The sequence below is a fragment of the Prosopis cineraria genome, unplaced genomic scaffold, assembly GCF_029017545.1.
Source record: "Prosopis cineraria cultivar Desert tree isolate PC_DT_omini unplaced genomic scaffold, ASM2901754v1 PC12, whole genome shotgun sequence".
NCBI classification, from domain to species: domain Eukaryota; kingdom Viridiplantae; phylum Streptophyta; class Magnoliopsida; order Fabales; family Fabaceae; genus Prosopis; species Prosopis cineraria.
In genome coordinates this window covers 6,035,647-6,140,978 of record NW_026555343.1, presented here as the reverse complement: position 1 = coordinate 6,140,978, position 105,332 = coordinate 6,035,647, and the positions used below count along the sequence as shown (strand labels likewise).

At 29.4% G+C, this 105,332-nt stretch overlaps 3 protein-coding genes, 1 non-coding gene and 3 pseudogenes across 5 annotated transcripts; 5 read left to right on the top strand and 2 right to left on the bottom strand.

Annotated features, from left to right (window-relative positions):
• Positions 1 to 1,058: 1,058 nt before the first annotated feature.
• Positions 1,059 to 3,637, bottom strand: LOC129288818 (UDP-glycosyltransferase 74G1-like; annotated as a pseudogene).
• Positions 3,638 to 7,683: 4,046 nt separating this feature from the next.
• Positions 7,684 to 11,048, bottom strand: LOC129288967 (UDP-glycosyltransferase 74G1-like). Its single transcript, XM_054925792.1, has 2 exons — positions 10,332 to 11,048; positions 7,684 to 8,701 (listed from the first exon to the last, which is right to left on the bottom strand). The coding sequence occupies exons 1-2, from the start codon at positions 10,989 to 10,991 to the stop codon at positions 7,964 to 7,966; spliced, it is 1,398 nt and encodes a 465-aa protein (XP_054781767.1). The 5' UTR covers positions 10,992 to 11,048; the 3' UTR covers positions 7,684 to 7,963.
• A 5,500-nt stretch (positions 11,049 to 16,548) lies between these two features.
• On the top strand, positions 16,549 to 16,621 carry TRNAV-UAC (transfer RNA valine (anticodon UAC)). Its single transcript has one exon. It is a non-coding gene; the product is annotated as a tRNA-Val (tRNA).
• Positions 16,622 to 23,905: 7,284 nt separating this feature from the next.
• Positions 23,906 to 24,453, top strand: LOC129289016 (transcription factor AS1-like; annotated as a pseudogene).
• Positions 24,454 to 32,443: 7,990 nt separating this feature from the next.
• LOC129288943 (serine carboxypeptidase-like 7) lies at positions 32,444 to 45,938 on the top strand. 2 transcript variants are annotated; one of them, XM_054925757.1, is made up of 14 exons: positions 32,444 to 32,672; positions 35,832 to 35,977; positions 36,133 to 36,209; positions 37,459 to 37,581; positions 38,891 to 38,993; positions 40,677 to 40,714; positions 40,786 to 40,884; positions 41,025 to 41,111; positions 41,208 to 41,354; positions 43,427 to 43,498; positions 43,656 to 43,774; positions 45,365 to 45,478; positions 45,599 to 45,644; positions 45,747 to 45,938. In XM_054925757.1, exons 1-14 carry the CDS (start codon positions 32,494 to 32,496, stop codon positions 45,828 to 45,830), a joined length of 1,434 nt encoding a protein of 477 aa, XP_054781732.1. In that variant the 5' UTR covers positions 32,444 to 32,493; the 3' UTR covers positions 45,831 to 45,938. The 2 variants fall into 2 exon arrangements, with proteins under 2 accessions (XP_054781732.1, XP_054781733.1); XM_054925758.1 differs by lacking the exons at positions 45,365 to 45,478; positions 45,599 to 45,644; positions 45,747 to 45,938 and adding an exon at positions 44,469 to 44,679.
• Positions 45,939 to 49,196: 3,258 nt separating this feature from the next.
• On the top strand, positions 49,197 to 93,140 carry LOC129289015 (serine carboxypeptidase-like 18; annotated as a pseudogene).
• Positions 93,141 to 95,656: 2,516 nt separating this feature from the next.
• On the top strand, positions 95,657 to 104,097 carry LOC129289014 (serine carboxypeptidase-like 11). Its single transcript, XM_054925848.1, has 14 exons — positions 95,657 to 95,829; positions 97,375 to 97,520; positions 97,649 to 97,725; positions 98,331 to 98,453; positions 98,588 to 98,690; positions 98,791 to 98,828; positions 99,711 to 99,809; positions 99,911 to 99,997; positions 100,417 to 100,557; positions 102,074 to 102,144; positions 102,295 to 102,414; positions 102,626 to 102,739; positions 103,847 to 103,892; positions 104,014 to 104,097. The coding sequence occupies exons 1-14, from the start codon at positions 95,657 to 95,659 to the stop codon at positions 104,095 to 104,097; spliced, it is 1,422 nt and encodes a 473-aa protein (XP_054781823.1).
• The last annotated feature ends 1,235 nt before the right edge of the window (positions 104,098 to 105,332 follow it).

The window sequence follows — 105,332 nt, the reverse complement described above, 5'->3', positions numbered from 1 at the left end:
TTTATATAATATCAATTTTAAAATAATAAAATAAAAACAATTTTAAATAACTACTAAGCAAATGATCATGCGTCATATAAACTTCGATGACTTTTATTTATTCCCGTGGGGCCGGCCTCTTCGTTGTCTTAAGCTTGGGTTATAATTATACATATGTATATATATTCGTTCAACAAATTTATTAATTTCATTCTTTGCCTAACTCGCCATTTCTTTTAATCAGTCCCCGTCTTTTAAAAAAAAAAGACTTCGCTAAGAAAGCTTATCAAGAAAACTAGATCCTCTTTAATCGCTTAGTAATATGTATAAAGTTTAGGTTAAACCTTTATTTACAGAAAGCGAATGGATGTCAATATAGTTTTTCATTATAGTAAATTTTTAAAATAGTGTAAAATAAAGATAAAAAGGAAAAAGTAAAATTAAACAATCTAGGGCATGTTTGTTTTTCAGTTTTTAAATTTTTTTTTTTCGTTTTCTAAGACATAAAATTTAAAGATTGTTTATATAGTGGTTTTGATTTAATTGTTTCTAAAACTGTTTTATTTTTAAAAAAAATAAAAAAATAGAAACAACCTTAAGTTATTTTCGTTTTATTTTTCTTATTTTAAAAATATAATTATTAAAAATAACAGTTACCTGATCAATTTATATAAAAATCAACATTATTAACTGTTTATAACCATCATTATCAGCCTATTTTTAATTTTAGAACTATTTTAAAATTAACATAACCAAACAAATTTTATTTTTTTTTGTTTTAAAAAAAATTTAAAAACTGTATTAAAAAATGATTTTTAACAATAAAAAATGAGAATAAAAACCAATCGGGCTGTAAATAAATCTGAACAATTGAATAATTGAGCGACTCATATATTTATGGAAGTTATAGTCTTATAGACAAACCACAAAACGACCTCAACAAGATTGATTTAAGGGTATTCTTTTATATACCCAAACAACTTTCTGATTAATTTCCAAATTCCAATACGCAGTCTTCACAATTTAATAATACCAATTAGTCAATTACATAGTATTCAAACAAGACGCGAAAAAGAATTCATTATGTATTTATCTTCCCACACATGCATAATATAAAAGTTTTTCATTCCCTTTATTACATGTAATGATCAAGACCCTAAGGGCATCCTTAATTACACTTTAAACTTAGGAATTTTATACCAGTCAACTTTTGAACGGGACAAGCTATCCATAAATTCTTCAATGTTGCTCCAAGAACTTCCACCTTTGTTTACGGCTTTTGCAGCCCAATTCTTCCATTTCATGGCATTATTCTTCACTTCACTTCCTTCTTCTTTCATGATTTCCCATATACTGTTCTTCAATGCTTGTCTTCTCACAATCCCTTTCTCATCAACTTGAACTCTCACTCCTATCTTCCAAACCTCCTTAATAATCTTTGCATTGGTCCTTTGATCACTCCAAAGAGGCATAAGCACCATTGGGACTCCTAAACTCAAAGCCTCCAACGTTGAATTCCAACCACAATGTGTTACAAAGCATCCTATAGCCTCATGTGAGAGGACTTTGAGTTGGTGACACCAAGAAACCACCAGCCTTTCTGGTTTTCCTGGGAAAATTTTTAGGAAGCTTAGATTCTTCAGATTCTCTCACTACCCACAAAAATGTCATCCCACTTTCTGTTAAGCCCCAAGCTAGTTCTTCCATTTGCTCTTCAGTGAGAGGTACCATTGTTCCTAATGATACATAAACAACTAATTGTTTTTGTTGATTATCTAACCATTTGCTGCATTCTTCACTCTTGAACTTGGCAAATCCATGATCTTCATCTACTTCATCTTTAAGTGTATTAATGTTATTGTTCAGTAAGAACTCGTAGGGTATGGTTGGTCCAACGGTTATTAGGTTTGGCCAAATTTTTCTCATACAATCTGCAACCTTAAAAAAAAACAAATTTTATAGATTAGTAATAATTAATTTATTCTATCGTGAAGGATTGTGATTTAATTATATGGGCCCCTTATTAAAAAAAAAAGTTGGCATGCAATGTCATCTACCCTTACTAGCTAAAAAATAACAAGAAAGCTACAATTAATTAAAGTAATGTATTAGGAATTTGGTTAAGTCTTGGTCAAATAATGAAATAATCAACCACTACCTAAAACCAACTTTTAGAAGCTGGCATAAAAGTTGGCCTTTTCATATAGTGATTTGATTAGGTGATCCAACTATTAATTATAAAATTCATTAGTCCTGGCCTACCCTTAATTAAAACCAAACGATTACATTTAACTATCTCAACACAAAAAAAAAAAAATCGTAATTTTTCTAAATCATACAGACCAAATTTTTTAATCCATACACAAATACATCATAAATAAAAAAAATATAAAAATAAACAGTTCATCAATTCTTTGCTTAATTAGTGGAGGTTTTAAAAACAGAGAGTAACTTGATATGTCTGATCTTACCAAAAAAAAAAATCAGCATAATTAGTATTGTCTTTCACAAAAAGAGTCTATTTATACTATTCTAAAAACTTTAAAGGTTTGTGCAACTTGATCCAGTATTATCTTTGTATTTTCCTGGTCAAATAACTTGCTCCAGTATCAATCTGACGATATTTTGATTAAACTTAAGTCGTATCGCATCTTTCTGTTTGCCGAAGATTCATTTGACATTTTCAAATTAGAAAATCTATCATTTGATTTTTATAATTTTGATTTAATTAATCTAAATTTTAATTCAATATAACTCAATCCGTGTACTCTTGACTTGGTTGAAATTTAGTCTTTAAACTTTAACTAAATGTAACTTAGTACTTGAACTATGCACAGTTGAAACACAATCTTTAAAATTCAATTTATATATTGGCAAAATTAAAAGGACTGAGTTGTATTTTAAGTCAAAGTTAAAAAATTAAATTTCTTGAGTATACCTCAATTTCCAGCTCGTAGAAAGAATTGCAGAGAATCCAATCCGCTTCTTCAATGTTGGAGAACTGACCCACCACCAAATCTATCACCGGAGTTCCCGGTTCACATTCATACAAGAAAGTAGGCATATCCCAAGGCTCAAAACATGGCAATCCAGGAAGAGAAATATTTTTATCTTTTGCCAGTGGAAATTTCAGCTTTCCCTTGTTCACATGGTAATATATACTATCCACACCAATATTCTGAGTCAGAAAACTCACCCCAAGTAACCCTAATTTCCTGGAAACATCAAGAGCCCAAGTCAAGAATGAATCATAAACGATACAGTCAACAGGCTTGCCTGTTTCATTAAGCTTCTCAATGAGCTCAATCAGAGTCTCTGTCCCTACTTCCCGAAACCGATCGTAGTAGTTGACCTTCTGTCTCTCTGCTTCGTCGATCCCGCCATCGTCGAACCCGTCGGAGATGGTCTCAAAGGAGATGTTGGAACCGGGAAGCTTGTGTAACTTGTTGCAGAAGGAGCGAGTGCAGACTAGGGTTACAGTAATTCCTTCATGTTGCAGACGTTTAGAGAACTCAAGCAGAGGGTTTATGTGGCCTTGAGCTGGATATGCCAACACCACACAGTGACCTCTTCTTGCTTTTGTTTGAATCTCCATTTCTAAGTCTTCACGATAAATTCTCCAGTTCTCAGGATGTGTGTGTATGTGTGGAGGATTGATAGATTTATATCTATAGGACTAAAAGTTAGGTATGTAATGTTGGCGTTTATTCGATGTGTGGGGGTAGGTGGAGATTGACAAAGAGCTTCCGAGTTATATATATATATTATATATATATGATTGCTTGTTTGAGTATATTTTTGTTTTAATTTTGTAATTTAAAATAGTTTAGCAAAACCGCCAAGGTGGAACTCTCTCTCTCCCCCTGCCCTGTATATCATTGCTTCTCTCTTTAGAATTTCTTCTCCTCTGTCTCTTTCATTTTTTTAGTAAACTATCATATGTCTCAACTAATCTAGATCGCATTAGGTTAGAATTTTTTCGGATGAAAGCTTTGCCACCAAACACTACTACTAAATTTCCAAAACTTAAATTCAAGACCTCTGATTAAGCTAGTACAGCATCTTCCTTATCAGTTGAACTACACGTTTAGCTTGTTGGTCTTCTCTTCTATCTATTTAACTAATCACAATGGGAAAAGTGACAATAAAGAATTCCAGAGTAATTTGGCCTTTGGATGGCACCAAAAGCTATCTTATGAGTGTGGTGATTAAACAACTCAGAAATCAAGAAAAGTTAAATAGTTACATAATTGAAATTGTCTAAAAATTTCTATGATTTTTAACTTTATCCCACATGAATACTATAAATTTAAAAATAAACATTCTTTATCTCCTCATTGGAAATTGAGAAGAAGGACATATTTGGAACAAATCAATTAGCACTTACATAAACTCTTGCCAATTGACTTATATTTACAGTTACAAAATTCGTATAATGTAAATATAGGACTATAGGTAGTAGTTATTTAGTTTACCACCATGTTGGTGAGTGGCTATGAATGACAAGTATTTCCTCTTATTCTTATTATAATATATCTTTAATCATCTTATTGAAATCAAGAAGAGGTGATTAAATCATTAATTACATTTGAAAAAAAATAAACTTTCAATTTTATCCATATTTTAAATGAAAAAATTTTTTAAACTTATATTATAATATTCTCTCTCGCAATTAATAAATTTGGGTAATATTAAAAAAAATGTCACTAATGCCCCACATCAATCTATTTTATAAAGTGAATTCTAATAAAAACTGGTCGGATTGTGTGGACAAATATACAGAAAGCTTTTCAAACACTGTAGAGATAGGCCACTGACAAGGACATACAAAACGAAAGACGTGAGGGATCTTTTGAGCGTAACATTAAAAATAAAAGAAGGCCAGTGACAGCGACAGACCAAATTAAAATGAATGAACAGTAAAAGTTAATGTTTTTATAATTGAATCAGACATTGGACTTCTAAAAACACTAATTTAGGAGTGGGTGGGGGTAGTTTGAATCTCCTATGTCAATGGTTTTAAACCCTACTGATGAAAAAAAAAAAACACTAATTTAAATTTTTTTATTTGTTTGACCACTAAATTTTTTTAGCTGATTACAGTGAACTAGTGATGATTAAATTGAGACAAGTAATCTATGTGTGTGAAATTTAAAGTATAACAGTAACTTCCACTGATTATTAACGTTTTATGAATTTTGATTTCATTTTTATTCACAGTAAAAAAAAAACTCTAGTGTTGAAAGAGTCACTTCTAATTGAGCTAGATAATGCTTAAATCTAACCCTATTGATAGTCAAGTAAAAAAAATATTAGTGATCTTGATCAATATTTTTTTGACCAAAGATCAATTTATTTTTCTTGATGAACTAACTTTAATTAAATTAATTTTAAAAATATTATCTATATACACATGTACTCTCCGGTCTCTATTATAAGGTATATTTTAGAAAAAAATTTTAATCAACGAGATACTAATTCTTTTTTTTTAATATTACTCTATTTAAATTTACTAACTATCTATGAGAAAGAATATAATGTAAAGATTAAAATTTTTTATTTAAATAGGATAAAATTAAAATTTTATTTTATTTTTAAATAAAATTAATGACTTAACCTCTCTCTAATTCCAGTGAAATAGTTAGATATATATTATAATAAAAATTGGAGAAAATATATTAATATTTAATTGAATTTGTAACGAGTCAAAATACAGTTGGATTTGTCAACTTATTATAGTCAAATCAATACACGTAAAATTTTTTTGTTAATGCCTTGTTGATGCAGGGGTTAGTTTGCTGTTCCATCACCAAATTTATTAATGACTAATGTTTTTCTAATCCCATCATTTTTGCAAATTAACCAAGAAAGCATATTAAGAAAAATAAATCATCTTTGTTCTGTAGGCACTATGATTACTTTAAAATTTTTATTTTAAAAATACTACAGTAAATCATAAAATGACAGCAATCTTTTAATTTAATTTAATAAAAGAAATAAATTTAAATCATTTAAATCAAACCATTAAATGTTGAGCAATTCATTCAACCATACTTTAAATAAAATTGTCTTCAATAAAAAGATACATTACATATAAGTAATAAATAAAAATTATACAATTCATATTCAAGAGAGGTAATATTCTCAGCTTCAAGCGGGTAAGCACAATATTGAGGTGATAATTGTTACATTACATTATGGGTGTATTTGAATTAATGTGGATTCAGATTCAGATTTAGATCAAATTCCTTATTTAAATATACAAAAATTAATATATTTAGATTTGATTCAAGTACAAATCAATTTTTTATTTTGTTTTCTTTGTAATTTCAAATTTCATTTATATCCTAATCATTTAAAATTTTAATCACTTCAAATTTTTTATTCTTTTCATGTTTTTACTATTAATGCCTTTATGAACTTTTTTATATTTTTTATATCTCATCGATTAAAATTTAAAAAATATAGGTGAACTAATTACTTTCAATTTTTCATTTTCATTTCAGATCTCAACTCATCTCTTTTATTCATTTGAAATTTTTAAACTACCAAATAAATAATTTAAAAGTGAGATTTGAAATATGTAAAATTCAAAGTCAAATCCACCATACCTATATTCTTTTAATCAATCAATCTCCTTACCTGTAATCAAAGAAGCTCTTAATTTTTAATAAAGAAACTCACAACCTTGGCATTCCATTCATTCCAATTACATATATATCATTCAAACAAGTAGAAACAAATTCCTGTTTATCTTCCCACATTCATCATAGTTCATTCTCTTTATTTTGATTACCTTTCACTCAATGTGCAATAACGCAATGGAACTATGTAGTACCAAAGAAGAAGAATAAGTAAATTACAACAATCTAGTATATGGTACGACCAAATATTACGTATTAAAGCATCAATTGATACTACAAATTTAAAACCTGAAATCTTAAGGATAATCAAATTCATTTTACTTCAGTCAACTGCTAAATTGTGATCTTTTAGAATTCTCGATTATGAAATTTTTGTAGAGTTTAGAAAGAGAAAAAAAGAACATGTTGAGTGTGAGACGAAAAAAGAAGGTAGGATAAAATGACAATTAAGTACCAAAGGAATGAATTAATGACAATTATGTTCTTGATAAAAAAAATTTTAAAACAAGTTGCAAATATGGATTCAAATAATTGCAAATTCAAGAGTTCTAATTGTCAATAAAACATTTAAATTCTAAATGTTTTCTTCCCAATTTCTTAATAGAGAGGGGGAAATTAACCCTTTTTTTTGGATAAGAAGAAAAATAAGAAGGAATTAAAACTAAGAAGGAAAACTCCTAAATAGTAAAAAAATATTATTTTGAAAATTTCCCCTCCTAATTTCTTCCCACTTTTCCTCTCCATCCAAAAATGGAAAAATTTAGTTTTGGAGGAAAAAATTTATGTTTTTTTCTTGTACTTTCCTCCCTTAGTTTTCTACCATCTTTATTTTCCTCCCATTCCAAATGGACAGTACAACTTCCTAGTCAAGATTTGTATATGATCTTGATGCAGCATGAAGATGGGGAAAAGGAGAAGGGAAGAGAGGAAAAGAGAACGGAGAAAATTAGATAGAAAAGAGAAACTCATAGGAGAGATAAATTGCATTGATAGTAATTCTTGTTCAATAAAAGCCATGTATAAAATAAATGTGTTGAGGCACTATTTATTATGCCTTAATCTAACCTAGCTAGAAATTAAATATATGTGATAATATTCTAAAAAATTTAAAATTAAAATGTAAATATTCTGAATTATACCAATAAATGCAAATATCCTAAAATAATCTAAAAAAATAACCTAGTAATATAAAATATTGCATTTATTCAAGCCAAATTAAAATATAAATATATATATATATATATAACAGATTATTCTAACAAAATAAAAATAATCATAAATCTAATTAATCTGATATCTCATCAGATCCATATGTACCCTAGAAGCCTAGGGTTAATCAGTTAATTTTTAAAAGGGATCAAGCTATCCTTAAATTCCTCAATGTTGTTCCAAGAACTTCCACCATTGTTAACAGCTTTCGTAGCCAAATTCTTCCATTTGATGGCATTATTTTTCACTTCACTTCTTCCTTCTTCTTTCATGATTTCCCTTATACTTTTCTTCAATGCTTGTCTTCTCACAATCCCTTTCTCATCAAATTGAACTCTCACGCCTACCTTCCAAACATCCTTGATAATCTTTGCATTGGTCCTTTGATCACTCCAAAGAGGCATAAGCACCATTGGGACTCCTAAACTCAAAGCCTCCAACGTTGAATTCCAACCACAATGTGTTACAAAGCATCCTATAGCCTCATGTGATAGGACTTTGAGTTGGTGGCACCATGGGACCACCAAACTTTTCTGTGTTCTTCTCGGAAAGTTTGAGGGAATTTTAGATTCTTCAGATTCTCTCACTACCCACAAAAAGGCGACTTCACTATCTGTTAGACCCCAAGCCAGTTCTTCCATTTGTTCTTCGTTGATTGATACCATAGTCCCTAGTGACACAAAAACAACTGTTTGTTTTGGCTGATTATCTAACCATTTTGTGCATTCTTCACTCTTGAATATGGCAAATCCGTAATCTTCTTCATCTTCAACTTTTTTGTTATTAGTATTATTGGTCAAGAACTTGTAGGGTATGGTTGGTCCAACTGTCCTCAACTTTGGCCAAATCTTTCTCATACAATCTGCCACCTAAAACCATTTTTTAAATTAAATTAATAATAATTTCCTCTCAAGAAAAATAAAATCTATAGCAAGAAGCTTGTATAATTCAAATGTTCTTAAATAATATATATATATATATATATGTTTATGACCTACTCATATATAAAAATCGAGAGATAGCTTATTAATTGAATTTATTAGAATTATAGGCTTTAATCTACAAAACAGAATGAAATATAAAAGAGAATGGAATAGAATAAATAATTTTGTAAATAATAGATGTCTTTTTTTTATTTTAATTCGAAAATAATAGAAAGAATTAGGTTCTGTTGAATGATGATAAGTAAGTGTAATAGGTATATATTACCTATCTCAATGTTATATAATGGAAGAGAATTTCTTAAATTTCTATTGGTTATACCAAATATTTTTAAACAATATAGAATAAACATAGACATCAAGTAATGAATTGTACTGCCTTTCAGTTAATTTTTTTTTTAGGAAAATCATTTTACAACGTGCTCTTCTTAATACACAAAGATTAGGTGAGTTAGGTCCCGAAGTCTCACCAAGGTCAAGACATATCTTTAAACTCAAAGAGCACTTACAGATATACTTATGATTTGATCTCATAATCTTATGGGTTATGAACCAAATCCTTACCAATTTGATCAACATTTATTGATAGCTTGCTCTTCATTTTTAATAATTATTTTTCATCAAAAAATTTTAAATAGGCTATAATTAGAAAATTATTTTGAGAAAATTCAAAATACCGCATCTGATTATTAGGAGAGAGCCACGTGATTTTTGAGATTGTGTAACTAATAGGTTTACATTCAATGCTTGTTAAATACCGCATGCCCATCACTGTAAAAACATTTGAATAGTCCAATTTAGATCAGACCGTCCATATTTACACAGTTCAAACTGTAGTTTTTATACGATAAATTTATTTCTTAAAGAAAATGACACTTGTAAATTTTTTTATTTAAATTATATATGTATCTATTAACAAAAAAATTATTTAAAATATAAAAATAAAATTAGATTAAAAATATATCAGGTTGACGATGAATAAGCATAGACTGTACTCCCCTAACAAAACCAACGCAGAGATTGAGTAAACATTAATAGGAAAAATAAATAAGATTGAATAAAATATTGGCCTATAAACTATAAGTCAAGAAATGTCTAAAACCCTAAATTCATTTTTGATACAATGTTTCCCTTAAATTTTTGAAAATGCTACAATTTAACTCTTATCATTAACAAAAGTCAATTTAAATCATTAGTTGATAAGAAAATAATATAAAAGGATCACAAAAATTATAGGAATTGACCAAAAAAATTACACTAAAAGATTCAAAAATTACATAAAAGAACCACAAATTTTTATTGGTCATTTTTTGTAATTTTTTATGCTTTTTTATTATTGTTTAGTCAACTAACTGTTAAAATCAGCTTTTATTGATGATAAGGGTTAGTTTCACACGTTTTAAAAGTTGAAGGATAACATTATATAAAAAATAATATTAGAATCTTAGATGCTAACTTATAATTTAAGAGACAATTTTCTTTTTTTATCCGGATAAATAAAACTCCATAATAAAAAAGCAGATTTATTAATTAAGGACCAGTAGTTGCTTGCATGTACCTCAATTTCCAGCTCGTAGAATGAATTGCAGAGAATCCAATCAGCTTCTTCAATGTTTGAAAACTGACCCACCACCAAATCAAGCACAGCACTTCCTGGTTCATATTCATACAAGAAACTTGGCATATCCCAAGGCTCAAAACATGTCAACCCAGGAAGAGAAATATTTTCATCTTTTACCAGTGGAAGTTTTAGCTTTCCCATGTTTACATGGTAATATATACTATCCACACAAATGTTCTGAGTCAGAAAACTCACCCCAAGTAATCCTAATTTCCTCGAAACTTCAAGAGCCCAAGTCAAGAATGAATCATAAACGATACAGTCAACAGGCTTCCCTGTTTCATTAAGCTTCTCAATGAGCTCAATCAGAGTCTGTGTCCCTACTTCCCGAAGCCGATCGTAATAGTTGACCTTCCGCCTCACTGCTTCATTAATCCCACCGTCGTCGAACCCATCGGAGATAGTCTCGACAGCTATATTGGAACCGGGAAGCTTGTGTAACTTGTTGCAGAAGAAGCGAGTAGAGACGAGGGTTGCACTGATTCCTCCATCTTGAAGACGCTTGGAGAACTCGAGCATAGGGTTTATGTGACCTTGAGCTGGATATGCCAACACCACACAGTGAGCTGATCTTCTTGCTTCAGTTTCACCCTCCATTTTTGCCTCTGTGAGGTCTAGCTATTTCTCAGAAAAGTGAGAGGTTTGTGTGTGGCGGAGATTTATTGCTCTGGTTATATAGGATGTTTGGATAAGTCAATAAATAACAAAGACGTGCGGATGAGGAATAGTTACTGGTGCTTTAAAAAAAAATTATTATATTATTTCCCATCCCCATTTACTCCCACTTTAAAAGGTGGCTGGATATTTTAAAATATAAAATATTTTGATTAAAAATAAAATTTTATTAATGATATTAGGTTTAATATTATATTATTTTTATTTTAAATTATAAGATACTTTTGAATAAAGTCTCATACATTAATAAAATTTATTAAATATACTCAACAATTTTATTTTTTAAAAATAAAAATATAAAATTTTAAAAATATATTTTACTTAATATATTGAAAAGAGAGAGTGATAGAAATTAAATAGAGTGTATAATATTTGAATATGTGTATTTTATAAAACTTAAATATTCTTAAAGTATCTTTTATATTAGGAAGTCAAATTTCTTTAAAAGTATTTTATAATTTGGGATGGAGGGAATATTACTCTCCCTCTTTATTATATTTTGTCCCTCTATTTAATGTTTTACAAATATAGTAATATTAAATAGAGGGTTTTTTTTTTTTGAAAATTTAATGAAGCTTATTAGTATATGTATTTTTTTTTTTTAGATTTCCCATAACTATCCCCTACTATTGGAGGTAATCATGTTCGAGAGATTGTTGGATATTAAATGTGAACACCTCTTTCAATAGAAATTTAAACCTTAGTTAAGCACGCTATAAGATACTATTACCTTCTACTTGATCTAATTCCCCTTGGTTTAGCATTTTTAATTTTGCCAAAACTGACACTACAAAAAAAAAAAATTGGTAGCAAAGTCATCGTTAAAAGTAAAATTTTAGTGATGACAAATTAAAATCTATTTTAAAAGTTTACTTTTGACTGTGATAATTTGTCACCTTTAAAAATATACTTTTATTAGAGACAATTAAATGTCATTGTCAAAAGTATTTTTATAAAAATTAATTTAAAAATTAAAAATAATTTATATAATTCACTTTTGTTTCGAACTTTTGTTGCCACTTAAAGTATTTTTATAAAAAATAATTTATATAATCCACTTCAAAATTATTTTTTAAAAAAATAATTTATATAATTACTTTTAGTGATAACATTTGTCTCCACTAAAAATATTTTTAAAAAATTAAATATAATTTTAAGTTATATGAAATAATTTATAAAATTATATTTTAAATTATTAAAAAATTAGTATGAATTATTTTAAAAATTTAAAATTAAAAAATCATTCAAAAGATATTTATGAAATTAAATATCTGATTTTATATGCAAAATTATAAATAAAGGAAAAACATAATTTTAGTTCTCCACACTTTACTTGTATTTTTTTTATAGATATGATCCATGCACTTTTTTTATGTTTTAAGTCCCTACAAGTTTATTTTTTTTGTGTTATGAATCCCTCCAATGTCCCTACATTTTATTCATTTAGGAATTCAAAATGCTAAAAAAATAAGTGTAGGGACCTATAGTAAAACGCAAACAAAATACAGGAATTTAAAATTATATTTTTAAAAAAATAAATGATATATAAAATCATGAAATAAAAAAATAATAATCAAGATGTGCTAAGTTTGATTGTTAAATTATTTCTAATTTTGTATCATTCATAATTTTTTTTAAGACATATATAGTTCATATTTTTTTTAATAATTATGTTATTAAGCTAGTATTTTAATATGATAAATTATAATTTTAATAGATTATTATTTTTAATATTTATCACCATAAAAAACTATTATCAACAATTATTATAACGACTTTTAATAAAACTTTTAGCGTGTCTTTTTGGACTTTTGTCACTTTTAGCGTGTCTTTTGAACTTTTGTCACTGTCAAAAGTTTATTTTTTTGTAGGCATGCTTTATAAACTGGGAGAGCATTTAAAAAAAATTGTAACTTTCGAATCATATCCTTGTTGAAAGTGATAAATCACCTGGCCATCTGCACAATGCTTTCTCAAGTAAAAGCAAGATAGGAAGACTATTTCAACTTTTTGGTTCAACACCATATAATAAAGATGACCTTTTGTGTTTGTAAAATGATCCCTCCATCACATTTTATAAAATATTTTAAAACAAATTAATATCTTAAAATATAAATAACTTTAATAAAAATAAAATTTTATTAATAATATTTTTTTAATATTAACCTTTTCATATATTCTCTTTCTTTAATATTCTTTTATCAATGAAGTATTAAATGAAGGATATTTTTACAATTTTATAATGTTATCTTAAAAAATTAAGGTTATAAAGTATATTTAATAAATGTTGTTGATATATAAAATTTTATTTAAAAATATTTTATAATTTTAAATGAAGGAAGTACCTTGTAAGTAAGACTGGGACGAGTGAAATATATTATAATTAAGTTGTTGTACGTAAGATTTGACTTTCGGTATAACTGAAGGTTTGGTGTCAAACTCCAAGACGGATCTCCATCCTAATGTTGAGTGAGCATGAAGAAACATGATTCTCCTGGTTGAAATTGAATTACCTACGTAAATGTATTCATTTATTTATGTCGGAAAACCAGTTAATTAAACTTAGATCTTTCCTATTTAATAAACCAGTTAATTAAACTTAGATCTATCCTGTTTAATCATTCATGTATTTAAAATTAAAAGAGAGTGAGAAAAATTGAGAAAATTATAATTAATTAGGTTCTTGATAAAATTTTAAAAAAAATTGTTGTAAATATCTATTCAAGTAATTATAAATAAAAATCTTAAATACACTCTAATAGTTACACTTGAAATTTAAATATCTTATCTATAATTTAGATTTTTAAGTTCACATTTGTTTAAAATTGATATATAAAATTTATTTTTTAAAAAAAGATTATTGAGAACTTGAACGTTATTAATTTGAAGTTTTGAGATCTAGTTATCATTCTCTCAAAAAATAAGGCTTTTGAGATCCACGTTTCATTTTATCTTCAAGCTTAAATAAGAAACAGGAATATTCTTCTGAATTGTTTATATAAAAATATAAAGAAAGACCATAATCATTTACCTCTATAATTTTATTAGATTTTTTTTTTTTAGTCTTTGTAGCTTTGTTAGCTTTTGCTTATATAAAAATACTAACACAAATTATAAGGACCTGAGTAACAAATCTCGTCTAATTTTGCTGAAACTATATATAAGTATTAAAAATTATAAAAATTAAAAGCAAAACCTAATGAAATTATGAGAATCGATTATTGCATTTTTCCAAACATAAAAACGGGTCCAACCTCCAACCTTCTTCCATCGTTCGCCTATACGTTTTATTTATGATAATGAAATGTGGGGTTTCTATCTCCGTCTCATAAATTAATGAAATGATTTGTCTCCTTCTCACATTCTTTGAAAAAATTGTGGAATATGTAATTCCACGCCTCTTTCAAAGAAAAGAAATATAAATAATATTTAATGAATGTTTGGCAGTGGAGGAGGATTTGAATTATAACTTTTTTATTATTTCACTGGTTTGAAGCACATTAACACTATAAAAAAATCAACAAAAATTTGTAAGTTTGCTCGTATTAATTGCATGAGTGAGAAGCTGATAAGTTATATTCGAAAAACATGAAACTAAAAATTTATTTGAACTGGAACAAAATTGGAAGATAGTTATATATATACCTATTCTAGAAAGAATGCCATCATATAGCTTATTTCTTTCAAAGAATATAGAATTATAAGTGTATATATATAAATGTGACACACCAGCATTTCACATCGGATTTTTTAAAAATTAATTGATTGATTTATTATTATTATTATTATTATTATTATTATTATTATATATAATAAATATCTCTACACCCAGAATGGGGAATGACTATAACATGTGAGAGAGAGAGAGAGAACTAATTATTAATTATAAAATATAATGACAGCTGGGTTGCTGTGGTCTGGGACTATAAAGATCAGGCAGCCTGCCACATGACTCGTGAGTCTGGATGATCATATTTAATCAATATTTGTAAAACCAGAGTAAATATTGAACCAAAAGATCAACGAATTCACAATTCGTATGATTCAAGTTGGTTGGATCAATAATTAAATTAATATATAATAATTAAATTAAAAATTATATATATATATAATAATTTAAATATAAAAAATAAATATGAAATTGCTACTTAACTTAAAAAAATTAAATATTTCAAGTTTATTATGCTTAACAAATTATTTGATACAACATAATATCAAACATTAAAAAAAGTGATCATTTCCTAAAAAAATTGATAAAAAAATAATTTTTTTGGAACAGTTTGGTTCTTAAAAATCAGATCTAATTTTCTGCTTAATTTCAGTTTCCGGTCTAAAATGGCCCAACCTAACTCAATCTCTAAAATAATTTTTACATATTGACTAAACCAAAATTCAGAGCGGTTGATAGTCAAACCGTCTGAATTGGTCCGGTTTTCAAATTACTGTATTTAACAATGTTTAGAAAAGTTAATGGATATACGGATTGACTTGCATGTATAGCTTTTGGTAACAATTTTGATATTAAAAATTTTGATGACCTTATATATTTTGATATGATTTGATTTTTTTTTCTTGCACAGTTCTCTGTTACCTTACATTCAAAAGAAATGTGAGGTTCCATCACCGTCTTATAAATTAAGGATCTAAATTTAAATATATGTCGAATATTTTAGTCCACGTTTCTGAAAAGAAATATACATATTATATATATATATATATATATTTAATGAATGTTAAGCACTTGAGGATTTGAATTATAATTTTTTTTATCATTTTTATCATTTCTACTAGAACCAAATAAGGGTTGAAAATACAATATATTATGTTATCAAAAATTTAAAAATAAATGAATAAAGCTTTCCCATATTAATTGCACGAGTGAGAAGCTTATGAGTGGCTTTTTTTTTTTTTTGGTGAAAGAGGTGATTAGTTACATTCGAAAAGCATAAAAACCTTTTGCTCAAAAAAAAAAACATAAAAACGAATAAATTGAACCCGAACAAAATGAACAAATGGTCATATATACCTTTTCTTAAAAGAATGTCACCATATAGCTTATTTTTAATTTTTATAGAACTCTATAACGTAAGTATATATAAAAGTTTGCCACACATTTCATGTAGAAATTCTGAAAAATTAATTGATACTCTTTTCGTTTAAAAATATAAAATATTTTTAACTGAATCTCACCCTTTAATAAAGTAATTATTTATTTTTAAACTAACACTATTTTTTTATATTTACTCATATTAAATACTTTACAATAAATATAAAGTCATTTATCATTAAAAATATTTAAAAAATAATAATAATTACATTTTAAAAAAATATTTTTAAACAAGGAGAGTATATAAGCATCTTTAAAATACCTCTACCCGGCCATCATAACGGGGAAAAACATGCGCGCATGAGAGGAAAATGATGATAAAGACAGCGGAGAAATGAGTATAGTAGGATTGATAAAACACCAAGACCACTGGTTGCTGTGGTGTAGTGGTTATCACGTTAGTCTTACACACTAAAGGTCCCCAGTTCGATCCTGGGCAGCAACACGTGCCGGTCTTTTTCTTCGTGCTGGGAATAATTTCTAGATCTCCTAATTGGTTTTTTTGAAACAAACTTAAAGTATCAAAATATATAAAAACTTTATACAGTCAATTGTAACCCTAACATTTCAAGCTTATTTAAGCTAGCCAAATACCTGAAATTAGTGTTTTTAATTTTTATATTATTTTATTACTAATAAATAAAGAATTAAATATACAGGCTAAGTTTATTCGAATTTGAGATTGTTCTGAATTTTTTTTAGCTTATTTGGACAACTCAAATTAACTTAGAGAAGAAAAAAAATTCTAACCTCGCAAGTTTAACTCTAAATTTTTTTTTTGAATTTATTTATACTAATCCCATCTGAATTATGACTCTAATATTTTCTGTTGCTCGCCTAACTTTCTGGTTGGTTGGTCTATAGGCTTTCTCTATCTCACCCACGTGGAAAGTTAGTGGTCACATGGCTTTTTCAGAAGCATTGATGTTTGATTGAGAAATGCGTACAAGTTAGCCAAAAAAGAGAAATGCGTACAACAAACCATCAAATGTGTGTTAATTGTTATTCCTCAACAGGCCAGTTGTTCAATACGAAACGTTTAAAATAACCCAATGGAACAAACAATATATATATATATATATATATATCATGGTTAAAGCCAAGAAAATTTCTACTATTTCTATATAATATTTTAATATGTAATATAATAATATATTAATTCAATTGTACCATCTGAATATTAAATTGTACACCAATATTTTGACCAATTTAATGATAATATTGATTAAGTTTTTCTTAATAGTGTAACTTGGTAGGACAGTCCTATAAGTTATGAATTGGAGCATTTCTAAACAGAACCTAGCACCAAGTTCAATCCAAAACAACAAGAATCGCTCTAAAACTAGCAAATCAACTAAACATCAAGTGAATCAAATCAGGAATTAAATAAAAGATGAATTAAAAAAACTCAAATTAAATTAAATTAAATTAAACTACACAAGTGAAAGCGAATAATGACGCTCTAGGATATGCCACCACCCACATGGGATGCGTCATATGCAATGGATCTTTATAAATATGACATAGCCAAGACTCAAACAAGCTATAGGCTATTTCCTATAGTTGGAATACCAGAATATTCACAGGGCTTGCTTATGGTTGTGGATTCAGATTTAGAATTTTACTTACTTGATTTGGATGAGCCTCTTCAATTAAAGGAGTTATTACTTTCCTCCACGGATTTTTCTACTCATTTTCTTCTCAACTATGAGCATATTGCTTGAATTTTCAACTAATATAAAAAAAGATAAATAAGCAAATCACTTCCTAAATTTTAGGTTCCATAGCATCATAAATATTCTGAACTTATTTATTGTGCAAATTATATTATCCCATCAACTTTTAAAAATGATATAATTTAATTTTTGTCATTAATGAAAGTTAATTTTAGCTATTAGTTGATTAAAAAGTGATAGAAAAGGATCAAAAAAATTGTTGCCCCTTTTTAGTATTTTTTTGGATCATTGTCTATAATTTTTGGGCCTTTTTTGTACTTTTTGAAGTTTTTTTCTATTATTTTGAAGTCTACTAACAGTCAAAATTAACTTTTGTTAACAGCAAAGACTCGATTGTATTATTTTTAAAAGTTAAGAAAATAATTTACAGAGTAAATGAGTTCATGATTTATAGTGCTATTGAACTTAAAATTTAGGAGGTAATTTGTGTATTTATCCAAAAAATAATTAATAACATTTTAATTTATGTATAATTTTTTCCAAACAAATGCTTGGGGAGAAACTTCACCCACATGCATGCATACTCCTTTTTTTTAATTCCTTAAACTTATTTCTTTAATTTATATGTGGACATATCTCTTATGTATGTTCTGTCAACTAGTTGTCTTTATTATTGGTAAAAAAAACTATTTGTATTTATTAATTTTTTAAGCAATATCTTTTTAATTTAGTTGCAATTTGGCTACCAAAAGTGCTTGTCGCCAACTCATACACAATTTGATCAATAACTTGTTATCAGTTAAATGACCATTTCGGTAATTTAACATCATTTGAAATCATAAAGTGACAAATATTTTAAAATATATATAATAATAATATCTTATTATTATATTTTAAACTGATCATGAGAATTGTATACCTGTATGTAAAACACCACAAAAAAAAAACAACGAATGAGCAAATTTCCATCACTAATCTATTACTAATCCATTGCTAAATTAGTGATCGAATTTAGCCACCAAATGTTCTATCATTAAAATTCTATCATTATTCCATCACTAATCTGTCATAAATAATTCAGTCACGGGATTTACTAATGAGAAATTTTGTCGCCAATTTTCATGGTATCTTATTTCAATTTAGTGATGAAATTTAGGATATAAAATTCTATCACAAAGCTTTCCATCATAATTAAGTCACTAATTCCATTATAAATTATTTTTAATTTAATTTTATTATTTATAATATATATTTATATATAAATTATTATTATACTATAAATAAATAATTTAAAAATTATAATTTAAAATAAATTATTATTTTAAATTATTTGTATATTATTAATAATAATTTAAATTGTATACTTAATTATTCTTATTTGAAAATAAAAATAAAATGATAATATTCATAAATAAAAATTTAAAAATTCAAAATATTATATATTATATAGATACAAATTATAATATAATATATAATAATAATAAAATACTTTTCAATTTAATATTAAATTTATTATCAAAAATTATTTTAAAATAAGATATAATAGAAATAGTTATTATTTATAAGCTAATTTTTTTATATTAATAAACAAAAAATAATATATTTATTAATATATATGTGTGGTTAAATATTATACTCTCTTTGTTAAAAAATATAATGTATTTTTAATTGAATCTTACCTCCAATAAATTAGTTACATACTTTCCAACTAACCTTATTTTTTTATATTTACTCCTATTAAATACCCTATAATAAATATAAATTTATTATCAATGGGGACACTTTTGAAAAAAGGCAATGATTATATCTCAAAAGACTATAAATACCTTACATTTTCTAATATCCAACTCCTCAAAAAATATCTTACATTTTAAATGAAAGGAGTATGTATTTAATTCATTAGTTAAGATTAAAGATTTCTTTCAACTGAATTGGCAATAACATAGGCATAAAGGCACTAGGGGTGTAAGGTTGTAAGTTTGAGCTTGATCAAGGCACTTTGAAAGTAATAATATTTAGTATGACAGTAAAAAATGATGTGATGATGATGTGGCAATGAAGTGGCACTGGTTCATGGGGTGACGAGGCAATGGTAAGGTAGCATTGGTCCACTAGGATAATATGGTAATGATATTTTGATCAACCTAAAAATTAGTGATGAAATAAATCAGTTAGAATTTTGTTATAAAGTTAAAATAGTTTATTCTTATTTAGTAATAAAAATTTTTTATCATTATTTCTTCATTGATTAGTGAGTACTTTTATAGATGAAAGTATTTCCCTGCTAACTCATTTAATGATAAAATTTTCATTTATTAACTATAAAAGCTATTTTGTCACAGTAAAATAAACATATTTAAATGAAGTTGAGTCCAAGTTGAAAAAGTTGCTCGATAAGTATGCGTCATAAAAGTGGAGCCTCAAATATCATATCAATGTACTGGCTCAAAAAAATATATAATATCAATATAATCAATCTAAGAAGTAGTGTTAAAAATAAGAGTTGCACTTAAAAATTTTATTTAAATTAAAATTTAAGCTTAAAAAATAAAATATTTTAAAATAATTGAGCTTTTAAATTCGGCCTTTATAAATTTTAAAAAAAGAAGCTCGAGTCCAAACAACCTTAAAAAGCAATGGATATATTAAATAATAAAAATATTTTTTTTTTTTAAAACCCACAACATTGATTTGGAGTGCGCAAGTGAGCATAGCCTCTTAAGAGGTCTTTACTCTATTACCCTAAGTTTGACCATGCTTGAATCTAACTTAATTGAATAATTATATCAAAAATAAAAAATATCTTTGTCAAAAATAAAAAAAAAAGGGACTATTCATAAGTTACAATAAATAATAAGATTTTAATGAATGTTTGGCACTTGGAGATTTGAATTATAATTTTATATTATCGTACTCTCTCCGATACTATTTTTATATAAGACATTTTTTTCCATAATTTTTACTAAAACTAAAGAAGGGTTGTTGAAAACATATTATCACATAAAAAAATCAACAACATTTTTAGTTTGCTTATATTGATTGTATATTTGTATGAGTGAGAAGCTGATAAGTTACATTGGAAAAACATAAAACTAAAATCTTGAACTGAAACAAAATTGGAAAATAGTTATACATACCTTTTCTAGAAAGAATGTCATCATACATCTTACATCTCTAAAAATATTTGAAAATTAATTGATTTATAATAAGTATCTCTAACATATCTCTACACAGAGGAGGGGGAATCAGTATAACATATGAGAGACAGAAAGGGGGCAATAGAGAACTAATTAATTATAAAATATTGTGACACCTAAGTTGCTGTGGTTTGAAATTATAAAGAAGGTTAGGAATTTGTCATATAAGATTGGCAATCACCTTCAACTATATATTTAAATAAGCTAATAAATATTCAAATTGACTTATATATCAAGCTTCTAGTGACAATTTGATATTAAAATTTTTGTAGATCTAACTTAGACAACAAAAAACCATATATTTTGATATGACTTGATTTCTTTTTCTTGCACAATTCTCCATGATCTTGCGTAAAAAAAAAGTGAGGTTTCTATCACCGTTCTTAAATTAAGGATCTAAATTATTAAAAATTTGTGGAATGTGTAGTTCCACGTTACTGAAAAGATATATATATATATATATATATAAAATAAATGTTAGGCACTTGAGAATTTGAATTATAATTTTTTATTTTTATATTCTGTCTAATTTTATTTATAAGACATTTTTATCATTTTTACTAGAACCGAACAAGGGTTGAACAAATCTGAAAGAAAAAAAAAAAAAAAAGCTTGCCCATATTAATTGCATGAGTGAGACTGTGAGAAGCTGAGGATGAGTTCCATCCGACAAACATAAATCCAATATATTGAACCGGAAAAAAATGAAAAAAAAATGGTTATACATACCTTTTCTAGAAAGAATGTCACCATACAGCTTTTTTTTTTATTTTATTAAACTATAAAATTTAAGTATATATAACATTTCACAAACGTGGAACTACATATTCCAAAAATTTTAGATCCTTAATTTATAAGACGGTGATACAAACCTTACATTTTTTTAATTTGCAGAAATCAAGTCATGTTAAAATATGAGATTTTTAATTTGCAGCCCAAGGTGAATCATCAAAACATCTTAATATTAAGATTGTTACTAGAAACTTGATAGGCAAATCAATCCATACATTTATTAGTTTTTACAAACATATAATTGAAGGTGATCATCTAGTTTTACATGGTAAGATATCTTCTTTATCGTTTCAAACCACAGTAACCCAGCTGTCGCAATATTTTATAATTAATTAGTTCTCTATCTCTTTCTGCTCCCATTATGTTATACTCACTATTATATATCAATTAATTTTAAGATTTTTGAAGAAATAAGCCATATGGTGACACCATATATATCTCGAAACAGATGGTCGAATTATTGGGATGTCATGATTGCTCGTCAACCCATACTCTCATAGAAAATTGATGATGTTGAGCATTGTGCCCAATCTAAGCCATCTGTCTCGAAGGATGGGGATAAAACCAAGCACGTTTAATTAAATAATTATTCTAACCACTGTGTGAAACTTCTAGAAGGAGGCTACATTACATGAATTTTCAAAACGCTCTACAGTGAATTCCTACTTATCCATGATCATGTAAATCCAATCATGCTCGATGACATATCACAGTCATATACTTAATCAACACATCACGTGATCAATCTTACGCTTATTTGTTATATTCACATATTCATACTTAATTTATTTATGTGAACACTATATTTTATTCAGATATTTTTTAAATTAATAAAAAATAATAATAAATAACCAAAAAAATATATAAAAGTACAAAAATAAAATTTAATCATTTTAGGATTATATTTTTAAAAAAATAATTAATAAAGGTTTAATTTTATTTTATCCTGGATAATCTTTGTTGATTAAGATTTTATTTCTTTAGTTCATTAAAATAATCAAAAAAAAAATATAAAAATACAAAAATAAAATTTAATCCTTTTTAGGATATATTTTTTAAAAAATATTGTTTAATCTAAAATTAAATTTTGAAGTCCCTTAATCCAATTTTTGAAATTAATAAACATAATTTAAAAAAAGAGTTATTAAAAATTAAAATATATAAACAAAGTTTGGTCCTTCGTTCGTGCACACGTTACAGCATAAAGAAAAAAAAATAAAAACAGTACACACGAAACACAGAAGGAGAGCAGAAAAGCAGAGTAGACACACACACACGAACACTTTCGATTGGACCAGAATGGAAGGGAAGTAGAAGAATTTAACCATCAAATTTGGTCCTTCATTTGTGTGTCATGCACGTTACAGCACAGAGAAGAAAAGAAAAAAAAACAGCACACACGAAACACAGAAGGAAAGAGGGAGCAGACTCGGCCACATGTAAAGCAGAAAGTAGAAGAAAAATAGATGAAAAGCACATGGAGAAAAAGCATAGGAGATTAGATGCATGCATGCACAGCAAAGCAGAGCGAGAAAGGTGAAGCACGCAAACTCTCTCCTCACACACAAGCTCTTTCCTATTTTTGCTTTAAAAAGAGCACGAGAAAGAGCAGGAAATGGAGGAAAAAGAGAGCATGAGAAACAGAAGGAAAAAAAAAAAATAGAGCATAAAAGAGAGAAGAGAAACTGAGGATGTGGGAACAGAGCCAAAGACATAAATGGATGAAGAGAAGAGAGAAACTGAGTGAGAAGAGCACGAAAATAGAGCAAAAGAGAGAGACTAAGGAAGAGAAGAGAGAGATTGAGGAAGAGAAAAAAAAACAAAGAAGAATGAGAGAAAAATTGACGAGAAAACTGAAATAAAAACAGAGCATGGGAGGCAAGAATGAATGAGAAAGAGACGGAGGTAGAAAATAAAGAAAAAACAGATAGCATTTAGAACGGACGAGAGGACTTCTAAAGAGAGAGCACTGAGAAAAAAAACAAAGCATAGAAGAAGCCTGAACAAGAAAAGACGAAAAAGGGCAGGAGAACCGGACAAAAAAGAAGGAAGAAAAATGAGAGAACTGGAAGGAGTCAAGAAGGGGAAGAACAGATGAGAGAGGCTTTGAGGAGGAAGAGGAGAGTGAAAGTGTGAGACTATATGCAATGCGAGTGAAGCATATGCTAGCAAATTCCCCATCCTACCTCATGACTGCCTCCAATAGGGCATTTATTCTCATTAATGCACCAACTCCTCCATCAGCTATGCTTCTTTCATGGCTTTCTAACTCTAGCAGCACTTCAGCTATTAGGCCACCCTCGCTTTTTGTGACGCTAAGTCTCTCTCCCTTTACTGTGGTTGCTTCATCTCCATTTCCATGGTTACAACTTCAGAGAATGCCAAAGAATACTCCTCCTGTTATTCGAAATGCAACACCTCATGGAACTACTTCAGGTTTTGGTGATAACATGCTGGTATCTGAGCTTGATGAATACTGAAAAGTGCTGGAAGAGGGTCACCAGGCATGGTCATCACATAAGAAGGAAGCAGTATGGAGGTTAAGGCGAGTGGAGCTGCAGTTGGAGTCAGAGAAGATAGGGGCAATGATGGGGGCCACATTAGAATCATAGGCTGCTGCAACTCAAGGATGTAGTCAATGGCAGTTAAATCAGGTAAATTTTAAATCATGTCATCTCCCTTAATATGGATTCATTGATGAACATATATATTGATAGATGTTAAGAGTGTGGACTGATCCAGATGTATGTTTAGGCATTAAAAAAAATTCAGTAATTAAATATTTTATGTAGAATTTAGAACATATCTGAGAGGTGTTTGACAAAATAAAAAAAAGTCTGTGAGAATATTGTTGATAATTTATGGGTGATTGTGGTTTGAAGCCGTATCTATTATGGTTATGATCTTGCTAAAAGTTTATGCTAAAGTTGAATTTTTTTTAGAATACATCCCCAAGTCAAAAGAATAGTAATTGTCAAAATAGTTTATTTCTCTATTCTTTCCATTGCCTTTATTGCATGAATCGTTTAGCCAACCATAATATTATGCACCGACTACAAATGTAAATATTTTGATTATCTATTTATCGTGTGAGATTTTAAGAATCTCTACAGGCATTTAGAATAATTTCATACTATGTAAATAATAAAATTTTGTAGGTATGAGGATCAATCTTGTAGGTATTTATATGGGTTTCAAAGGCCCATTATTAAAATTAATTTTTTTTATAATAAATATTTAAATCTCATGTGAAATTTCAAAATCTTCGTAGAAAATTAAATTATTTTCTTATTGTGTAGGAGGATAAATCCTTGCAGATATTGTAATTCATAATTTATATGGTAAATAAATAAGCAAATTTATAAATAAAGTAAAAATATTTTTATAATTTTAATTAATTAAATTAATTTATTTAAATTGTAATCACATTATCAATTATATCTTTTAGTCACGTGAGATTTTTGAATCTCCGTAGACTTTTAAGATCATCATATTATCGTATGAGTCAATAAGACTCTGCAGATATAATGATCAAATTTTCAAAGAAATATATAAAATATATATTAATTTAAAAAATATATTTAAATAAATTTAATTCTTTTATCGTGTGAAATTTTGAAATCTTCGCAGATATTTAGGATAATCATATTACAGTATAAGCTAATAAGACTTTGCAGGTATGACGATTAAGATTTTTAAAAACATATATATACATGCTTAAACAAATTATTACTAACACTCAAAAATATAAATAAATTAAGTTATTAAATTCTTTTATAGTGTGAGATTTTGAAATATTTACAGATATTTAGAACGATTGCATTATTGTATGAGTCAATAAGGCTCTGTAGGTATAACAGTTAAATTCTCAATCATAAATATAAAATAATAATAATAATCTTAAACTCTTTTCTTTCCTTATTCCAAAAATTTAAAAATTGAGAAAATAATTAAATTAAATTACTTTTTGAAATTTAAAACACACACATCAAAAGTTCAGAAATTGTTTTATTTACAAAATGGTGACTTATTTCTAATTAATTTCTCTTCAAAAAAAATATTTTCACCAATAATTTTTTGAGCCTGAACTACATGAACTTTGATCCCCATCACAGGGTACGTAGGTTTAGAGTTGGATTTTAAGTCAAATCCTCCCTCATAAATAAATAAATATTTTCATTTTATTATTATTATTTTTTTTAAAACACGTGAATAAGAAAGGGATAATTAAAATAACTTCAAAACCATATTAATATAGCACAACAAATTTCAAGTAATCGTTTTGATGAATGGGTGTTTGGGGTGCCTAACACCTTCCCCACACTCAATCGATTCTCGAACCTATTTTCTATTTTCACAGACCATCTTTATCATCCTTTAACTGGTTTCCCAAGATTTACCTCAAAATCTTAGTAGAGACTCTTATTCCACCGGTTCCCACCCCAAAGGCTGGAATCCACTTGCGTGCCATCCGTGTCGCATTTTTCGAGTGCAACAATTTCATTTAGCCATTCACTCACTTCCATACGTACATATATTCACATGTTGATTTCATTGATCATAGGACAACATGCTTGCATAAACTACACACTTAATCACATAATAATCATACATAGCTCATAAGTACAAATATCAAACATATATTAAAATTTAACCCTGATTACCTTAACTCTTGATTTACCATACCAAGAGTAAAATTTGAATTCAAAGGGAGCTTCCTAAATGCACAAATGATGGCTCCAAAAGTAGTTAATCTACAATTAAAACTATTAAACATCATTAATGAGTAATTATTATTAATTAACCTTTAATCAAGGTTCCTAAGACCCCCTTAATGACGTTAACTATAAAACAACCTCATTTTTAACTTCTATTAGTTTAATATAGGTTACTTACCATGAAGATTAACTGTAAACTGCTCATTAACACCACTAATCAATATCATTAGCTTAACCCTTTATGTAGAAATGAAAATAAACATCCCAAGACTCCATTGAAGTCAAAGGGATGGGTAAAATTTGGTTTAAGGTTTGGAATTTGGCTTTCACAACTCAAAAAATCAAGAAATGCTTAGAGAGAGAGGAGAAGAGAAGATGAAGCTTATTTAGTGATTTGGTAGTTCAAAATAGATTCCAAACATCATCAAAACTAGCCCTAGTAGAGCACCCTTCACTTCCTCACTCACTATTCATTTTCCTCTTTCTTTCAAATTGAAAAACGTGACTTTAAAATTTAAAATATAATGCATTCGTCATGGCGTATTGTGCCATCCATCGTGATAGATAACACATAACAAAAACCGTAAGCCTATTAATTTGGGTCTAAAGTAGTCCAATATCTTACTAGACCACCATTCTAAGCTCCCTATAGGATCCACTAGACCCAAGTGACCATCCACTCATTATAATTAACTCTTAAAGACCTCAATTAATTAATTAAACTCCATTAATTAATCTAATTAATTTATTTAAATTTTGGGATGTTATATTAAACTCCATATGCACATGGGGTTCAAGCTGGACGCAGAGCTTAGGGATAATTAAATGAACTTTTCCTTAAGCACAAGCTTTAATTTGTTATTAAATTTTATAATAAAAAGATGTACTATAAGAAAACAAGAAGAGGGTTGGTGATGATTAATTTTGAAATGGTTAGTTATAAACAAGGATATTTTGCTCGTAAACATTATATTTGAATTCTCTCCATCCTCATTTATTAAAAATTAATCATTTTTTAAAATATGTAAATAGGCCAGCCCATAACTTGAGAGGGCCAGCTCATTCATTTTTGAGCCCTACTCATTTAAAGTCGATTAAGCATTGATGTACCCAAAATGCAAGTTTGGCTTTTCATTTAAACAGACTTAAACAAGATGGCCCCTTATAAGCTCAACCCATTTTTTGGCTCTAGTTTTCCTTAAAAAAATATAATAAAACTAATTTTGGCAACCTTACTTTCATAAAATCTTTCACATGTGAGTTAATCTTTGGATTAGAACCAACAAACGGGCAAGCTCAGCTCATATAAGCTCGGCCGTTATGGCCTTAGACACAAGCCCATTAACCATAAAATCAATCATTTTTTAAATTTGACCCTTATTAATTAGGCTCAGGCCGGCCTATTAGCCCTTTTTTATTTTAAACATTTAATTTTTAAAAATCAATTTTTATATATAATATTATATATTTTTTCTCTAAAATATAAATTATAATATTCAAAAATTAAAAATAAATAATATAAATTTAATTTTTAAAATTAAAAATATATTCTAAAGTGTACATTTAATTTAAAAATGAAAAAAACTTAAGTACTTAACATTATATATTTAATATATTTTTATTCAATTAATTAGAGTAAGAAGATTCTAATGCTCTTTAAAAATAAAAGCATTTTATTTGTTAAGAGTAAAACAAAAAAGGAGATAAATGGGCTGTTCAAGCCTGTTTTTACAGGTTAGGCCCAGAAACTTGATTATACTAACAATATTTGATTTTTTGACACCGAACCTTTTATAAAAATGAGTTTAAAGGTGCAGCCTATCAATTGTAATCCGTTTTCCCGACTTTGTTTTGGATTTGTCACTATTCATAACATAATTAGGACCTCATACAATTTGTTTGTCCAATTATCATAATGTCATCAGTCACAACTGTGCGTTATGCAAAAGAATTATATATATATATATAATGTTGCATTTAGATATATGAGAATTTAAATTTGAATATGAACCAAATCCCCATTTGGATACAAAAAAGTCTATAAATTTGAATTTGATATAAATTTAACTCAATATTTTATTATAATTTTTTTATAATTTTAAATTCTTTATAGATCTTAGTTATTTCTATACTCTGACTCTCTCATGCTCTTCACATAGTCAGTATCAGTGTCTCTGTTACTCTCATCTCTCATCTTTATCTCTTACTAATTAAGAAATAAAGGCAAGCTCGTCACTCCTAATTTTCTATTTCTATATTGAATGCTTGTCTCTCTACATATCTTTAAAAATTTCTGTACTATCCAAACAAAAAATTTTGAATACATAAACTTTAATGTAAAATTTTAAATTTTAAATTTAAATTTAAATCCATTAATCAAAGGCTTCCTCGATTTTTATTTCTAATTAAATGAAGACATGTAAATTTTTATATATTATTTATTTATGGAAAACTCTTATTATTAATATTTTTAACATTTTAAATTTATTTAATTTAATTTTAAAAATATATTAAATATATCAAATTAAGTATGTAAGTTTTCTCCACGTAGTGGCAATAATTTGGGTAGCCAAGGTTTCTTCAGGTCAAGCTTGATAAAAAATACCTTAAATATATAAAAAAAACTTATATAGTCAAACTCAACCTTAATATTTCAAGCTTTTCGGGTTATTTGAATTGTCCCAAATACCCAATTGTTAAATATTATTTTATTTTATTTTTTTTTTTAAGCCAAAATTTCAATTTTCAAGCAACATAATGCTACAACACCCTTTTTCTATCCTTATTAAAGTAAGACCAAACAATGAAAAGTAAAAATGAAAGCATATTAAGTAACCTCTTGTATTTATTTTTCCTTATTATTTTTAAGAATTATTCAAAACAAACAGTCATTAGGACATTGGAATTTTGTAGGAGTTTGAAATGTGCAAACAATGGGTCTCAGAGGCAGTTTGTGAATGCTAAGTAAAAGCTAGGTTAATTTTATTTTATTAATAATAAAAAAATTTGTATTAGGGCTAAGTCTATTCGGATTTAGACTTAATTGAATTTATTTGGGTTTGCTCGAGTTCAAATTTGATTCTAAAAATTTTTCGAATTTTTTTGGAGTAGCCTACCTGGCTCAATTGAATCACCAGTTCTAGATATATATTATTATGGGTAAATATTATATTGATTTTATGGCCATAATCAATGCCAACGTCTGCCCAATCCTGACAATTTGCGATCAAGAAGATATGGCGATAATGGGATATGGATCATGTGTAGAAAAAACCGTGTGGCGGATGCAAGGTAAAAAATCTTAACCATAAATTCTTATTTAATGATTAGTAATAAATAGCTGTATAAAAAAGTTTTTATTTATAAATACAAAATCACGTTTTATTTAAAATAAAAATTTATAAACAATATAATATTTTTAATGAGTCTGTTAATAATTACTTGGATAATACTCATTCCGTTTATAAATATAAAATATTTTTTTAAGAAGTTGAATGTCTATATTTTTAATCTTTCGAAGTGTAATCATTGCTTTTTTTTTTAAAAAGTGCTCCTATTAATAATAATTTATATTTATTGTAGAGTGTTTAATAGGAATAAATATAAAAAGATAGAATTAGTTGAAAAATAGATAATTACTTTATTGAAGGGTGAGATTCAATTAAAAATGTCTTACATTTTTAAACGGAGGGAGTATAGATTTTATCTAGATAATTTAGCTATTTATAATTTCTTATTTTTTATAAGTTGATTATCCAGATGTGCTCTGAACAGTTTAGATTTTATTTTGATTCATATTTAAAATTTTAACTTGTAATTTTTTTAAAATATTTTTTTGGAAAGTGCTAGAAATATTATCTTTATTTTTAATATTATATTTATCAAAATAAAAAAATTATAAGGATTATAAAAAAATTTAATATTAGCTATACACTATGCAGACTCCAGAATATATTTAGATAGTTAATTTATAAAAAATAAGAAATGATATTAAATTGGACTATCCAAATAAAATCTATATTATCCAAATTAATTATTACATACTTATTAAAAATATTACATTTTTTATAAATTTTTATTTTAGATAAAATGTGATTGTGCATTTGTAAATAAAAAATATTTTATACATTTATTTTTATTAACCATTGGATAAAAATTCATGATCAAGATTTTTCACTTCCCATCCACTGTAGGGTTTCCCACTGGGCATGATCCGTATTCGGCCATAATGTCAATGTTTCAAAGCCAGCCTCTTCTAAGTTCTGACAGTAATAGGAAATTTCTAATTTTATTTTTTGATAGAGGAAATTAAATTTCACATTTTCCTATGCTTAAGTATATTCCATAGTTAAAACTGTGTATAATGTTCAAATTAAACACCCCAAAATTTATTATATTTTACATGATTGTTGATTTATTATATTTATTAATAATATATCATTATATATTAATAATAATTTTTTTTATAAATTTTTAAATTTTTAATAATAAATTCATTGTATATAAATAATAAATCTCTTATATATCAATATGAATTAGCTATATTCTCAAATTTTTAAAAAATTTGATCCATATTTTTTATATACAAGATCTTTTTTCTACTAATGGATCAATTTATCTAATTATTTATTTGTATTTTTTTAATTAAGGTGTATTTTTATCTTTAAATTATTCTTTCAGAAATACTTAATATTCTAAACTCTTTGCCGTTATATTTTCACCCTTAAAATAATAAAAATATAGCAAATTTCTCCTAACATTACATATCACACAATCATCAGTTTTTGATAGTCTCATGGGGCTCATTTGTTGTTGGACATGTGGCTGTTAGTTTTGTGGAGGTGGAGGAGGTTGGCACAACAAATGCAACATTAATTATTTAATTTGTTTAAATTCCCACCAATAGAACTTAATTTATAATATGTATTTGTTTATTTAACATAATCTTGATAAATTGTGACTTATCAATATATTTGAGGAACAACTTGTTAAAAATTGAACGAGTTGGTATTTAGAAATTGACAACTTATTTCTTAAATATTAACAAGTTATTGTTCCAATGTTAATAACAACTCATATAAGTGCTTAAAAATGAAATTTATAATATATATTACTTTACAATAGTACTCTCTCTGCTCCTATTTTTGTTTTATTTATAAATTATTTCATTAAATTTTTATTGTTAATTTTTTTATTTAACTTTCATTGAATGTTGAAGAAAAAAAATACATTATTAAAGTATATATATTTAACAGGGATAAAATTAAAAAATTATTAAATTTTTAGATAGAATTAATGAGTTTTAAAGTTTGTTTTAGTTATCATAAAACATGTTAAAAATATTTTGTAAATAGGACGAGAGGAGTAATACATATCTTAAATGATTTGGTGGTTGAATAATAGGACTGGACAACCAATATATGACTCCATTTGACCTCCATTAAATTTTAAAAAGAGAAAATGTATTGTTAAAATATATATATATATATTTAATAGAGATAAAATTAAAAAATTATTAAATTTTTAAATAGAGTTAATAAATTTTAAATTTTTTTTAATTATAATAAAATATGTTAGAAGTACCTTATAAATAAAAGCAGAAGAATAATATTTATCTTAAACGATTTGGTGGTTGAATAGTGGGATTGGACAACCAACGAATGATGGGTTCAAACCCTTTAATTCCTTGGCATGTATAGTTGATCACCATTTGAATTCCTCGACGGTGGCGGTGGGGGTAAGTTTTTTTTAATAAATCAATGGCATTTAGTAATTGAGCCAAGAAATTTAATTCCATATAAAGACCTTAGACCTGCAAAAAACTTTGGACCTTGAACATATTTATTCCCCTTGAGGGACCCCACCTCGAACTACTCTCATTCAATTCTGCAGATATTTAAAGGCAGTGAATCAGAACTGCAAACACACATATCGATGGCGAGGGTGAGCTCCAAACACAGTGATTCTGTCTTCTATGGGTATTCCAACATCAATATTACGGTGCTTCTCTGGGCTCTCCTTTCACAGATTTGGCCTCAACCTGTTACTTGCCGTTCAACTCTCGAGTTTCTTCCAGGCTTCCATGGACGCCTTCCCTTTCAACTCCAAACTGGGTATCTCATCGTCTCCTATTCTTGCACCTCAATTAGCTTGTTCACACACACACACACACACACACACACACACACACACACACACACTCTATAACTGCTTAAATTTTAAGTCGTTTATGGCGAAACGATTCCATGTCTGTAGAAAGAGAAGAGTTCCAAGAAAAGAAAGAATGTGAGAGAAGTTAACCTTCTTGTGTGTTTGGAAGGTCATAAATAGTAGTCTTCCATTGGGAGGCTATCAACCAAACATGCATGGCAAACCGCCTTCATCAAGCTCATCAGCCAAAAGCTTATCTAAGCTTTCAATTTATTTCAATTTTTACTGTTAATTATAAATTAATTTTTAGATATTTTTAATATTATATTTATTAAAATAAAAATTTATAAAAAATTAATATTAAATTCTAAGCTGTTTTCGGTACTCATTTGGAAATGAACACTAAATTACTCATCACCATTGATGAGATCTTGATTGTTTAGGCTTAAAGATTTTTATTTTTATTATGTTTATCATTAATCTAACAAGTACAAATGAGTAATTTTACAAATTAATTATTCAAATATGATTTGGGCAGTACAAATTTAATTTGAATGATTTAATTTAATATTAAAATTTTTATAATTTTGATTATTAAAAAATTTATATTTTTTATAATTTAATTATTTAGATATGTTCTGAATAGTATAGATTTAATATTAATTTTTTAATAATTTTATTATTTTTATTTTAATGAAATTCAATATTAAAAATAGCTAAATTTAATTTAAAATGAACCAGATCATTTTTAAAATAAATTGAAGAGCCCAAATCAGCTTTAATTTGGGCTGATGAGCTGATGAACAGCGAATGCGAACGTTCCATCAAGAAAACTAAGCAAATACTACTTTTACTTTTAAAAGCCATAATGCCATGGATCATTTACTTTTTTTTTTTTGGTAACAATTTTCATTGTCAACATTTTTATTTAATTTTTCATATGACCCTATATTTTCCATCATCACCCCCTGAGTTGTTTTTTTGGCTTTTGCATATCAATTATATTTGTTAGGGCATTAATTGTGGTCAGAAATTTGAAGCTGTCGCTCGTGAATATGCATATGGATCTGTGCATAAGTTTTCAAAGATACATACTCCCTCCAGTCCCATTTATAAGTCCAATTTTAGAAGATGTATTTGGTCTCATTTATAAATCACGATCGTCTTTTTAGGTAATATTTGAAAAGTTTTTAAAATTACCCTTCATGAGAGAGAAAAAGTAACGGGACATTACTTTTTAGATTTGTTATATAGGGGCATGTTTGAAATTTTACTTACTTTTATTCCTTATACTTTTATTATATTGGTATTGATGAGGTTGGTAGAAATGACTTATAAATAGGACCGGAGGGAGTGCATACATACATACATACATACATATATATATATATATATATATATTATATTTTAAATGCTTACCCCCTCTTTTATGTTTCGCGGGTATTGATCAATTTCTTTTTTAATATTGCTATAGTATCTGTTGATTTGTTTAATATACTTTATTAATAATAAAATTTATATTGTTGATGATTATATAGCGTGTTAAATAGTTGCACAAAATAATTAATATATATCTGTTAAATAAATAAAAAATTAATATATTTACAATATAAAACTCATTTCATTTTTGATAATTTAAATACATGAAATTAATTTGATTAAAATCATCTAGACATCTTTAATTTTATCAAAATTAATTTTAGAAAATAAATTCAAACATGATCACATTATAATATAATCAATTACAATTAAGATCAATCATGCTAATTAAATTTTTAATTATTTTTATCCAACTGAAATCCAAACACACCAGTTTCTCAAAAAATATACCAATACTTATTATATATACCAAAATCAATTATGAAACTATCTTTTTTAAAAAAATTCAAACATCTCTATATCATGTCAAAATTATTTATGAACCAAAAAACATTATCTGTGAGTTAATATAATTTTTGGATATTTTATTAAAAAAGTATAATTGAAAAGTTAAATTAAAAAAGTTGAATAGTGGTCTAAAAAAGTTGAATAACCATAATTTTACGTATATAATTGATTTTAACTTGTACAAGAGTGTAATTTGGATATTTTGCGTGTGTGTGTGTATAACGTTTGTGTGTTAAGATAATTTTAAGAAAACTATAATTTTTAGTTTATAATAAAACAAAAATCATTTAATTGTGCCTTTGATACTACAACTCTCTCCCCCCCCCCCCAACCTCTAACTCTACTACACTTTGAAATCATTCAATTGTGCCAATAGCGACGTAAAAGATTTAGAGTGTGTTATGAGTCCGTTAATAAACTTAAACATTATTAAGGCATTCATGTATAACATTTAATAAGGGTATACTCCCTCCATTCTTATATATAAAATATTTTTAATCGAATCTTGCATACCAATAAAAGCTTGTTATTTAGTTGAAGTCACATAAAAAATAATAATTTTTTAATTTTACCCCTAATAATATCATAATTAATATTATGATGGTGGTAGGAAAAACATACATTTAATGATCTATTTCATTTTTTAAGAGAAAGGCAAAATTATTTAATTATTCAAAAAATCATTGCTACCTTTTATATTTAGGGATAAAATAAGCTTTTAAAAAATACGTTATATATAGGAACAGAGGGAGTAATTATGATGTAATTAATAGTTTACTAATTGAGAAAATTTATTAGATAATGATAAATAAAAAATGTGTTATTGTAAAAGCAATTAATTGCTTAATTAATTAATTTACGAGAGTATAAAAATAGTTAAGAATGATTTGTAATACTAAATAGAGGAAGTAAATAATTTCAGTTTGTGTGGAACGATGGTGCCAAAACTTGCAGGCAAAGTAGGTTTTTAACGTTCAAACGTATATGTAAAGAAGTAAATCAATATGTCAATTAGCTTGTTCATAAGGTGACGCGTGATAGTTTAGATAATAAAATATTTTATATTTTTTTTGCTTGAGTGTAAAAACCTTGTGTATTATGACATGACTCGCTAGATCTATTGTCTTTTTGCATGAATTTTTTACCGGTAGCCTTGTATTAACCAAAAATTAAAAAAAGGACCATTTCTAGCTCAAGTTTGACAATTAAATTAATCACTAATTATATTTTGTCAGGTACGTGGGAGTGGGAGAATCATCAGAAGTAGAGGTTTTCTATTATTTTATAGAGTCAGAGAACAATCCTCAAGAAGACCCACTCTTGATTTGGTTTTCTGGTGGTCCTGGATGCACTTCATTTGTGGGACTTGCCAGTGAAATAGGTAAACTACTAAACGTAACTAAACTAATTAATTAAATACTTATCCATGTAATTTGATTAATTTTCCTGTTTATAAATATTTAACTATTATTAGTTCTAGTTTCTGGAAATCAAGATCGAATCAGCAGTGACAAGTGTCATTTATCAATAATGTAGGTCCAATTGCATTTGTAGACCAGGAGTACAATGGGAGCTTGCCTAGCCTAGTCTTGAGGCCTCAATCATGGACCAAGGTCATATTATATTTATATTTATTTATTTTCAAATAAAATTGCTAATTACTTTTATTTATCGCTCGTCAGAAATCATGTCCTTATCTCACCAAGGCAACACCCCGTGTATATCGTCCAAATATTTAAAAACATACTCTTCTGTTTAAAATTATAAAATATTTTTAATTAAATATTACTTTTAATAAAATAATCATTTATTTTTAAATTAATTTTTTTATATTTATCTCCATTACATATTTATAATAAATATAAAGTTATTCATTAATAGAGATATTATTTTTTTAAAAATAATGATTATATTTAAAAAAATTAAAAATATCATACATTTTTAAACATCTAACTCTTTAAAAGATATTTTTTAATGGAAGAAGTATTTATTTTATCTGTACCAAAAAGTGAAATATTTTTTAATTCACGTCCAGAATATATAAATGTTGAAAATGTGATATGTTTCCAATAGACAAATTAAGTTTAGTTATAACTACTTTTAAATCTGACAAAAAAAGAAAACTAATAAATACACAAATTTGACATGTAAATAAAATTGAGAAAGTGATTAATTTATTAGTTAGGACCTATTTATAATCTTTTCATATTTTTTTATTTTGGGTTAAAAAACATTTTTTTCCTCAACTATTCGTTTAAGAGCATTTGATGTCTTAAATTATATGTGGTACAATTTCTCCTTTCAATATTTAAAAATGGTGCAAAGATTGTTATTAAAAAGTTAACTTTGACTATTAATTAATTTATAAAATTACAAAAAGTAATCTCAAAATTATATAAAAAGACCAAAAAAATTACTCATAAGTACTTTCTAAAAAAATTAATACAAATTAAATCTCCTAAATTATATTTAAATATCAGGATATTGGGTAATTAATGGATCACAATCATTGGCAACAATATCAATAAATAATTAAATATTATTATATTTGTTTTCTTTATTTTAGGGCTTAATTGATATTAATTTTTTATATGGTTTTTATCTGTAATTTTTTGGGTATTTTTCGATAATTATTGCAATCATTTTTGTAATTTTCTAGGTTAACTAACCATTAAAGTTAATTTTTAACGGCAGAGTGTCCCATGTATCAAATATAAGTTTAGCATATTAAATTGTTAAAAAAAAAGAAGGATTTAGGATATCAGACATTCATGAGGAAATAATTGAGGGGCCAAAATGTCTTTCAATCTTTTTTATTTTTCAATGGGGTGCTTTTTAAATTAAAATTTTTTGGTTGATTAGGCAGCGAGTATAATTTTTCCAGATTTGCCCGTTGGAGCAGGGTTCTCATACGCCAAAACAGAAGCTGCTAATCAATCAGGTGACTGGGTTGTAGCTCACCATGCTTATCAGTTTCTAAGAAAGGTACATTCTTCCTAACTCATTTTTTTTTAATTGTCAACAATGATGACCTGCTTTTAGTTATTTTATTTAACGTGTTATCATCAAAGCTTACCAATCAAATAATTCATTTGGTGATGATCTATTAGAATAGTTCAAAGGATTCCACTCGAGACTCAGCTTGCTCAGGTAATAATAAGGATGAGATGAGGTGGTAGTTAAGCTGGGTACACATTAAAATACTAAAGCGGAAAACTTATTATGTACTTAATTTTAATTTATGTAGTGCTAGTTTCCAATTAAATTAAGATACATGCATATTTTATAGATTATTTATTCTATAATAAATTCTTGTTATTAATTTAATTAACACATTAAAATTCACTTGTCATGATTTGATTAGATATAATTAAATATATTAAGTATATAATTAAGGCTAATGACTTGGTACATTATGTCATCCATGCTCCGCCATCCAATGAAATTGTACTGGTTCAATAAAATAAATCTTATGTGTCATTAGTTTTGATGAATTTATTCTTACAATAAAATACTTATTTAATTTTTTTGGCATTTCCTTTCTCTTTTATTCCTAATGGCATAATCAATTTATATTTAATATCATCTAAATATTATATTTTTATTAGATGGAGTATGAATTATGAGGTCCACTAGATCCATACAAGAATTTCTCCTAATTTCTCTAAGGCTAAGCACATAAATCTTACCATATTATAATTACAAAAAAAATTTATATATAATCAAAAAATTACAGACTTTGCCATTAATGTCCTCTGTGTAATTTGGGTTTAACAAATAAAAAAATATTGGGATACTCTTTTTAGTCCTATTTATTAAAAAAAAGACAGAAACTAATTTTTTTCGTTTTATTTATAAGTCATGTACTCATGTTAATAAATTTTTATTATTTCAATCAAAGATTACATAATATTAGCATGTACCACAAAATTTAGGAAAGTCAATTCTCCGATCCTATTTACTTGTCCTATGAAATAATACATATACATATACATATACATATATATATATATATATATCATGGAAAATGCAATCTATGTATCATGTAAGAATTTTCTTTCTAGTTTTGTTATGCATTGATTGTCGTACTATTTTAAATCTTAATTACTACTTAACGCTCTCCATAATACAGATACAGTATTGAAAATAAGAAATAATTATATCTTAAAATATGAAACATGACATATATATCTAGGGACAAAATGAAAATCCAAATTAGGACAGAGGGAAGAAGCATAATTTATCCTTTAATAATTATTTTATAACATATGCTGATAAGCACTAATTTTTGTAGTGGCTAATGGATCATCCAGAATACTTATCGCATAAGGTGTATGTGTGTGGGGACTCCTATGCTGGCATTCATATCCCAGCCTTCGTTCAAGAAATTTCATATGGTATGATAACACTTCATAATTTGTTCTGTACTATTTACTGTGTGTTTGATCTCTACCAAATTGAGTTTCCATATGTTCCTCCATCCGTTCCAAAATAATCTTGTCACTTCAAAAGTTGTGTACATAAATTAAGAAAGCTAATAAATAGTCTAAACATAAATAATTATACAAAATACAATTATATTTTACTCTCAGTCTATGTTGCATAGATACTGATACACAATAAGTTGATACTTTTATTTTAAAAAAATATAGGATACAATACATTTCTGATGTGTGCAAGTATATTTATAAAAAAATCATATAAAGATTAAAAATATAATTTTAATTTAAAAAATATACAACCTAGCATACATATATAATTCTTTATAGTAATACCAATCAAAACATAACCATTAATTATACTTTTTATTCTATTGCTATCTAATTGCCTACCATCTAGTCTCTGCTAATAGTTCCATACTTAAGGTTTATATGTCAAGAGATTACATTCCTACATTTTTATAATTTAAAAATATAATTTTATCCTTTTATTATATCTAAAAATTATTTTGTTAAGGAAAATCTAATCTTTGACTTTAAAACCAAATTATAGTAATATATTAGAAATGAAAAAATTAATATTGCAATATTTAAGAAAATTTAATTTTTTAAAATAGTCTCAAAGTATTAACTTTAAAATATTAACTTACAATTTAGAAGTATTACATATGTATCAAAAATTAAAAAAAATAATATTTTGATACTATATGGAGATATATCGTAGAATTATTGACAAATATTGATATCGGATATGATATTGATACCGATAAGATAATTTGAAATATTGGTGCTTCATAGCTCTCTGTTAAAAAATATAAGGTATTTTTTAAATTAGATGTTCAAACATATAAGATATTTTATTTTTCCAATGTGTAATTGATGTTTAGCCAAAAAAAAGGTGCAATTATTGATTTTTTTTCAAAAATACCCCTAATAAACAAACAACTCAATTATTCACCTTTAAATGAGACATCCTATTAAATAAGGGCAAACAGGAAAAACAATATTGGATAAAGACAAATAACTAATTTATTGGGGTTGTCATTTAATTAAAAATATCTTTCATTTTTTTAATGGAGGAGTGCTAAAGTACGTTTCTATTGTGATGACTTAAATTAAATGTTTCTCATTTATAAAGGGTAAAAATACTAAAATATACTTAATGTGTTCTTGAAAATTACCCAAGGAATCATAATTATTTTGAAATGGAGAGTGTTAATTAACTTGGATTCCTCAACGTGGGACTCATGACCTCACAAGTGAAGTGAGATTTATAGGTGTAAGAGATTCTTCCATCCAATAAGGGATGAGCTCTTCTTTTAAGTTTATATTCATAATATTAGTGTTTTCATTGAGAAGCTGCCATCACAAAAAGGACTATTCATTGAGGATTCTAATTGGTAAGAGCTGGATGTTGACTCGTGAATGGGGTAGCATTGTTATGAATCTCACACAGGGAATCTTACTTGTAAAGTGGTATTTATAAGTATGAGGGACTTTCTTACTTAATAGGCTAATCTTTTAGGATAAGCTTTCTCTTTAGATTTGCACTCATGACAGATCATATATATGGACACATACACAGTATGTGTTGGCATGGATGCTAGATCTAATGGTTGAATTATTCTATGATTATTGCAGGAAATGAAAATGGGGTCCAGCCTTTGATAAATATCCAGGTTAAATTTCCATTTTTTTTTTTCACAAAAATGGATCGAGATTATGAGACATAAGTTTTGTCTTATTATAGGGATACATACTTGGGAATCCGATAACAACAAGACTTGAAGTAAACTATCAAATTACATTTGCTCATGGAATGGGATTGATCTCTGATGAACTTCACGAGGTAATTCATATCATAATGCCCTGGTTAGTGTGTGTGTGTGTGTTTTCTCCTTTTTTTTTCGGGGGGGGTAAAACATGTATGTATGTTCATGTGATGATTTATCGAATCAATAAATTTGATTGTTGGCTTTGCAAGAACAGTCATTACAGAAAAATTGTAAAGCACAATACGCAAACATGGACCCCAAGAACTTGTTATGTCTCAGAGATTTCCAGTTATTCCAAGAGGTAATTAACCAATATGGATTGTTCTCACAATTTTTTAAAAAAAAATAAAATTCATTCGATAATTTTTCATGCTTTAATGTGTCTTTGGCTTTCCAGTTAACAGCAGAAATCGACCATGCTATGATTTTGGAACCTGCCTTTTGTGGTTATGATAATCTGCGTGTGCTGTCACCAAGAAATTCCTTGATGAAGAGATCTCTAACCCAGAAAGTGAAGGCCAATAATTTTCCATCAAAATGTCGGGTAACTCTTTTGCATATTAATATAGTTCCTCTCCACCAATACAATCTATATGAGAAAATATATCTATATATATATATATATATATATGTTACTCATCCGGTCTTGAATATAAGTAACTATCAACATACTTTACTGGAAAAAAAAAATCTTAAAACTCATTTATCTTGTCTAAAAATTTAATAAATTTTTAATTTTGTCCCTATTAAATATATATACTTTAATAGCATATAACCGCTTCTTTCTAAATTATAAGACATTTTTAGATAGAATTATATGTACTAATAAATCTCATTAAAAACACTTTATAACCTTATTTTTTTAAGACAAAAACTATGAACTTTCAAAAATACTCTTTATTTAATACTCTATTAGTGAAATAATATTAAAAAGGATATATGAGAAGGGTAATATTGAAAAATATAATTAATAAAATCTTATTTTTATTAAAATGTCTTATATTTTGGGATGCCAATTTTTTTTTTCAAAAGTTTCTTATAATTTAGGATGGAGGAAATACTTTCTTTCACCAACATTTAATCGAAGGTAAAAGAAAAAATTTATGATAAAAATTAAAAACGTAACTTATAAACAAGACCGAAAAATCTCTCTCTCTATCTATGAATATAAGTTATTTTCTAGAAGATTTGCTTGGTCCAAATATATTGGACATTGGGTATGTGTTATATCTATTTTTTTTCAATTATACACTTATTTCATTGAGTAATTAATGAGGTTGTTTTAAATAAGTCAAATTTTTAGGAAAACAAGATTTTAATCAACCTTTTTCTATAAATGTATATTAATTAACTATGATTTATATTATATTTCGGAAGGAGTAGTATAAAGCAAAGGTAACAACTTTGTGATTCTTAATGATTAGTAGTTATTAGTTTCCTTAAACTTGTAGAAAAACATTTGACTTCTAATTTTGCGCTTCATCAAAATTAATGCCACCAATGAAGTAAAGTGTCTAGCAGAATAAGCCATCGAAAACAAAATGCCCAATTCCCAAAAACGTAATAAGACTAACAATAAATAAAGGAGTGGCAGGACTGGGAGAAAATATAAACACTACATTTTTGCCTTATATTTTGAATCAAGCATAGAGAGTGTTTGAGCCTAAAATGAAGTGACATTTGATAATAGTTCAAAAATGAAAGAGGAGACATCATGCCCAGTAAGCCATCATCTAAGACAAGGTCCAATTCATTTAAAAGGAGAACTCCCAGGCTAAGTAATTAAGTATTTAGTCATCAAAGAAACGTGACCCTTAAGACTTGGTGCGACTAAGTTTAGGGGGATCGTTATTTGAATGTGTGACCATTACTTGGATGTACCTTGAATCTTGGGAGACTATGCCTAGCAGGAGCAGATATTTTAGCTCAAAGTATCAGGGCTCTTGGTTTTGCAGACATAACAACCTCAAATGTACAATATAAATAGGGAACAAATTAAAGACGAACGGGACACAATTTGGACACTTTGTTACTCAACTTTTTTTATATTACCTTATACTTAGGATTTAGTTTCTCTTTTCAATCTTCTTTTAGTTCTATAATTCTATAGCTTTATATGACAAATCAAACTACTTTCTTGTTATTATTTGTTACACCTTTCCATATGGGCAAACAGAGGTAGAGAAGCTTGTAACCTTGTTTATATTGAGACTTTGTGTCTCTGGCACACCTAAAAATTTTATTATCACAAATGAGGAGAAAGTATTTTTCCCCATAATTTGGACTAGAAGGAATTATTTTAATTTTTATTGGACATGTTAGGTTTAAGGAAAATGACTTATCCTTTTACGCCTTCAATTATACTCGTAGTGAATTTTATAGGTTTCATAGAAAAACTGAAGTGTCTTTTGATTTTTCACTGAGGACTGCTTCTTTTTTAAAAAAAAAATCAAGGGGAGTAGGAAATTTTTCAATCCATAGACAATGTACGTTTGTGAGAGCTCGCTTATTAATTCTATGATAATGTTTTTGCTACTCATTAATTAATATTAATGTTTAACATAGGTCCTCTCCATATTTAATATTGTTTAACATCATTCATTTTCCCTGTAATAGCGACTAGGATATACTCAAGAAACATATTGGGCTAATAATGATCACGTTCGAAAAGCACTCCATGTTCGAAAGGTGCAATCACATAGCCATATCTTGAGTTTTTCCATAATCTCTTATAAAAGGTTATTTATTCATAATTATATATTCATTCTTGTAAATGCAGGAAATCCATGTAGGTTCTATTGAAATCATTTATTGTCTTCATTTGGCTGACTTTATGTGTTTGCAGGGAACCGTAGGATGTTGGAAGCGTTGTAATAGCGATATAAATTATAAATATGGAATTAATAGCAGCTTTTATATTCATGCAAATCTCAGCGCAAAGGGTTATCGTTCTTTGATATACAGGTTAGGGTTTTCTATTGCTCTCTATTCTCAATTATAAGCCACTTTATGAAATCTATTCATAGTCCCATCTGTAAATTATTGTCAATTCCATGAAACAAGTGATAAATTTTTTTGCCGTTGGTATGGATAATAATGAGTAATTATAGTAGAGAGGGATTGAGACACATTAGTAAGATTGTGTCACAATTCATTGTATTTAAGGTAGTAGTATTCTTTAAAAGGATGTAATAAAATTGAGAACAACAATTAATTTCCATTAATTTGCTTGATTTGTACAAATTATCACCTAAACTCAATGAATAATATGTTTATTTTAGTTACGCCTGTGTCCTGTTCGAGCTAGTTTTGTCCTAATTATGTTGAGACAAGTTCATCCCAAAACAAGTTCATCCCACCTTCGAAAACACACAAGATGGGACTTTGTGGGACAAAACAAAAATATGTTTGAAATGGGACATAGGATCACTATCAGAACATTTTGTCCCAATCCAAATATATTATTATATTTTTATTTTATTTTATTAATATTTAATACTTTATCTATTCAGTTAGAGCTAGAGCATGTATTTTTTTTCACTTTAAATTGTAGTTGCAGTATGTACTTATTTTATTTTGGTTTTGGACTTAGCAAGTTACATAATTTAGTAAATGTTGTTATTTGGTCTCTTTTCCACATTTTGTCTCTTTTATCCAGAAGTTCCAGTCTCATCTCAATCCTGAACGGGGAGATGATTTTTGAGACAAAAAATCAATTCCTTTCATTTTTCGACATGAGACACGAGACAGATTAGATCAAATAGGCTTTGCTATATAATGCATGAGTTCAGGTGGTATATGTGTTTTGGTGGTGTGTTTTTTACCATGGTTGTGTTGATCCAATGAGGCTTAGTGGACGAAGACCAAAGGACGTACGACATGAGATGGGTACCTCCAGAAAATAAACTTTGGACTTGCTGGCTGCTTTGTTGCTATGGAGTTTTATCATCTTTTTGGGGAATTTAGTTAGCGAAAAGTTTATAGCAGATTATGACGATCTACCTTCTTCTTGTGTTTTAGTTGTTGGCTTCAATGGTGGTGGTGGATCTGAGTTGCGAACCTTGTTTTTGTTACTTAGCTAATGATTGAATAGCTAAGCATTTTGTTAAAGGGACTGTCCGTTCGAGGTTGGCTTGTCAAACCCCCAATCCCTATCATTTCGTGTTCTTTTCAGGATTTAGTTCCTCCGTCTGCCACCTATCTGTTTGATTTTTTCCCCCCTCATGAAGAACCTCTTTTTTAAAGTTGGGGATATGAGTAAGATTAAGATTATATTATATGGGTCGAACTGAATAACGTTGGGCTGAAAAAATTCACTCAAATTAAATTTGATTTTTTCTGGCCCTATTAGCTAACTTATGGATCAAATGGGCTATAACCTTCCAACTTGTATAGGTTACTCATATAGTTTGAGCTGGCCTATATTCCGACTCTATCCTTTTTCTCCCTTTTTCTCTTCTACAGTTGCATTGGGACACTTCGTATTAATGATATCTCTGTCTTTTCAACCCAAAAAAAAAAAAAACTTAATGCATGAAATTGTGCTGTTTGCAGTGGCGATCATGATATGGTATGTCCTTTCTCAGCAACACAAGCATGGATTAGATCTTTGAATTACTCCGTTGTTGATGATTGGAGGCCTTGGCATGTCAATGGCCAAGTTGCTGGGTAGATTTCTAAATTAAATCTCTCATATTATTGCATTCATTTTTATTCCACACACACACACACACAATTCTAAGAATAATACTTGCTCTTACGTTTTCAATTTATTTATCTGTGAAACAGATACACAAGGACTTACTCCAACCACATGACATTTGCAACCATGAAGGTATTAAAATAAAAAAGTAACTTTGTCGTTTTCAATAAAACATACAATATAACTACAGTTAAAATAAATTTTATGCATCTAATTTAATTACGATAATTGCAGGGTGCAGGACATACAGCTCCAGAATTCAAACCGGACGAATGCCTTGCCATGCTCAAAAGGTGGATATCTAATGAGCCTCTCTAATCAACACGGGATTACCTCTCACGAGGATGTAAAATTTGTTTGAAGAAAAATCAAATCTTGGGTGTGTATTCATAAAATTGAAGAGATATATATTTGAAAATATATATTATTTGCATGTATAATCTTAAATAAGAAATTTTTTGGTTGGTGAAACAAAATAAGAGTTTTTGAGAATTCATTGTATTTAGGGACAATGACATTCAAGTCCCAAAACAATAATTTTATGACTGTTAGATCTCTGATAAGATTTTCTGCACTATCAATTGTGACTATATTGATTCAGATAGTTGCAAATTTAGAAGTTTTAATTACAAAAAATACATTTAAAATCTAAATATAACTCTCAATTTGTAATTAAGATCTTTGTTTGCAGTTATTTAAATTGATATTTATAACTTATTTTTCAGAAAATTTTGTTGGTGACCTAATTATTGTAAATTTTCTATTTTGGGACTCTATTGTCCTTCTTCCTTTTATTTAAGGTAGTAATATTTTTTTTCCAAAGACTAATAATTTTAAGGGCAATAATCAATATTTTAAAAACATGATAGGATGTAAAACCAAAAAGATTAGCGAGTCTTGGCTTTTAAAAACTAGACAAGATGTAAAACTGATAACATAATAATTAAAGTAAAAATAATATCAAATGCATATGAGAGATATATAACATAATAATTAAAGTAAAAATAATATCAAATGCATATGAGAGATCTATGTATGTATAAGAAATAAATTCACATTATGTCTTGTTAATAAAATAACACAATATAACCATAAATCAATGATATTATAAATTATAATTTTATAACTTATCAAATATAGATTAATCTTGGTTAACTTAGACATGAGTTAGGTTCAAAAGTATCAATATTTGAAGTTATAATGGTCAACAAATTCTTAGAAAAATGGTTTTGAATCATATTATATAAATATAAAAGGTTCAAAAATGAAGTTGACTTTCAATATGGTCTAATTTTAAAGTTGGATAAATTGGCTCACTAGTCGAGAAAAATTTTGTGCCCAAAAAATATGGATAAAATTTTTAAAAATTTGGGAATATGACTGATTTATATTGATATATAAGAAATGTATCTTTGATATATAAGAAATTTATAATTAATACAAGAGGTTTATCATTGAATTGAAAACTTTCAAGGGGTTTATCATTGATATACAACAGTATATCATTGACAAATATAATAAATCGAACATAATGTAAAATATAATAAATGTTGAGTTGTTTGTTTGGTTTGATTTTATAACATTGGCTATATGTGCAAAAATCCTTTTAATTTTCTCTTTTTTTTAAATTACCCTTTTTATATTTAGACTCATCTGGTTTCTAAAAATCTTTTCAATTTTCAACTCAATGGCGACTCAACCATAAAAACAATTTTTGAGTTCAAACTGAGCCATCAATGGCTCTGGTTGACCATGTAATCTGATTTGGTTTGGTTCTTAAATTTACATTGGCAATATTAACTAATTTTAATTAATTTTTAATTTGGATGAATTATCACCGAAACTTTTTATAAATAAAAGGAAACTAACTTAAATCTTATTTTAAAAGGAAACTTAATAAATGAAATTCTGTTATTTGCCGTGGCGATCATGACAAGGTATGTCCTTTCATATCAACACCACATGTCAATGACCAAATTGCTGGGAAGGTTCTAACTTAAATCTCTCATTTTATTGAATTTATTTTTATTATTTTATATATGCGTGTGTGTCTCATTGAATTATAGGATCGAATGTCCGTATATAATATATGTGTTGATTATAAGGCTGCATATATAATTCCATGAATGATATTTACCCTTACAAGAAATTTATTTACATTTGATGTAGATAAAGGAGAACTTACTCCAATCATATATATGACGTTTGCTGTTGTGAAGGTATAAAAAAGGGGTTAGTGTGTGAATTTGTACTCGAAGTATCGCATAAAGAGCGTATGGTATCCTTAAGTAAAAAAAATGGCAATGTTACCCTCAATGTATTCATGGAGGGGATGATGGTGACAAGAGTGATGTTGGGCGTGTGAAGGTAGATACGATGGTGATGGTGAGGACTAAAATGTCTAGGAGATGATTCGATGGGAAGTGAACCAACTCCATCGTGATTGTGATGGAATGCAATTCCATCGTGTTTGGTTGTGATTAAATATACTTGCTCCATTTAATAATATAAGACATTTTTAAATAAAATATAATTGCTTTTTCAATGAGTTAGTTAGTTATCTTTAAAATTGCCCACTCTTTTTATGTTTATCCTCATTTAATAGGGTATTTTAATTAGAAAATTTTATTAATTACATCCCCTAATTGTGGATATTTTGGAGAAAACACTATCATGTAATTACATGTTGAAAGACTCAAAATATATTATATTTTTAAATATGATACTTAATTTGCCTCCACCTATTCCAGTTTTCAAGTGCAAATTGGGTTGATGGCAAAGTTTCTTCAGGATAGAATGAAGACTCTTTAATATAGTTTGCACTTAAGACAACAATAATTTTTACAAAGTGATAATTTTATTTTATCCCTAGTGCACTCAAAAAATAAAGGCAATGAGTTTCAATCAATGATCCTTTTTTTTTTAGATGTCCCAAATGAATGATGGTGAGGGATATTTATAGATACTAAAATAATGTCTTGAAGTGGTACCTTTTAAGTAATAAAAACCAATCAACTTTATGTTGATTCATGAACATCCATATGTTGATTCATGGTTTAATAATTAATATTAACCAAGAGTTATTATAATGACTTTTGATGAAAATAAACATCTTTTTAATATGTATAGTTTTCTTGAGATACATTTCCTTTCACCAAGTGACATCTTTTATTTTTTATAACCTTTTAAATGTGCCTTTAGTAGAGAGACATGACTTTAGTGACTATAACTCTCTATATAACCTTTCATAAAAATATTATTTAATTTAAGGACATAACTTCTTAATTTATAAGGACATAGTTTTCCAAAAGACATCTCTCCATTTTGAAAATATCCCAACATTGATATGATTTTGATACTCTCACATGCAATTAACCCAATTAATTATAACTTATTTTGAAAGGGCACAATAAGGAAGTAATAACACCACTGATTCTCTACTAAAACAATTTCCCTAACAAGAATTAGTAAACTAATTAATAATTAATTTGTTGGCATGCCAAATGAAAGAGAAAAAGGACAGAGGAATTAATTCGATGAATTATAGAATAAGGAGACAGCATGTGTATTTAAAATATGCAATGAATTTAGAACTACTGGCTTGTTCATGTCTCCGATATACATATATGTAGTATAGAAGCTCAAGAGGCAACTGGATAAACAGAGGCCTTTTTGTCACAAAAAATGGCGAGGCTGAGTTCAAATCACAATGCATCTATCTTCTATGCTTATTGCCAGATCGTACTGCTTCTATTTGTTCTCCTTTTGCAGATTTTCTCTCCACTTGTGGCGTCTGGTTCAACAGTAGAGTTTCTTCCCGGCTTCAATGGACCTCTTCCTTTTCACCTTGAAACAGGGTATCTCATTTATTTATCATTTTGATCTTTGCACTGTCAATTTGTTTCGGTTATCAATTTAGCTCCATTAATATAATTTTCATTAATTTGGTCCTTTCAGTTTGCCCTAGTTATCTCATTTATTTATCATTCTAGATCATTATACTGACAAGTTATATTTTATATTTATATTTAAATTTGGGTTAGGTGACAACTTGAACTCTCAATTATATACTGAAAAGCAATTTGAATCCCAAATTCTTTTTTTGGTACATTTTATTTTAATATCCAAATAATGGCACTCATGATAATTTGGCCCTACGGTTAATTTCAAGTAAACGTCCCTTATAGGTCAGCCCCGGAATTCTCTCTCTCCCTCTCCCTCTCCTCTCCCCCCTCTTTTGCTCTGAAAAGGCGAACCCAAAGCAGAAGACATGCACGAAGAAGGAAACCCATCGCATCTGCTCTTTGTTTCAGTAATCTAATATGCGCGTGAAGCAAAGCCAACACTCCTGACACCAATAATGTCATCGTCCTCGGCTACGGACTCGTAACCGCTGTCGCCAAATCTCGTCCCCTCCCTTCCAGACGATGTCACTTTGAATTGCATGCATAGCTCGCGTTCCTCGTTCCCAACACTTATCCCTATCGCTTATCTTTCATGCTCATTCTCTGCTTCACTGTACGCAACACGTTCTGTACCTGGCTCTCCATTCTCGTTGTCCCGATGGTAATCTTTAATGGTTCACTCTCCATCTAAACACTCTCAGTTCTTCACACCCGAACCTCCCGTGAACACCTCTTATGTCGAATATGCCTATGTAGGGGTGGTTATATGACAGTCTTGGCCTACTTTAAACCCAATATAACCTATTTGTTAAATAGATGTAAGTCAAATTCAGGCCTTTAATCAGGCTTATTTAATTAAATAGGCTAAACTTATCTTTTCAAAGCCCACCCTATAAATCTAACAAACTGACCTATTTACACACATTGTGTGTGTGTGTAATGTAATATATCATAAACATATCAATTTCATCATTTGATTTTTAATCAATCTATTTTTTTATTTTTAATTATATTTTCAATCATATTGAATTTATATATTAATCTTAATGTTGTTACTTTATTGTTATATTGTATTATAATTGGTAACTCTTTTCAATTATTATATATTGTAATTGATAAATTAGGTTATATATTATACACTATAATAATTTTAAAGTATATTTGAAATGCTTAAAACTAAAATACAAGCTTATTTAAAATGATTGTTTTAAGTAGGCTTTTAAATAGGTTTTTAGGTCAGGCAAGGCTTTAATTAGGCTTAGGCTTGAGCTGTGAAAAAAGTCTTATACAAGTTTCATAGTAGTCTCAAACTTTTGATTTACTATATAGGTTCAAGCCTATTTAATTAAAGCCTAATTTAACCTAACTTATTTCTACCTTTATGCCTTTACCATGATGAGGCGGACCTAGGAGTAGTTCAAGGGGAGCCTTGGCCCCCCCAACTTGTCGAAATTTGATATATACCAAGGGAGTAGGTTGTTATGGCCAAGGGTTCATCTATTATACTTGTGCAAATTAATATATATATATATATATATATAGACATACACAGACACATGTGAATACAATATCTTATTTTGTTAGTACATTTAGTATATATGAGGGTACAGTCGAAAAGATTTACATAATTTTTAAAATATTATAAGTCTTCTTTCATAGCTTAATTATATTGTAGGTAGGAGGGAGTATAAAATAACTTTATTTAAAAAGTATTGAATAAGTTTATTTTTTTATTATTTCAATTTCTTATAGTATTGGTTAATGTTTGTTTAACTATACAAAAACTTAAAGAAATATAAAAGTACATTATAAACATAATTTTTATATATTCTATATGTTGCTAAAACTAACTAATATGTAAAATATATTATTTTACTTGAAATAATTTTTTTAATTTTTTTATAACTATAGATATTATCTTATGAATTTTTTCCAGATAACAAGATTGTTTTTAAAAAACTTAAAAACTATAACCAACGTACAGATTTTTTTTTTTTTAAATTTGTCCCCACTCCAAGTCCACACTGGTTCCGCCCCTGATGCCATGGGTCGTAATATTTATGTCATTGGTGGTTTTGTCGACAACATCCCTTCCTCGCATGCATAGATCCTTGATTGTCAATTTAATACGTGCCAGCCCGACCCTAGCATGAGCATCATTGTCTATGGAAAGATGAAGAAGATGAACAATGGGGCAAAATTGCTTGGACTTATAACGTTCTGTTGATCAAGAAAGGGTCGGCAATTGTGCATTGGTCGAGAGTTCCGTTGTGAATGGATTGGCAATAGCAGCAAGGGAGGAGAGATAGATAGAGAGAGGAGAGAGACAGAGATGCAAAGAGAGAGAAACGGACATTTACTTGAAATTAACCGCAGGGCCAAATTGGCACCACAAGTGAAATTGTTTAAGAGTTAAAATACACTAAAAACAAGTTTAGAGTTTAAATTACTCTTGATCATATAATTTAAGGTCCATGTTGTTTAAATTTTAAGGATAATGAAAATTTTATTTCACTAATTTTTCTCAGTTATCAATTTGATCTCTCAAGTTTGTCACAAGTTTGCCCTAATTATGAAATTTCATTATTCCAAATTCATAATTTGTTTTTCCCTAATCCCAGTTAATGGAATATTGATGAAATCCATGTAAGTTAATAAAAAAAGGTGAAAGTATTATTTATGTAAGGAAAAAACCTCAAAAACTTTAAAGAACGAAATAACAAAATGCACAGTAATGGACTAGATTAATAAAAATCAGACTGATTTGAGAACTAATTTATTTTTATTAACTTACACATATATGTGAAGTCATCAATATACTTTACATATTAGATTGATTTGACAGCTAATTTTTGTTTTAAGTTTTAAAGAATAAATATGATAATTTAAGAATGTGTAAGGAACTAAATTAATAAAAATTAAATTTAAATGACCAAATTAATCAATAAGTAAAACAAATTTAAGAGACCAAAAGTTTCATTATCCTTAAATTTTAATTAGAACTTATATTTTTTTTATAAAAAAGCCCAAAGTAATATAATAATTAAACATGTCTTGGTCGGGTACGTGCGAATTGGGGAATCCGAAGAAGTGCAAGTTTTCCATTCTATTATTTTATCAAGTCTGAGAACAATCATGAAGATGATCCTATCCTTCTTTGGCTATCTGGGGGCCCTGGTTGCTTTGGATTGATGGGCCTTGCCTTTGAAATAGTCAACATCTTCATTCTCTTAAAGTTCAATCCGCTTATTCATCAAAATGATGATCATAAATGGGGTTGAAGTCCTTTAATTTGTTTTCTCACAAGTGATCAGTAATTAATAATTTTTTTTATTTGTATGTAGGTCCTCTTGCATTTGTAAACCAAGAATACAATGGGAGCTTGCCTAGCCTAGTGTTGAGGCCACAATCGTGGACTAAGGTTACTTGCATATGCATTGGATTAATTCCTAACTTGCTTTTAGGTTAATTTGTGTAGGCATTAGCAAGCTTGATAGCATTTATGTTCTAGATCCCATAGTTTATTTTGATTCGGTGTTGTGTATATTCATGACGTGTCAATCCCAATGGCAAGTGAAATAATGTCATTTTAAGTTGAGTGAATGATATTTAATACTCAAAATATTGATTTAATGATAATTAATTACTTAACAAAAAAAATTTAAAAATGAGCTGTGAATATCGATCCAGGCAATTGCAAATTAAGAGTTATTTTTTGAACTTAAATATTTTTTTGTCAATTAAGATTCATGAATTTACAATTTCACTTTCTCAATTAATATTTATAACTCAATTTTTTTTAAATTTTGTTAGGATGTAATTGTCGTTGAATTGTCTTCTAAGGTTCAAATGGCATTCTCCTTTTAAAGTTGAAATTGAATAATAATATGACATGACGATCGGAATTTTTTTAAAAAAAATCTTCTTGACAATAATGGGTTAAAAATTTACATATTACAACCAACTTGATTATGAAAAAAATAGCAATACTCATATTGATTATATAAATGCTTTTACTTGATCAGGTAAATAGTATTATCTTTGTAGATTTACCCATTGGAGCAGGTTTCAGTTACACCAAAGCAAAAGAAATTGTTGAGCAGAGTGATTGGACCCTAATTCATCACGCCCACCAATTTGTGAGGAAGGAACATTATATTCACCCAAGCTGCTTCACATTTTATTTATCTTATATATATCAAAACATTTTATTATATGACAAATATTAATATAATGTTCAAATAATAAGCTATAACATATCTATTAATTTTTGTAGTGGTTGATCAATCATCCGGAATACCTATCACATGAAGTGTATCTGTCTGGTGATTCCTATTCTGGCATTCCTATCCCAGCCTTGTTTCAAGAAATTTCATATGGTACAAATTAAAACTCAAAATTTATGTATTCTATTCATCTAATTAATTTGTCATTAATATAGTAAGGACTATTTATTCACATGCACATGCTGTTTCAGCGAATGAAAATGGGGTCCAACCACGAATAAATATCCAGGTTTCAAACTATATATAAATCTCCACTTTGTTTTTAATTCTTTAACATTAACGACCAAGCTTAGTGCCATAATATGTAATCGAGAAAATTAATTTATATGTCCCTATATTTTTAATTTAGTTAAAATTTAATTCTTAAATTTTGACTCTGTACAACTCAATCTCAATAATTTTGACTCAGTTAAAACTCAATAGTTATGTGGGTTGATATTAATTGATTAATGGGAATATTTAATTTACATTTAAACAAGCAGTCATGTTTTGATACGAAGCACATAACAGATATTGCCCTATTTCTATGTGTATTCTATGATAGGTTGGGCCACATATAATCCCATTTGAGTAGAGAGTGCAACCTACATCCTTTTAATCGTCAGTGGTATTAAAAAATTGAGTCTCCTTGACGACCCTTACAATCATTCTCCATTATCGGTAAGGCTAAAGGGAAAAATAGGCTGAAGAATCTATACACCTCTCTCTTTACTGAGAGATCAACTAAGTATCTGAGTTCAGGTACACATACTATTCATGAGTCTATAAATTTAAGATCCTACATGGAGTTATTATTAAAGCTTAGGAACTAATGCAAAATAGTTAAAACTATAGATATTATTGAGTTGTATTTACTTGAAGTTTATAAACCGAGTTTTGAACGAGTTAAAGTTTAGATATACAGTTACAATCAAATTAAAAGTATGGGGACTAAATAGTTAATTTTTTCAGTATAATTCAAGAATTAAAGGACATGGTTTCAAATTCAACTTCTATATATTACGGATAGGGATACATTCTAGGGAATCCAGTGACAACAAAGCACGAAATAAATTACGCAATCCCTTTTGCTCATGGAATGGTCTGATCTCTGATGAACTTTACGAGGTAATGCATTGATGAGTATGTAGGTTCTTAAAATGATGATTTTGTTTTAAAAAAAGTTGTGATGCTAACATATTGGAATTATTATTGATTCTACAAGAACAGTCATTACAGCAAAACTGTGGAGGAGAGTACAGAAACATAGACACAAATAACTTGTTATGACTTAGAGATTTTCAATCATTCCAAGAGGTAACATAACTATCCAACTATTCTCTTTGTACTAATTAAGACATTTTTTTACAAAAGTACTCATATATACCAATATAATCAAGTTCATTAAATACTCTTTATTAATAAGAGAGAGAGGAAAAAATTTATCTAAAAAATTTATTTTCACATACCAAACCACCTTTTAAAGAAAGAATTCATTCTAAAATACTAGCATGTTAAGAGGGAAAACCTCTCACATTTATAAACTTAACTTTACTTGTTAGGCTTACCACCTTTTCGAGAGCCAACATCATGGCTTTAGTCCACAACACTTTATTTAGTTTTGTGCCGATAAAGACCCTCCGTGGGAAACCCATTCAATGACACTGGATTCTTACTGAAAGAGTTAACATTATGAGGACAACTTTAAAAGGAATGCTCATCCAAAAGACTAGCACATTAAGAAGGAGAGTTATTCACACTTATAAACGTTATTGCACTAGTGAGACTCCTCGATATGGGATCCATGACAATGTACACACATATATTGATTTTGTCTAATCTCTGTCATTGCTCAACATTGTCCCTGATCTTTGTGACCGAGACACGGATATTTGCAAGCTCAACGTTGGGCCAACAATGGTTGCGTTCGCAAAGCACTCCATGTTCATGAGGTTCAGCCAAATATGTTGTAAACTTCTTTTGGTTTTTTTCCCCAATAGTGTAAGAAGTAGACTCCACAATAATTTTTTTTTGGTATTGTTTTTATGTGCTGATTGCATGCGTTGCAGGGAACTGGAAGAAACTGGACGCGTTGTAATCATAATATGCCTTTTAAGTTTGAAATCAATGACAGCTTTCATTTTCATTTAAATCTCAGTGCCAAAAGTTCTCGTTCCTTGATATTCAGGTTCGATCAGATTTAATTCCATATGTCTTTTCATGCCATTTCATTACCATTATCGATCTTTTTAGTCTTTTTTGTCTTGATAACAGAAATTTACTTATGTGTATGTACCGTTGTTTTAATCAACTGATCAGTATCAAATAGAGAATCTGGTCGGTTTTTTAATTATATGGTTATGATAGAGTCATAAATATAATTTGTTGTTTACGTACAGTGGGGATCATGACATGGCGTGTTCTTTCTTATCAACACAAGTATGGATCAGATCTTTGAATTATTCATGACTGGAGGCCATGGCATGTCAACGGCCAAGTTGCTGGGCGCGTGTGGCTCACACTATATATATATATTTTATATGTACAGTTGGACATGTATGTTTAAGATTAAAAAAAAAAGTGATTTTGAAATAGTTTAAAGATTTTATAAAAGATAAAATTAATTAATGTTTGATTACAATAATAAAAGTGATTGTTATAAGTGATTTTTAGATTAAGATTATTAAAATTTTAGTCTTTTGAGACTCTTAGTTATTGATTCGGTCTCTTAACTTCAATTTTTATCGATTTGATCCTTATTATTTTTTTAAAAAAAGATAATACTTTTAAAATCTACTCACACCATGAATAGTGGAATATGATGGAAACCATATAAATTAATAAAAAAATAAGTGTAATTATTTAGGTAAGAGAAAATAGACTTAAATTTTTTTAAAAAGAACAAAAGAATAACATGCAATGCAAACGACTAGATTGATAAAGATTAAATTCATTTGAGAGCTAATTTGTTCTCATTTAACTATATATATATATATATATATATCTATATATTTATATATATATATATATATATTTATGACAATTCAATAGCAAATTTTATACATTAGATTAATTTAACAATTTATTTGTTTAAAATGACTATATGATAATAATTTAAGAAAACATAAGGGACTAAATTTATGAAAATTAAAATTGAGAGACCAAATTGATAACTGAGATAAACTTGAGAGATTGAAAGTTTTATTAACCCTATTATATTTTATGATGCCTTGGTGGATTTTTGTTGATTATTTCTTGAAACTACTCAAACTCAAAGGAGCTTCTCAAAATAATTAGAATTTTTTTTTGTAAAATTCTGATTATTTTTAAAATTTTTAAAAAAATATAATAAAATATTGCAAAATATGTTTTTCAAAAAATAAATGTTTTTATCATGAAAAAAGCTTAAACAAATGGGGCAATGGAACTTCTTTACTGTTAATTTCTCTCTAACTTTCCCCGTTTAACTCAAAAAATTTCTCTATAACTTGCGGCACTAACAACTGCTTAATTATTTTCTTAATCTTTCAATAATATATTTTTATCTGCTGTCTAATTATATTGCAATCAATTTATCTTTGTAATAGATACGCAAGGACTTACTCCAATCGAATGACATTTGCAACTGTCCAGGCATGAAAAAGAAAAAGAAAAGTATTGAAGAATATTAATTTGGATGGATAGTTGGATGAGGTGGTGGTGGTGGTGGTGATTATTATTATTATTATTGCAGATGCAGGACATACAGCTCCAGAGTTCAAACCTGTTGTGTTCAAACCTAATGAGAATCTCTGGCAATATCATTATCGATCTTGCAATGCTCATGAATCGAATTGATTGGTAATAAAAATGAATCTTTATTTCACCTCAATTGGAGATAGTTATCTTAAAATTGTTTTTGGCATTTACACGAACTCAGACCCAAGATCATGTGCTTCGATGGTCATTGTTCCTTCTAGTAAGATCAATGTTTGTTAGTCGAGGTTTGTGGATTTAACAAAGATAGGGTCTAACATTTTCTCCTTGTATGGGCTTGACCATAGCCATCTATTCCCAAATTAATTATAAATTAATCATCGCCCAAAAAAATCTCCGTTTAAAATAAAACAAAGAAACAGAATAATAAGCCGAAAAATCACTAATTAATTAATCCATTTTGAATCCAAAGCCCATGCAAACTTTGTGTAAAACCACATATTCACTCTACACAGTACGCATTCTGCAGTCTAGCGCATTTTCTATGATACTCTTGTAACGTACATCAGGTCTAAATGTTATATTTATAAGTATAAATACGAAGTTTTATGAAACTAAAATATACATGTATTTATGTATATGAGCTGTTGGAGTATTCAAATAATCTTATGTCTTGTTTAGATCAAGAAATATTTGGATTTGTAACAAATCTATTATTAGAGTACATTAAAACTAATGATTTTGAATTTGGTCCAAATCAAAATGAATTTTATTATTTTTAAAATTTCAAATACTCACTGTAACATAATTACTTTAAATGTGAAACCTAACCTCTTTTTTTCAATGAAAAAGGCAAAATTACTAGACAGTCCCATACAAGCATTATTTAATTACCCAAAAATCCCACTAAATATACACATAGTTGTGAGATCCCTGGGGACTTGGTTGTAAATAATTTTTTTATGAATTGATCACTAAACCCTACTAGGTGAACTTCCCTGCGCTGAGGGAGTAAATGACAACGATGGTGTGTCTGAAATTGGGAGTGGTGCTAAACATGGAGGCCGGAGTGAGGATATCGTGGCGACGAGAACGAGGCAGAGGGACTATCCTTGAGATCTGTCACAGTGGTAGACGTGGTGGTGGCGGAGAACGCGACTGAGGTTGGGATGGGTGGCGGGGGACTGGTGGAAGGGCGAGTAATACGTGGCAAGGAAGAATGTATGAAATTAAAGAACAATGTTCAAATTTCCCAAAAAAAAAAAAAAAAATCATAGGTGTTGTCTTCAACCTCACTGCCACTATATTGTTCGATTCCAAACACTTTGTCTTTGACATATAGCCATCGTGGATTCTCATAGTGGCTTGGGTTTCAGATATGTAACGGAGGTAAGTTGTCTAGGAGTTCCTGAGGAAGAAGAAGAAGGACGATGCGGACTGCGAGGAGGGGGGGGGGGGGTAAGAAAGAAGAGGCCTGGTGGGAGCATTTCTAAGTGCTTTAAATTAGGGTTACTTTGGTCCATTCATAAAAAACTTATTCATAGCCAAGTCTTTAGGGACCACATAGCCTACGAAGTATAGATACTTCAAGTTACCTTGCATGTCCATTTTATTATTGTATTCAATGTCAATACTTTTTTAATATATACTCATAAAGTATTGCAATATTATTTTTAAATTTTGAAAAAAATTAAATCTTCAATACGTGTGTAATATTTTTAAATTATGAGTCAATATTTTAGAGCCAATGCTTCAAGAAAATTTTTAAGAAATTAAATTTTAATAAAGATGTGATATTAAAATTTTTACTACTAATATCTATTTTATTTGTTTTTAAAGTTGTATATTTTTCTTAAAAAATAAATTTTAGATGTAATAAAAGAATAAAGATTACATATTTCTAAATTATAAAAATGTGGAAATGTAATCTTATAATAGTTTAGAAGGAAAAGATATTGATATTATATCTATTAATAGGGATTAAGTAGTATGCAATTGGTAGAGATAGAATAAAAATACAATTAATAATTATGTTTTGTTGGGTATTACTATAAATGACTATATATGTATGCTAGTTTGGATATTTTTTGAACTGAAATTATATTTTTAATATTTATATGATTTTTTTACACATATATAAACACACACCTATCTATCAAAAACGTATCATATTATATATTTTTAAAATAAAAGTATCAACATATATTGAATAAGATCACGTATCAGTATGTTATATAGGACTCTATAGTGATTTTCCCTATTAAAAAAAATCTGAATTTTGAATGCCCTAATCTATGTGAGCTCCTTCCATTCTCTCTAGTTCTCTTTGTTCATTAGCTTCTTCGATCTTATGGATTACTAAATTCGTCCCAGAACCACACTAGTGAGTCTCTCTCTTGGGTCTGTGCACGAACTGCTTCTTTTTTCATGGAAGATATTGGTCCACGCAAATCCCTATCGGACTATCCCTCCGATACTGGTAACGATGGTAGGAAAATAAAGAAAGAAAGCAGAGGAACCACTTCAACTTATCATTGACGATCAGATGGGAGATTTAGAAGGTGAAACATCTGACGCGAATATGGTGAACACTCAGGCTGATAAACCAAATCTGAAAAAGGTTAACGATAAGGAGGTGCTGAAAACCCCTTCCTACAAGGAATCCCCATTAAACTTCAATGGTGTTGCTAATAGTGGTTCTTTCTCTGAAACTGAAGATATTTCTATAGATGAGCACTAGCACACCTCGATATTAAGGGTATGATTGGTATGAAATATAAGGTGAACTTATATTTCATAAGTCTTGATTAACTAGAAATCAAGCTAAAGTATATGTATATATAAGTTATATATAATAATAAGGTTCATAAAGTTTAAATGTTTTTGTGAAAATTTCGATAACGTCTCCCCTATAATTTGGACCTTCCAAAATATCCACAACAATAGAACCTGTTAATCAAATCAGCAAGGAAGACTAACTCTATTTAACAATTTACATGATACAAAATAAGATTAGAAGTGAACTATGGTGCACGTGGAGCATTAAGCCATAGTTACAAAATAAAATACATAGTTTTACCAAAACAATAATTACAATAGGCTCCTCTTTTTCCAAAAAAAAAAAACAAAAGGGTCCCTTAATGATCTATGAAGGTATAGGATCAGCTACAATATCTAAGACTAAAGAAATTATTGATGAGTAGCATTCTAATTAAAATTATAATAAAAAATATGAAGATAATAAATAATAAATTTAACTTCAAATGACTTAATGAATTATATCTTTAAGTTAGAAATAAATAATGATTTTTCTCAATAATATGATCTTGAAATTAAACAATGCTAATAGAATTACATATATGTATTAAAATTTTTTACTAACTATAAATATAAAAATTTCCAATAATAGTATAGTGCGATAGAGTACTATCAGAGAATTATTAGAGAATTTATAAATTTTTAGGTTAAATTTAAAAGGGCTTTATTAGAACGAATAACATGCATGGACACATAATCCAAGAGGGTAAATAACCAATCAAGCGTGGACACACAATCCACGAAGATAAGTAACCAGTCAAGCATGGGTGAAAGCCACGAAACAAGTATGACAGAGCCATGAGTCAAGCGCAAGCATGAAGCCCACGAAAGCAAGTGTGAGTATGATACTCACGAATAATCATTCTTCCATTCTACGTGTGTTGGCCATTATATAGGACTAGCACCTCCTATAAGCACTCTGCTAGCTAGGTATACCATGGTACACCAAAGACTAACAGGACTATTATTAGCATCCAGCATTCCGAACTCAGTCCTCCTTAATAAAATCAAGCATGTATAAAGAAAGAAAACAATTTCAAAATTTTCTCTTTCCAACACCATTCAATCATCATTTTCTATTATCCCAATTTATCATTATTTCCTCTACACATGAATCATTGCATATAAATCATATATGTATGTTTCACCAATTAATTATGTATCAATAATATAAATCATTAGTAAAATCAAGACATTTCAGTTAGTATGACAATTATATAAAAAAAAATAGGATTAACAATGATAGTTGTACAACCCATAAGGGAATAATCACTTCACTATAAATTTATTTGTAATGCTACTCACTTACCTGATAGTTTTCCTAAAATTTTAAAGCATGCTTTTTTTAGCCTTTCACTTTAATTATAATGGTGTTCTTGATTTCTTGACAAATAAATCGTAATTCTAATATTATTTATCAAGAAATTTTTCAATCACTAACTGGGCATATGAATTCAATCCAAACAATATTAAAGATAATACTTGTTAAAATTATGTTTTAAATACACATGAGTTAGTTAAATTATTTGACAACTTTCAATTTATCCTCATACTCCCTCATGACTCATATTCATTTATAAATCATAATAAACTATATTAATTATTCTTAAGCTTCCTTTGGACTAAAAATGTGAAACAAGCATTCTATGTAATTCTTTATTTCACTTTGGTATTTTAAAATTTTCAATTAATAACTTGAACTAAAATTATAGATACTTCTCCAAGCTATGGCATGGAAGCTTTAACAGTCCACAATTCACCAATTCTCCCCTCACACATTTTTACAAATACCTTGAGGGCATGTATTTATCATTGACAAATTTATGAGATAAACACCTATACAATTCAACTACTTTCTTTCCATCAATATATTCTTTCAAACATATCCACAAACACCTTTAAGGCATTTTCCATTAATTAAGTTATGAAATGAACACATCCAAGTAAGTTCCACAACTCCCAACATTAAATTCTACAATTATATATCAGCTCAACATCACCATAAGACCATTTCCAGCATCAACCGAAATTTCTCCTTAAACCTAAATATTACAACAACAGTGAAGAATAGAGGTTGCACCCGACGGCTGGAGAAAAGAAGGAATGATTTAGTGTTGCTGCTGTCATCAAAGAGGGAGAAGGGAGGATAAATGATTTACCTCAAACTAGAGTACAGTGATGACAGTCCAAGATTAGCACGTAGTCGAGGTTGATGAAGGAAGCAAGCTCTATTCTACAACTCAAATAAGGAAGAGGAAAATTAGAAATCGCGACTAGGAAAGGAGATGAATTTAGTTTATAATCATACACCGATACAAAACATTCAACAGATGGAAAGCAAGAAGGATTGAAGCTAAACACACACATACACACACGGACGCTCTACCTGGACGGATAAACAAGAGATGACAGCAAAGAAGGAACAGATTCTGATGACTCCCACTTCCTGCTGCCGAGATGCACAAGCACAACCAAACACAGGCCAACAGTGAGAGGAAGAGCAAGCTGAAGGTAAAGAGAAGGAGTTCGACGGTGATGAGACCTTAAAGTCAGTGAAGAACAAAAGCGAATGCTCTATTTTTTTTCTTTCTTTCAAGCGAAGAAATACTATCAGACCAAGGAAATTTGGGAAAATTGCAAGACAAGAACAAAAAAAAATTACAAGAAAGACCCAACAAAAATTATAAAAAGGACCCAAAATTCTCCTATAATTTAAAATAAAATAAAATCAAATCAAATCAAATTTGCTAAAAAAACTTATTTTAAAAAAATATCCCTTAGGAGAAAATTTTTGTTCAAATTAAAATTTAAGGTTATTACAAGCACAACTATAGGAAAATGTCAGAACCAAACGACTCCATAAAAAAATCTAATGGATATATACCCAGTGATCCCTATTTCTTAAGAGGAATATAACAAGTGGCGCAAGCCTTGGAATTATATATGGGCTGGTAATTACTATCTTGGGAAGGCAATTCAATCTATCCACGATCAGGGAAGGGCTGCGTACCATGCGGGGTACTTTAAAGTTTGACGTTGTAGACTTGCCAAAGAATTACTTTATAGTTCAGTTCACTAACCAAGATACCCGGTAAATGCACTACAAAAGAGCTTTATTTGAAGTTCCGTGGGTTTTTAAACAGCATGGTCCCTTGGTTCAGAAATGGACACCTTATTTCAACCCTTTCCATAGTCCCCTGAGAACGATTGTTATGGGGGTTTCCATTCCTCATATGCCTATGCATTGCTACAACAATCACTTTATCTTTCGACTAGGGGATAGAATTGGTAGAAACTTAAAGGTTGACTTAAACACTTCAGTTGATTTCACAGCCTCAGAAGCAAAAGTGGTACGGGGAGATTTGCTTGAATATGTGTGGAGTTTGATTTGCAAAAACAACTAGTGCCCAAAATCATAGTAGTGGACTCTTTGTTTAATGTTGAATATGAAAGATTAAAACTCATTTGTTTTGCTTACGACCACTATAGCCACTGATGGGAGGTTTGCCCATGGAAGAGTAGTTTAGTTTGCGAACATCATTACACTACATAATCATCATCATCTAACCAGATGCTGGTAAAGTTGTCAGAGAAGAAGGTCACGGTGGATGGAAATAATTTTTGGCACTTAGATGTTTCCTCCTCAATCGCAATTTTTAAAGGTTCGCTTCTCAAGGTCGAGTGGGCAACGAGAAGGATAGTGTAGGTCCTAGAGGTATCGAGTTGGTAGTCGAAAGGAGGTTAACATCCAGCAGCAATTCAAATTTGTTGTCATAACAAACCTTGGGGAAGATGAGAATATGGATGAAGGTAATTGCCGTTACAATAATATAGACTTATGTCTATCTGACTTACAGGAGCCTAAGGTTGCTACTCACAAAGAAGCAAAGGCATTGATTCCACGTGGACCTCACAGGGTAAATCTGAAACAACCTTCATGGACTAAAACTTAATATAGGCTTAAGAACAACCAAAAGGGAAGGGGCAAGGAAAATATTAAGCCCAATAGCCAAGATTGAATGTCAAACAATGTAAGCCCATCTAATACTATTCACTCACCTGCCCAAGCAACCACCCAATTGGACTTAAAAAAAAAAATGGAAGTCTAAAACTAGTAGACCTCGTGAGCATTTTACGGCGAGTGGGAAAGTAGACCAAATGATCTACAATGAAGTTAAAAACTCTGATCAACCGATGAACCCACAGTACCTTAATGTAGAACAATGCTCTAGAAAAAACTCGCTCTCATGAATAGGAATCAATCAATACACCAAGATGTGTCCCCACCAATGCCCTCAACCTTGCTTGAGCTTGACCACTACCCACAACCACCTGATCCAATGTTCACAGAATCGGCTGTTAAGAGTAACCCAGTAAAAGCAGATGCTATGAATAGGATGAATAAAAACTCCAGAAACTCTGGCGGTGCCAAGCAAAATCAGTGAGTTCATATCATCCCTTTTCTTATCTTAAGTTTATGATTATTGCCTCGTGGAATTGTTGGGTGTTGGTAGCCAGTCATTCCCTTTAATTGTCAAAGATATTGTGAGGAAAAATTCTATCGATGTGCTCTGCTTAATCGAGACTCAAATTAGCAATAACTGTGCTGATCAGGTTGTTAGAAAATTGAGTTTTAGCAACTAGCTCCGTGTTGAAGCTATGGGTTTTACAAGGGAAATTTGGGTCCTTTAGAATGGGCATTTTACTACAGTCGAACACCTGGCCTCCAACGTCCAGCTCTTGTACTATAAAGCATTAGACCTCACCTCAAATTCTAGTCACCTTGCTGCTTTTGTTTACAGAGAAACCAACTATACCAAGTGTTTACCCTCCCTCTTCTCAGAGTTTACCCCTTAGGTGTCCTTGGTAAGGCAGAGAGTGGGACCCATTTGAGCACAATTTACTTAGAATAGGGTACAATGGTAGTATAGCTATCCCAAAGCCTTTCTAATGATTGAATTCCCAGGGATTTGGCATAACGCGCACCCTTGGGTTTCAATCTCACAACATCTCTTACAAAATGAAGAAGTGGGCATAATTGGTACCACCGAGTATAAGGACCCATGGGCTTCTATTAAATCCATTGCTGATGTGATTGAGGAACCATAGGTCATTATGGGTGGTTTAATGCCTTTAGACATCCTTGTGATAAGTTTGAAGGTGCTGTCCCCAACACTGCATCCGTGAATCACTCTAATGATTGCATTCTTGATACAGGTTGATTGAGCTTGATGACTTGAATAATTGTTTCACTTGGGAAAAAATGGGGTTAAGGAAAAATTATACTAGGTGTTTTGTAATCATAATTGCTCCCCACCTTCCCTTCCTCCAATGTTCTCTATGGTTTAAAGTTTAAACTGGGAGAGATAGTAAGCATCCTCCAGTTACAAGAAGATTTTCTAACCAGTAAGCCGCTTAGAATCTAGAGGACTCATTTAAAGATGTAGTTGTTGATGCTTGGATTGATAAAGATTGGAATGCTGGATTGACTAAATTCAAATCCACTGCACAAAAATGGAATGATGATCATATTAGCATCATTCCAAAGCATAAAAATTCAATTCTCCATAAACTTGATGGCATTGATTGAGCTAGAGCAACCAATACAAGTAATGAGTTATTACAAATTGAATTGAAACTTTGGGAAGAATATCATAAATTTGGTGGCACAAGAGGAGCTCATTTGGTTTTAAAAATCTCCTTACAATTGGCTCAAGTGGGGTGATCGTAATACGTCCTTTTCCCATGCTTCTACTATCATTAAAAAGAAAAGGAAAAAAAACTATTCTCTTTAGGATAGCAATGGTAATCGGATTAGTGATGAAAATTCTCTTAAGACAATGGCGAGCAACTTTTATTTTGAACTTTACTCTACTAACCCAATCAAATGTTACACTGCCTGTAATGTTCCCAGCATTGCTAGATTCAACCATTCGTTGGTTGCAACGAGTAGTTGATGATGTGGAAATAAAAAATGTTGCCTTTACCATAGGAGCTTTGAAAGCACCTGACCCAGATGGTTTCCAGGCCCATTTCTTTCATTCCTAATGGGATATCATGGGAGCCAAAATATGCAGTCTGATTAAGGGTGTCTTCCTCAATGCACAAGCTATGACAAGTATTTACCATGTAAATATTATCCTTATTCCCAAAATTGAGCATCCTACTTCACTTAAAGACATGCAGCCTATCTCCCTTTGTAACGTTAGTGTCAAGATAATCCTTGCTAATAGGTTTTAGTCAATCATGAATGATCTCATCGCCCCCCATGTAGCTTTATAGCAGGACGATCTAGTTGTGATAGTATCATTATTGCTCAAGAGGTGCTTCATCAGATGTGAACCAAGCAAGGTAGAAAAAGATATGTTGCTATTAAAGTGGACATGGAGAAGGCTTTTAGTAGGTTAGATTGGAATTTTATCAAGAAGTCACTTTTGTGTATTAAGCTGGATAGTAGTTTTGTGGATATAATTATGTCGACAATATCTACTGTTTCCTTAAAAGTTCTCTGGAATGGTGAGATGAGACCCACTTTTACACCATCTAGAGGGATTAGCTAAGGTGACCCTTTAATCCCATATCTCTTTGTGATATGCATGGGGAGGCTTGGGCATCTTATTTGTTCTGAATGTGCAATTGGTAAATGGAAGCCCTGGAGATTTAAAAACAGTAGCCTTACTATCTTACATTTCTTCTTCGCAGATGACCTACTTCTCTTTGTAAAAGAAATGAATAACCAAATTGAGATGATTAAATAGGTTATGACCAAGTTTTGTGTTTCTTCTTGTCACTGGATTAGCCTCGAAAAGTCTATGGCTTTTTTCTCAAGAAATGTCCATTTTAATTGAGCTGTGGGGTTGACTCAAATTCTTGGCGTTGGTATTATTGGAGATTTAGGGAAATATCTTGGGATACCACTCATTCAGTCGAGAATCACAAGCACAACATTCTCCCACACCATTCAAAAAGTCCATCATCATTTATCCTCTTAGAAAAGCAATTTTTTGATTATGGCTAGGAAATCGATTTTGATTAAATCTGTTCTTAGTGCACTCCTTAGCTATCAAATGCAATCATCTCCCCTCCTTAAAGGTATCTTGAAGGAAATTGATCAAATTAGTTGGAGCTTTCTTTGGATTCAAAATGAGGAGTTAAGGAAAATACACCTTATGTCTTGGAAGGAGATTATAAAAAGCAAGAAATGATGTGGACTAGGCTTTAAAGATCTTGAATGCCAAAATAAGGCCTTCATTATGAAGCTATGTTTAGGGTGTTCAGTAAACCATATAACCTATGGGTTCAGTGTCTTTGAGCCAAATGTGATTGCGAATCTAACAAACTACCTACTATTGCTCACAAAATCTCCTCATCTTTGGTCTGGAAAGCCATAACAACTATTTGGGACTTTTTTTTTTTTTTTGGTTAAAGGGTTGGTTTCAAAATCAACAATTGGCGTACTATGAAATTCTGGGACGATATCTGGGCTCCTTTTGCTAGGCTTCTAAGTACACTTGCTAACTAGAATCTTGACTTGATTAATCACCAAGATATTGTTAGTGATTTTGTCTTGCCTTTTGGAGAATGGAATCTCCATGGATTGACTAAATTCTTTGCCCCACAAATCATCAATGTCTTCAAAACTGTTAAAACTCCCTCTAATACCTTTGATGACAATTTTTGGTAGAAGACAGCTCCTGATGGAAAATTCTCTATCAAAGCTGCCTATGACTATATCATCAATAATGGGAATGATGATGTTGACCCAATCTAGAGCAAAATATGGAAATACTAGTTGCTTGGAAAAATCAAGCTATTTATGTGGCAAGTTACCCATGAAAGACTACTCAATAACTCACTTAGAGCAAAGAGAGGCTTCTCAAACGCTTCTAAGTGTTCATTTGAGTGTCATAGAGGAGTGTAGCATTTGTATTATGAGAGACTGTAATAGATCATAATATGTGCAGAAAGATTTGATTATTTCTAACCATATACCTACTTTTTTATCTTGTGACTTAGGAATGGTTGCGATGGAATCTTAAACATAACCCAGGGAGGAAAAAGGTCAACAAGTGGCACTAGTTTAAAAATTTCTATCACACTTGTTGGCTTCTATAGACGTAGGGGTGCAAACATATATTTGAAGGGAAGAGTGCAAATCTTGGTGAAATCATCCACTGCTATTTGTATAGGCTTTTGGAAGATGTAGCAACTAATAAGTTTAAGCACAGGATTTTTCTCTCTACTCTTCACCAAGCGACCACTTAGACACTACCCCTTTCAAGTGTGATGAGGATTGATGTAGATGGTTCGGTGCATGAGAATCAAACTACTGCATGTAGAGGTACCAGACGTGATGAGCAAGGGGAATGGGTCCTGGGTTTCAAAAAGAATTTAGGATTCTTCCCACCAACAGAGGCCAAAATCCTAGCTATTAAGACTGGGTTAGAAATTGACAGGCTCTACAACTTCAAAAAAGTTCAATTACACTCCAATTCGATTGAAGCCATTAATTGTCTATCTAGGGACAATAGAGTTGATCATCCCCTCCGACCAGAGATTGATGATACTAAAAGACTGATATTTGGTGAGTGGGATATAAAAATCCTACATAGCAATAGAGAAGCACTAAGATGTGCGGACATTCTTGCAAAGGAGGCACATGATGGACCTTTTGAAACAGTCATCATCTCCACTATACCCGCTAAAGCTTTGTCAATCTAATTCGAGAAGACATGTGGTAGGCTCTTGGTGATCTGGGCACTAGCACGTAATCCCCTGTGTTTATTCTTTTTTGTATTTCAAGCTTTCGTTTGTCACTTTTATCAACAAAAAAGCATCATGGATCTCTTTTGTTGCCATCGTTCGTCTTTACAATCACCATCAATCACCTATAAAGCCACCTAGCATCTCCCATTTTCATTCATTGTCCATGTGGTGTTAATCATCCTCAATCATTGCGACCTCACAATTCTTCATGTGCATCATTGCGTCCTTAATCATTAGCTTCAAACTTTGGTCGGTGTGATTCATGGTTTAAAGTATTATAATTTAATATTTTGTATATTACATCCAAACAAATGATTTTAAACATATATTGGAAATTTGTATTTTTTTGATTAATACTATTACGAGTTAATTTTTGGTTATGTTGGAATATTGTAAAGAAATGTTATAAGTGATTAGAGTTAACCGTTTGTTGGTGACCCTAAAAGTTAATATAAGGGGCACTATATTGTTAAGTTATGTAAGGGGTATATCCCACCTCTAAAGAGGTTAACAAAGGTACTCCTTATCTCAAAGTGTTTTTGGGATTCATGGTTTCTTCTCCAAGTCGGAGTTGTATTGTTCATCATGTTGCTTAATCATCAATTCAACATTCTTCTTTTATTCAAGTTTTACTTTAGTTAGCATGGTATCAAGAGTTATGATCTGTGTGGGTCTTTACTATTTTTTTTTTTTCTTGCTATTCAAGAATTAGGCCTTATGTCGTCCAGGGTTAATCCAGGAAGCTGATTGAGTATCCAAGACTCGGTTCCTTGATTTTTTGCTTCAGTTGCCAAATGAAAATATGTCTCCCGGTCCTTGCTGCATTCAAAATTCCTCACCTTACCATTTGGCTTCTCTCTTATCGGTGACGTCCTTCACAGCCAACAATTCCAAGCTTCCGTCGCTCCTTCGATCTTATCATCGCGTTTTCAATTGCCGCTATAGATTCAGATGGAGAATGAAGAAAAGAACTCCATGCCAATACCCCACTTCACTCATTGTTATTTCTTGCTGCTTTCCGTCAAAGATACTCCATCAAATCGATGGCAACCATTGAGTGAACGTTCATTTGATCTCTTCATCGACCTAAGTCGTTGCTGCCTCCCCTTCTGCAGTGAAAATTTTTTTTGAAAAGAGGGAAAATCATTGATGAGTTCACTGGCAGGGGTGCGATCGAAGTGTGCTAATTCATTAGTGAAGTTGTTGATCTTGACTGCAACACAAAGCAAGAACAGGTCAAGGAATCAATTTTGGTGTAGTTTGCGACAGGAGAAATCTTGAAGGTGAGCTTTTGGTGTCTGGGTTCTTACATACTTCTTCTTTGTGCATTGGGTGCCAAGATTGAAGTCTTCATCTCCATTTGCATTCAGCTTCTGTTTCTATAAGTCCTTCTCTAAATATTGAAGTACTGCAAAACTATGTTGGTCCTGAAACTGAAAATGTGTTTGATGATATGTTTTGCGAAAACTTAACTCGACAATTTGAGTGCTTGTTTTGAGGTTTGGGAATCGTGTCCGAGCTTGGTTTCTTTGGTTTCCTTGTCGACCAAAATTGAGCGTTCACCTGTTATATAGACAGAAATATGTCGTCTTCTGTCAATCAAAATTTATCATTCAGATGAAAGTGTCTGTTTGCGTTCCAGAGATTTAGACGATCATGGTTGATTACGTCGCCGATGTAGTAGAGATCAAGAAAGTAGAGGAGTTGAACTGATTGAATCTTCTTCAAGCTACAAAATGCTAATTCAAATGGATGTGATGAAGTCCTTGAAACAAGACATTGCTAAGTTGGACAACATTATGGTTTTTGGGCCCCTCTATTGAAGATCTGTGCATTCTCCTTCTTTGTAAAAGCTTTTCTTTTCTGGGTCTTCCTTTTCTCGCCCATAGTGAATTTTGTGAGGATTAGTAGAGTTCTTGCTTGATCTGGTTTGTCATGGCTTCAGAGAGATCTCTACTGATTTTAAGTTGGCCAAACATAAGATGCAGATATCCATTTGGACTCTCACTTGAATCAAAATTGTTTGGGAGATGCTAAGCTAGTCAAAACTTGGTTACTCTTCGTGACTAACTATGTGATATAATAAAGTCTGCTCTTCGTGTCAACATTTTTTTGGGAAAACTCTGATTATTGTAGTTATCATATTGCAGCATAACATAAATGCTATGTTAGGTAATTGATGAAGGCCACTGGGCAATGAGAAATTACCTCTATTGTGAAGTAGTTCGTGAGTTTAATGGCTATGGGAGAGGGGTTCGAAAAGACTATGTCTACTCATGAAGATGGTGCAAACTTTTAAAACAAGGGGAGCATGTTAGAGTCACATGAGCGGCTTGGATAATGCAATAAATTGGTGTTATTCATCAAAGTGCAAAAGGGAAAAAAAAACTTGGAGGGACTTTAGTTCATTGTGTTGTTGGAAGATCGTGGAGTGTGACTATAGTGTGCGCATATTTTATTAAAACTCATCAAACGAGTTTGACTCAAGCTGATTGGAGCATGAAAGAGCACGTCAACAAGTGGTGCTTTCAAAAGTTGGGCATGTTTTCTACAATAGAACAGTCAAAGGAACACTCATATGAATCCAAAAATGAAAGAGAGCTTTGGTTGAAGCCTGCATCAGTCATTGGGGAAGAGAATGAAAGGCTTTGGTTTAACATGGATAAGAGTATTTCGAAGATATCTTCACGATGATTTGTCAGTTGAAAATGTTGGTCTAGTTGACCAAATTTGTAAGTGATCTAGTTGATCAAAGTTGTTAATATTCCAATAGTTGTTGTTCTCTACTTCTTGGTGTGGTTGCAAGTTGACACTTCGAAAAGTTCAAGTACTTGAGGGGGGATGTTGAAATATTATATAGGAATGTTATAAGGTATTAGAGTTAATTACTAGGTTTGTTGATGACTCTACAAGTTTATATAAAGGGCACTATATTAACAAGTTGTGTAGGGGTTGTATCCCACCTCTAAGGAGGTTAACAAGGTCCTCCTAATCTCAAAGTGTTTTTGGAATTCATGGTTTCTTCTCCAAGTTGGAGCTGTATTGTTCATCATGTTATTTAATTATCAATTCATCATTCTTCTTTCATTCAGGTTTTACTTTAGTTAACAGGTTACAGGTTACGATATAAGTTGATGAAACAAATGCCCGGTCCAAACATTAGATATTTAGCATAGAAAATGCAGGTCCCGAGTTGAGCATGTTGCTGTAAGTACAAGCCTCTTTTCTTTTCCATCTTGAAAAATAATATTTAGGTTTCAAACGTTGAATTTAATAACGATTAAGTTAAAAAAAAATATTTTGCCGAGATGTTTATTGCAATATTGGTTTTGTTTAAACAGTATTAAGATTATGGAACTGAAAATACATTTTATTTATTAAAAGTTAAGAAATTAAATCAAAATTTATGTAAAATTAAATGACTAAACGTAAATTATTGTCATGAAAAATAAGAATTAGAGTTCAAACCATCTTCTCCGACCAAAATGATAAGATAAATCAACCGCCGACACCTTTAAGTTCCTTTAATCGGACAATTTGGAATTATTATCAGCCTTCTTTTCTTTCTTTCTTTTTTTTTTTTTTTTTTTGATACAAAGGAAAGAAGAAAAAAGGAAAGAAAAGCGAAATTAAGGGGGACTCAGCGTGGATATGGGAATGAAATCATTCTGAGCAATAATAGGGTGAAACCCAACCCAACGGGGAAGGACAATCCACGTTTAGCTTGCAAGTCAGCATGCTCGTGATATTCACGTTCCACATATTGAATTCTAGCTTGCCATTCTCGCTGAAGCAACTCTCTGACCTGCAGGATCTCATCGCCATATTCGTGAAGGTATTGTTGGCCCTCTTTTATTGCTTTACCCGTGAGGAGTTAAGGTATTATTATGAGCTATTATATTTTGTTAGTCAGGCATGGTATTAAAACCAACTCAAGTTGGCTAGTTCGACAGGTTAATCGATGAACCAGTCATCTTGCTGATACTGTCTAGAATTTTGGACATTAGTCAACAGAATGGATTTTATATATTAAAATATATTTTATATATTTTGCTCATTATTGAGCACTGAAAGTTGAAACAACACTAGTGTTTTGAGTTAATCATGATTGGGTTGATTTGATTCAATCACATTACTATCTCGAACAGTTCAACGCAGGTGGTAATTGAAAACATGATCATAAAACACCTCTCAATCTTACACAATTGTTTTCCTAATTTCTTTTGCAACTCCAAGTGTAGGGGTGTGACCTATCTTAAATTTTTTGGATGTTCCTTAATAAATTCCATTGAATCAAAAAAACAATTTAATCTTTCTTAAATAAAGATTTCAACATAGCTTTAAACTTTCCTAGATGCTCCTCATTTCGATTGTAGTGCAAAGGACAGTAACCTATTTTCATCATAAATCCACCTCCCTAGCTACCATGTTCATCTCAAATAAGTCCACCACATCAAGGGTTGTTTATATTGCAATAAAATCTCTTCCGGTTGATTAAAAGATAATAATAAGGTCTCTTCCATGGAGCTATGATGTCATTCTCCCTTTATTTTATTGTATTATATATATAATTGCTTTGATTATATTTAGAAGTCATTTTTAATATGTTTTACTTAAATAAAGAAAAATTTTAAAATTCATTTAACTCAATAAGTTTCCAATTTTACTCTTATTAATAAAGGAATAAGCTAGTGAGAAGCCTTAGAAAATTTTCAATAATATACTATAACATTTAATGAAAATATAAAAGAAAAAACTGGTGATAAAAAATTAATGACATGTTTTATAATTAAGACAAAAAAAAAAGTCCATTCATGCCTTGTACATTTTTCCATTCATGGCTTCAGGCCTTGCCGACACACAATTACTTTTTTCCTAATTAATATAATTTAACTAGTCATTTGATAAGAATTACATCAAGTTCAAATCATTCTACTTTCACCTCCATAAACATATATTAGCAGTGTGCGATGGATATTCCTTTTAAGTCATGACATTGTTTTGGCCAGATTTTTAGTCATGATTTTCTGGGACGATGGCCCACATAACAATAAAACGCTCTCAAAGCCTCAACTGTTTTAGAAGAAAGTTTTGTTTAATTCCCATATAGAACAAAAACAATTTTCTAAATTTAGAAGGAATTATTCAATATGGTGAGAAAATTGATGGAGATGTTACATATATATGATACAAGCTACATGTAGTTTAAACAGAGAAAAGCTAAAAGAGTTATTTATAATCAAAAAATATTTAATAAATTTAAATGAAAGCTCCATCAAACTGCTATAAAACCAATCATATATATTATAAGGTAGTGAATGTTAAGTTTTAAAGAAACAACACAAGAGTATATATAAAGTTGAAGTAAGAGAGATGAGAATATTGCGATAAATATGTGGACATACATGAAAAGATAAAATAAAAAATTAGTAAATAAGAAAAAGTGATTGTGGCATCTACTGAGAGGAAAATGATAGAAAGTTGATGAAAATAGTTTGGACATATATAAAGAAGGTTATGGGAATCATCGGTAAAAAGAGTAAAATGGATAATCTTAAGTCAAATAAAGAGGGGTAGAAGACAACTAAAGAGAACACACATGAAAGTTATTGAATAAGATCTATTGGTTAATAATATTCCTAAAAGCTTGATTAATGATAAAGCATTTGATAGTGTCATGCAATTCATGATGTTAACATCACTTAATAGGATAAGGCTAATTGTTATTGTATGGTAGCATTAAAAAAGTAATGAATTTTATTATTTGACTTTTGATAAAAGGGAATATATATTACAATAATGCAATCTCCTCCTTTTTCATTATCTTTTGCGAGGGATGGAATAAATTGTCCCATACATTGTGATCATACTTTAGTTGTTTTTAGATGCATGAATCTCCACACACTAATTGTGCATATTTAAAAGAAAAAACCTATTTATATACATCCATCCAACTTTTTGGCCAAAAAATAATATATCACCAATTTAATTAACTAAAAAATGCATTAAAATTTTATATATCGATGATGTTCCCATACGATGACAAGAGCATGATTTTCACCTGGATCCACCACTAAGTGGTGATGTCTTGTTACCAATCAATTTGAAACCCATTCAAGTTCCATTTCATTGGTGTGCCACCAAATAATTGGGTTGAATTATTACATTTACTGTTGTTATAATTGCACTTTTCTGGTTTAGTGGTTATTGGCGCGTCCACTTCTCTTTCTTTATCCAGACAAATTTCATAGTATCACTCTTATGGGTAATTGACTCACTCTCTTTTCTACTATTGCTATTAGTACTATTTCACTGTATTTATTTTCAAATAAAACTATTTTATTTTGATAAAAAATCTATTTGGCAACAGTTGGATCACTCCCCAACCACTAAACTATGAACTATATTTTGATTGTTTTAATAACTAGTCTAATTTTTAATTGATTAAAAATGATTTTTATTTTAATTTTAATATTTTTTTTAAAATATATATTCTTCAAATATCAAAGAACGAATTTACACGTTTTTGAATCAAGAAAAAAAAATATCAACCACTGTTCCATTTATATTTTTGATGCGGTTTAGGCTGATCAGCTTTGGTGATCCACAATTCCCAATCATAGGATTACACGAACACCTAGTACTATAGTATTATCATCATTAAAGTAAGATCACTTAATATTCTTGCACTAACTTTTTCTTTTCTTTCCTTTGCAATGTTCTAGTATCTCTAACTTTAACAAGTTAGATCAAAGAGGACTTTACAAAAATTGATGATACGTCTCATAAAGGAAAACTATATATACAAACGCAACAAGATTCCCTCAGTGTACGTTTTCTTTGATTACATATGTTTCTTACGTATCAGATGAATTATAATATGTGATTTTTAATAAGCTTTTATGAATTCATATTGTTAGTGATAATGATCCTACATATTTGTTTATTTATCAATATTGATCATATATACTAGGATAACCTATCAAAAGTAGTCTCTAACAGTGATAGTTAAATCGTAATGTCTGTGCAAACAATTACAATAATTTATTGTGTCTAAAACAATAACCCTTCAGGAACTTTAAGAAAATAATATTTCATGGTAAAAAAAAAAAATTAGGTCCTGCTAAGAGGAAGGTGCACTTGTTTATGACCTGTGAACAATAAAATTTCTATAATTTTTGGATATATTAATTATATGAGTAATAATTGATTTTTTTGCATTAATTTTAAAATTAAAAGATAAACTTCATATAATTTTAATATTATATAATAACTATATATTAGAAAAATTGGATAACTGTGAATAAAAATGATAAATTCGTGTAGTTTTTATTTTAGAAATTAACTGTAGTACATATTTCATTGAAAAAATATAAAAGATGTATATAATATTTTTTATTAAACTATAGAGTTAAAAAGGAAGCTCGTTAGACAGAATTATTGCTGAATTGATGAGCAGTCATACTTGTGTTTTGTATATTTATCTAGCGAGCAAGCTTTTAAAATGAAAGCATAGTTAGATTAAAGGTTGAACGTTGTCATGCATAGTATTCACGCACATTTTAATTTATCGATCATGATCAAAATTTTAATAATTTGGGTGAAGGTACTGACTTTTTCTTTTTTTGGCCTGTAGTTACTGAACTATTTAAATTATGATTCTTAATTAAGAAAAATTTGCTAGATTGAATGATAGACTATAGTATTGCACTTGTGAAATGAGCCCCACTACTTATTTTGGTATTAACGGGCCCCACTACTTTATCTACTGGAAAAGCAACTGAGAACCTTATAAAATCTAAAACTTAATTGAAAACCTAAAAAAAGAATTTTTTTTTAGAGGGAAATGACACTGATTAGGTCTTACTCCTTCTAGTCCTATTTATAGAATAGAGAGAAAAATTTTTTTTTATTCTATTTATAAGTCACGTTATTAAATTTTTATTACAAATTTTCTCTTTTACCTTTCATTAAATATTGGAGAGATAAAATATGTTATTAAAGTATATATATTTAACAGGAATAAAGTTAAAAACTTATTAAATTTTAAGATAGAGTTGATGAGTTTTAAGGTTTTTTTAGTACCGGTGAAACATGTTGGAAGTAACTTATAAATAAAATTAGGGAGAGTAAAATTTAGTGATAACTATATTCCAAAACATTCTTAAAGAATGATGGATGGTAAATAAATAAATAAATTTAGATAGTTTACAAAATATGGAAGTTTTAATAAGTTCCTTGTTATACTACAACAGTACAACTAATATTTTAAAGTTTAACTGTCAGTAAATTATTTTTTTATGCCTTAGTTGTGATTCTTTTCCAGGGACTAAAGCAGACGAGAGTATCTTCACTTACTTTTCCAAAACTCATATACGCTCACCAACAATATAATGGGTTTTCAACTGAAGGTGCTTGGTTTAACTGGTCAAAAAAGTTAAATTAGCTTATTTTAAAATTTTAAATTTAATCTTAAAATATATAATCATGTTAAATAAATATGTCAAAGACATCCTTAAAATATCCATGAAGTTGTCATCATTAATAATGGTCTCACGTAGCGAGAGTTTAGATTAGCCTGGATGGAAAGTCTTACTACTCCCAGGTTTTCCAGGATGTTGGGTGATCGAATAAAAAAAAAAAGGATTTTCACGATTCATCCAAAAACTCATTAGGTTTGAGCTATGCTAAATCCTTAAACACACAAGCTCACACAGTCAAGATTTTTACAACCTCGATATCACAAACTCAACATAAAATTTCAACGCTCAAGATCAGCTCTTCTAGACAAATGAGCATTGAATCTAACAGTAAGAGTTAATCTTTCACAGCATAATAAAACCAACGTTTGAATTTTCACTAAGAGATATGCTCATATTTAGTATTTGATCATGCTTTGAATAGTAGTACCTCCAATAGAAAAATACTTGTGAGCAATAAAAAAAAAAACAAATCTTCTAGCTTGGTGGGTTACTGTCTCAATTATTTGCAATAAAAAGCTGAGAATAACAACTCTAATTAGAAAGAATTAATTATCAGTATATATTCGTGTTTTCTTTCTCTTGGCTCTCATTCGCAGATCTTAACCTTCTTCCTTTTTGTTATCAAATCTTCATCTTCTTTTTGTATGCTTCACAAGGAGCCATTTGGACTGTGGTCCACATAATCTATGATCCGATTCTTACCATGTTCATTTTCCTTTTTCTCAAATTAAATAGATACTCCTCTGAATTATAATATAAGTCATTGATAATTAATTTACATTTTTAAAAAAATTTGATTAAATTCTTGATTTTCTATTTTTATATTTTTCCATTGATATGCTTGAATAGAATAAATATAATATTTGACTTATTCAAAACACATTCATTAATTACTTGAATGAAGTATAACAAAATAAGGGTATAATTTTTTTAAAAAAATTATAATACCTGGCCAATGTCCTAAATATTTTGAACTAAGCGGGGCTTCTAAAATATGCCACATATTATGGTCCAAAAATATATATAGAAAGGGTTATCTAGAAAGAGTTCTAACTAATTTTGACCAATAAGAAGTCAAGTGATGTGCTATAGAGTAGAGCCACTGAAAACATTAGCTTTCAAATTGAAGTGTATTGTTATGTGTCTCACATCAAGAATTTTTATAATAAATGTAAGGTTTATAAGTTTAATGGGCTTTTCTAGAATGCACTCTTCCATTAAACTTGTACTGATCACTTTCTTTTAATTTTCTTCTCAAAGACAGTCATTAGTTAATGGTTAATTAACATTGTATATGGACAGGAAATAACATAGGCAAGAAATAATTAATATTATAATTTTTTATAATAAAAAACAATTTGAAAAAGCAATACTTGTGCATTAATAACTAACTAAAAAAACATGTATGCTATAATTATCGACAATTATTGCGCACTTAAGTTGCTATCACGAATTAACCTTTTGTGTGTTTTTTCGGCTTTGAACGCGTCATCTTTGATTTAATCATAGATTTGTCGAAAGCTACTTAGCTACATGAAGGGTTTTCTTTTATGCATAAATATGGCTAGATCTCACTGGAACTCTCATTCTATCAAATATTAAATATTGAGCAAGACCAGTCACTTTCTTTCCTTTTCTTTTCTTTTCTTGCTTCTGGGCTAAAGTACGTACTCCAAAGCAGCCTTGAGTTCTTTCAAGTGATCAGGTAATAATTTAGATTTTAGCACTCCGAAGCATGACATGTCTTCTTCTTCTTCTTCTTCTTCTTCTCTCATTAAGTTAATTTCTTTGAAGAGAACGCAATAACTTCTTCTGTGATCTTTGTTGGATATTACTGATCGATCAGTTAGTTCTATTTTGTAGGCTATCTTCGGAGAGCATGCTAGCCTATTGAACCGGTTCGGTCCATTCACTTTGAGTTAGACCGGGCTGCGGATCGTACGGAGGGGATGCCCTCCACACAGCCTGGCCCAAAGTTTTCCCTTAAAAAATTAATGGATATTATTTGATTTTTTATTGTTTTTTCACTTAATATAACTCCTTCGATTAAATTTGTTTAATTTCCTTCTTTTTATCGTTTTAAACAACAAATTCCTTAACTTAAATAGTACTGCTCCTGTCCAAATTATAAGAGATTTCTAAGCTTGATCTAAAATGTATGACACATAGTATTCTTTGAAATTTTTTTTTCTAATTTATCCTTGTATTAATTAATATCAGGTGAAAATATAATTTGACTAAATACTTCTTCTTACTTTTCATATTAAGGGCAAAAAGGGAAAGTTACGTCATTTTTTCATGGAAATAAGGAAATGCCTACTTTATTTGATATGTTAAATATGATTAGAATTGTCTTACAATTTGGATCGGAGTAGCATCAACGATCATTTTAATACAACTATTTAATAGCTAGCACTATTTTGTTAGCTTCTAGTATAGTCAAGCTAATTTGGGTAACTCTTCAATATTGATTGCCATTCTTTTATGGGTGTTAGTTCTAAAAGTCAAACTTTCAATAACAATGATGGTCAAAGTTGCCATTGAAGGTGTGACCTTCTGCAACAATTTTAAGAAGTCGCTACTGATTGTGAACTTTCAACAGTGACATATATATATAGTCACTAAAACTTAGATTTTCATCAGAGACTTGCAATAGCCACTGCTACATGTTTGAGAATTAGTGGCAACTTTTTAGAGTCTTTGCATAAAGTCACACTTTCAATGACAACTTGACTACTGCTATAAAAAGTGAGACTTTCAGTGATAACTTTTATGATTATAGAATATTGTTTCTTTTCAACAGCCCACTAAAAGTCGTCATTAGAAGTCATTTCTTTGCAGTGATTTTATAATACATCATGTAAATATATGGACTAAGTTTTTATTTCTCTTCCATTGATATGTTAGTTTTGAATTCACTATTCATGAGAAAAACAAGGAGAAGAGGATGAAAAAGGAGAGAAAGATGACACAGTCACCTAAATCTAGGTGAGGAGTTGGGATGCAAAATTTGTTAAAGGGAAGAAGTCTAATTGGATCTAGAACTTTAGATTTAAAAAATTGGGAGGAGCATGTTGAGGATGAGATTATGAAAAATTGGAAGAATGGGTACGTAGTGAGAGAGCATTGAGATTTTAGAATAAATTAAGTGCTGTTAATGATTTTTTTATAGAGAAATATATATTTTTGGTGGAGTCATTCATTTTATTTTTTATTTTTTTTCTAGATTTTTACTCAAAACATTTATATAGTTTAGAATAGAAAAAAAATAATCATTTGATCTTTATAGTTTTGATTTAGTTGCAACTCAGTCTGTAGTAAAGTTTTGACTCGATTGTAAATCAGTCCTTGAATTTTACCTCTTATAATTTAGTCCTTAAAATTTCAACCTCTTAAACATTATATTGGTTCCCATATTTAAAAAAATGAAATTATAAAGATTAAACATATTTTAAAAGTTATTACTAATATTTTAAATTATTAAACCTTTTTAATGTTTATAAATATTATAAATATTAAAAGTTTAAAATTTTTCTAATCTTTATAATTTTATTTTTTTAAAATATAGAGACTAATATTTGAAAGGTTAAAACTTCAGTGACTAAATTGTAAGAGGTAAAGTTTAACGATTGCTTTATAACTGAGTCAAAATTTCAAGAACTGAGTTATTATGAGTCAAAATTGAGGAATTGAGTTACAAAATTGGTTCAAAACTACAAGGACCAAATAATTAATTTTTTCTTCAAAATAATTTTGATCTTTATATATCTAATTTGTTGTTTAAATTTTTTTTAGCAAATCAACTTGTTAATTGTTATACGTGGAAGATTATATTAATTAAAAAAAAGTAGTTGGAGCTGGACTTCGAATATCAATTGTTACGCGTATAACATAGCCTAATTGATATGGTTATACACACTAGAAAATTAAATTTCATTATCGGTGAAATATACATCATTTATGTCTTGCCATCCGCTGCTGTGGCCCATTCCATAAACATGTATCCTTGTTGTCACAAAAAACATGAAAGTCATTACAATCTGAAGGTGCAATTAGTATGGGCTTTTTTTTTTTGGGGGCAAATGTACCGTACATGTGTTTTCCTGCAACAGTTTGAGTCTTCGTCAATGACGATCCCTTCATGAAAAGTCCGATTTCGTTTTGTGCTTCTTACAGTACAATTCTCTCACAATTTTTCAGGAGATCAGCTCCAAGCAATTAATAATGGATTATGAACCTCCATTGTTAGAAGCCTCCCAGAAGCTTCTCCGAAGATCGTCAGACACAAGAACGATGAACTCAAAGTCAACAACATCATCAATATTATCAACAGCAGTGGAGAGCAGTACTTGTGAGCTACCTGTGATTGATCTTGGCCGTTTAAACAGCGATACTGACCATCTTGAGAGAGAAGAGTGCAAGAAGCAAATAATTGAAGCTGCTAAACAATGGGGATTTTTCCAACTCGTGAATCATGGAATCTCACAACAATTCTTGCAGAGGTTGCTGTCGTCAGAGGGATTAGTCAAAGCGTTTCATAGGCCTTTTGCAGATAAGTCTCAACAATCTTCCACAGCTGTTCATTACAAGTGGGGCAACCCTTTTGCTACTAATCTCAAGCAGCTTCTATGGTCAGAAGCCTTCCATATATTTCTTCCACACGGACAAGCAAACATGGAAGACGACCACCAGACAAGTCTTAGGTATACATTCTTTCATATGTGTGCGTGCGTGCATGTGTGTCAATGTGTGAACATACACAAATACATTTGCGCAGAACTTTAGCTCTGTCTGTGTGTTTTTCATTTTTCTTTTTTTGTATTATCAAGGTAAGGATGGATGAGCTTAAATTAGGACCAAAAAGATATGTAGAGCCTAGACGTATCAGTATTGAATTCAATGTAATTTATATAGAAGTAGTAAAGTAATTCATTATAAGAGGAGGTGTGCGTGTTTAGTTTCATTCATCTATAAACTCCATAAGATGTGTTTAGTAAGTTTCATTTGCAACTTCATTGTTTGGTAATAAGGGGATCCACACGCTCATCCAAATTTGGTATTCTATGAACAAGTTTAGGAAAAGTACATTTGCTGGTCTGATCCCTATATTTTTAGTGTGTCTTAGTTTCTATATTTTTTTTCTATTACTCCAAATTATTTAAGTTCCATTTATTTGTAATGTTAGTTTTTATTGTCACTAACAAATTTAAATCTGCTAATCTATGTATGAATGTGTGTGTGTATCTGTTAATTTTGTTGCTGAGTTGGTAAAATTATGATGTATAGGACATTGTATGAGCAAAATGACTGTTGACCTTTCTGCATGCTTGTCCTAATTGTCATGTCTTCTTTCATTTGAACCATATTTAAAAATTTTGAGTTAATGTTCTGTTTTTTTTTTTTTTTTTGCCAACTACTCATTTTTTATACAACTTACTTAAAGATCATATTTTAAAATATAGGCATTAATGTTATAGACAAATAAAACTTCAAGGACTTGGAGCAATGAACAAAATTATGGGAACTAATACCAAACAAGCTAAAAATATAGGGGACCAACAATTATATTTTTCTGACAGACTATACTCCCTTAATATTTTTTTGAACATAAGGTAGATAAATGCTTGAAAATGACGAGGTTGAACTTGTTACTTGTCACATAAGTAAGAATGAATTTCATGTCAGTAGGCTAAAGCCATTGGCAGAAGATTAATCTTTAATTAAGGAGAGTATATCTACAAGCATAGCTTTCCCCTTCCCTCTAATTTATTGTGTTTTGTTGATTTTAAAAATTTATTGTGCTTTGTTGATTTGTTGTTATCATAGAGTCCCTTACATTTCCTAAAAGACGTTGATTATGCTCATTATAAGTCACTTGCTAGGATATTAGTTAGATTTTTTCAATATTACTCCAATTTAAAGCCATTTACTATGAGAGAAAATATAATGCAAATTTAAAAATGTTCCTTTTAAATATGGTATAAAATTGAAAGTTTATTCTATTTTTAAATAAATTTATTAAGTTAATCATCTCTCATTGGTTTCAGTGAGATGGTTAGGTTTTAGAAGTGTTTTATAATAAAGATTGAAGAGAGTATGTTATTGGATTTCATCCTATTGATTGGTCACTTCTCTAAATGTGTAAAAAGAAACTATAACATATATTTACTTTTATCTAAGATACAAGCAGTTTTTTTAAAAAATTCACATACCAATAAAGTTTTTATTCTCATAAAAAATATATATTGCTATTTCTTTTTACCCTTAATCCCAATTACTAATGCATTTTATGATGAGCGATAGATAACTTTACACAATGATCTATATTAATAAATATAAAGGGTAAATTAAATGGGGGGATTTTTCACATGTAAGAGAATGCTAATATTTTTTATTAAGATTAGTTGAGGGAAAATGTTTATATTTTGAATTAAAGACAGTACATAATTTGGTGCATTGTAAATAGATACTTTTTATTTTTTTTAACATCTGTAATTAATTAGTTACACAATTCTAATAATAATTATTTGATGTTTAGATCGATTACTGAAGCATTTGTGAGAAAGGTGGCTCCTCTGGCAGAAAGCTTGGCGGAAATCCTGGGTCAGGAGTTGAACATCAAATCCAGCTACTTCCGAGAAATGTGTTTGCCAAACACGAGTTTTCTTCGGTTAAACAGATATCCGCCATGTCCGATTCCCAAACTGGTGTTTGGTTTGTTGCCTCACACTGACGCGTCTTTCCTCTCCATAGTGTACCAAGACCAGGTTGGGGGATTGCAATTGCTGAGAGATGGAAAATGGATTGGAGTGAAACCAAATCCTCATGTTTTATTGGTCAATGTTGGTGATTTATTCGAGGTATATATGTCTGTCTATCTTTACTCTAGCTTATATACTTCCCTATTTCTCATGATTAATCTTAGTCTAAAATATAAGCAACTCACTCTCTCCATTAAAAAATATAACACATTTTAATCAAATTTCACCATAATAAAGTAGTTAATTATCTTTAAATTAATATTATTTTTTTCATATTTACCCTTATTTAATAAGGTGATTCACTTTAAAATGACACTAAATATGACTTGCATTTTTTAACATAGAGTAATAGTTGTTAATAAATTTTAAGATTTTTTATAGTTCTGATAAAATATATTAAAATTAACTTATAAATGAAATGGGATGGAACATTATCTAAAACGTGCGAATGCACACAAAAGCACATGTTAACTAAATATATGTGTTTGGGTGTTAATTAAAAAGGGGGAAGATTAAAGAATTTGATAATATAGTTCAATAGCGATTTTTTTCCGTGTTTGGGATTTGTTCCCAATAATAAAGTTTTAGAAACTTTAAAATATTAGATGTAGGACTTCAGAAAATATATATTTTTTATTATCTTCATTTTCTTGGTTAAAAGAAAAAAAAGCGATTTGGAAGGGGGGGCTGTTGACCAAGTGAGAGGTTTCGATGAAGCATTCTATTCTTTCCTTTTTCCTTCTCATCCATTGTCTTTCGTCCAAACCTATAAAGATTTCTTGTATGTCAAAGAGAAATATTAAGGTCTCGTTTGCTTATTAAAGAATGTCATGGAATGGATTGAAAAAAATTAAATAAAAATAAACTAAATCACTCTTTTTTTTCATAATAAATATGATAAAACGTGTTAATATGTACTACAAATTTGGGAATGATCACACCCTTAAAAAATATCATGAATCATGATTTCTAAATCCATAAACTAAATTATTCCCTTTTTTATGAATGTGTTCATTTATCTCTTTTGATTATTTTATTTTTACCTTTATTCTTTCAATCAATTCCATTCCATTCATTTCTAATAAGCAAAAAAAGAGCTTAAGGTCTTTCTCAAAAAAAAAAAAAAGCAGAGAAATATTAAGGGAGAATAAGAGTTAGGTCCTAGAACTCTGTATTAATAACAGTTAACTCAAATTTTTTTTTGAAAAAATAGTTTAAAATATCAATCTAAATAATTATAAATCTAGGAGTTTCAATTGTAAATAAATATTTAAGTATCAAATACAACTCCTAGATTATAACAAAAATTTCTATTTGAATATGTTTAAATTGACATTTACAATTTATTTTGTAGAAAATTTTGTTAGGGACCTAACTGTCATTCTCCCAAATATTATTTATAAATTATAAACAATATACTAATCCAAAATTTTGTAAAAATACATAGAAAAACTTTTTTCTGTATATATATATATATATATGAGTTTAACTCCTCTTAAATTTAATGTAGCAAAACAGAAAAATAAATTTGTTAGAACCCTGACATTATTAATTTTAATATTGAATGACTTGCTTGACTTCCCTCTCTTGACTTGAGAGTCCCAGCAATGAGAATATTCCATTTGGCGGTAATTATAAGTGATTATAAAAATGATTTGCTTGGCTTTCCATCACTAAAATGATCTTTACCGTCGGGAAAATCTATCTCAGAAGATAATTTTTTGGCAGTGATTATAACTTACAAGTGATTACGAATCATAAGAACGTGCAGGTTAGATGAACTCAGAAAGGACCATTTATTAGTCTGAAAGGCTTATTTATAATCCCTCCGGACTATAAAATAAGATATCTTATAAAAGCCTTACTTAGTCCAAAATATAAGGTGTTACAGATAACTTTTATAATTGTTTTTCTAACTATATATTTACTTCATTTATTATTTTTTTTAAAAATGATATATTAAAATTTTAATTACTATTATCGAAGCCCTTATATAAGGTATTTAATGAGGGTGCAATTGAAAAAATGTAAATTTTTTTAAGAAATTAAGGTCTTCAACTAACATTTTTGAAAGCCATAAATTAATTACCAATGCCTTATATTTGGACTAGAGGGAGTATATTATATTCCCTTTTGACAACAATATATTGAACATCTTCTAAAAGTTTTGTTTGATCTAAAATATAGAATATTATGTAATTTTTATAACTATTTTTCTGATCATAATCATGCAATCATACTTTATTTATTACTCTTCTTGAAAAAATGATGCATTAAAATTTTAATTTTTATTATTAAAATACTTATATAGGGTATTTGATGAAAGTATAATTAGAAAAGACGTAAAAGTTTTTAGAAGATTAAAAACTTCATCTTATATATATACATATATATCATCATGAAATGGCCGCCAATACTCTAAGTTGGTCAAGTACGTATCTTAGTATACAATAATGATGACCTTAAGATTTTAAAATTTCAAACATGGTCATCTTCCTTATATTTATTTTCTAACGATACTATCATCATCACCAGCGGCAAAACCTAGAGAGACGTAATTTCACAATCATTATGTGCGCCAATAAATGTAAAGAGAGGGAATTAAGAATCATGACAATTAAATAAGGAAACAAGTTTTCCACAAATAAATGACCCCACAAGAACTGGGCTAACTAGGTTAAGGTTATACTTAATTAATACTAGGGCTTTAATTTCTTCAGGAAAAAGAAAAACCCCTGAAAACTTATATATATGTGTATGCAGGCACTGAGCAACGGAGTATACAGAAGCATAATACACAAAGTGGTTGCTGTAGAGAAGGAAGAAAGGTTCTCTGTGGCATATTTGTATAGGCCTTTGGATGACGCAGTGATAGAGAGCCATGGCACGCCTAGGGTTTACAGAAGCTTCACTTTTCGAGAGTACAAACAGCAGCACGAGGAAGGTTTGAAGCAAACCGGTAATAAAGTGGGACTCTCTAGGTTTCTTTTTGTAGAAGAACGTTAACTTGGCAAAAGCTTAATTGAGAATTCAGTTTGGTATAGTGGTGGACTATAGTAGAGTGTCATTGAATGTTGTGTGGAGCTCTCTTTTTCTATTTAATCAAAAACCCTACTTCCAACTAATATATATATATATATATATATATCCATGCATGGTTGGGTTTCGTATGAGAGGCTACTTGCTAGCTCTCATAACATAGCTGCTAATATTCTCCAAATATATTGTATCATTATTATGTATATATCTAAGTCATTATTAGTAAATATTATTTGATATTATTATGTAATTATTAGTCATTATTGTATTGTTTATTTATTAGTAACATACATGATATTTTTCAACCATTCTCTAGTTTATCTCTCTCATCTCTGATAGCTTTTATAGTATCAGAGTCATAATTTCTTTTTCTCGATAAGTTAATTTTTGAAGAGTGTCAGCCTTCCTTCACATCAGTGTTGTTATCCTTTGTCATGAGTTTAGTTTCAACTCACAGGGTAGTTCTAGTAAATTGGCGGTTACGAATTCATTAACTATTGGATCGTGTTAAAATTTGGTTAGAAGTTAGAGCACATCCAATGCATCATTATCAAGTGTCAGATCATTGATTCATTTCTTGGTATGAGAGTTAATCCATTTGCACTATAGTCTCTAGTTTTGGTTTTTTTTATCCTCCATTCTCTTTTATAAGCTTGTTTTCCTTAAAAATGAAAAATTCAAAGGTTACTCAATCTATCTTGGTTACTTTGAATGGTTGTGATTATCATCTTTTGTTTGAAAAATGTTACTTTGGAAATGCCAAGAAATTCCTTGATGAAGAGATCTCTAGCCCAAAAAGTGAAGGCCAATAATTTTCCATCAAAATGTTGGTTAACTCTTTTGCATATTAATCTAGTTTCTCTCCAACAATACAATCTATATTAGAAATATATGTGTATGTGACTCATCTAGTCTTGAATATAAGTCACAATTAACATATTTCATTGGAACAAAGAAAAATTTTAAAATTCATTAACTCTTTCTAAAAATTTAAGGATTTTTTAATTTTATCCTTATTAAATATATATATATATATATACTTTAATAGCATATACTCTCTTCGTTTAAATTATAAGACATTTTTTGGCAAAATCACATATACCAATAACTCTCATTAAACATATTTTACAACCTTATTTTTTCAAAACAAAAAATATAAAATTTCAAAAATACTCTTCATTTAATACTCAATTGATGAGACAACATTAAAGAGAGAATATATGTGAAGGGTAATATTAAAAAATATAATTAATGAAACTTTATTTTTATCACGCTGAATCTACTTCAAAAGTATTTTATTATTTGAAACAGAGGGAGTATTTTCTTTGACTAACATTTTATAATGGAAGATAAAAGAAAAAATTTGTGATAAAAAAATTAAAAACATAACTTATAAACAAGAGCAAAAATTTTTCTCTCTCTACCTTATAAATAGGATTGAAGGGAATATACTTCTGATCTTAATTGCTCCCTCTTTACCATAATATAAGTCATTTTTTAGAAGATTTGCTTGGTCCAAAAATATATGTCTTTTGGTATGTGTTTTGTGTGTGTGTGTGTGTGTGTGTGTGTGTGTGTGTGTGTGTGTTTTCAATTATACCCTTATTTTATTGAGTAATTAATGAGGTTATTTTTAAATAAGTCAAATGTTATATTTATTACCAAAGGCATGATTGGAAAGATGTTGGGATTTTGAGTAAAACAAGATTTTAGTCAACCTTTTTTTATAAATGCATATTAATTAGCCATGATTTATATTATGGTTTGAAGGGAGTATAAAGCAAAGGTAACTACTTCGTGATTCTTAACGAGTACTAGTTATTAGTTTCCTTAAACTTGTAGAAAAACATTTGACTTCTAATTTTGCACTTCACCAAAATTAATCTCGCCAATTAAATAAAATGTCCAGCAGAATGAGCCATTGATAACAAAAATGCCCAATTCCCAAAAACATAATAAGACTAACAATAAATAAAGGATGGGAGAAAATATCAACATTACATTTTTGCCTTATATTTTGAATCAAATCAAGAATAAAGAGTATTTGGGCCTAAAATAAAGTGAGGTTATATAATAGCTCAAAATTATGAAAGAGGAAACATCATGCCTGATAAGCCATCATCTAAGACAAAGCCCAATTCGTTTAAAAGGAAACGCCCTAAACTAAGTAAGTATTGAGTCATCAAAGGAATGTGACTCTTAAGACTCGGAACGACTAGGTATAGGGAATTGTTATTTGGATGCGTGACCATTGCTTGGACTTACCCTGAATCTCAAGAGACCGTGCCAAGCAGGAGTGCATATTTCAACATGAAGTATTAGGGCTTTTGGTTTTGTAGACATAACGACCTCAAATGTACAATATAAATAGGGAACAAAGGAAAGACAAATCGGGACACAACCTAGACACTTTGTTACTCTTTTATATATATATATATATATATATATTACCTTATACTTAGGATTTAGTTCCACTTTTCAATTTTCTTGCAGTTCTGTAACTCTATAGCTTTATACCACAAATCAAGCTACTTCTTATTATTTGTTACATCTTTGCATTTGGACAAATTGAGGTAAGGGAGCTTGAAAACCTTTGTTTATGTTGAGATTCTGTGTCTCTGGCATGCTTGAAAATTTTGTTGTCATAAATAGGGAGCAAGTATTTTTCCCTATAATTTGGACTATAAGGAATTATTGTAAGTTTTATTTGAAATGTTAGGTTTAAGGAAAATGACTTATGAAGACCTTTACGCCTTCGATTAGACTTGTAGTGAATTTTGTAGATTTCATAGAAAAACTGAAGTGCCTTTTGATTTTTCACTGATAACTGCTTAAAAAAAAAAATCAATGGGAGTTGGAAACTTTTCAATCTATCGACAATGTACGTATGTGAGATCTAGCTTATTAATTATATGATAATGTTTTTTCTACTGATTAATTAATATTAATGTTTAAAATAGATCCTCTCCATCGTTAATATTGTTTAACATCATTCATTTTCCCTGTGATAGCGACTAGGATATATTCAAGAAACATATTGGGCCAATAATGATCACGTTCGAAAAGCACTCCATGTTCGAAAGGCGCGATCACATAGCCATATCTTTAGTTTTCCCATAACCTCTTTTTAGAAGTTATTTATTCATAATTATATATTCATCCTTTTGTGAATGCAGGGAATCCATGTAGGTTCTATTGAAATAATTTATTGTCTTCATTTGGCTGACTTTATGTGTTTGCAGGAAACGGTAGGATATTGGAAGTGTTGTAACAGCGATGTAAATTATAAGTATGAAATTACTAGCAGCTTTTATATTCATGCAAATATCAGCACAAGGGGTTATCGTTCTTTGATATACAGGTCAGGGTTTTCTATTGCTCTCTATTCTTAATTATAAGCCACTTTATAAAATCTATTCATAGTCCTACTTGTAAATTATTTTGTCAATTCTATAAAACAAGTGACAAATTTTTTTGCCGTTGGCATGGATAACATTGAGTAATTATAGTAGAGAGAGGGATCGAAACACATTAGTAAGACTGTCACAATTCCTTGTATTTAAGGTAGCAGTATTTTTTAAAAGGAGGTAACAAAAGTGAGAACAACAATTAATTTCAATTAATTTTCTTGGCTTGTACGAATTATCACCTAAACTTAGTGAATAATATATTTATCTTAATTAGGAGTGTTGATGCATGTCTTCGTCCCATTTAATCCAATTTTGTCCCAATCATATCGAAACAAGCTTGTGCTAACTTGAAAAAAGAAAAAGGATGAGATTTTGTGGGACAAAACAAAAATATATTTGGGATGGGACACTGGATCACCATCAAGACATCCTGTCCTATCCTGAATATATTATTATATTTTATTTTTTATTAATATTTAAATTTAATACTTTATCCATTCAGTTAGAGTTAGAGTATATATATGTTTTCATTTTGAATTGTAGTTGCAATAACTCAATGATTGAATTTATGTATTCATATTGTTTAGGTCTTGGATTTAGCAAGTTATATAATTTAATAAATATTGTTATTATGTCTCTTTTTCACATTTTGTCTCCTTTATCCAGAAGTCTCGGTCTTGTCTCATTCCTAAATAGGATGAGGTGATTTTTTGGACAAAAATTCAATCCCTTTTATTTTTCGAGATGAGATACAAGACAGATTAGATCAAATAGGCTTTGCACTATAATGCATGAATTCAGGTGGTATATATGGTTTGGTGGTGAGTTTTTTGGCATGATTGTATTGATCCAATGAGGCTGATTGGACAAAGACCCAAGGATGTGCGACATGAGATGGGTACCTCCAGAAAATAAAGTTTGGAAATTATTAAGTTTAATTTCTTGCTAGTTGCTTTTGTTGCTATGGAGTTTTATCATCTTTTGGGGAAATTTAGTTAGTGAGCAGTTTGTAGCAGATTATGAGAATCTACCTTCCTCTCTTGTTCTAGCTATTAGCTAATGATTGAATAGCTAAGCATTTTTTCACTATTTTGAAAACCGGACCGGACCGGCCGGTCGGACCGGTCGGACCGTCGACCGGTCTGGTTTCCGGTCTGGTTCAAAGGAAAAAACCGTTTTCAGAGTTGAGCCGGGTTGAGCCGTTTCGAACCGGCGGTCGGACCGGGAACCGGATCCGGTTTTCAAAAACCGGACTGTTCAAAAAAAAACTTTTTTTTTATTTTTTATCAAATTTTTTTAAAAAATGACTAATTTTTTTAATCATTTGATATTATAGTGTATCATATAGCTTGTTAAGTCATAATAAACTTAAAATATTTAAGTTTTTTAAGTTAAATAGCAATTTTATATGTATTTTTTATATTTAAATTATTATATACATATATAATTTTTTTTTAATTTAATTATTACGTCACCGGTTGGACCATTGGTCCAACCGGTTGAACCATGCGAACCGTGAACCGCTGACTTTTCCGGTTCAATGTCCGGTCCGGTTCTGAAAACACTGCATTTTTTTAAAAGGACTGTCCCTTCGAGGTTGGCTTGTCAAACCCCCAATCTCTATCGTTTGGTGTTCTTTTTTGATTTAGTTCCTCCATCTGCCACCTATCTGTTTGATTTTTTCCCCTCATAAAGAACTTTTTAAAGTCGGGCATATGGGTAAGATTATATTATATGGGTTGAACCGAGTAGCGTTGGGCTGAAAAAATTCACTCAAATAAAAATTGATTTTTTCTGGCCCTACTAGATAACTTTTGGATCAAATGGGCTCTAACCCAATCTAACTCAGATTTTTTGGTTTTTTTTTTCAACTCATATAGTTCGGCTTAGCCTATATTACACTCTATCATTTTTTCTTCCTTTTCTCTTCTGCAGTTGCATTGGGACATTTCGTGTTAATGATATCTCTCTCTCTTTTCGACCAAAAAAAAAAAATTTTATAATACATGAAATCGTGTTGTTTGCACTGGCGATCATGACATGGTATGTCCTTTCTCAGCAACAAGCATGGATTATATCTTTGAATTATTCCGTTGTTGATGATTGGAGGCCTTGGCATGTCAATGGCCAAGTTGCTGGGTAGATTTCTAAATTAAATCGCTCATATTATTGCATTCATATTTATTACAAACGCACGCAGTTCTAAGGATAATACTTGCTCTTACATTTTCAATTTATTTATCTTTGAAAACACAAGGACTTACTCCAATCACATGACATTTGCAACCATGAAGGTATTAAAATAAAAAAAGTAACTTTGTCGTTTTCAATAAAACATACCATACAATATGATTACACTTTAAAGAACTTTTATGCATCTAATTTAATTACGATAATTGCAGGGTGCAGGACATACAGCTCCAGAATTCAAACCTGAAGAATGCCTTGCCATGCTCAAGAGGTGGATATCAAATGAGCCTCTCTAATCGACATGGGATCAACTCTCACGATGATGTAAAATTTGTTTGAAGAAAAATCAAATGTTGGGTGTGTATTCGTAAAATTGAAGCTATACATATATTTGAAAATTGAAAATATATATTATATGCATGTGTAATCTTCAATAAGAACTTGTTTGGTTGGTGAAACAAAATAAGATTTTTTTTGAATTCATTGTATTTAGGGAGAATGACATTCAAATCCCAAAATAATGAATATACGACTATTAGGTCCCTGATAAGAATTTCTACAATATCAGTTGTAAATATATTGATTCAGACAATTGCAAATTTAAAAATTTTAATTACAAATAAGACATTTAAAGTCTAAATATAATTCTCAATTTGTAATTGAGATTCTTGTTTGCAACTGTTTTGAATTGATATCTACAACTTATTTTTCAGAAAATTTTATTGGGGATCTACTTGTCATAAATTCTCTATTTTGGGACTTTATTGTCCTTCTTCCTTTTATTTAAGGTAGTAGTATTTTTTTTTCAAGGATTAATAATTTTAAGAGCAATAATCAATATTTTAAAAACTTGATCAGATGTAAAACCAAAAAGATTAGTGAGTCTTGGTTTTTAAAAAACTAAACCAGATATTAAATGGATAACATAATAATTAAATAAAAATAACAGTAAATGCATATGAGAGGTATATGTATATATAGAAGAAATAAATTCACATTATGTCTACTTGTTAATAAAATAACATGATATAACCATAAAACAATAATATTATAAATTATAATTTTATAACTTATCAAATATAGGTAAATATTGATTAAATTAGATATGAGTATGATTAAAAGTATTTATATTTAGACCTATAATGGTCAACATTTTCTTAAAAAAATGGTTTCGAATCATATTATATACATATAAAAGGTTCAAAAATGAAGTTGACCTTTGATACGGTCAACATTTTTCTTTTTTTTTTAAATTACCTTTTTTATATTATGTTTAGACTCTTGGTTTCTAAAAATCTTTCAAATTTTCATCTCAATGGCTACTCAACCACAAACAGTTTTTTGGTGGCTCCGGTTTCTAGTCCGGCTCTTAAAATTGCATTGGCAATATTAACTAATTTTAATTAATTTTTTAATTTGCATGTATTATCACCCAAACTTTTTATAAATAAAAAAACTTATTACAAGCGGGATTAATATGTTATAAATCTTATTGATTGAAACATTTCAAAAGGAAACTTAATACATAAAATTCTGTTATTGGTGATCATGACAAGGAATATCCTTTCATATCAACACCACATGTCAATGACCAAGTTGCTGCGTAGGTTCTAACTTAAATCTCTCATTTTATTGAGTTTATTTTTATTATTTTATATATAACGTGTGCGTCTCATTGAATTATATGATCATATGTCTGTATATAATATATGTGGTGATTATAAGGCTGCACATATAATTCCATGATTGCCATTTACCCTTACAAGAAATTTATTTACCTTTGGTATAGATTCACGAGAACTTACCCCAACGATAGATACGACATATGCTATTGTAAAGGTGTAAAAAAGGGGTTAATGTGTAAATTTGTACTTGAAGTATCACGCAGAGAGCATCTAGTATCCTTAACTAAAGAAAGGGGCAATATTACCCAAAATGTATTCATGGAGGGGACGATGATGGCAAGAATGATGTTGGGCGTGTGAAGGAAGACACGATGATTATGGTGAGGACTAAAATGTCTACAAGACAATTTTGTGGGAAATGAACCTGTGATGGAATGCAATTCCATTGCGTTTGGTTGTGATTATATATACTCCCTCCATTTAATATTATAAGACATTTTTAATTAAAATATAATTACATTCTTAATGAGTTAGTTTATTATCTTTAAAATTGCCTACTTTTTTCATATTTATTATTATTTAATAGAATATTTTAATTAAAAAACTTTATTAATTACATCCCCTAATTATGAATATTTTTGGGAAAACAAAATCATGCAAATATTCCTTAATTTATAACCTTCCGAAGGTACTCTTAGCATTTAAAGAGATATGACTTTGGTGACTATAACTCTTTACATAACTTTTCATAAAAATATTTCTTAATTTATAAGGATATAACTCTTTAATTTATAAGGATGTGACTTTTCAAAAAAAAAATCCATTTTTCATTTTGAAAATATTCCAATATAAATATGATTGTGATACTCTCACATGCAATTAACCCAATTAATTATAACTTATTTTAAAAGGGCATAGTATGGAAGTAATGACACCACTGATTCTCTACTAAAACAATTTCCATAACAAGAATTACTAAACTAATAAATAATTAATTTGTTGGCATACCAAATGAAAAAGAAAAGCGACAGAGGAATTAATTGGATGAATTATAGAATAAGGACACAGCATGTGTAATTAAAATATGCATTGGATTTAGAACTACTCGCTTGTTCATGTTTCTGACAGACATATATATAGACGCTCAAGAGGCAAGTAGATAAACAGTGGCCTTTTTATCACAAAAAATGGCGAGGCTAAGTTCAAATCACAGTGCATCTATCTTCTATGCTTATTGCCAGATCGTATTGCCTCTGTTTGTTCTCCTTTTGCAGATTTTCTCTCCACTTATGGCTTCTGGTTCTACAGTAGAGTTTCTTCCCGGCTTCAAAGGACCTCTTCCTTTTCACCTTGAAACAGGGTATCTCGTTTATTTATCATTCTGACCATTGTACTGCCAATTTATAATTAAATTTTATAGATAACAAAATTTATAGTCCTTCAAATTTGTTTCGATTATCAATTTAGTCCTGTAAATTTAATTTTCATTAATTTGATCCTTTAAGTTTTCCTTAGTTATTTCATTTATTTATCATTCTAGATCATTATACTAAAAATTTATATTTTATATTTAAATTTGGATTAAATAACAATTTCAACCGCTAAACAATTACACTCTCAAAATTATAGATTTAGGAGTAATTTGAACCTTAATATCTTTTTTAATACATTTTAATCTTTAAACAATTACACTCATGATAATCTGACTACTACTGTTAATTTCAAGTAAACGTTCATTATATGTGGGAAACAAATTTGAGGATCCCATCGTATTTGCTCTTTGTTATCTAACATGCGTGCAAAGCAAAGAAAACAGTCCCGACACCAACAATGTCGTCATCCTCGGCCACGGATTCAGAATTGCCATCACTGAATCTCATCCCCTCCCTTTCGAACGACCTCACTTTGAACTGATGCATGCATAGCTCGCGTTCCTCATTCCCAACACTTATCCCTATCGCTCTCGTTCTCTGCTTCACTGTAAGCAACACGTTCTTTACCTGGCTCTTTGCTCTCATTGTCCTAATGGTAATCTTCAATGGTTTACTCTCCATCGAAACACTTTCAGTTCTTCACACCTGAACCTCCTCGTCCCTATCTCACCCATGAACACCTCTTATGTCGAATCCGCCTATGTCGTAGAAAGGGTCGGCAAATGTGCATTGTTCAAGGGTTCCGTTGTGAAAGGGTCGGCGATAACAGCAAGAGAGGGGGGAGAGAGACAGAGACTTGAAGACAGAGAATTCACGGGGCCACAAGTAAGGGACGTTTACTTAAAATTAACGCACCAAATTGCCATAAGTGTAATTGTTTCAGGAATGCACGCAAAAAATGAGTTTATAGGATTCAAATCACTCTTAAGTATATAGTTTAAAGTCCATATTGCCATTTAAGCCTTTAAAATTTAAGCATAATGAAGCTTTTATTCCACTAGTTTTTTTTAGCTATTACTTCAGTCTCTCAAGTTTGTCACAAGTTTGCCCTAATTATGAAATTTCATTTATCCAATTTATAATTTGTTTTTCCCTAATCTCAGTTAATGAAATATTTTAAAGAAGTGTAATTATTTATGTAAGAAAAAAACTGAAAAATTTTAAAGAACAAAATAACAAAATGCAGCATAATGAAGTCGATTAATAAAAATCAAACTGATTTGAGAACTAATTTATTGTTATTAACCTATATGTTCGTGTCATATCATCAACATACTTTACACATGGTATTAATTTGAGAGCTAATTTTTTTAAGTTTTAAAGAACAAATATGATAATTTAAGAATGTGTAAGGAACTAAATTAATAAAAATTAAATTTAAATGACCAAATCAATAACTGAAATAAATTTAAGAGGCTAAAAGTTTCATTATCATTAAATTATAATTAGAACTTTAAACATGTTTTGGTCAGGCACGTGGGAATTGGGGAATCAGAAGAAGTGCAAGTTTTCTATTATTTTATCAAGTCTGAGAACAATCATGAAGATGATCCTATCCTTCTTTGGCTATCTGGGGGTCCTGGTTGCTCTGGATTGATGGGCCTTGCCTTTGAAATAGGTCAACATCTTTAAAGTTGAATCCTCTTATTCATCAAAATAATAATCACAAATGAGGTTGAAGTCCTTTTAATTTGTTTTTCCACAAATGATCAGTAATAATTGTTTTCATATTTGTATGTTACATAGGGCCACTTGCATTTGTAAACCAAGAATACAATGGGAGCTTGCCTAGCTTAGTGTTGAGGCCACAATCATGGACTAAGGTTACTTGTATATGCATTGGATTAATTCCTAACTTGCTTTTGGGTTAATTTGTGTAGGCATTAGCAAGCTTGATAGCATTTATGTTCTAGATCCCATTGTTTATTTTGAATTGGTGTTGTGTATTTTCGTGACGTGTCAATCCCGATAACAAGTGAAAATGTCATTTTAAGTTGAGTGAATGATATTTAAGACTCAAAATATTGATTTAATGATAATTAAGTACTTAACAAAAAAAAGTTTAAAAAGACTTGAGAATATCGATCCAGACTCATGAATTTAAATATTAAGAGTAAATTTTTGAACTTAAAATATTTTTTGTCCATTAAGATTCATGAATTTACAATTTTACTTTCTCAATCAATATTTATAACTCATTTTTTTTTAATTTTGTTAGGATGTAATTGTCGTTGAATTGTCTTCTAAGTCTCAAATGGCATTCTCCCTTTAAAGTTGGAATTGAATAATAATATGACATGACGATCGGAATTTTGTTTTTTAAATCTTCTTGACAATATTGGATTAAAAATTTTCATGTTACAACCAGCTTGAATATGAAAATATAGCAATACTCATATTGATTATATAAATGCTTTTGCATGATCAGGTAAGTAGTATTATCTTTGTAGATTTACCTATTGGAGCAGGTTTCAGTTACACCAACGAAAAAGAAATTGTTGAGCAGAGTGATTGGACCCTAATCCATCATGCCCACCAATTTTTGAGGAAGGTCTATTATATTCACCCAAGCAACTTCATATTTTATTTATCTTGTATATATATATATATTAAAACATTTTATTATATAATACATATTGATAATGGTCAAATAGTAAGCTGTAACATATCTATTAATTGTTGCAGTGGTTGATCAATCATCCGGAATACCTATCACATAAAGTGTATCTGTCTGGTGATTCCTATTCGGGCATTCCCATCCCAGCCTTGTTTCAAGAAATTTCATATGGTACAAATTAAAACTCAAAATTTATGTATTCTATTCATCTAATTAATTTGTAATTAATATAATAAGGATTATACATATTCACATGCATATGCTGTTTCAGCGAATGAAAATGGGGTCCAACCACGAATAAATATCCAGGTTTCAAACTATAAATCTCCATTTTTTTTTAAATTCTTTTACATTAAAGACGAAGCTCAGTGCCACATGATAATGTAATCAAGTAGTCCCACAATATGTAAATTGAGTAATTAATTATCATGTCCCTATAATTTTGATTTAGTTAAAATTTAGTATCTAAACTTTGACTCTCACAATTCAGTTCCTATATTTTAGAAAATAAAATTATAAAAAATAAACTGTTAGATTAAATTTTGTTTAATTTAATAATTATGTGGATTGACATTAATTAATTAATGGGAATATTTAATTTACATTTTAAACAATTAGTCCTGTTTTGATACTAAGCACATAACAGATAGCGCCCTATTTCTATGTGTATTCTATGATAGGGTCACGTATAAGTCCATTTGAGTAGAGACTGCAAACTAAACCTTTTGCTCGTCAGCAGTACCCTATCATGATCTGACAATAATAGAAAAGTTTGAGTTTTTCTCCCTAACGACTCTTACAATCGTTCTCTATTTTCGATAAGGCTTTTAGGGAAAAGTAGGTTGAAGAATCTAGACGCCTTTCTCTTTTTACTGAGAGATCAACTAAGTATCTATGAGTTCAGGTACACAAACTATTCATGAGTCTATAAATTTAAAATCCTACATAAAGTTATTGTCAAACTTTAGGAACTAATGTTACAAATAGTTAAAATTATAAGAATTGAGTTATATTTAGTTAAAATTTAGAGACTAAATTAGATTATGGGATTGAGTTATGCGAGTTAAAGTTTAAAAATTAAATGACAATCAAGTTAAAAATATAGTTAAGAATCAAATAATTAATTTTTTCAATATAATTCAAAAATTAAAGGACATTGTTTCAAATTAAATTTCTATACATTATGGATAGGGATACATTCTAGGGAATCCCGTGACAACAAAGCACGAAATAAATTATGCAATCCCTTTTGCTCACGGAATGGGACTGATCTCTGATGAACTCTACGAGGTAATGCATTGATGAGTATGTAGATTCTTAAAATGATTATTTTATTAAAAAAAGGTTGTAATGCTAACATATTCGAATTATTATGGATTCTACAAGAACAGTCATTACAGCAAAACTGTGGAGGGGAGTACAGAAACATAGACCCCAAAAACTTGTCATGTCTTAGAGATTTTCAATCATTCCAAGAGGTACCATAATTATCAAACTATTCTTTTCATCTTAATTTGTAAGACATTATCTTACATAATTATGCATATATATCAATATAATTAAGTTCATTAAATATATTTTACAATTTTAATTCTTCTACGAACTTCCAAAAATACTCTTTATTAATAAGAGAGAGAGGAAAAGAAATTTATTTAAAGAACAAAATAATGAGGGGTATCATATCAGAATAATCATAATTAATGAAATATTATTTTTGTCAAAACATCTTATATTTTCATATGCCAAACAACCTCAAAATATTTTATAAATTGGAACGGAAAGATAGTATTAAACTAATATGATCATCTCCAACCTTACATTTTTTATAGAATATAAACATAAGGGTGTGTCCCATTTATTAATAAGTTTCAATTGTTCAGTTGCTCTTTGGTTTTAGTTAATTGCAGAAGTGGATCAATATCAGATTTTGGAACCAGCCTTTTGCGGTTATGATCTAAAAATGGTGCCCCAAAGAAGTATTTTAAAGAGATCTCTGGCTGAGAAAGTGGAGGCCACTAACACTGCATCAAGATGTCGGGTGATTAATTATTATTGCATAATACTCCCTCCAATCCTAAATATAGGAGCCATATAATTAAAGTAATTTACAAAAATTAAAGTAGTTAAGTTAGTTACGTTGTTTATAAAACCTGTGTATTGGTTTCCTTAAAGTACCCAATCATTTGCATTGGCATATCATATATTGATGAAAACCCCCTTTTCATATGCACAATCAATAGGGATAGCTTAAAATAACGACAAAATAGCAATCATTATTCATTGGCGAAAATTTATATTAGTCATAAATAAATTATTGTCAAAACTCAAATGGACTATTTTCAATTTAAAATGAATTATTGTTAAAACCTGAATGGATACTTATTGATAAAAGACTAACCCAAATCAACAAGTATTCATTCAAGTTTTAACAATAAGTTATTCTTGATTGATATGAATTTTTTCTAGCAATCTTTGATTGATATTTTTTCTAAAATAAACATTATAAAATTTGAAAGACAAATAAGATGGAAGTCTCATGTTTAGAATTAAAGCAGATCCCTCGACTAGCTCATAATACATCTAGGACCGGAATGAAGTGGACTAAATTAATTATTAGCTTAATTATGAACAAACAACTATTATATATCTCAAGTTGATCCCTTGATTTTAGAACCTATGCCAATTTGATTAATTAGGCCAATTTTGTTATATGGGTTTGGTGTCTGAGATGCATCTCCTAGGTTTGTAATGCCTCAACTGTGAAATAGGTAATTAACAAATTAAAGAACCAATGCATAAATAATCATATATATATATATATATATACACACACATAGAAAGCTTATAACATTATTATAAGCCTAGACTGACAAGTTTAGGTGGCTGCTGGCTCTGAAAATATAATTTTGAATAAGAAATGTCACAACTTTATATTCATTTGCTGGACGTATTATCTACTTTGTTCTTATGTGTAATTAATATGCTCCAAAATCTATTCTTATTCTAATCTAGTTTGTTCTTGTTATCTTCTGAATTTATACATCACCATCCTTGTAGCATGCTACTTCGTGTTAGAAGATTAAAATGCATGTTCATAAGCTGAGCCAAATAAATAATCCGCTTCATATATAGCCTTAAGTTTTTGGAATATGTGTCATGAGCACAAATCTAAAGAAAAAGTTCATTCCAAAAAACTAATATGTTAAAAGAGAAATTCCCGTTCTACTTATTAGGTTTACTATGCTTTTGGGAGCCAACATCGTGGCTCCACTCTACAACATTTTACTTGGCTTTATACTTATCAAGTCCTTCGTGGGTAACTCATTTCATGACACAGGATTCTTAATAAAAGTACTAATATTATGAGTACAAATTCAAAAGGAAAGTCCATCCAAAAGACTAGCATGTTAGGAATGATAGCCATTTACACTTATAAACATCAATCCACTAGTGAGACTCCTTGATATGGGACTCATAACAATGTGTACACACACATATATTGATTTTGTCTAATCTCTGTCATTGTTCAACATTATTCCTGATCTTTGTAACAGAGGCACGGATATTTGCAAGCTCAACATTGGGCCAACAATGGTTGCGTTCGCAAAGCACTCCATGTTAAAGAGGTTTAGCCAAACATATTATAACCTTCTTTGGTTTTTTGTTTTGATGATATAAGGAGTAAACTCCACCAACATCAGAAATTATTTCCCCCAAGATATATGTATGCGTGTGTGTGTGTGTGTTGTTTTTTTGGGCTGATTGCATGTGTTGCAGGAACTGGAAGACACTGGACGCGTTGTAATCATAATATGCCTTTTAAGTTTGAAATCAATGACAGCTTTCATTTTCATGTAAATCTCAGTGCCAAAGGTTATCGTTCCTTGATATTCAGGTTCAAGCAGATTTAATTCCGTGTATCTTTTCATGCCATTACATTACCATTATCGACCTTTTTAGTCTTTGTTGTCTTGATAACAGAAGTTTACTTACGTATATATACCTTTTTTTTAATCAACTCATCAGTATCAAATAAAGAATCTGGTTGGTTTTTTAATGATATGGTTAATTATAAAGTCATAAATATAATTTGTTGTTTTATACAGTGGGGATCATGACATGGCTTGTTCTTTCTTATCAACACAAGCATGGATCAGATCTTTGAATTATTCCATTGTTGATGACTGGAGGCCTTGGCATGTCAATGGCCAAGTTGCTGGGTACGTATGGCTCACACACATATATATACACAGTTTAAGATTAAAAAAAATTAAGCAATTTTGAAATAATTTAGAGAGTTTTGAAAGATAAAATTAATTTATGTTTGGTTACAATAATAAAAATGATTGTTATATAGTGATTTTTAAATTAAGATGATTAAACTTTTAGTCCTTTGTGTCTGCTTCAGTTATCAATTCAGCTCTTAAATTTAATTTTTTATTGATTTGATTCTTATTATTTTCAAAAAAATATAATACCATTAAAATCTATCACATGAGCAATGGAATATGATGAAAACCATGTAGATTAATAAAAAAAAGTGTAGTTATTTAGGTAAGAGAAAGCAGATTTAAAATTAAAAGAAAAAACCAAAAGTTTAACATGCAATGTAAAGGACTATGCTGATAACAATTAAATTCATTAGATGACAATTCAATACCATATTTTACATATTAGACTAATTTAATAATTTATTTGTGTTTTAAAAAATTTAAAAGACTAACATGATAATTAAAAAAAAAATAAGGGATTAAATTGATGAAAATTAAACTTGAGAGACTAAATTGATAATTGAGGCAAACTTGAGAGCTTGAAAGTTTCATTAATCCTGTTATATTTTATGATAGCTTTGTGGATTTTTGTAGGTATTTGCTTATAACAATGATTTGATAATTTGTTTTTTAAAATTTTAGGATATTTTCATACTATATCTTTGTATTTTTATGTCATTCTCTCATTTAAGGCATCCAATTATTTCTCGAAACTACTCAAACTCAAATTAGCTTCTTAAAATAATTAATTTTTTTCAAATTTTGATTATTTTCAAAATTTTAAACAAATATAGTAAAATATTACAAAAATATTTAAAAAAAGATTTTGTCATGAAAAAGCTTAAAACAATGAGGCAATGGATCTTCTTTAAAAGAAGGCACTGAATAAAACTCTTTTCTAATTTTTCTGTTAATTTCTCTCCAACTTTCCCCGTTTAACTCAAAAAATTTCTCTATAACTTTCAGTGCTAAAAACTGCTTAATATTTTCTTAATCTTTCATTAATATATTTTATCTGCTGTCTAATTGCATTGCAATCAATTATCTTTGCAATAGATACACAAGGACTTACTCCAATCGAATGACATTCGCAACTGTCAAGGTATAAATTATGTACTATTTTATTCTTAAATTCCAAACACCATTGACACTTTTTTTTTTTAAAGAAAGGGATCGAAAAATATTAATTGGATGGATTGTTGTTGTTGTTGTTCTATCTGCAGGGTGCAGGACATACAGCTCCAGAGTTCAAACCTGATGAATGTCTTGCCATGTTCGAGAGGTGGATATCTAATGAGAATCTCTAGTAATATCGTTATCGATCTTGTAATGCTCATGAATCAAATTGATTGTAATAAAATGAATCTTTATTTCACCTCAATTGGAGATAGTTGTCTAAAAATTGTTTTTCGCATTTACACAACTCAGACCCAAGATCATGTGCTTAAATGGTCACAATTCTTCAAGTAGGATCAATGGTTGCTAGTCGAGGTTTGTGGATTTGAACAAAGAGAGGGTATAACATTCTCTCCTTATATGGGCTTGACCGAATCTATTCCCAAATTAATTATACATTAATCATCGGCCAAAAAAATCTTCGTTTAAAACAAACAAAGAAACAGAATAATAAGCCAAGAAAAAATCACTAATTAATTAATCCATTTTGAATCCAAAGCCCATACCAACTTTGTGCTACATTAAACCACATATTCACTCTATACAATATACATTCTGCAGTCTAATGCATTTTCTATGATACACTTGTAATGTACATCAAGTCTAAACGTTAATTTATAAGTATAAATACGGCGTTTTGTAAAACTAGTATATATATATATATGAACTGTTGGAGTATTCAAAAATCTTATGTCGTGTTTAGATCAAGAGATATTTGAATTTGGACCAGATCTATTATTAGGGTACATTAAAATTGATGGATTTGAATTTGATCCAAACCAAAATAATTTTTATTATTTTAAAATTTCAAATACTTGCTGGTAACATAATTATTTTAAATGTGAAACCTAACCTCCCTTTTTCACAGTAAAAAGGAAATATTACTAGACAGCTCCATACAAGCATTTTAATTATACCCAAAAATCCCACCAATATACAAATAGTTGAAAGATCCTGGCGACTTGGTTGTAAATAATGTTTTTTTTTATGAATTGACCACTAAACCCCTCCTCTCTACCTTGTCCGGACGGTGGTCCCAAACCTACCAGGTGAACGTCCCTGTAACGGGGGAGTAAATAACAATGATGGTGTATCTGAAATTGGGAGCTGCGCTGAACATGGAGGCTTGAGTGAGGATATCCAGATGAGAACGAGGCAGAGGGACTATCCTTGAGATCTGTTGCAGTGGTAGACACGGTGGTGGCGAAGAACACGACGGAGGTTGCGATGGACGGAAGAATGTGAGAAAGAACAAAGTTCAATATTTTTTTACAAAAAAAAAACCATAGGTGTTGTCTTCAACCTCACTGCCACTACATTGTTCGATTCCAACACTTTGTCTTTGATAATATAACCATCGTGATTC

Bases quoted from the DNA above. Each gene is read 5' to 3' on its own strand.
- LOC129288967 (XM_054925792.1), bottom strand. From the start codon at position 10,991: ATGGAGGGTGAAACTGAAGCAAGAAGATCAGCTCACTGTGTGGTGTTG. The intron at 8,702-10,331 runs GTACATGCAAGC...AAATGGTTTTAG, and splicing joins TCTACGAGCTGGAAATTGAG to GTGGCAGATTGTATGAGAAA.
- LOC129288943 (XM_054925757.1), top strand. From the start codon at position 32,494: ATGGCGAGGGTGAGCTCCAAACACAGTGATTCTGTCTTCTATGGGTAT. The intron at 38,994-40,676 runs GTATGATAACAC...TGATTATTGCAG, and splicing joins CGTTCAAGAAATTTCATATG to GAAATGAAAATGGGGTCCAG. The intron at 43,499-43,655 runs GTGCAATCACAT...ATGTGTTTGCAG, and splicing joins AAGCACTCCATGTTCGAAAG to GGAACCGTAGGATGTTGGAA.
- LOC129289014 (XM_054925848.1), top strand. From the start codon at position 95,657: ATGGCGAGGCTAAGTTCAAATCACAGTGCATCTATCTTCTATGCTTAT. The intron at 98,454-98,587 runs GTCTATTATATT...TAATTGTTGCAG, and splicing joins CCCACCAATTTTTGAGGAAG to TGGTTGATCAATCATCCGGA. The intron at 99,998-100,416 runs GTACCATAATTA...CTTTGGTTTTAG, and splicing joins ATTTTCAATCATTCCAAGAG to TTAATTGCAGAAGTGGATCA.